At 45.0% G+C, this 143,876-nt stretch overlaps 3 protein-coding genes across 8 annotated transcripts; 2 read left to right on the plus strand and 1 right to left on the minus strand.

Moving 5' to 3' along the window:
• Positions 1–15,362: 15,362 nt before the first annotated feature.
• Positions 15,363–63,981, plus strand: LOC115801402 (protein Daple-like). Of its 4 annotated transcripts, none has more exons than XM_030759197.1 (31): positions 15,368–15,979; positions 19,806–19,918; positions 22,262–22,370; positions 30,048–30,117; positions 30,936–30,994; positions 32,638–32,721; positions 33,914–34,057; positions 34,404–34,630; positions 35,621–35,702; positions 37,478–37,636; positions 39,874–40,020; positions 40,808–40,952; positions 41,044–41,225; positions 42,216–42,353; positions 42,437–42,721; positions 42,800–43,597; positions 44,099–44,226; positions 44,311–44,449; positions 44,533–44,670; positions 44,966–45,127; positions 45,215–45,492; positions 49,926–50,069; positions 50,349–50,535; positions 50,623–50,768; positions 51,213–51,302; positions 53,221–53,489; positions 56,751–56,840; positions 57,287–57,400; positions 57,483–57,602; positions 57,931–58,169; positions 61,022–63,981. In XM_030759197.1, exons 1-31 carry the CDS (start codon positions 15,920–15,922, stop codon positions 61,769–61,771), a joined length of 5,796 nt encoding a protein of 1,931 aa, XP_030615057.1. In that variant the 5' UTR covers positions 15,368–15,919; the 3' UTR covers positions 61,772–63,981. The 4 variants fall into 4 exon arrangements, 3 of the variants coding, with proteins under 3 accessions (XP_030615058.1, XP_030615057.1, XP_030615056.1); XM_030759196.1 differs by having other exon boundaries at positions 15,369–15,979; positions 44,308–44,449; XR_004021757.1 differs by lacking the exons at positions 57,483–57,602; positions 57,931–58,169; positions 61,022–63,981 and adding an exon at positions 55,411–55,798 and having other exon boundaries at positions 15,363–15,979; positions 44,308–44,449; positions 57,287–57,333.
• A 41,993-nt stretch (positions 63,982–105,974) lies between these two features.
• Positions 105,975–110,022, plus strand: gpr68 (G protein-coupled receptor 68). Its single transcript, XM_030719063.1, has 6 exons — positions 105,975–106,070; positions 106,782–106,931; positions 108,003–108,136; positions 108,302–108,524; positions 109,336–109,516; positions 109,598–110,022. The coding sequence occupies exons 1-6, from the start codon at positions 105,975–105,977 to the stop codon at positions 110,020–110,022; spliced, it is 1,209 nt and encodes a 402-aa protein (XP_030574923.1).
• Positions 110,023–122,900: 12,878 nt separating this feature from the next.
• On the minus strand, positions 122,901–139,524 carry dglucy (D-glutamate cyclase). 3 transcript variants are annotated; one of them, XM_030759200.1, is made up of 16 exons: positions 139,278–139,524; positions 138,241–138,313; positions 137,809–137,894; positions 133,560–133,713; positions 132,641–132,727; positions 132,123–132,276; positions 131,387–131,537; positions 131,184–131,306; positions 130,885–131,106; positions 129,991–130,108; positions 129,551–129,693; positions 129,118–129,217; positions 127,444–127,592; positions 127,078–127,197; positions 124,353–124,513; positions 122,901–123,746 (listed from the first exon to the last, which is right to left on the minus strand). In XM_030759200.1, the coding sequence occupies exons 3-16, from the start codon at positions 137,882–137,884 to the stop codon at positions 123,579–123,581; spliced, it is 1,926 nt and encodes a 641-aa protein (XP_030615060.1). In that variant the 5' UTR covers positions 137,885–137,894; positions 138,241–138,313; positions 139,278–139,524; the 3' UTR covers positions 122,901–123,578. The 3 variants fall into 3 exon arrangements, with proteins under 3 accessions (XP_030615060.1, XP_030615059.1, XP_030615061.1); XM_030759199.1 differs by lacking the exons at positions 137,809–137,894; positions 138,241–138,313; positions 139,278–139,524 and adding an exon at positions 135,105–135,268; XM_030759201.1 differs by lacking the exons at positions 137,809–137,894; positions 138,241–138,313; positions 139,278–139,524 and having other exon boundaries at positions 132,641–132,722; positions 133,560–133,633.
• Positions 139,525–143,876: the final 4,352 nt, after the last annotated feature.

Genomic DNA, 143,876 nt, shown 5'->3' on the forward strand with positions numbered 1-143,876 from the left:
CAGCCTGACAAGTATACAGAAAAACTCTCTCCCACCCTAGTAACTGATCCACTATTACCACACAAACATATGCAGAGTGCTTTATTAGAGTCATTTCAGGTCTAAACTTTCAGATAAAACAGAGAGTGGTCACTTGAACTTCCTCACTGTTCTGCTGAGATAATATTCAAACTTCTGCTGCTGCAATGACAAAGACACATTCTGAAAGGTTTTTGTCTCCTCTCTTACAAACTCATTGTGTAACTGACCACTAAAAGCTCACAGTTAAACTAATATGCATGAGTCCATAAACCCTGAAAAACATGCAAACACCACACAGAAAGGCCCCATGAGGGTTTGAAGCCTCCTTACTGTGAGGTGACTGCACCATCCAGAGAAGAAAAACCTAACCAGCAGTGACCGCTGCACAGGGGCGGGCAGGGGTTGAAATTCAGCCTGAGCGCTTGGTTTGGAGAGGCCTTTTATTCAATTGTACAATGGAGCAGCAAAAGGGGGAAAAAAGATCGTCAACCCCCCCTTAGCTGGTGTCTCGCCCTTCACCTCTCCTAATGGTGTGCTGGGCTGCAGTGTTAATTTTGACAGCAAATTTTGATTTAGTTTTAGTCATAGTCTTTTGACGAAAGTGTAATTTAGTTTTAGTCATAATTTAGTCATTTGAATAGTTTTAGTTTTAGTCTAGTTTAGTCCACAAATTATCATAAGAATATAGTCGACTAAATCTAGAGTCGATTAAGTCGACTAATTAGGAGATTAGGAAAGGCTAATCCACCGCGGTGTGGTGATTTTCTCTAAACACAAACACTAAACTGGGAAAAACACTTCACCCTGCATGACATTAAAATGCTTACATTTGCCATGGAGATCTGGGTGACTGGTTTGCAGATGTCTAAACTCCACCACTGATAACCTACCAAAAAGTAACAAATCAGAAACATAGTCCTACCTCACAAATTTATCCAAAAATAGGGGAAAACAGTTACCATAAAATAAATTGCAGTTCACCCCCCACACACTCCTTTCCTCTTTCTACAGTAAAGTTGCAAGACACAATAATCCCTGATGTAGTTGGTTGAAAGCTCAGGGAGGTGGCGGCCATCCTGGCTCCGTATATAGGGCGTGGTCCTCAGGCTGGAGCCAATCACCTGTAGCCAATCACCTGTAATCAAACTAGCATACTTCTATATACATATATAAAGACATCTTCACAAAAACAAAGCAGACATTGCTCAAAATTAATATATGAAAACTACCTCTCCAAATTTCACATTTAAGAATGAAAGTTGAAAAGTCTTCTAAAGCCATTCCAAAGAAACTTCCTGTTTCCACAGATGAATTTATCCTCAGATAACAAGTACAATCCCTCACTCAGTACCAAGTCAGTCTGATTTTGGATTTCTAAATGAAATCATTGTTTGAAAAGCAGTGTGTGTTTTATATACAGTCATGGCCGAAAATAAAGTATTTCTCCCAGAAAATGATTGCAATTACACATCTTTTGTTATTCACATGTATATTTCCTTTGTGTGTGTTGGAACAACACAAAAAAACAGAGAAAAAAAAAAAGCCAAAATTCATATAATTCTACACAAAACTTCAAAAATGGACTGGACAAAATTAATAGCACCCTCAACTTAATATTTGTTGCACACCCTTTGGCAAAAAAAACTGAAATCAACTTCTTCCTATAACCATCAACAAGCTTCTTACACCTCTCAACTGGAATTTTGGACCACTCTTCTTTTGCAAACTGCTTCAGGTCTCTCATATTTGAAGGCTGCCTTCTCCTAACAGCAATTTTAAGATCTCTCCACAGGTGTTCAATGGGATTTAGATCTGGACTCATTGCTGGCCACTTCAGAACTCTCCAGCGCTTTGTTTTCATCCATTTCTTTGTGCTTTTTGAAGTATCTTTGGGGTCATTGTCCTACTGGAAGACCCATGACCTTGGACACAAACCCAGCTTTTTGGCATTGCACCTTACATTGCGACCCAAAATCCTTTGGTAATCTTCAGATTTCATGATGCCTTCCACACAGTCAAGGAATCCAGTGCCAGAGGCAGCAAAACAACCCTAAAACATCTTTGAACCTCCACCATATTTGACTGTAGGTACTGTGTTCTTTTCGTTGCAGGCCTTGTTCTATTTTCTGTAAACATTAGAATGATTGCTTTAACCAAAAAGCTCTATCTTTGTCTCATGTGAGTATAGGACATTCTCCCTGAAGGAATTTGGCTTACTAGCATTCATTTTGGCAAACTGTAATCTAGCTTTTTTATGTCTCTGTGTCAGCAGTGTGGTCCTCTTGGGTCTCCTGCCATAGCGTTTCCTTTCCTTAAATGTCAACAGATAGTTCACACTGACACTGATGCACCCTGAGCCTGCAGGACAGCTTGAATTTCTTTAGAACTTGATTGGGGCTGCTTATCCACCATCCAGACTATCCTGCATTGCAACCTTTCATCAATTTTTCTCTTCCGCCCACATCCAGGGAGATTAGCTACAGTGCCATGGGCTGTAAAATTCTTGATTATGTTGTGCACTGTGAACAAAGGAACATCAAGATCTCTGGAGATGGACTTGTAACCTTGAGATTGTTGATATTTTTTCACAATTTTGTTTTTTAAAATCCTCTTAACAGTTCTCTTGTTCTCTTTTTGTTCTCCATGCTTAGTGTGGCACACACAGACACACTATGCAAAGACAACTTCTCTACTTTTTATCTGGTTTCAGGTGTGATTTTTATATTGCCGCACCTGTTATTTGCCACAGGTGAGTTTAAATGAGCATCACATGCTTGAAACAAAGTTATTTACCCACAATTTTGAAAAGGTGCCAACGATTTTGTCCGGCCCATTTTTGGAGTTTTGCATGAAATTAGATGGATTTTGGCCTCTACCAGAGGCCTGGGCGCTTGATGGTCCTGCACAGTATCTTAGCTGTTTCCAGTATTGCGCTCTTCTGGACAGAGATCTCAGATGTCATTCTAGGAATCTGCTGGAGCCATTCTCCCAGCTTGGGGGTCACCCAAGTGTTCCAATTACCATGGGGACCACTGTTACCTTCATCTTCCACATCCTTTCCAGCTCCTCTCTGAGCCCTTGGTATTTATCGAGCTTCTTGTGTTCCTTCTTCTTGATGTTGCTGTCACTTGGTATTGCAGCCTCTATCACTACGACCTTCTTCCTTTGTTTATACACCACTATGATGTCCGGTTGTTCAGCCACCACAAGTTTGTCTGTCTGTATCTGGAAATCCCACAGGATCTTAGCTTGGTCACTCTCAACCACCCTTGGGGGCGTTTCCCATTTTGACCTCGGGACTTCAAGGTCATACTCGGCGCAGATGTTCCTGTATACTATGCTGCCCACTTGTTTATGGTGTTCCATGTATGCCCTGCCTGCTAGCATCTTGCACCCTGCTGTTATGTGCTGGATTGTCTCAGGAGCATCTCTGCACAGCCTGCACCTGGGGTCTTACCTGGTGTGGTAGACCCCAGCCTCTATTGATCTTGTGCTCAGAGCTTGTTCCTGTGCTGCCATGATTAGTGCCTCTGTGCTGTCTGTCGGTCCAGCCTTGTCCAGCCATTGGTAGGATTTTTCTATGTCAGCCACTTCTTCTATCTGCTGGTGGTACATGCCGTGCAGAGGCCTGTCCTTCCATGATGGTTCCTGTTCTTCCTCCTCTTCTTTCTCTGGTTTCTGCTGCCTGAGCTACTCACTAAGCACATGCTCATTTGTGGCCATCTTCCTGATGTATTCGTGGATCTTCGCTGTTTTGTCTAGGATAGTGGTTCTGATACTCACTAGTCCTCGGCCACCTTCCTTCCACTTAGTGTACAGTCTCAGGATGCTGGATTTAGGGTGAAACCCTGCATGCATGGTAAGGAGCTTTCTTGTCTTGACATCAGTGGCTTCTAGTTCCTCCTTTGGCCATCTTATTATCCCAGCAGGGTATCTGACAACTGGCAGGGCATAGGTGTTGATAGCCCGAATCTTGTTCTTCCCATTCAGCTGACTCCTTAGGACTTGCCTTACTCTCTGTAGGTACTTGGAGGTTGCAGCTTTCCTAGTGGCCTCTTCATGGTTCCCATTTGCCTGTGGGATTCCAAGGTACTTGTAGCTGTCTTCAATGTCTGCGATGTTGCCTTCCAGTAGTGCAGTCCCTTCAGTTCTGACTACTTTTCCTCTCTTAGTTACAATCCGACTACACTTCTCCAGTCCAAATGACATTCCGATATCATTGCTGTAGATCCTGGTGGTATGGATCAGTGAATCGATATCTCGTTCAGTCCTGGCATACAGCTTGATGTCATCCATATACAGGAGGTAGCTGATGCTTGTTCAATTCCATTCTCGGTATCCGTAGCCAGTCTTGTTGATGATCTGGCTGAGGGGATTCAGGCCTATGCAGAACAGCAGAGGGGACGAGCATCTCCTTGGTAAATCCCACACTTAATGTTGACTTGTGCAATTGGCTTGAAGTTGGCCTCTAGTGGTGTTCTCGACATCCCCATTGAGTTCTTGGTGAAGGCTCTTAGGGTCCTGTTGATCTTATACAGTTCTAGGCATTCTAGGCAGGATCCATATTTGTGTGGCATCGAATCATAGACTTTCTTGTACTCAATCCAGGCACTGCACAGATTGCTCAGTCTGGTCTTACAGTCTCAAGTGACTGCTCTATCTACTAGTAGCTGGTGTTTTGCTCCCCTGGTATCTCTGCCAATTCATTTCTGGGTCCCATTCATGTATTGTGCCACGTGCCTGTACATCTTATTACATGTAGATGTATATGTATGTACACTGTGTTTAAATTATTATGCAGATTGGATTTAAGTGTCATTAAGATTTGATTTTTTGTTTTTTCCATTAACCTCATGGATGATATTGTGTCTCGGGGCTCTTTGGATCACTGACATTAATCTCAGACACCTGTGATAATTAGTTTGCCAGGTGAGCCCAATTAAAGGAAAACTACTTAAGAAGGATATTCCACATTATTAAGCAGGCCACAGGTTTCAGGCAACATGGGAAAGAGAAAGGATCTCTCTACTGCTGAAAAGCATCAAATAGTGTAGTGCCTTGGTCAAGGTATGAAAACATTAGATATTTCACGAAAACTGAAGCATGATCATCGTACTGTGAAGAGATTTGTGGCTGATTCAGGGCACAGATGGGTCCACGCAGATAAAGGCATAATGAGGAAGGTTTCTGACAGAAAAATTCATCGGATTAAGAGAGCAGCTGCTAAGATGCCATTAAAAAGCAGCAAACAGTTATTTGAAGCTGGAGTCCCACAAACCTCAAGGTGTAGGATCCTCCAGAGGCTTGCAGTTGTGCATAAACCTACTATTCAGTGCTCACAGACAGAAACGGTTGCAGTGGGCCCAGACATACATGAAGACTAATTTTCAAACAGTCTTGTTCACTGATGAATGCCGTGCAACCCTGGATGGTTCAGATGGATGGAGTAGTGGATGGTTGGTGGATGCCACCACATCCCAAAAAGGCTGTGACATCAGCAAGGAACTGGTGGAGTCATGTTTTGGGCTGGAATCATGTGTGTGTGTGTGTGGGGGGGGGGGGGGGGGGGGGGGGGGGGTGGTAGGGCTCTTAGGGTCCCAGAAGTGTGAAAATTACCTCGGCAAAGTATATAGACTTTCTGACTGATCACTTTCTTCCATGGTACAAAAAGAACAACCGTGCCTTCTGTCATCCTCATGCATGACAATGCACCATCTCATGCTGCAAAGAATACCGCTGTGTCATTGGCTGCTATGAGTATAAAAGGAGAGAAACTCGTGGTTTGGCCACCATCCTCCCCTGACCTCAACCCTATTGAGAACCTTTGGAGTATCCTCAAGCAAAAGATCTATGATGGTGGGATGCAGTTCACATCAAAACAGCAGCTCTGGGAGGCTATTCCAACATCCTGCAAAGAAATTCAAGCAGAAACTCTCCAAAAACTCACAAATTCAATAGATGCAAGAATTGTGAAGGTGATATCAAAGAAGAGGTCCTATGTTAACATCTGTCTTGGCCTGTTAAGAAGTTTTTGATTGAAATAGCTTTTGATTTTAGTGAATGTGACCACTTAATGCTGTCACTAGTTCTTTACAATCTATAAAGTGTTTTGAAACTCTGTTGTGAAAAAAATGCTGTTATCATTGGGAGTTTGTTGAATAAAATTTGATTTATACTGTAATGGTTCATGAAATTATACTGACCATCATTGCCCATTTAGGAAAATCTGAGAAAGTTATCACTTGCATAATAATTTGGAACATGATTATGTATATCTAATGTTTTTATTGAGGGAGATGAAGTTTGTGTGTCAGTCATGTAGTGACTGTTGTTGCGTAACTGTACAAGGCTTGTTAGACACTATGAAACAGATCATACAGATCTCTGGATGTTAGAAGACAACTATTAAAGAGCAAAGGCAGGGGGGTCTCCTTTACAGCTAAACAGAAGAGGAATATAAAGATAATGAAGGTCACAGTAGAATCAATCATATTTCATTCAATACAGTGGTGTACTGACAGATCCAGGATCAGATGCACGTATGGATTGAAGTCTGTGTAGAAATGTTGGACTGTTCCTTTATCAGTGTCTAACAGTGTGTGTCTGAGAGCGATGTAATGTCCATGTGTGCATGCTGACAGAGACTGTGCTGCTCTGACCTCCTTTCAGGGTGGAGCCTGCTGGAGTGCGATGGTTGAGCCCAGGTCTGAGGAAGTGTAAGTGTGTTTTTAATGTGATTGATGAAAACAAAGCAGCACACATTCAACCATCTTCAAACTGTCACATCACTCATTCACATCTCTGATGTCAGGAGTCATCATCAAAGTGTCAATCAATGAACAGATGATGGATCAATAACTGCAGCTGGATTGTGTTTGTTCTCTCCATCAGATTCCTGTCAACTCACAATCGACACAAACACAGTACACAGGAACCTACAACTGTGTGACAACAGGAAGGTGACACATGTGAAGGAGGTTCAGTCATATCCTGATCATCCAGACAGATTTGATGGATATTTTCAGCTGCTGTGTAGAGATGGTCTGACTGGTCGCTGTTACTGGGAGGTCGAGTGGAGAGGAAATGTTTATATATCAGTGAGTTACAGAAGAATCAGAAGGAAAGGAGACAGTGAAGACTGCTGGTTTGGACACAATGATCAGTCCTGGAGTCTGTGCTGCACTGATGATGGTCCTCGTTCCGTCTGTCACAATAAGAGAAACACATTCATCTCCTCCTCATCCCCCTCTTCCTCCTCTTCCTCCGTCTCTAACAGAGTAGCAGTGTATGTGGACTGTCCTGCTGACACTCTGTCCTTCTACAGAGTCTCCTCTGACACTTTGATCCACCTCCACACGGTCAACACCACATTCACTGAACCTCTTTATCCTGGGTTTGGAGTTGGTTGTGCTCCTCCTGATTCCTCAGTGTCTCTGTGCTGAGCTGAGCGTCCTACTGTTAGAGAAACACTCTGACTGTTGAACAGATAGTTCAGTCTGTACATGTCTGTTTCTTTCACTCGCAAACACATTTTCAGATTCATGGATTCAATCAGTTGATGTTTGAAACTGTTCTCAATGATTCCTTGTAAACTTCTTCCTCTTCAGTCCTTTAAAGATGGAAGCAGTGATTATTCCAGGATCCACGTTGTTTTTCTGTCTTTTTCCACTCAAAGCTTCATAGTTGACTCATTTTTGGAAGCAGGACAGGACAGAAGCTCTCAGTAGGAGTATATTTTCACAATAAGAGCTTTGATTTCCTGCCACATCATGAGAAACAGACTGTGGGGATGCTCCATGACTCAATAAGTGAAAATCTAATGTATAATATGTAGATCAGTGTATAAAATATTAAAGACATTCAGTATCTCTGTTTTTATAAAACGGGACAATCACAGAAACATGATCTTCCATATTGATCAGATGTTGATGTGCAGCTCTGATGTTGCTAACGTCTCCTTGAACTCTTCATTGATGGTGATTTATGGCCCTCTGCTGGTGAGAGGATGAACTGCATGAAGTGTTTTGAAATGTGCTTTTTCTAATTTGACTGCTGACTGCTGTTAACCACACTGAGACCAACACTGATGTCTTCAACACAAACATTGATGTGGATGAACAGTCACTAAAGACTATTAATGTATATTTGTGTCTTTAACATGTTTGTGTTTGTCACAGAGAAACTCTGGATTGGATTTCTGGATCTTTGCTCTTTTCCCTGCAGTTAGTTCCCACAATGACTTCATGATGGAAATCTCTAATAAACTCATCAAATGAACAGCATGTCTCCCAGTTTTTGTGTGTCCTTTCTGCTCTTCTCCTTGTATCCAGTCTCTGCTGCTGTGCGCTGTGCTGCACTCACTCACAGATCAGAGGACATGTACAGTTATCCCACCGACACCAGGAGGAGACAAATGTTTGGCTTCATTTACAAACAATAGTCTGTTCAGCTATAGATTCAAACAGCAGCAAATATGGAAATGAATCATATTCAGGCTCTGCAATGAGACAGCACCCTGACCCTGTTTCACCTCAGTCTTCAGGCTGAATCCTCCTGAGCTCACACACAATTATTTCTATATTATATTTAGCTGATTTCAAAAACAAAGGTCCATTGGAGTGAACAGAGATGAGGCGACTCTGACTGTTTGATGTCTCTGCAGTTGTTCCAACTTCCAGCTGATCCGAGACTGAATAAATAAAATGGTGAGATAAAGATTTGATAACATAGGAGACACTTAAAAATGGAATAAAAAACAAAAAGTTACAATAATGAATCAATCAATGGTAAATGGACTAGTTCTTATATAGTGCTTTTCTACTCTAATTGAGCACTCATACAACATGTTTGCATTCACCCATTCATACAAGCACTTCCATATGTAACTAAGCTAAATGTTTATTATCTGACATTCACACTCCAAAGTTTGTGTCGAAGAGCAACTTGGGGTTCAGTATCTTGCCCAAGGATACTTTGGCACGCAGCCCAGAATCAAACCACCAACCTTCCGATTAGTAGGTGACCTGCTCTACCAACCGAGCCACAGCCACCCCGCTAATTTACTTGTATCTATTTTTAATAGATACAAGTAAAATAGAAAAAATATAAAAGTGAATACAAACAATTAAAAAATAAACATTGGAACAAATAAATAAAAATACAACAAAATAATGAAAAACTAAATGGGTGCATAGTTGGGCTCACCTCAACGCATGGCCTGGGCTCTGGAACCAGTCTCCTGGAGAAGGGCTGGACTCTGTTCCAGTCTGGAGTTGCCCTCGGTGAGAGGCGGCGAGCTGGGGTGGGTATTCTTGTATCCCCCCGGCTTGCTGCCTGTACGTCGGAGTTTTCACCGGTGGACGAGAGGGTAGTTTCCCTGCGCCTTCGGGCTGGGGAACGGGTCCTGACTGTTGTTTGCGCTTATGCGCCGAATGACAGTTCAGGGTACCCACCCTTTTTGGAGTTGCTGGGTGGGGTGCTGGAGAGTGCTCCATCTGGTGACTCCATAGTCTTGCTGGGAGACTTCAACGCTCACGTGGGCAATGACAGTGAGACCTGGAGGGGCGTGATTGGGAGGAACGGCCTGCCCGATCTGAACCCGAATGGTGTTTTGTTATTGGACTTCTGTGCAAACCACAGTTTGTCCATAACAAACACCGTGTTCGAACACAAGGATGTCCATAAGTGCACATGGCACCAGGACACCCTAGGTCGCAGGTCGATGATCGATTTTGTAATCGTATCATCAGATCTGCGGCCGTATGTTCTGGACACTCGGGTGAAGAGAGGAGCTGAGCTGTCAACTGATCACCACCTGGTGGTGAGTTGGATCAGGTGGCGTGGGAAGATGCTGGACAGACCTGGCACACCTAAACGTATTGTGAGGGTGCGCTGGGAACGCCTGGCAGAAGCCCCAGTCCGGGAGATCTTCAACTCCCACCTCCGGCAGAACTTCGACAGCATTCCGAGGGAGGCTGAGGACATTGAGTCCGAATGGACCATGTTCCGCACCTCCATTGTTGAGGCTGCTGCTCAGAGCTGTGGCTGCAAGGTGGTTGATGCCTGTCGTGGTGGTAACCCCCGAACCAGATGGTGGTCACCGGAGGTGAAGGGAGCCATCAAGCTGAAGAAAGAGTCCTATCGGGCTTGGTTAGCCTGTGGGACTCCGGAGGCAGCTGACAGGTATCGACAGGCCAAGCGGAATGCAGCTCGGGTAGTGGCCAAAGCAAAAACTCGGGTGTGGGAGGAGTTTGGTGAGGCTATGGAAAAAGACTTTCGGACGGCATCGAAGCGATTCTGGCAAACCGTCAGGCGACTCAGGAGGGGAAAGCAGTGCTTCACTCACACTGTTTATAGTGCGGGGGGGGTGCTGCTGACTTCAACTGAGGCTATAGTCGGACGGTGGAAGGAATACTTCGAGGACCTTCTGAATCCCACTGTTACGCCTTCTGTAGTGGAAGCAGAGTCTGGGGATGAGGGGGATGACTTGACCATCACTGGGGGTGAGGTCACTGAGGTAGTTAAACAACTCCTTGGTGGCAGAGCCCCTGGGGTGGACGAGATTCGCCCTGAGTTCCTGAAGGCTCTGGATGTTGTAGGGCTGTCTTGGTTGACACGCCTCTGCAACATCGCGTGGAGATCTGGGGCAGTGCCATTGGATTGGCAGACCGGGGTGGTGGTCCCCATCTTTAAGAAGGGAGACCGGAGGGTGTGCTCCAACTTTCGGGGGATCACACTCCTCAGCCTCCCCGGTAAGGTCTATGCCAGGGTGCTGGAAAGGAGGGTGCGTCCGTTAGTCGAACCTCGGATTCAGGAGGAACAATGCGGTTTTCGTCCTGGTCGTGGAACGCTGGACCAGCTCTTTATCCTCTCAAGGATATTCGAGTGTGCGTGGGAGTTTGCCCAACCAGTCTACATGTGCTTTGTGGACTTGGAGAAGGCATTCGACCGTGTTCCTCGGGGTGTTCTTTGGGAGGTTCTGCGGGAGTATGGGGTGTCTGGCCCATTGTTGCGGGCCATTCAGTCCTTGTACAACCACAGTGAGAGCTTGGTCCGTATAGCCGGTAATAAGTCGGATTTGTTTCCTGTGGGTGTTGGACTCCGTCAGGGCTGCCCTTTGTCACCGATTCTGTTCATAATTTTTATGGACAGAATTTCTAGGCGTAGCCAGGTGGCGGAAGGCTTCTTCCTTGGTGGCCTCAGAGTCTCATCTCTGCTTTTTGCAGATGATGCGGTTCTGTTGGCTTCATCGGGGGGGGGCCTCCAGCTCGCAGTGGAACGGTTCGCAGCCGAGTGTGAAGCGGCTGGCATGAGAATCAGCACCTCTAAGTCTGAGGCCATGGTCCTCAGCCGGAAAAGGGTGGAGTGCCATCTCCGGCTCAGGAACGAGTTCTTGCCTCAAGTGGAGGAGTTTAAGTATCTCGGGGTCTTGTTCACGAGTGATGGGCGAAGGGAACGGGAGATCGACAGGCGGATCGGGGCTGCTTCTGCAGTGATGCGGACGCTGCACCGGTCCGTCGTGGTGAAGAGGGAGCTTAGCGTAAAAGCGGAGCTCTCGATTTACCGGTCGATCTACGTTCCTACCCTCACCTATGGTCACGAGCTTTGGGTAGTGACCGAAAGAATAAGATCGCGAATACAAGCGGCAGAAATGAGTTTCCTTCGAAGGGTGGCTGGCCTCTCCCTTAGAGATAAGGTGAGGAGTGCGGCCATCCGGGAGGGGCTCAGAGTAGAGCCGCTGCTCCTCCACATCGAAAGGAGCCAGTTGAGGTGGCTCGGGCATCTGATTAGGATGCCTCCTGGCCGCCTCCTGGGTGAGGTGTTCCGGGCATGTCCCACCGGGAAGAGGCCCCGTGGTAGACCCAGGACACGCTGGAGAGATTATGTATCTCGGCTGGCCTGGGAACGCCTTGGGGTCCCTCCGGATGAGCTGGAGGAGGTGGCTGGGGAGAGGGAAGCTTGGGCTTCTCTGCTTAGGCTTCTGCCCCCGCGACCCGGCCCCGGATAAGCGGAAGAAAATGGATGGATGGATAAATGGGTGCAATACTGGAAAGCGATAGTAAAGAATAAATAGTCAAAGAGCTGAATAAATTAAAAATAAATAAATACATTAAAAAAAATTAAATAAACAAAGCTCACACATAGTTGAATAAAGTGTTAAATATTGAACTGTTTAGAGCCAGAGTGATTGTATCCAAGATGATATTTTCCCACAATGGAAGTGATGGGGGCTCATCACTGCTTTCCTGGACACCATAAGAAGAAAGATTATTGTGTCCTTATACCTGTTAAGTGGATCAGGTAAAAGTCCCAGCAGACATAATAATGTATCAGGCTTTAGCTGCTGACCTCTTTGCACACAGCCTGCCAAAACTGTTGAATCTTCTCACATTCCCAGAGACAGTGGACTGTAGTTCCCTTAAGTACTTTACATTTTAAGCAGTTTGGAGGGGCCCCTGTTGTAAATTTGCTGTACATGTAAGGAGATATATAAGCTTTATGTAAGATATTATATCTGTTGCATACTGATATCTTAGAAGGCAGTAATATAATATCCTCCCATTTGTATGGGTCTGTTGTTGTTTTCAGAAGTGTTGCCCAAGACAACCTTAAGGTTGAAAACCAGTCATCAGTACGATGTTGTAGGACTGAGTAAAACTTAGAGACAAAGTGGTTTTGTTTCTGGCTGTCCAAAAGTGTCTTCTCAACTAAGTTAAAGTCTTCGGGTAGACTTTGTCTGTCGGCCGGCCCACACTGAAATAATTCTAGCTTGCATTGACATTATATAGTGTGTTACACTGGGTAGGCCCCATCCCCCTTGTTGTTTAGAGAGCTGTAGGATATCTAATTTAATTTTAGGTTTACAACCAGCCCAGATAAATTCAGAGATAGCTTTATTAATGTCCTTAAGATGGTTTTTATTTTAGGAAGTATTGTCATTTTGATTAAGTAAATCCTGCCCAAAAAAGATAAGCTTCACCCAACTAGCCATTTTCTCCTTTACATGTTTAATTAATGGGTTAACATTTTCCACATAAAGTTGACTGATCCTAGGCGTAATCTTAACACCCAAATATGTGAGTCCATCAGGAGCCCATCTGGGAAAGCTGAGGTTCTGTGTCAATGCGAAATATCATCTGTTCAAAGCAAAGTTTGGTATGGTGCTGAAACGAACGCAGATAAAATCATCTGTAAAATGACAATGCAGAAGGACTTATAAGTGATGCTGTCTGTGTTTGTGTGTTACTGTAATTGATCTGCATCTTCTTAATAATTGTACAGGCTGGACTGTTATACCTAAAATGTTCAATAAAAATATTGTTTAGAATTGTTTAGATGATGTTCTCTGTGGGGTGTAGTAGCGTAAATGCGCCACGAGATGGCGCTGTTTCTCACAACATTGATGTGTGAGCGCAGCACAGAAAATAGTCCTTCCGATCTTTGATCAACTTTCGGTGTCCGTTTGAAGCCTGTGAAGTTCAGGTTTCCTTTAAGAATAAAAGCACACACAAAGAGAGGAAACACAGGTGTGTTCTGTCCCGCCCCCTCTACAGGTAAGGAAATGATTGGATGAGGATTTGACGTGCTCCACGTTTCCTTTAAACCTGTGAGGAAAATCAGAGAGTGCGCAGGCGCAGTGAGAGGGTTCCCCGCAGTTCAGCGTGAGTTCTGCAACCTGGGTCTGAACTCTGTGCTTGAATGTGTGTACTTATTGTATAGATTGTGTGTGTTTTTGACTTGCTTGTGTTTTGGAGGGCAGCTCACACTGGCTCAGGCTGCGAATGCTACACACACTGTTAAACTAAAGATTTATTCATAAATAAAACAAGATTGTTTTAAACAGCAGTCCAGACTGTTCATACAAACATTCAAATCACAAACAGAATCTACTTAAATGAAAATAACAGCAATAGAAATGCATAAATCCTGGAACAAATGCTGTCTGTCTGCTTTCTTCTTCTGTCAGCTGCTCCCTTTAGGGGGCACCACAGTGGATAATCTGCCTCCATCTCCCCCTATCCCAGCATCCTCCTCTGTCATGCCAACCCTCTTCATGTCCTCCTTCACTCCATCCATGAACCTCCTCTGAGATCGTCCTCTTCTCCTCCTGCCTGGCAGCTCCATCTTCAGTACATCCACCCTGCCTTCTCTGCACATGTCCAAACCATCTCAGCCTCTCTGACTCTGAGCTGTCCCTCTGATGGACTCATTTCTAATCCTGTCCATCCTGCTCACTCCCAGTGAAGATCTGAGCATCTTCAGCTCTGCCACCTCCAGCTCTGCCTCCTGTCTTTGTGTCCGAGCCACCGTCTCCAAACATCCATCACAGCAGGTCTCACTACCATCCTGTAAACCTTCCCTGTCACTCTGGCTGCTCTCCTTCTGTCACAGATCACCCCTGACACCCTGCCTGCACTCTCATCATATCTGTAGTGCTCTTTCTCAGCATGAAGCCATACTGCTGCTCACTGATCATCACCTCTCTTCTTCACTGAACTTCAGCAACTCTTTCCCAGATCTTCCTGATGTGGCTCATCAGCTTCATCCCTCTGTAGTTACTACAGCTCTGCACATCAGCCTTGTTCTTGAAGATCAGTACCAGCACACTTCTTCTCCATTCCTCAGGCATCCTTTCACTCTTCAATACTGGGTTAAAAAGTCTGGTTAAAAAGTCCACTGATCTCCATACCTCCACCGGTATGTCATCTGGACCAGTTGCCTTTCCACTCTCTATTCTCTGTTCTCCATCTGTCCTCCTCCCCCTCTCATTTTCTTCATTCTCCTGTCTACTTTCTTCTCTGTATTATTGTAACATCTTTACCGTACAGTATAATGCACCTGGAGGAAACTGTTGTTGTGATTTGTGTTGTATAAATAAAATTGAACTGAATTGAATTCATCTCCCTGACTATCCCACTTTTTATCTAGAATAATAAGAAAGTAAAAAAAAATGATAATATAACTAACCAATAAGAAAATGTAGGAAAACAAATAAATAAATATATAGATTAAATAAACCGTAAAACAAATAACTCGTGAAATAAATAAATGCAAAGGAAAAGAATAAAACCATTAAATATTTAAATTGCAAATTTAATAAATACGGAAATTGATCCAGCATTTTATTAATTATTTTTACATGTAAGATTATAAATGAATATTAATTTATTCATTTTTGGTAGTTTGTGTGCTCTATACCGTCCCCTCCTAGGGATGGTCACCATCTTGTTCTTCCTGAAATCTTTGATTGTTGTATTGGTGACGTCAGCCTTAAAGTAAAACTGCGCTGGTCGGTTTTCTGAAAGGGGGCGGGAGCAAGTTCGCAGTGCCTGCTGGTTGGTGGGCGGTCGTGTCGATCAGTGCTCGTGTGTGTGGCGTCTCCGGGTCAGGTTGATGGAGCGCTGCGGCGAAGAAACACGGTGAAGGAACCGCAAACGGAGGAAACTTTTTTCTGTTCCTGCGCTTCGTGTTTTTCTTCCATCGCGCCTTTTTTTCCAAAACTTTTTTTACTCACTTTACTTTCCTTTTTTTTTTTTTAAACTCCACGGCGGTTTCTGCACTTTACGGTCCCAGTGGTGTCTCCTTGGCAACACGGTCAACTGTCCTGCGAAGTTTGGGTTTCAGTGCTTTTACCCTCAGCGAGAAAAAGCTGCGCTTTCACACGCTGATCCACCGGAACCGGACCAGGACCGCCGGGGGCGCGCACCGAGCGTGTTCTAGCACTTTGTTCCGTGGGACTTCGAGTTCTTTGTCGCGAGACAATAGTGAGAGAGGGGGCGCTCGCGCTGGGGGGGGGCATCGATGCCTCGCGGCGCTTTGTTCTGCCCTGTGTGGAGACCTCCCGCGAGCCCGCCGCGGACACCCGCCGATCGATCGGAGTATTGATGATCGGAAAGTCATGGATGTAACCCTGTCTGAGCTATTGGGCGCGTTCATGGAGTCCCCGCTGGTGGTGTGGGTGAGTACACGCGCGCACACACAGCTGGGAGGTGTGCAGCCCCCGCGCTGCTCACCTCCGCCACATGTCAGGTGTAACACGCACACTGATCTCTAACAGTCACTGATCGATGGGTTTGATTGAGGCTGAGGAGCACCTGGTGGAGTTTGCGGGACTTTCCAGTTTGCATCAGAAAAAGTTCAGCGGCAGGAAGGCGAGCATTCACGCGTGGAAACGCGGATCTTTGAGGGACGTCTGCTCAGTCTGAAGCTCAGGCAGCTCGTTTCAGCCCACAGGAGCGCAAAGACCAGGAGGAGCTGCGTGATGATTCCTGAGCTTCCCTCAGAAAAGAAGTGACGCAAAGAAACGCAAAAATAACACAAAGAAACGCAGAAATAACTCAAAGAAACGCAGAAAGGTTTTCGCAAAATGTCTGAAAATCCAAACAAAAAGAAACTGCAGACGTGTCTGTGGACCTGGACCTGGACCTGCTCCTGCAGGTTTGGATGGAGCTTTGTGCAGGTTCAGTCCATGTTGTTCATGAGGTCCTTTGGCTGCACTCAGGACAGCTTATCAGCCATTTTTTATTCCATGAAGGGGCTACAGACTCCGATATGAGCTCCAGCTCCAACTAGAGAGGAACTGCTGGAAACATCTGGAAATTTATGGCTAAAAACAGTAACTGGTTCTTAGGAATTAAGTTCCTGAGAAAAACTAAAAATCCAACAGAAAGCGGAGCCTGCAGACACGTGTTAGGACCAGGACCTGCTGCCTTGGGCTTCATGTAGGCTTTCCTTGGACCCTGGTGAAAGTTGCCCTGTGTCACTTTCCCACCTTGTGACCTCCTAACCCGAGTTGCGGTTTCCAGCCGGCCTCAGTCCATGTGACATGAGCTTAGAGGAGGGGGAGGTGTTCTTCACCTTAGAGGCCAGTCTGAGGGTCTGAACTCCACCAGCATCCAGCAGCTCTGCAGCTCACATTCCTCTGAGTCTGTGATGAAGTCTCTGATTCTTCTCAGACTGCTGGACCATCTTCACCTCTAAGGCTCTCAGCCTCTCTGGGAGGATCTTCTCACACTCAGTCACCTCACTGATTCACCTCGTTAGCCGGTAGATGTTGGGACAGCTTCAGCTTTTCTAAGAATGTTAAAATCATTAGATTTTTTCAGATCGGGATCCATGGGATCTGTTTTGATGGGTCATGTGTTGGAGGCTCTGTGGGCTCTTTTGGGTGTAGTTGTGACTAAAGTGCACGTTCCTGATGTTTCTGAGCATTTTTTGAAGCACAAACAATTTGTGCTTCAAAAATGGAGCAAACTAAAAACCTGTTCATTATGATTTTCATGTTCCCGACTTGAAATCATTTGTGAAGCGTTTCATTTTTTTCTGGAAGCGGGTCGTTCGTGTGAGAAAAGTTTCGAGCAAAGCTCCCTGCAGCCTGACTGAGCTCAGACCAGAACGATCAGACCCATCAGCTGGTTATTAACCTCTGTGGTACTTCCTGCTTCCCCCGACCTCACTTCCTGTTGACTGGCCCGGTCAGCCAACAGTTGTCCCGTCTCTGTCGGACAGAAACTCCGATTACGAGGCCACACGGTGGGAAAGTGATCCAGGGTGACTTTCACTGAAGAGTCCAAGGAAAGCCTGCAGGTCCTGTTCCTGCTCCTGGCTCTGCTCACTGTTGGATTTTTAGTTTTTCTCAGGAATTTTTTCTGGAAACTTTCCTCGTTTTCCTAAAAACCAGTTGCTGTTTTTAGCTGTAAATCTCCGGATATTTCCAACAAAGTTCAGCACAGAGTGGAACTTTTAGAAAGAAAACAGAGTTTGTTGAGTTTAAATCCCGAGTTAGCTGGAAAAACAGCTGGTAAACTGATAACGGATAATCGTGACCTGCTGCCTGCTGCATGCAGCACATCAGGAACGTCTGAAAGAGGAAAAAAGCTTGCCCAAGTCCCTCTCCATCAGTGATCAGCTGTTCAGGTCTCTGTGAACATCTGGAAGAGAGACTGCTGTCCTCAACAGGAACATCAGCCCATAAGGAAAAGGTTGAGCGTAACCTACAGTCAGACTGCGTCTGGCCTTCCAGCTGAACTGACCCTGCTCTCAGGTACCTGCTGGAGGTCAAAGCAGGAGTCATTCATTCCAGGTCAAAGGTTAAATCAGACATCCTGTAAAAAGCTCTCACAGCCACAGCACGAACAGAATGAGGAAATCTGGCACAGGTTAACCCGACCCAGCTCTGACTGCTGGTCTCTGGGACGCCATCATCATTATCTGTCACCAGCGGTGCAGCTCTGTCACCTCCTCACAGACGTCGGCTGTGTCTCAGAAATCATCGACCTCACATCAGAGAGATTTCAGATGATTTTCAAATCAGACGTGAGTTAGATTTAACGTCAAGTTTTCTGCCTGAACCAGAGCAGGCTGTGGTTTTACTGGGCAGCTTCCAGCAGAGCCTCAGTGAGCGCGTGCAGGGCGTTCCTCCACTTTACCCCGAGTGAGTAACGTTTAAAAAAACATTAAATACAGTCATTTAAAGTCCGTTTGTCTCTGCACGCTGTTATTTAGACTCTGAGCCGAGGTCACGTGTCAATAAAACTGCCATTTAATGTCTCACATTTACAGCACAGTGACCTTTGACCCTGCTCAGGCTGGCTGCAGAGCAGTTTTTACTGATGAAAGCAGGAACATGTCAGAGAATGAACACGATTACACCGAAGACCAAAATCGACTGCAGAGAGCCTCGATCAAAGGATAAAACCACAAGAATAAACTGTGATTACACGCAGCGTCTGCTCCGCCTCGGGTGGAGTCTGCTCCTTTGAAATATCTCCTAAATGTTTCCAGCCTCCACTTCCTGCCCCTCTGCTCATCGAGAGCATCCACTGTGACACCCCCACCTCATCCACAGACAGTACTGAGCCTGATTAACACAGTTTCATACATCAGGGTAAAGAGTCTGTGTGACCTCCTGTCTGAGCCTTATGTTAGTATAAAAATAAAGTTTCTCTCACAGTCCCGGTGAGTTTCCTTTGGTCCCAGGAGCCGGTTTCACCTTGGCAAAAGCACCGAACTCTGCAGTGCCTCCTCCTGTGGGTGGTGCATCCACAGGAGAGCCGGGCTCCGTGGGCTCAGGCCCAGCCACCAGAGACTCACCAATCAGCCCCTCCCTGGTACCCGGACCCTACAGGCGCACGCGCGCACGCACACACACACGCACACACACACACACACACACACACACACACCCACCCCTCCACCACAGTAAGGTGGAGATTTCTGGAGGAGCAAAGTTTTATTTTGTGTGCCAGAAAAATCCTGAATTCAAAGCTTTGCGATCCTTAAGCCTCGGAGTCAGAGTGATCCAGGAGAACGATGATGAAGATGAAGAAGGCTTCCACGTCACTGTGAAATGTAAAGATGCTCATTTACTGGCAGACAGGCTGAGTGCAGCCGCTGGATTTGGTGGTTTGAGGCAGTGACTGGAAACACTCAGGAAGCTGTGTGTCCAGTTGTGTCCAGGTGTTTCAAACTTGGAAGATTGGGAAATATTTGGGTTTTATTTGTTTTTCTTTTGTTTATTTAGCTGCAGGTGGGTTTTAAAGCTCAGTTATATCAGTCAGGCAGAGGCCTCAGATAAGCTTAACAGTGAGCAAAGGTTACATGAACTTTTATATACGAAAGAAACCAGAATACAGCTGCTGATTTTTAACGCACTTCAGCCTGTTTGTCATGTTCGCGTGGACGTCTGCTGCAGGTCTGATTTAAAGGATCTTAATGAAATCTGCTGTTTCTCTACCTGCAGTCACTTTAATATTTCAGAGTCTGACTCGTGTTTCTGTCCTCAGGTGCGGACGCTGGGCCCGCTGGGGTCAGGTGACGACGTGGGCTCAGATGAGCGACTCGGCATGTTCATGGAGCTGGTGGACGGCGTCTTCCTGCACAAGATCATGACCCACATGTAGGTGGCTGCACGCAGTTTTATTTGCATGAGTCAGTGAAAACTGGTCGCCAGTTTCTGGGTTTTTTGGGTGGTTTTTGTCTGTGCGTGTGTGTCTGAGTACATACGAGGTAAGTGAGTTAATCCAGTGTTTCCTGTGTGTGTCTGTGCGAGTGCATTCGTGAGACCACATCCTGAGTTTCAGGTTGTAAACGTCACAGCCAGATGTGCTGCTCGGCGCTGCAGAAAGAAACGGTTCAAGTATCAGAGCTTTTATCGGCTGCAGCCGCCTCAGAGCAGCACTCAGGTCCAGGAATTAGACTGTGCTGTGTGTGATGAGCAGAGTCTTATAGGTTGTGTTTAGTGTGTGTGGACCTTCAGGAGGATGAACAGATGTGCACACACTGCACATCTATACAGCTCGTTCTTCCACTGCAGCACCAGCTTTTCTGCAGCCGCCGCTTTGATAAACGGTGACAGGTTTCAGAGCTGATTCATAGCGTGCAAAAGCAGACTGAGCCACTAATAAATAAACTCAGAGACAGTCTGAACTAAGGAAGTGTAATAGTTCAAGTTTTTCCAGACTAATATTAATTGGAAATTTAACAGCTGATTGCAGCCATCACTATAAGAAAAGGTCCAGTTAGGAGCAGCGCCACAGCGGCTTTAACTCAACCAGAATGTGACTGACATGCAGAATCGTGCACGCAGGATAACAGAAGAAGGTGCAGCACATACTCACTCATATTAGAGCAGCTGCACATCTGACACAGGTGGTGCACAGGAGGTGTTGGTGGTGTTGTGAAATGTAATGATGGCAGAAATCCACAGAAGAAAAATTTTTATTTTAAACTTTTAAAATTCAGTCATTCATTTCCCAGCAGAGTCACAGGAAGGAGTCTGTCTGTGGAAATACAGGAAGAGTGTGCTCTGGAGGCTCAGACGGGACCTGTTTGTGTTTTTTTTTTTTTATGAGATTTATTGATATTAAAAGCAGAAAACAGCAGCAGGCTTATCCTTTAATATGCTCTGGTCTGATGACCCTGATAATCCACTGGTGTGGGACGGCCCTGTGCCCCCAATCACACCACATGTTCATGTTAGGTATTGTTGTTGGTTATTGTCCTCAGAAACAGCGATAATCAGACTATTGTTCTCCACGGTCAGGGTCGGCTTGGCCGACGGGGGGGCCGTCAGGACCTGCCGGGGGTTTATGGGAAACTGGGTTACAGAGGAGGAGTGAGGAATATGAAAGGAGACGGTTAGAGAGCCGGAGGAGCAGTGAGCTGTTAAATCACTGCGCTATCCACAGAAACTCACAAACCTGCAGTAACTCCAGAGTTTAACGAGGCCTCTGGAACGGACCGACTGACGGAGAGCAAAACTACAGAAAGTTTAATGTCCTGGAAAAAATGAGCTCACAGTTAAAGTTCAGACTGAGCCGCTGAAAGAAGCCGGAGTGGAAGAAAAATGAAAAGTTCCCTTAAAGTGAGGAATGACCAAAGCTGCCGCAGGGGAAATGTGAGGCTGAGGTTTGTTTCCTCTCCTGATTGATTACCTGACAGGTTTTTTATCGGTGTGGCTCACTCTGCTCGTTTCCAGCTCCTTGTTTTGTTTCTTTGACTCCATCAGAGCAGCTTTGCAAGATTCACCGTTCATAATAATTCTCCTTTATCTGATTCAGCCCCTCACTGTCTGAAACAAGCTGTTTTAGCCCCCGCCCCCCCAAAAAACCAAAAACTTTCTTCTGATAGGCTGTCAGCATGTGGGTGGACCTACCGGCCGCTTCCTAAAACATCATCCAGATCCAGTAATTGTGGAAAAAAATCAGCGTTAGCAGCGCATCAGAGACTTATTTTTCAAGTTCTCTCGTTCCCCTTTAGGATGATTTTGTGTGTGTGTGTGTGTGTGTGTGTGTGTGTGTGTGTGTGTGTGTGTGTGTGTGTAAAACATCTAAGAAGTGTGTCCTTTTGTCAGACTGAGTGTGAAGGCTGTGTGCAGTTCGGGGTTTTAACAAGTTTTGACAAAATAATGTGCTCAGCTTTGTTCGTGTTTTCTTCAGCAGTTCTTAGCTACACTCCCTCCAAACTACTGGAGCAGTTTGACATTAAAACAAAAGCTCAACACCTCAGCGTCATGCGTCAGGCCGACATCACGATTCCAGCAGTAGGTCAGACAGTGAGACACGCCCCCTGTTCACATGTTAATCAGGCTGACGTGGGGACGGATGCCTGCACCATAGTTACCGTGAACCTGGAGCATGTGTGGGTCTTTGTGTGTGTGTGTGTGTGTGACAATCTTTGTTCTAAACAGCCACAAACGTCAGTCTGAGCACGCCTGTGGTGTGTTTGTGTGTCTCCATAGCGACCCGAGCCCCACCAATCAGAGGCTGAACAAGAACATGAACAATGACGTGGTGCTGCGCCTTCACAACCTGACGGTCCTCACCCGACACATCAGGACGTACTACCAGGTACACACACACACACACACGCACAGTCTGCTCAGAGACACTCACTCACTTGCTCACCTGTGTCACACCAATCGGTGACCTCAGGTGCTACTAGCGGGAGGTGAGGCAGGAAGTGTGTTCACATCGCTGGAAACGGCTGCTCTTGAGTAATGACCTTTCACCCCTGCTTTATTTGTGTGCTTGCTGTGGTGGTGCTTCCTGTGGCGTTAAGTGGCGACTGACAGGAGACATTTACCTCTCACAGAGCAGCAGTGGCGCCCGAACGGGAACACAAGGACTGTTTGTGTGTTTGTCTGAAAGTGAATCACAGCCTTGCGTGCGTGTTCATGTATTTTCTATAAATCAGAGATAAGCAGCTCAGATGAAGCTGATTTGGCTGAGCTGCTTCACATCCTGCACATACATACACACACGCGCACACACTTCCTCTCAGACTTCTTACACTGCCAGCTGTGTGTTATTTGATGGTATATTTTCTATGAGTTGTTAAAATCGAGTTGTTGAAGGCAGCTGAAGTGTCTGCTTATACAGACACCTCTGTGTGTGTGTGTGTGTGTGTTGAGCCTTGTAATGATCTGGTTCCTGGTATCTCTGTGGATAGTTTGTCTTGAGGCTGAACACAGGAAGTGGAAACACCTGCGACTGTACAAGCTGCTAAAATAAAACTTCTTCCAGGAAGCGGCAGACACACGCTGCATCCTCCTGGCTGCAAACTGGAACTGAGCCACCTCCTTCAGCTCTTCAAGGTGTTCCCAAACCAGCAGAGACACAATCTCTTCAGCTGATCCTGGGTCTGCCCCGGAGTCTCCTCCCAGTCTCCATTGGCTCCTTTCATTGTGGAGGAGCAGCAGCTCTACTCTGTGCTCCTCCTGAATGACCTCCTGTCTCTAAGGCTGATGGAACTGAGCTAGAAACCCTCTGCAAATAGAAAGTCAGTTTATTTTATTAAATGTAAGATATCATCGGCATATGCTGATATCTTAGGCCTGCTGTTTTTCCACAGAGCGTTGGGTGTGATGGTGCAGCTGTTGCAAAGCTTCCAGGCTGGTGACGGCCTCTCTTATCATGATTGGCTGGAAATTTTCCATCAGATTGAAGCTGCTGATGGAAAATGTTGTTGTGTGTTTTTAGTGGCTGGCTAAGCACAAAGAGGCAGTTTGACTTCTCGCATTGCTGATATTTGACAGAGCTCCTCATTTTCATACAGGTTTCATACACTTACATCATTCTCTGCATGCAGTCCAAATATCTGCTGAACGGCTGAGAGAGCAAGAGTAAAGCACCTTGATGATGGTGCCCTCCTTCATATTTTAGGCCACATTAGTTTTTATTTCCTTTGTCTGCAGGTTAGCAATAACAGAAAGGAGCAGCTGAGCGTCCTTCAGATCCATTTGGAGGATTTTGGTTAGTTCTGGTTCTCAGAGGGTCTCTGCTCTGAGCTCTCTCCACATGTGATGTTTATTTGAGGAGCTGTGAGGCTCAAACCTCGGTCCTCTTTGGTGGGTCTGCTGTGGATGTTGATGTGTGTTTAGGATCAGCTGATCGCCCTGATCGATCCTCCTGCTGAACAGCTGCAGACGTGCTCCTCTAATCAGTCTCTGTTTGGCCTCCATCAGTCCACAGGAGGTGTTTGAATGTTGTGGTGAGGATGGAGGAGATCTTTGCTCCTGCTGTTTCCGTCAGCTGACCTGCTGCTTAACCTATTTTAAAGTTCAGAGTTCTGCTGCTGCTCAGAGCAGGGGAGGAGGCTGCTGACTGTGTGTGTGTGTGTGTGTGTGTGTGTGTGTGTGTGTGTGTGTGTGTGTGTGTGTGTGTGTGTGTGTGTGTGTGTGTGTCAGTCACTCTGAGCAGGATGGAGTTAGTCTGGTGATTTTTAATCCGTGTGTTCAGAGCGCACACACCTGCAGCTGTTCGTGTGGAGCTGGGCGTCGGCTTTCTCCTAATTAGATGAAGTCCCAGTAGACACAGACTGGTCTGCTGAGTCCTCCCAGTGTCCCCTGTGTGTGTGTGTGTGAGGGGGTGGGTGTGCTGTACAGAGCTCAGTAACCTGATCTCTGGTGCTCTCCTCACTAACCTGTTTACTGTTTTCAGGCTCATGCTGTTTTCTCTGGCTGACTGTGGACAGTTATTGATCTGTTTATCAATAAAACATTAATCAGTGACAGTTTACTGCCAATAAAAGACAAAGATGTTGAGAAAAAGATGCCTCTGTGTGTCTGAAATGGGTTCGAAGAGGAAAGGACCTCTTACCCTGAAATATAAATTATATGTACCTACATGTATGCGGCATCAATCTGTGAAAGATCAGCTGAGTAATCTTTTTTATGTACAGTAACTTTATTATATTCAGAGAGGTATTAAATTGTACCTTCATCCTGTGAATATTTTCACAGCTTCAGCCCTCCAGGGTGGGTCTAAATTTGGCACTTTGTGAGTGCAGCTAACGGCTGTGAAACAAACACACTGATCACATCGATCAAACAGTTTAGGTCCTGAAGGCCTTTTTCAAAATCCTGCAAGGGGACAATTTTGGGTTCAGTATCTTAGACCAATGTTAGTATCTTAGCACTGAGACCAGGCAGGCAGAGGATCAAACCACTGACCTTTGAACCAGCAGTTCCTCTGCTATCCAGCAGGGGCACCACAGTGAGTCAGTTCCCATAGAGTCCCTTGTTAAAACATTTCAGCAGAAAAAAACATGTTTACAGCCTGATACAGAAACTGCTTTGGTCTCTGTAGTTACTTTCCCTCTTCATAACAGCTCTGTGGAGGGAGGATGTTTCTATAACTCGCCTGTTTAAAGGTTGCATTGTTGGTGGCGTGGTCTCTTTGACTGACAGGTAGATAGTGACACAGGCGGCTGTAGCTGCTAGCTGTCTGCTAGGCTTCCCCTCAGCTAACTGGAGTCCCTGAACTGGACCTCTGTACGGTTTTTGTGTTGTTGGAGCCTTTTGGAGCAGTTTTAAACAGTCAGTCTTCTCCTGTGTGGGATGCAATCATATTGGGTCTCTATGATTGGGGGTGGCTGTAGCTCAGTAGGTAGAGCAGGTCACTGATCGGAAGGTCAGTGGTTCAATTCCCGGCTACTCCGGGCTACATTACAATGTATCCTTGGGTAAGATACTTAACCCCAAGTTGCTCTCCGACTGTCCTGTCGGAGTATGAATGTGTGTGAATGTTAGCTAATTAAAAGCACTTAGCTTAATTAATCATGGAAGTGCTTGTATGAATGGGTGTGCGTGGATAAATGCACGTTGTATAAGCGCTTTGAGTGCTCTGACTGAGTAGAAAAGCGCTATATTAGAACTAGTCCATTTACCATATTAATGTTTTATGTGCTCTCAAAGTCCATTTTGGGCTTTGAACCACATCTCAGACTAATTTCAAATAAAGGTCATGACTGGCCGACCAGATTTAGACCAGAAAACACTCAGTGTGTGACGCCTCTGAAGTGTGAAACTCATGTGAAAGAAGTTTTAATTCTTCTGCAGTAACGTAAGCAGCACTCCTCCTCCTGACCTCCCCTCTCATTTTACCCTCCTCGGTTACTGTGGGAACTGCCGAACAAAGACCTCAGCCTGCAGCATGGGATGTTTTGAACTGTGTATCCTCTGGCCTACTTTGCACACACACCCACACACCACCCACCCCTGGTCAAACACTTCATCAGTGTTTCGTTGCTACTGTCAGGAAAGGCTGCAGCTGTGTATGTGTGTGTGTGTGTGTGGAGGGTGAGGTTGGCCTGCAGGGTAACCAGAGGGCCGTTTTTGATTTTTATCTGCCTACCTACCTACCTACCACACACACACACACACACACGTCTTCTCACGTGTGTGTGTTTGTGTGTGTTGTCTCACGGCGTCTCCAAACAGGAGTAGCTGTCTGTTTAGAGATGCCGCTCACATTCACACAAAAACTGAAAGTGAAGAAAAGTAAAGAGGAGTAACTGTACGGTAACTGTGGAGGACCAAAAATGCCAACTTAAAAATAAAAGGTTAAAAATGAAAATTAAATAAATACAAAAAACAAGCCAAGATTCCGTTAAATACAAAAATCAATATTATTTATATTTCCAGCTGTTACGATTGATGTTAATTCATAATTTATGCATTGTTTTGTAATAAAAACTTGTTTTATTTCATTTTGCTTTTTGAAATTAAGGAATACATTTTGAATAACACGTCATTTGAATGATAGCGTGAAGAAACCGAATTATCAGCTTCACAGAGCGCTGCAGCGTCAGGTGGCTGTTTCGATGGCGGTCACAGTGATGCTGTTAGAAATGAACTGATGCTGTGTTAGTTGTAAATCTGCTGACAGGCTCAGTTTGAGGCAGTTTTGTACTTCCTGTTTTGTTCCAGCGTTTCTTGAGTCTCCTGTGAATTCCATCCAGCCTTTCCTGAAACATCGTCCCGTGGCGCTCTGCTGTGCCGTCTTCTTTGTTGTTCTCCAGTTTGTGTTAAACTGTTCTCTTGTTCTTAGAGCAGCAGCACTGAGAATTTACTGATCCCGGAGCTTTTATTTTTCCACTGCATCGAGCAGTTTTTCCATTCCACTGAGGGCTTCGTGGCCTGACGTCAGGCTGTGGACCCTGCTGAGATGCTTTCACTGAAGTCTGGTTTGCGGTTTACATGTTAAATCAGTGAGAATTTGCTGGAATGGAGACGCTGGCGGCCAAAGAGAAGTCCAATCTCTCGTTAGCTGCCACCATTTCATTGATCTGGGATTAGAAATGTGAGCCCACTATGTCAGTGGGCCATGGATTGAGGCCTGTTTAAATGGGTCAGCACAGCCGGCTGTATTGATCTCTTGTCAGTTTGAGGTGTTAGATCCTGCTGGTCTATTAATCTGATCCTCATTAGAGTTCAGACTTCTCATAGCTGAAGCTTTTTAAACTTTACTCACTCGGCCTGCAGCCAGGATGTGTTTGTGCGTATTTTTTTATTATTTTTTGTATTTAACGGGGACGATGCAAATGAACACGTAACCAGAATGTAACTGATGATTTCCAGGCCTAACTAATCTGCAGTTTTGTCCCCGATTTGAGTTTTAAGATGCAGCTTCATGAGAACAAACTGTCCAGCAAACAGTAATAAAAACGTCCCTGACTCAAACAAACAGACGAGTTTATCGTGCAGTTGGTGGATAAAGAAAAAAGCTGCTCAGTGAATCTGCTGAGCGCTCATGCTGCCTTAAAGACAGATGGTAGCCAGGCCACATGTTTTATTCATGCTGTTGTGTGTGTGTGTGTGTGTGTGTGTGTGTGTGTGTGTGTGTATGAGAGAGAGTGTGTGAAACAGACAGGCGGCCTGGCTGGCTCTCGTGTTACCTGTACAGATCAGTGTAACATTATCTGCAGGTACCTAAACACTATAGCAAAGCTGTTCCTGCAGCTCAGGTGGAACTGTGGTCAACTGACTGAGACAGTGTGGTGGTAAGGCTTTAAGAGAGTGTGTGTGTGTGTGTGTGTGTGTGTGTGTGTGTGTGTGTGTGTGTGTGTGTGTGTGTGTGTGTGTGTGTGTTTTCATGGTAAAATGTGGTCCTGCAGACACCTGCTGTACCTACTTAGGTCATCATCATTGTCTGCAGCTCAGATTACCTGTGGTGTGCCGCAGGGTTCAGCCCCCCTACCTCAGAAGTTTATTATTTATCATTGCCTGCCTGTCATTGCCTCTGGATGCTCACGGCGTCACGCGCCTGCCGAGGCTGCAGCTCCTGCTCACCTGAGGACCAACAGTTAACCGGGCTGGTCCATTAATAACATACAAGTAATTTGACCAGCAGAGACGGTGACATTTAATTATCTAGTTGACCAGCGGTGCACATCCCTGAGTAAAAGGACGCCTGTGGGGATGACATTTCACATAAATACGTCTTCAGTCAGAGATCGTCCCCAGACTGCAGACATGGGCATCGACGTGGCCGACGTGACTGACTCGCTTTAACTTGCTTTTGCAACCTGCTGCTGTTAAATCCACTCAAAAACTTCCTGAAAACGTCATCGTTCCACACACGCTTTACTGTCTGATGCGTTTTCTTCTTCTTCCTTATTGATGTTCAGCAGCTTGTAGCCGCCTAATATCATATTGATATCTGTGTGCAGACCACTCATAAAAACAATCAACCTGCGCACCGTCTCAATCTGCCCCAGACGTACTAAAAGAAAAATGAAACAAAAGTTGGAGCACGTGAACGGGGTGCACCCTGACTTTGTGACAGTAAATCCTGCTGCAAACATCAGCTCTCTCTCCTCTGAGTTTCCCGTGGACAGACCTCATCTCCTCCACGTTGTTCTGCAGCTCGTGGTCCTGGTTCTTCGTAGGGTATAAATCAGTTCTCCATCTGAAAATGGAAAATTTTTGGTTTATAGAACGAGGATTCAAACTTGTTTTTAAATCAAACTTTTCCAGGAATCCAGTCATGTTTCTGTCAGCGTTCATGGATTTTCACATATTTCAGCACTTCCACCCTGATGCAGACACACCAAGCTGTGGTTTGGGGACTCGCTGGGGTCACATCGCAGGGTGGTGTCTGGTTTGCGTGGCCGTCAGCCCTTCCCTGCTGACAGCCACTTCCCTCCTCCTAAAAAAAAACTCAAACGTTTCCCTCTCAGCCCTACTGTGACCTTTGACCTGTGACCTTCACATGATGTGATGAAGGCTCTGATCCTCTGCTTTGAAAACACTTTCATATTAAATGGATTTGTGTGTTCACTCGGGTGTGTTTGGGAGACATTGGAGAATGCTCTGGAATGGAAAGCATTCCCTCCTCGTGGGCTTTTTATTTCCTGACACACACACTCACTCTTTGTCAGCAGCAGGGTGTTTCCTGTTGGCTGGCTGCCCACACACTCACACACACTCGCACACACACACAGGTATGTCTGGGTCTGTCACTCTCTGGACTTTGATTTGTTTCTGCTGAGCCTGTTTTGATCAAAGTCCGCAGTAAAAACAAGCTGCGCTGATGATGGGCTCATGCTGTGCTGCCCGGGAGGGATTCCTGCTTATTTTAACTCCTTCAGCTCCATCCTCACTTTAGAAATCACCTCCATGAATTTAGCAACAGCTAAAACCTGTCGAGACAACCTCTGCCTTCACAGATATGAGGTAGCAGGGTGAGTTTGTATCACATCCTGACTAACAGCTCAGAGTCATGTCTGCTGCAGAGGTGATGCAGCCCTGATGGTCTTTAAAAAAGCTGCAACGTTTGTGTTTTTGTACGACACAAACTGAGACCTCCGGGTGGAAGAGGTGCTTTCAGCTTTAAGCCCCTCTTCCACCCGGAGGTCTCAGTTTGTACGACACAAACTGAGACCTCCGGGTGGAAGAGGGGCTTAAAGCTGAAAGCACGTTTCTGCCTGTGAGTGAAACTCGTGATGATGCCAAGTTTTACTCATCACTGTTACAGGTTTCTCTTAAGCTCTTTAAAATGACACATTAGAGCTCTGCAGATGCTCATTTATGTGTGTTTATGCTTATAAAATGCACAAATATCAGGTCCTTTGTTTTCATGCTTATTTTGAGACTAAGGTCTGTGCCCAGTCAAACGTGTGGATCCATCCACCGCCTTCTTACTAAGGGAGCAGCTGGAAGAAGCTTTCCGCCCCTGTCCGATGCACAGTCATCATCACTGTAATTAAAACACTAAGGATTTCCTTTCTTCGCTCTGTTACAGGAGACATTACAGCAGCTGATTGTCATGCCGCTTCCCAACATCCTCTGCATCGCCAAGGACCCAATATCAGGTAACCTTTCTACTCAGCACACCCTCACAGGTACATACAGGTGCTGGTCATAAAATTAGAATATCATGAAAAAGTTTATTTATTTCAGCAATTCCATTCAAAAAGTGGAACTTGTATATTATATTCATTCATTACACACACACTGATATATTTCAAATGTTTGTTTCTTTTAATTTTGATGATTATAACTGACAACTAATGAAAACCCCAAATTGATCACAGCACTCAGCACAGTGAAGTCAGTCAGACTTCAGGGACATCAGTTAGGAACCATCTCACCTGCACAGGTGCAACTCAAAGTGACAATAGGTGCACTGAAGAGGCAGCAACTAGACAGTCCCATAAAGCGAAGGAACAGTTCAGCAGGTGGTCCGCTCCCCTCCTCCCTCCTCACTGATGGTAGCGCGAGACTACCTGCAGCCCAGTCAGGTGGAACAGGAAGTCCTCCAGTGCAGTCTCTTTACTGTGTCTTTGCAGAACAGCAGCAAACAGCTGGTCTGTGTGTACAGCGATCAGCTGCTCACACAAGCGCGCACACACAACCATTATAATAATTCATGCAGTGTTTTTGTCATCTGTGTTTTTTCATGCTGTAAGCATCGTGTTGTGTCTTCACCTGGAATAAAATTATCTCTGTGCGTAGTTTTGCTTTGCTAAAAGACAAAGTTATTAAATCAGTGTGACCTGGACGTCAGCCCCCTCTAACCCCCACACCTCGCTGCTCTTGCTGTGGAAAATCCTGACGGTGCTCACGGAGGTTATTCAGCCGTGTTGGGTTGTGTTGTAACCACACGTGTTTCTGTGTATTGTTCCCTCAGCAAAGAGCATGGAAGAACTGAAGAGACTTTTGTTGTTGATTCTGGGCTGTGCTGTGCAGGTAACACACACACACACACACACACACACACACACACACACACACACACACACACACACACACACACACACAGCCTCTCCCAGGAATCGTGTTTGTGTCTGTGCTGTTTTGCATGTCTGAGCACAGCCGTTGCTTCATGTTCCTTCTGACTAGGTGCACTCAGGTTGGGCTGGATGTGGGCGGTGCTTCTCGCTCGTTTAAACACCAATCAGTCGTCAGTTTTTGTGTTATGGAAGCAAAAGGCTCTTTGAAGTGCACAGCTTAACATTGTGCTCACAGCTGTCTATATGTAAGATCATTTAGTTTAACAGGAAGTTTGGATGCAGATTTGGCAATTTGATGATGATGATGATACTTTATTGATCCCACAATGGGGAAATTACAGTTAATTTAAGAGTTAATGTAGCAGTAATTAAGCAGGTGTGGTTGGTTGTGTTTGTTCAGCTCTTATAAAGCCATCTCATGGCACTGAATGGAGCGACCTCGTCTTCCGCTTGTTTCCCTTTGTTTGTTTCTCCCTGTCTTCCTATTTTCCCTCCCTCCCTCCCTGCACTTGCTCGACTGGTTCCCAGGAAGTAGAAGGCTAAGAGGAGCGCTGAATGAGGAGAGGGAAAACAGGGAGGGAGGATAAAACCACATGGAAATGATGTTGATGTTGAATCAAATAACTCCAACTCCAGCCCTGTGGATAGCCACTAAAGGCACCACACGTCAGCTTTTGGAGCAAATTTTCCTTCAACATCTAAAAATAAAAAATGAAACCACATCAGTGAGAATGAAAGTGCGCCCAGCTCTTTATCTGCTAATGTGAAGCCTGCAGTCCTCCCAGTTCAACTTTCTCGTAGTTTCACTAGCATCCTCAGCCCAGATGTGTCAAATACCATCATCGAATCTAAGCTCTAAAAGACTGCAGTTAGTTTGTAGGTTTGTATTTGCATCCATTCTCACTCCTAAAGGCTCAGCTGTGCATTTAAAGTGTATCATCAAAGATGACCTTTTATTGATATTTCCCAAACAGTCACTGAGTTTTTAAGAAAAAGGTGAAAAACCAAACTGTAAGAAAGAAGGATGTATGGAGCATGCAGGAATATCATCAGGATATTTTCAGTTTTTTGGAGCATGTAAATAAACTGCATGTGTGATCCCGTCTCCCCCTCGTGGCTCTTAGTAAATACACCAGGAAAACAAACCCCTTCTGAGCCAGTTTACAGGCTTGGGTGGAGGATGCAGAGGTGAGATTTCACCATCAGGAAACAGCCTGCCTGTTAGTGACGTCTGAAAACACTCACTTTTATGTGATGCCGTCTTTTATTATTCATGAGTCCCTGCAGTTTGTACTTTTATTCTTTTTATTTGTATTTATTAATTATAGTTTGTTTTTACATCTTTTTAAACATTTTAAATGTTGATTTCTGCTCGTCTGCCATTTTAAAAGTGCTAAAAAGCAAAAGTTGTTGTTGTTATTTTTATTGTCTTCCTGCACAGATTTTTCTGCTGAGACCAAAATACTGACAGCACAGAGAAACAACAGTCTGCAGGCTCTGTTTGATTTCATGCTTTAACTGTTTTTATTAAGGAGTCTTTATTTCCTCTGTGTGTGTGTGTGTGTGTGTGTGTGGGTGTGTGTGTGTGGGTGTCCTCAGTGTGAGCGTAAGGAGGAGATGATTGAGAAGATCAAGCTGCTGGACATTGAGACTCAGGCTGCCATCGTCTCTCACATCCAGGAGGTGACTGAAATAAACCTGATGAGTGCAGCTCAGATATTTTATGTTGATGTAAATTCTGACCTGAGATCAGCCTGGCCTGTTTGATGAAGAGCTTTACCTCATTGAACACATCATTATTAAGCTGCACCCTACCTGCTGGAACATCTCCACCTGGGAAAGTTTCTCTCAGCTGGAGACGTTCGACTTCACCTTATTGTGGATCTGCCACCTGTTTCTATTTGGAGGCGCTGCCACAAACCTGCAGACCCTCCTGTGATCATCTTCCACCTGCTCTCTACCACAGTGTCTTTTGTCTCTCTCTCCCCACACCCCCAACTGGTCACGGCAGATGACTGCCCCTCCCTGACATGGTTCTGCTGGAGGTTTCTTCCTGTTAAAAGGGGGTTTTTCCTTCTCACTCCCACTTCCCACCCAAATCTTTGCTCATAGGGGGTCGTTTTGATTGTTGGGTATTCTCTATATTATTGTAGGGTCTTGACCTTATATTATAAAGCACCCTGAGGTGACTGTTGTGATTTGGTACTGTATAAATAAAATTGAATTGAATCTGCATAGAGCAGCAACATGACCTCCTGGTGCCTGTGACAGATGACCTCTTCATGGTGTCTGTGTTGACCGTTATGGTACCTGTGAGATGCTAAAATGCATCTGCACTTCAGTTTGTTAATAATAGAAAGTGAATTCTCACAAAGACTGAAGGGGAGATGGAGCTCCATCAGAAACAAACACAGGAGAAAGTAGTCCCTGAACACCTAAACTAGTCAAACCAGGACCAACAACAGGACTGAGGTAACTCTCAACCGGCTAATAATTACCAACACTGCACAAACCAACTGAAGGGTTGCTGGTGCTGATGGACCAGAGACCCACAAACCTCACAACCATGCAGGTGAGCCTCTGCAGTCAATTAGCACCAGGCGTGAAGCAGACAGAGCAGATTAATGATCAGGTGTGAGTAAAATGACCAACAGGAGAGGGAAGAGTGAAAAAGAGCGGCTGTAAATAACTTTTACATCTAAATTTCAGCTGCATTGTGGGACTTATTTGACCTGCCATATAAAACCCATTTTCTGCTGCAACTGTCTGTCTGTGTGTGTGTGTGTGTGTGTGTGTGTGTGTGTGTGTGTGTGTGTGTGTGTGTGTGTGTGTGTGTGTGTGTGTGTGTGTGTGTGTGTGTGTGTGTGTGTGTCAGGTGACCCACAACCAGCTGAACGTTCTCGACCTGTCCTGGTTGGAGGAAGGAGCGGAGGTCACCCATGAAGAGCTGGAACCTCTGTCCCGCAACATGGCGGCGTCCCTGCAGCAGCTCGTCGACCAGCGCGACAAAGCCAGCGAGGTACAGTTGTGATGCATCAGCCATTTATTTGTGTTTCATCACCGTGATGGACGCGCGATGTCGTCTGCGTCTCTGTGAACAAACCCGGCTGCAGTTTGAAGCCGATTTCCCCAAAATAACTTAAACAGCTCAGAGCTAATAAGATTTCAATAAAAGGTCTTTGTCAGCCCAAAGCTCCACCTTTCTTGAGTTTCTTTCAGACTTTAATGTTTATCAGATTTGATTTGATGGATCCGATCGATCTGCCTGCCTTACGTTTTAAAGTATTGCTGGACTCTAGATTTAACACTTTTTAAAAACTCGATATTTACACATAAAATAACATTAACACAAACCTGCCTTCCAGGTGATTGTGGATCTCACACAGGAGCGGGACTACCTGTCCAGTCAACAGCCCCAGGAGGGGTGCAGGAGCCTGGGCATGATCAGCCCGGAGCGTGGGCAGAGCTCCTCGGAGGTGGGAGCCAATAACGGAGGCTCGGCTGGGTCGGCGCTCTCCAAAGAAGAGAAGCAGCATCTGTCCGTGGAGCTCGCCGACACCAAAGCCAAGCTTCGCCGATACAGACAGGAGCTGTAAGTCACAACCTGCTGCATTCAAACATTCAGATCAAATAAAGTCTGACGGAGTTTAATCAGCTGAAAAATGTGCTTCAGATCATCACACGCTGAGTCTGATGACTGACCGAGGGGACGGGGGGGTCATCTATGCAGAAAGGCTTTTTCTGAAGGCTCTGCCTGTTTCTCATCCCTGGCCTTTCCATCTTTATTGATTTAGCAGAGGTTCACTGACAGTAATAAACTGATAACAGATGTGTGGTAAATTGTGTTTGGTGCAGGTGGAAGATTATGGTGCTGTCATGGTGTAATCACAGAGTGGCTCCATCTGATTGGAGGTTAACAGAAGGCACACCTGCATTACTCACTCCAAGTGTTTGTGCTGAGCACACACACGTTTTAACCCTCACAGGACAAACTGCTGTATATTTCTGTGTGCCACTATTTTTATTCATAACAGTGCTTCCTACCATGAAGGCTCTGCAGGGTTTGGTGCAGCAGGAGACAGAAAGCTGAAATCTGTGCCTATTTTTTAATGTGTTGGTAATTATTTCATAATGAGGCATCTCATTTTGATAGTTTTCAGATATTCCAGTAATCTGAATATTTTGAGTGTGTTTTTGACTGATGGCATGAGAACATTTTGGAGTTACGGGTGGAGGAAACAGTTCAGGGATGGAGCAATAAAAGAATTCCTGTCTAAAATATAATGCATGACCCCGCTCGGCCATTGTAGTCGCTTAAACAGCTGACACAGCACAGTGTAATAAAGACTCGGGGAGAGCGTGCTGTGAGCGGTCAGACTCGTCGGTGTGTGGCTGATTTTTAGTTCGGCTTGTTGTCATAGCCGCCATAACTCGAGAACAATGTGACCCAGGATGCTCAAATTCACACCATAGATGCTGTTTAAGTCAGACCAACTTTACTATTATAGCACTTTGGCATTGGCACCCGCTCAGCAGTGCTCTTGTAATTATAGATTGTTAATCTGCATGTGTGTATTTGCAGGGAGGAGAAGACAGAGCAGCTGATGGATTCAAAGCATGAGGTGGAGCGTTTGGATCAGGAGCTGCAGAGACTGAAGCAGGAGGTGAGGACCCATCTGTGAGACTGGGAGCAGAAAAGGAGGAAGGAAGTAGAATAAATGCTCTGATTAAATGCCAGACACGAGAACAGACTGAGTCACACTGTTTGATAAAAGCACTGAGGCTCTTTCAGCTGCATGAACAAGTTTAAAAGTTTAAGTGTTCACGGGGAGCATTTTTCTGAGAGCCAGCGCTGCAGTGGAAGTTCATTTCTCTGCTTTCCTGATGCTCAGCCGGCTTAGTTGGGATTCTGCCTAAAATAAAAAAAAAGAAAAACAGATACAAGGCCTATAATTATTTTTAAAATTGTCCAAAGAGAACAGCAAATGTTAAATCTGAGAAATGGGATTTCTAATTGGAAAATATCTGCTCATTTTGCCAGCAACACTTTTATAAAATTGTTCCAGGAGCAACAAAAACCTGGAAAAATTGGAGCTGTTGGAACATCTGACAACTAATGTGGTTAAATAGTGACATGGCTGGATGTAAGAAGATCCCCCCAGAGAGTCTGAGGGGTTTTAGAAGTAAAGATGTGCAGCGGGTCAGCACTCTGTGACCGTCTGTGTGGGCAAACAGGTTCAGAATAAATTCAGAAGAATCAGAGGCTGCAGAGCTAGATGCTGGAAGTGTTCAGACCCTCAGACCTGATTCTTTGCTTGGCATCACTGCACAGGCTAAACTGACCTGGATACAGGCCACACCATCATCCATTGAAAACAGCTCCATGTAGCAGAAGCACCACAAAGGAGCAGCTGGAATCCCACATCAGCAACGACCTTACACAACTTCCCCGAAACATGACGCATTCAAAAACAGTCAGATTTATCAGTTTGAGCCTTTGATTTGTTCTCTTTGGACTCTTTAAATGATTATTGTGAAAGCAGAGCAGAATTTAATTCTGTCCAGATGAGCGAGCAGCTCTTTAACTGAATATTGTTTGCACATAAAAACATTTTTCAGCATGTGGCATGAAGAGGGGACAGTGCTGCTGAGATTATTTCTAACATCTTCCTCTCACACAGTGAGGATTAAATACTTTTTACAGATTAAATCTGATCTAAGGTCAGCAGTCTGAAATGGTCTCTGTCAGTTTGTCCCAGTTTAATAAACTGGTTTTGAGCACGCAGCAAAGATGATGAATAAGATTAATAAATGTACTTGAGCGCAGTACAAGATAACCATCTCTCTCTCCTCGTGTAATCCTGTGCTGCTTCAGTGGCATGAAATTGCCAACAGATTAACAGCATCAGGAGAGGAAGCTGCATTATCACGATACAACTGTTTGTGTTAGTGAAAGAACTGCTGGCCTGCCTCAGGGCTTTTAACCTAAAGCGCTGGATGGTTTTAGGACGTTTTAACTCATTCAGAGGGATTTTGGTGTCCACAGTGTTTCAGAGTCCTGATCCTGTGCCACAATACAAAGCACCTTGAGGGCACCTGGGTGGCTTAGTGGTGAAGCCGGCGACCACATACATATGCCGCGTTGCAGTGCGGGCGGCAGGGGGTTCGCGTCCCGGCCCGTCGCTGATTTGCCCGCGTGTCTTCCCCCGTATCTTTCCCCCATTTCCTGTCTCCGCTGTGGCCAAAAATGCAAAAAAAAAAAGAATAAATAAAGCGCCTTGAGGCGACTGCTTGTTGTGGTTTGACGCTCTATAAATAAAATTGAATTGAATCCTGCAGCTTTCATTTTGTCCATGGATGCATATATTAGAGGTTTGGATTAACAACAGGAAGAAAAAGTGGTGATAACATGTATGTATTTGTGTTTTCTTTCATTCAGAACCAGTCTCTGTCCATTGAGGCCCGTTCTGCCCGAGTGTACCGGGACGAGGTGGACTCCCTGCGGGAGCGAGCCGCTCGGGTCGACCGCCTGGAGACCGAACTGAGCAGATGCAAAGAGAAACTCAACGACGTTCACTTCTACAAAACCAGAGTGGAGGTAAAACAGGAGCTGCACACCTGACTCGAGTGTACGCAGATCAGCCACAACATTAAAACCACCGACAAATAACCACCTCAGCACGACAACGGCTGCAACATGGAGCTGTAGTTCCTCTAATGTCCAGAGTTATAGTTTTGGATTTTACGTTACAGGTTAGCTTTAGTTTGTTTTTATTTATTTTTTTCTAATTCAGTTAGTTTTAGTTAGTTTTCAGAGCGGTTTTGCTCATTTTTATTCGTTTTAATTTTGGATTAATGCTTAGTTTTAGTTTAGTTTTTGTAAGTTTTAGTATTTCATACTTTGTCAGGTGCAAGATTCAAAAGTGACTATTGTGTAATAAAACTCAACAAAAGATACCGTTTAAAGAAAAATATTCGGTGTGCGGTAGCTCAGTGGTGGAGCAGGCGAGCACATATATGCTGCGTTGCGGTGCAGGCGGCGCGGGTTCGAGTTCTGGCCTGTCGCCAGTTTGCCCGCATGTCTTCCCCTGTATCTTCCCCCCGTTTCCTGTCTCCCACCACTATCAGCTGCTGTGGCCAAAAATGGTAAAAAAACAAAACAATCAACTGCTCACAAGACAGCAGCACTACGTGCTAACTGTGTGTAATATTAAAGACACTCATGAACATCAACAGGGAGAAACAAAACTCAGTAAATTCTACAATAAACTCCACAATAATCTTCAGCATCAGTGGAGCAGATTAACACCTACATGTGGTGTTTGACGAAAACAAACTCTTTGAAGGAGTCAAAGCTCAAATCCAGCCGCATCCTGATGTTCTGACGAGTAGTCACATTTCTCCAGATGTGCACGTCAGCTTACCTCGTAGGATCAGAGCGGTTTCTGTAGCTGCCTTGTGTGCGCTTCTCAGGTGGACTTTGATGTTGGTGGTTTTTTCCAGGCTGAGAAGTGTTCCGCACGTTTTTCATCATCCACAACAAGACACTCGTTTCTATCTGTGCTGTCGTACTCAAAGAAACCCCGTATGAGACCGCTGCCATTACTTTTCGGATCAGCACAGTGAGCACACACAGGCACACTGTTGCCCGATGGCGCTCCCAGCTTTAACTCGTAGAGCGGAAAAAATGATTTCATATCAATCCACAAGGCTTTTAAATAAAATAACAAACATGAAAACGAAGGTCATTTTATCTATAATTTCAGTTTTGTAAACTCAGAAAACAATTTTAGTTATCGTTTTTTCCTTTTAATTATAGTTTTTATTTATTTCAGTTAACAGAAATGCTCAATTTCAGTTTTCATTATTTCATTCATTTTCATTAACTATAATGACCCTGCTAATCTCCACTCGAGGCTGGCTCAAAAAGTGAGTCAAATACCAGAAACTAATGGATGACATCACAGTGGCTACTTCCATCTTTTACATACAGTCTGTGGAAGGACTGAGCAGCTTTGCAGTTGAACGTTGGAAGCATGTGAGCATCAAAACAGCTGGATGGCCGATGCACTGTGGGAAGAAGGCGAGCTCTGAGGGATGTTAAGCTGTGAAACTTTGGGTTCATTGTTTGATCACCTACCTGAACACTGCTGCAGACCGTGCACACACTTTGGCAGCATCCTCTTTCAGCAGGATGATGCTTCATGACACACTGCAGACACGGCACAGGCACACTTTGAGGGAGAGGTTCAGGTCAGAGTCCTCTGACCTTAAGAGGTATGGACCTCTTAAAGGATCTGGGGCTAACATCACCACACCTTCAGAGGTCTGTGAAGTCCACACCTCCACACGAGAGGAGCCGTCAGGTGGTTTCAATGTTGTGGCTGATAGCCGCAACATTTTATTTTCATGTTCTGAATCTCATCATATTTCTGTTCTGTTCTCACACCAAACTTGTTTCTTACTGCAGTTAATCTATAACTCCGTTAACCATTTAATAGCCAGCTGTCGGGGGCAACATGCTGTAAGCCGCCTTTAACGCCCATCCAATTGTTGCCAACACGACTGGGCAAGCGCACTTTGTGTTACCGTAATTACATGACAATTATCCCCTTGGAAAAAATCCAAATGGTTTCTGAAAGCTGAGGCATTGTGCTCCACAGCCAACATAGGATTATTACCGTAATTTCACTCACACTGTTACAGGAACCCCCGCGAATGGCGGCACTTTTGAAATACCACTGCAAGGCCTGCCGTAATCTGCCAGTAATCTGCCACTGACAGTCCACTCTGTGTGTGTGTGTGTGTGTGTGTGTGTGTGTGTGTGTTTTTCAGGAGCTCCGTGAGGACAACCTGACTCTGCTGGAGACCAAGGTGTTGTTGGAGGAGCAGCTGTCAGCCTCAAGGGGGCGCTGTGACAAACTGCACACGCTGGAGAAAGACAACCTGTTACTGCGAGCTAAAATCCACGACCTGGAGATGGTATTACTCACACTCAAGCTGTCATGTGTCATATACAGTAACAGTCACCGTGTCAGATGTTTCCAGATGTGAGTCACACTTGAAGAGTTCTGTGGCTCTAAAATAAAAGCTGGGCTGGATGGTATAGACATAAATATTTAGCAGCGTGTAGGATGAGAACACCTCCTCTCACTCTCAGGATCAACAGACAAACCTTAGAAGGTCTCATCATTGTTTCCACCTCGTTAGCAGCTTTTCACATGCTGTCAGTAACATTAAAAAAACAAAGCTTTATACAAACCACTTCCTGTAACAAAGAGTTGCCAGAACTTCACCACAAACACACATCTGTGATCAGTTATTTGATAAATAAAATGCAGTGTAACAGAACACAAGTCTCTGATGGACTGGCTACCTGTCCAGGTTATAGCCCACCTCCTACCCTGTGACAGCTGGGAAAGGCTCCACCCCCTCCAAGCCTGAACTGAATAAATCATTAAGACAGTGGATGGAAAACAAAGAGCTTACTAAGCATAGTTTTTAAAAAAAAAAAAAACAGCTCAGGAAAACATTGGTCACCCTTTTCTCATTGTTTGGCCATCCCTCTGTCCTCCATCCCTCTGTCTTCCATCTCTCTGTCTTCCATCTCTCTGTCCTCCATCTCTCTGTCCTCCATCTCTCTGTCCTCCATCCCTCTGTCCTCCATCCCTCTGTCCTCCATCTCTCTGTCCTCCATCCCTCTGTCCTCCATCCCTCTGTCCTCCATCTCTCTGTCCTCCATCCCTCTGTCCTCCATCCCTCTGTCCAGGAGCGGGACAGCGAGCGGCGGCGGCTGGAGGAGCTGGTGGAGGAGAACATGCTGCTGGAGATCGGACAGAAACAGAGCATGAACGAGTCAGCCCACCTGGGCTGGGAGCTGGAGCAGCTCACCAAGAACCACGACAACACTGAGAGTGAGACCTCGCCCTCCTCCCCTCCACCTATCTGTCCTCTGTCTGCCCATCTGTGTTCTCCGTTTTTAACTGACTCTCCTCTCTGATGCAGCCCGAAAGTCACTGGTCCACGAGCTGAACGAATGCGTCTCCAGCCGCATGCTGAAGCTGGAGAAAGAGAACCGGGAGCTGCAGGCGTCCATAGAGAGGCTGAAAGAGGAGAACCACCTCCTGCAGGAGCAGCAGCTCCACACGCAGGAGCTGGACCGGGAGAACCAGAGTCTCAGCAACAAGGTGGGAAACCTGCAGCAGTTAAAGACACGCTGGTGACGGATTAAATAATACCTCACAAACACACCTGGGTGTTAATCAGCCTGAAGCGACTGGTGTTGTGATTTGGTGCTAAATAAATAAAACTCAAAGTTGAAAAGTCATTATTTTTCTGTAATTAGAATCGTTGATTTGCAGACAGTGAGGCACAGCATCACAAAATCAGTGTCCAGCAGACATATGAAGGACATTTGATTACAGAGGCCTCAGTGGTTTTTAACCTTCAGCCTAAAAAAAGCTGGTGGGGTGTTATCATCACCGCGCCGGTGGCCAGTTTTCAACTTTGTGAACATAATAACTGGAGAACGATGTAACCAAGGATCTTTAAATTGATGCCATAGATCTGCTAAAGATCTCAGATGACTTAGTTCTTACCGTAATGAACCAATCACAGGCAGTGACCATATTCTCAGAGGTTTATATTTTTATGATTTGAGCATTTCTTATTCGTGGTTCTTACTCAGAGATTTGCTTTTGAGGCCGGTAGTCTCCACCAAACTCCAGTCACAAGAACAGGTGAGCAGACAAACACACAAGCACACAAACTTCGTGTTTCCTGTGAAGTAAAACGTGCTGTTTTTATCAGTGGAGTCTGGTGGATAAGAAAAAAGTTTCTTCAAATTAGTGAACACTGCCTGTTTCTACATCTAAATTTAAGTTAACGTTTACCTTCAAACTCTTTATTATTTACGTCTCCATCTGAGCTGCAGGAGAACTTTGAGAGCGAGATGCAGAGAAAAGGGATCAATGCAGGAACACTCGCTGTAAAACAACAAGAACTAAAACACTGATAATTAACTCCAGTTCACACTTTAACCACAGTTCTGATTTGCACCTGGTACCAGAGAAAAAGTGAAATGTTAAATATTTGAAATGAATCCTACAGTGATCCTGTAAATGATCTTTTACCTGTCAGCCACCTGTTTCTAAAAACTACCTGGGTTTCTGTTTTAGTTGGAGCGACTCCAGGGTTTATTGGACCAGGAGAAAATGACCAATCAGGACATGGAATCTCTGGGGGAGGAGCTACTGAAGGAGAAACAGAGTCTAGAGCACGAGTTGCACACTCTGAAGGCGGAGAAGGATCGACAGGTGTGTATCACACTCAGGTAACATTTGCTTTATTGTCAGCCAAAGAAGAGACCAGCTGACTTCCTGTTCTGCCATCCAATCAGATCTCAGAGCTGGAGAGTGAAAAGCAGCACCTGGCGGAGGCGGTGGCATCCCTACAGGAGCGCGCTCAGTCTAACAGCGAGGCAAGGGTCCGCGAGGTGGAAGCAGAGAACCGTTTGCTGCACCAGAGCATCACCGACACCAGCTCTCGATTGGCCAGCCTGGAAACGCAGCTCAAAGGATCCAATGAGGATGCAGAGAGGCTGAGGGAGCGGGCAGGGCGGTGTGAGGAGGCGGAGCGAGAGTTGGCTCGGCTGGAGAGGAACCGGGAGGCGCTCAACAGAGAAGTACATAAAAATATATTTCTTTTCTTTTCTGAAGACTCAGACTGCAGCACAAATGTAATGCATCTGTGTTGCCTCCAGGTGGCATCTCTGCGGGCATGTAGCGAGCGCTCAGAGGCTCTGGAGAAGCAGGTGTCCTCCTTGGAGCAGGAGGTGCACAGGTTGAAGCGGGAGGCAGAGGAGAACCAGCGGGAGCTGCAGCAGCTGATGAAGCAGGAGACAGAAAACAGCCTCCTGTCCAAAGAAAACCTGGAGCTCCGCTGCTCCCTGGAAAGCCTGCGCTCCTCATCCACCCGCCTCACAACTGTACAGGAGGAGCTTCAGGAGGCACAGAAAGAAATGCAGGAGCTGCAGAGGAGGCTGGAGGAAGCTGGAGAGGAGGCGCAGGGAGAGAGAAAGCGAGCAGAGAGGCTGGAGGTGAACCTGACAGCTCTGAACCAGGAGAAGCATCGCTTAGAAGAGGAGATGGAGAAGAGCAAAGAGGAGAGGGTGGAGGAAGAAAGGAGGAGGCAGGAGACAGAAAGCAGAGAGGAGGACTTGAGGAGGGAGGTGGGGGAGCTGAGGGAGGAGCGGAGGAGACGAGTGGAAGGAGACGAGGAGAGGAAGAAGCTCCAGCTGGACCTGGAGCAGTCGGAGAAGGGCAGGAAGCAGCTGGAGAAGGAGAGCTGGAGGATGAGGACACTTTTGGAAGGGAAGGAGACGGAGCTGGAGGAGAAAACGAGGAGGCTGACTGAAGTCACGAAGGAGGGCGGAGCTCTCAAGAAGGAGATGGAACGGCTGAAGGAGGGGGCAGTGAAAGCAAAGGAGATGGAGCGGGAGAACAAGGAGCTTCAGAAACAAGCGACTATTGACAAGAGGACGTTAGCCACGCTGAGAGAGGTGAGAGGAGGAGGAGGAGGATTGAATTTTAATGTTTTTATCTGAGCAGATTAAGGAGTTGAGTTTGTGGTACAGATTAATCAGATTGTAATTTGAGTTTAGTGTTTCTGAACTCACTGTTTAGCTCGAGCTGAGAGTCTCTGGTTTGTGCGGGTGAACCTGAGGAGGAAGCATCAATGCATCTCTGTCTGCTCTCAGTTTGTTTGCTTCGGCTCTCCGTCCCTGAGGCGTGAGGCCGCAAGGCTGCTTAATTATGGGAAAAAAATGACAATTTTATTCATACAGCACATTTCATTGTTCTCAAATTCAATGTGCTTAATACAGAAGACAGTAACATAAAAACCTCCGTAGATTTACACTGAAAACTAAATATAACTAAAACTAAATAAAACTTTACAAAGAAGCAAAATGCAAGTTAACACACACACACACACAATGCAGATGTTGACTCCAGTTTGGACCCATTTGATTGTTTCTGGGTTTCTTTGTGTTTGGACGCAGGAGCTGGTGTCAGAGAAGCTCAGCATTCAGCAGCAGAGAGTCGAGTTGGAACGACTGAACGAAGAGCTGGAGAAGATCGGACTGAACCGGGAGAAGCTGCTGCAGCAGGAGCACACGCTGGAGGACAGGTGAGATCCTCTCATCTCATTTCTGTGAGACTGAGTCTCTTGACAGGTGACGGATGGATTTTTTTGGTGCTTGAATGTCAGCAGGTACAGGCTGCTGGAGTCTCGGCTGGAGGAAACCGTCCAGCAGACCATGAAGATAAAGGAGGATAAAATCTCCAGCCTGGAAAAGAAGCTGGAAGAAAGCAGCGCTCTCAACAAGACTCTTCGTGCTGAGCTGGAAGCTGTAAGGAAATGCAAACTTTGACTTCCCTCTATGTCTGTAAAGTTGAAGATATGAAACAGTCAGACACTTTTTTCCTGCTGCAGGCTCATCAGACGGTGTCCGCCTCGCATCAGCAGCATGAGGAAGTAAACCATAGCTCCCAGGAGCACCCAGCGTCTGACCGCGGCGCCACAGCTGAGCTGCTTCGAATCAAAGACCATCTGATCGATGTGGAAAAGAACGTGAGACTTAGACATTCAGCTGATATTTCTGATTATTTATTTCCACACTCAGCCTGTTCGTCATATTAATATTGTGTTTTTGAGATCTGTCCATTTGTACCTGAAGGTTTCCTGTGCACTAAAAAGTCATTTAACACGAAAAATACTTAATGTTGCGTTTTTAATTTGATGTTTTGAGATGGTTGTAATATGCACACACAGTCAGCAGGCGGCCTGAGTCCAAGGCAGCATTTTGTAAATCTTTGTGCTGCATGGATTTAGTATTTTTTGTCTTTGGTGTCACTGTTTTGTCCAGAATGCCTCCCTGCAGACGGAGAGCAGTCTGCTGAAGGAGCAGCTGAAACAGCTGGAGAACCAGAACACTTCCCTCAACAACCAGATGGCGGCGCTGCAACGACACACCACCACGCTGCAGGAGCAGAATTCAGCGTTACACACGCAGACGGCGAAGCTACAGGCACGTCACTCCGTCACGCAGGTTTAACTTGAAACGATGTTTAAATTTGGGCCGTCCTCCTCATTGTTCATCTCTGTGTCCTCTCAGGTGGAGAACTCCACCCTCTCCTCTCAGAGTGCCTCTCTCATGGCCCAGAATGCAGTGCTTCAGGGCCAGGTGACCGCTCTGGAGACAGAGGTGGAGTCGTGGCAGCGGCAGCGCGAGGAGGCGTGGCGAGCTAGAGAGAGTGTGCTTAGTGACCACGAACGCCTGCTGAACGTTCATGAGAGGCAAGCTCACGAGTACGAGCAGCTGATCAGTCAGCACGCGGCGCTGAAGGGCAAGCAAAGGGCGCTAGAGGGCGAACACAGGACGCTGCACACCAAGTAAGTGGAACATGTGGGATTGAAGGTCTTAAATAAGTCATAGAGGGGAAACTGTTCACAGACAGCAGAAGCGCGCCATAATCAAGGCACAAGTTTTAATCCAGCCCACATTTCACTTTACATTCTTCATCATTTTTGGCCTTCGCAGTTACAGCTGTGGTCTGCACACTGATGTGATCCCTGTGCACAGGTGAAACCACACAGACACCTACACGCTAGCACAGAATACAACAGAAAGGTGGGAGTGTGTGTTCAGTGTAAACAGAAAGTTTCTGTTCTCAGACGTCGTCTCTGCTGAGGAAACCGAGCACAGACGGGAAACTTTGTTCATTCGAGCTGAATTTATCTCACCTTTGACCCTTTGTCGGTCGTGCTTCGAGTTCCCCTTTTACCTTTCTCTCCCCAGGGTGGCCCTGGCTCAGGCTGGAAATTTTTCACAATTAAGTCCACTTTTTCGAAATAATCCACAAAAATCGAAATAATCTACAGGAATCGAGCAGGATTCGTTTCAGTGATTTATTTCCACAAAGTGTTACAAAAAGCGAGAGCGCGCAAGCACCTCTCAGGAGTGTACAGTGGTTAGTCCAGCAAAAAGAAAAACAAAGAAAAAAACTGCTTCAACAATGGAAAACAGGGCATTTATACCCTCTCAGCGGGACTTTCCTCCACCCCAAATTATTATGCATAAATTGTCACCCTTTGCTATTTAATCACCCCATCAACTTTTCGGGCACCCTTCACCCACTTTAGGACACATGCTTAAGGCTGCACCTCACAGGTCAAGCTCATAGTTTACAACAGATCAAATAGATGTCACCCATGATGACCTTTTCTACTCAAACCTCTGTTAAGATAAGATAACCAGTTTCTCCCACTTAGCCACGTTTTATTCTTTTCCCCCCTTTTCTGCTATAAAACTGTGAGGGGCCCACAGAACTCCCTTTTTTGTGAGTGCACCTGCTGTAAAAACTCTGCTGAAATATGACGATAGAGAGTACAAGTGTCAAGTAAGACGGTACTTACTCTGGCAACTCTTCACAGGCCCCAAACACGCAAATCTGATCACACAGGTCCTATCCCCACCTCGGTGACCCCAGAACATAAAGCACTCAGCACGGTTGTGTCTGTGTGTGTGTGTGTGTGTGTGTGTGTGTGTGTGTGTGTGTGTGTGTGTGTGTGCGTGCGTGCGTGTGTCTACCTCCTATCTGCACTTGCCTGGTACTTAAGATAAAAAGTAACAACCCCAGGCACTTATATGAAACTAATATAAGGTGTAAGAATAATATGTGCACATTTGATAAAAGTAATAACACTACAAACAATATAAATGATAAGTAATACAAATACATATATCCCCATATAATGATAAATGTAAATGGTGACTGACAGAGTTGAGGCCCGTTATGAGGCCACACTTAACCACATGTGAATAAATCAATGCTGACAAAAGGGAAAGTCCCTTTTTACATAAGAAGTGAAGGATAATCACTGCTAATAGTGTGTGTGTGTGTATTGGGGGGGGGGGGGGTATAGACAGTGTATGAAGTTGATATGGACAACTGAGGAGAGAGAGAAAAAGTACAAGCAGTGTAAGGAAAGAGAGTTCAAAGAGGGGGAGAGAGTACAGAGAATATAAGGAAAGAGAGAGAGAGTTCGGGGGGTGTGTTACAAACAGTATAAGGACAGAGAGAGAGAGTGTGAGGGGAGAGACAGTATAGACACTATAATTCAATTCAATTCAATTCAATTTTATTTATATAGCGCCAAATCACAACAAACTGTCGCCTCAAGGCGCTTTGTATTGTGGGTAAAGACCCTATAAGGAGAGAGTTCAGAGGGGGGAGAGATGGTATAGAGAGTATAAGGGGCTGTTAAGGGCAAAATGGTACAGGCAGTGAATGGAATATATATATTTAGTGGCAAATATCCACTACTAACGGAGAGAAAAAGTATAGATGCTGGATGAAAGTAGCAATAAATTTCCAACACCTTTGAATCACTCTGATTTACATACAGGGAGTATATGAATTTAAGCCACTTTTAGACTCAAGGAGGGAGGCTTCGAGGCAGCGGACATTTAACAAAATAAGACGTCCTCATTTCAGAGTTAAATCTATCGTTTGTAGATAGTTATGAGTCAGACTGTATTTATGATCTGAGGAGTCATTTTTAATGAAATTCACAGCAGGGTGAACATGTGATTATATGCTGTTAGTTTTTAAATGTAGGTATTTCTGTGGTGTTTATGTAGCTTTAATTTTTCAGCTGTTCAACAAACTTTAATCCTTATAGGAAATAAAAAAAAAAATCATGATTGTTTTCAGCAAACAGTAAAAAAACCAAGTTTCTCTAAAATCCATATTTCTCGCTTACACTCATAAGATCAGACACTGTCTGCACTCTTCACTGGATGAAGAAAAGATGCAAAGTAGAGACGGAAAAAAGCTGCCATTTAACCCATGAGCTCATTAACGGGCTCATTTCTGCAGATATCAGTGATCTCTTGATTATTTCTGGGTTGTTGCTGCAAGCCTGCCCACACTCTCCAGTTCATCTCCTGAAGGCTCATTATTTCTTTCAGTCCAAGTTGTTAAATGGTGGAATCGTACCGACCACAATAAAGACTTCTCCGAGTTTGTCTTCATGCTTTTTCCACTTTCCTTTGTTCAGTGAGTATTTTTGGGCAACTTTGTTGGTCGGGGTGTGAGTGGCTTTGGCAGCATCACCTGTAGAAAATGATGGAGAGTCAGTCATTGGTGGATGGATGCCTGTTTTACGTAGTTCTGATCTACCGGCTGCAAAGTAAAAGAGTCACATCAGGTGTGGTGTAAACACACTAAGCATAAACAGACAGTTCAGAGGATCTGCCAGGAAGTCTGGGATCGACTGTGTGTGAAAGAAAACTGAACTGATCGAATTGCTGGATGTGTAAAGGTGTTCTGTACCTGAGGCTCTAACATCCGGTGTGGTTGCAAAATTTGGCCGTTGTCCTCAGCTGTGTAGGTGGAGTAGACGGGTTGGAAGTATCGTACAGAGTGGCAAAGTGGTAGCTGGTGGTACATTAGAAAGATTTCATTTTAAAAGTAATCTTTAAAATGATAAAAATAAACATTTTTATTCAAATCCATTTAAAGGCTCACTCTGTGGTTTAACACTTCATTTAATGTGAAGGATTACCTGTTTTCAGACACCTGAGAGATGTGGATGTGATTATTGGCAGCAGGTCACTGTGGCACACGGCCTTTGTAAAAGTATTGGCTGCACTGCTGCAAAAGAGAGAAGCAGAAACAAAGTTAGACCACATACAGAATACATCTGACAGCGTTTATGAACGCACAGGAGCACAAACCTCAGAGTTTACCACGTCATCTGCACCGACACAAGAGACGAGCAGAAGGAGGCACACGCTCACCGAGCTCCGCAGTCTGGACAAAACTGCGGGAATCCAACCTTCGTCTTTCTCAATAACACGTCACCAAAAAAACCGGAATAAGCTTTTTAAACAGCGTGAGGCTCCACACGGCAGCCACACTGTCCACATTACTGTGCTGGAAGGAGGCCGCTTCCTGTAAAAGACAGCATGTAGCAGGCTAAAGTCTCACTAACATGGAAAACCAGGGGGCTGCAGCCTATCCCAGCTGCACAGGAATGATTCTGTGTGTGTGAGAGCTCTGTGCTCATTGATTTCATATAATATTCTTGTAAATGCTGAGGTTTTATGTTAAGTTGAAGTTTGAAAGTGATTCTGTAAATGCTGCAGTGACAGCAGTAATAAATACTGGAACAGGCTTTAGAGTATACGGGACACTGCAGGTCATGAATTCCTTCATTTGCATGTTTTTCCTGTTTTAATCATTTATTTTACTACTTTATTTCCTGATGGCTGAGTTTAGTAACTCTACACTGACTTCCACTTCAGAGACGCATTTATTTGCAGAAGAATGTCTCTGAACAGCCTCTGCTCATATTTTCACCTCTATTTTATTTTGTTCATGCAGAATATAATGGAGATAAAAATATATTTGTCAGAATGATTTGGCCTCACGTTGCAGGTGGTTTGCTGGGTTGGCTTGGCTTCAGGTATGTGCTGATACTGATCTGATGTCAGTGTTATTTTAATAAGCTGCACTGTGAGGCTGTGAGAGTCAGTTCTGTATGTGTAAGACAACAACATTGCTCACAGTGTGTCTGCTGCTGCATTTTCTTTTAAAATTACCCCTTAATTATCAGAGAATATGCAGTTTTTGGGGGGTGAGTATTTCCCTCCTTCCTCTCAGTATTCCCCCCAGCATGGCCCTGACGTCACGTGCTGGGAGCGTGATGACATCATCACGTTATCAGACATTTATGTGAACAGTGAAACTGAAACTGCAGGTTACACTAACTGATACCATCAGGTGGAAATAACCCCTCTGCTCTGTGTCCGTCTCCAGGTACTGTGTGCTGCTGCAGCAGAAGGAGAAATGGGAGGAGCAAGAGGGGCGTGGCCTGAAAGAAAAGGAGGAGCTAAACCTGGAGATCCAGAAGAACCGCCTCCTGCAGCAAGAAAACCTCCAGCTGAAAGCAGAAGCAGACAGGTGATGCATTTTCAGACCACAGACTGTAGCTGGGTGGTGTCATGGCAGTAAAGCCCCTTAGCATTTTAACCACCTCCATGTTGATTATTTGAAGCCAGGAGTGACCATATTTGGATGAGAGGGTGGAGTTATCAGCCAATACTGCTAATTAGTAGCTTCTAGTAAACCCTCGACTGGAGCCAGTGAGCACTGATTATAAGGCTTAAACTTCTGAATGTTCATCTTAACGTCCACTATTAGCTGAGCTGGTGTGCTGACATCTTCCGTTTCCCCCTTAAGACTCACCGAGAGCCAATCACAGCAGATGGAGCAGAGCAGAGGGCTCCAGCAGCGAATCAGCGAACTCAAGACCTCTTTAGGCTCCGCCCAGCTGGAAGTGAGTCAGTGGAGAGCACAATACGATTCGCTGATGGAGCAGCACCAGAACCTGGATCTCACCATGACCAAACTAGACAACCACTGTGAGGTAAAGGGGTGTTTTTATTAAACAGCTGATTAATGAAGCACTGCAAAGCTTAAGTGGGATCGCCGTCTCCTCTGTGTGTGCTCCCAGCTCCTGAGTCGCCTCAAAGGTAACCTGGAGGAGGAGAACCACCACCTGCTGAGTCAGATCAACATGCTGAGTCAGCAGAACCACACGCTGCTGGAGAGGAGCATGGAGAGCAAAGAGCAGTACCACCAGGAGCAGAAGCTCTACATGTGAGTCCTCGTTACGAGTCCACCTCCTCGTGTGTGGATTTAACTTGCTCGATCACTCACCTGTTCAGGCAGGGGAGGATTAAAGTTGTACAGGTGACCTGCAGGACTCTGATGTAGGCAGTAAGCAGCTGTGTCGCAGTAACTGACATGTAATCGTTATCCAGGAGACATTTAAAAGAAGATCAGATCATTGAATGTGATTAAAAATGTAAACACACCGAGTTTAACCTCAGCTGTTAGTCGGCTCCTTATTTTACTTGTTTACGAGGAACGTAAAGGAACTGCAGACATGCTTCGGCCATTTTATCACCAGGTTGGAACATCTAAACTCTCCATCCAGCACCACTGTGTCTGGTACTGCTGTCAGCAAATGGAAATGCACTGAGCGCGATCAGAGCGATCAAACGTGGCTGTAAATCTGAGCCTGTCTCTCTGTCTCATCAGTGATAAGCTGAACGCTCTTCGTCGTCAGAAGGAGAAGCTGGAGGAGAAGATCATGGACCAGTACAAGTTCTACGACCCCACGCCTAAAAAGTAAGAGTCCACCTTTATTTCTACTGTTGCAGTCAGAACTGGACTACAACACTTTGATATGAGAACGTTAGTTTCAGGGCTGATTAGTGAAAGGTGAAGCTGACCCGCCCTCAAACTAACAGCCAGTCACGTGAGGCTCTTTCTGAGCAGCATCAACGATCAGCAGCCTCAATGATCAGCAGCAAACGGTCACATCTTCAGCTCCATCAGACATGAAGGAGCTGCAGCTGCACTGAAGTCAGAGGCCAGAAATGATGCATTTAAGATCAATAATGTTAAAAGTGCAGTAAAAAGTTTGTGAAGCATTAAACAACCTGAAACACCAGATCTTCATACAGGTTCTAAAAGTAGAAGAAAGGAACCCAAGTTAAATAACTTTAAGAGAATACATATGAAAATCTTCCTGTATTCCCCAGTTAGTGGCTGTTCTGCAGGAGGCTGAGAGGGGGCACTGACAGCCGACAGTATTTTTCCATTTTATGGACTTTTGATTTGTGAATCTGATGTTTTGGGGCATTTTTAAACTTTTTTTCTATAAACTTTAATTGATAGGTATGTAGAACTATTTAATACTGGCAGGACTTTTGCAGGTTTTTGTTCCCATAGGAATAAAAAAGATGAGTGGTTTCTGTCTGATGCAGCTGATAGAGTTCTCAGGAGCAGCACAGGCTTCCTGCTGTGTGTCAGACTCACCTCCTTCTGGAGAAATCTGCTGATTGCTATCAGTGAAAGCAAACCAAACACTGCAGGTATTTGCAAGTCTCATTCTTATCTTTATGGGATCCGCCATCTTTGTTTTCTGGAGCCACGAGTGGGTGGAGCACCAAGTTATCAGCTAATGATCGTCAAACTGCATCCATGCTCTGTGTGGGAGCATCACAGACACGGATACCTGATAATCAGTAACATCCAAATAACATCCTAGAAGTTCACTCACCAGAAACGTCAATGAACTACACAGCACCCATATTATTGTCATAACCCTGTACAGTTGTTATGAAGGGAGCAGCTGTTGGGGCTTCATTTTTCAGCCCAGAGGCTGATTCTTACCGGAAACTCATGAAGTAAAATTAGTCCGCTGATGCCCGAAATGTTTTTTCTGCTTTATTTAATTCATTTTTATTTATATAGCGCCAAATCACAACAAACTCAAAGGTGCTTTATATTGTAAGGTAAAGACCCTACAATAATTACACAAAAAAACCCAACAGTCAAAACGACCCCCTATGAGCAAGCACTTGGTGACAGTGGGAAGGAAAAACAACCTTTTAACTCCAGCAGAACCAGGCTCAGGGAGGGGGGGTCATCTGCCACAACTGGCTGGTGGTGAGGGGAGAGAGACGGGACAAAAGACACTCTGTGGAAGAGAGATAGAGATCAATAATAATTAATGATTACATGCAGAGTGAGGTATAAACGGAGGGAAAAGAGGTGAATGAAAAGAAACAGTGCATTATGGGAACCCCTCAGCAGACTTATAGCAGCATAACTAAGGGAGGGTTCAGGGTCACCTGATCCAGCCCTAACTATAAGCTTGATCAAAGAGGAAAGTTTTAAGCCTAATCTTAAAAATAGAGAGGGTGTCTGTCTCCAAACTGGGAGCTGGTTCCACAGAAGAGGCGCCTGAAAGCTGAAGGCTCTGCCTCCCATTCTACTCTTAAGTATCCCAGTAGGCCAGCAGTCTGAGAGCAAAGTGCTCTATTGGGGTGATATGGTACTATGAGGTCTTTGAGATAAGATGGTGCCTGATTATTCAAGACCTTGACCATTATCATCCAGTCAGTGTTCTGATCTTTTTATAACTTGTTTAAAAGCCACAGCCAAACATTTCTGACTAAATATATCTGTGACTGTTTTTCAGTTATTTATAATTGATATTATTAATTAGTCTGACAGATTAATTGCTGTGTGTTGCCAGGAGGAGTCAGTGGGCTGGAGCCAAAGCTTTAGTCAAACTCATCAAACCTCGAAAGGAGAGCAGCCGAGAGAGGGGAGCCGAGAGAGAGCGAACAAAGAGCGCCCCGGACATCCCCCTACCTGCCACCCCCTCCCTCCTGTCCCCTGAGACCCCACCCCCTCTGCCTCAGCGGACTCTCAGTGACTCACAGGATGGCGGCTACGCTAACAGCAACCACAACAGCCCAAGTCTGGGACCCCAGAGTCCACCTCTGACCACCATCAGCAGAGGTAAACACACACACACACACACACACAGCATGATGTTAAACACAGATAAACGTGTCTACAGAGGGGCGTTTAACTTTCACTCCTTAAGGACACATCCAGAGCAAATTTCAGAGGATAAAGTGTGTGGATTTCCTCTCTGTGGGTGATTATAGAGGGCAAACTGTAACTGAGCTCTGTTTTTATTATGAACTGCATACACAGCATACATGGAAATATTTTTAGATACTGCAGAACTAACAGATTTAGATGAGGTGCCCTCTCTCCTGTAGAGGGCGCCATTGGCCTTCATAGAACTGACAGTACCTTCGGCTTCACATCTGCAAACATCACTGCAGCTGTTTCGGTTTGACCCCAGTTGTTTCTGTGTGAAGCTTTTTTTCAGGCTGCTTCAACTGCAGCTTCTCATAGTTTTGCTTTTTATATCACAGGCAATTTGTTGGCAATTACTCCACAATGAGGCGTCTCATTTTCAGATACTTCAGTAATTCAAATATTGAGTGTTTCTGCACAAATTCTGTGAAATAGTGCACGTCTCCAGATCATTTAGTTCAAAAACACCAAAGGCGGATGTAGATCATTTCTTGGTTAATCCATACATGAATTCGCATATGTAGTGAACAGCTTCAGCCCTCTGACAGAAACTTTTTTCTTTTAACCCCTAATTAAAAGAAACTTAAACATTCTATAAAAAAAAAACAGGAAAAGAACAACAAAAGCCGAGTTTGTGATTTTTGGCCGGCTGTGATGTTTGAGACGTCACATTTTTAATTTGGGACCAGCTGAGATGAAGGGAGTGCTGGAAGGCCTTTGAAATAACTGATAACAGAACAATATGTGCTTTAGATGGAGACCATTCAGCATCTGTTGGTGTTGATGTGTTTAAGAGCAGGAGGAGCACCCACACAGCTGTTCAGCACATCTGGACAAAGGAGAAAACTGGACAGTTTATGTATTAAGATACATGGAGAGGCATAAGTGCATAGAATAAAGTGCTGTATGAACTGGCTGTGAAGCACTTTGAGTGGTTAATTAGAAAAGATAATGAAGGAAAAATGGACGGATGGACGGATGGATGGATGAATGATGTGCAGATGGACATCGATGGGAGCGTTGGGTTTTTACACAGTGAAGATTTTGCAGGCATCAGTTCAGCTCCGCCCACAAAACATCATCACCATGTGTAAAGATTAAGAAGGTCAGCGCTGGAACTTTTCTGACCCAACATGTGCAGAGGTGATGAGTCAAAAACAAAAGCAGTGAGGAGAACTGCAGAGACCCGATTGATCCTCTTCATCAGTCTGTGACGCGTGTTTGATTTCTGTTGGTCTTCTCTGGAACTGATCTGAGGCTGAGCTCAGCTCACTCTTTTAAAAGCTGTCTTTGAGCTTAATTGGAAAGTTTTCACATTAATCTGCTCAGTCTTCCTCACGCTGTGATCAGAAAGTTCTGCTTGTACAAAACAGAAAACGCACCTGATGTAAATGCGGCTGATCTCACCTTTAACCTCGACTCTTTCAGTGCTGCAGAGCTTTCAGTGTGGCCTCCAGCTTCAGGTCAAAGGGGAGATTGATCAGATTTATGTCAGGTGCCTTTTTAAAGGTTGCAGAAGTTTCTGATGGCACCTCGTACGTGTTCGACTGCAGGAACGACCTCTGACCCTGCAGGATTTATCAAATCTTCTGCTTTTACCTCAGTAAACTTTCCACTCTAACACTCTTAACTTCAGGATGAGCTGAGATCAGCTCTGACTAACTCTTCATTTAACCCGAGGGTGTTTCCTTAGTTTGTTCTGGTTTCTTTGCATGATCTCTGTTGTTTCACGTTCTGCCAATCATCAATAATTAAGAGCTTCTTATGTTTCATTTACTCACGGTTTCATTTTCTTTACATCTTTCCTCCTGTCTCCTCCCATCTCTCTCAGCTCCTCCTCCAAAACGCTTCAAATTTCTCCGCAGTAAAAGTCAAGACAAGATCCTCCCCTCTTCCTCTTCCTCCTTGTCTCCGTCCTCATCCTCCCCCACCTCCCGCCATCCCTCCCTCTCTCTCACCAGACGACTGCGATTTTGGTCCTCCGCCGACTTCTCAGCTGACCTCATCGCTAGCCAGCCAGTCCTAGCCAACGGAGATTTCTAATATCCTCATCATCATCATCATCATCATCCTTTGTAACCACATACGCCATCCTCATCATCACAGTCATCAGTGTGACTTTCAAAAGCGCACACACGCTATACGTGCACACTCTTTTCAAACACTGACGCACTAAAACATTAAAGACGAGCAGCTCCATGTTTCCGGACAGTGTTATAGTAAGTTTTGTGTGTGTGTGTGTGTGTGTGTGTGTGTGTGTGTGTGTGTGTGTGTGTGTGTGTGTGTGTGTGTGTTCTGAACTGTGCGGCTCTTTAAAGTAGCTGTCATGAAGGTTTTCAGTCTAAGTCGTGTCTCATTCCTGACACTAAGCGGATTTAAAGCGATGGCGCTCGCCCTCCGTGTGCGAGCCGTCCTGCAGCGTCAGCGGTTTATCACGACTGAAATCTTCCAGACTGCCACTTTAAAACAGACCTGCTGGCTTCACAAAGCTTTGCTGCACAAAACATTCACGAACTCACTGTTCACTGCAGCTGTTTTATCATCATTCTATTAGTTTTATTACAGAAGTAAAATCAGCATCTTTAAAGTGCTCTGCCTGTGGTTCTGTGGCATACTTGCTTAGTCAGGCTGTAGCTTCTGCTGCTTTTAGATTCAGGGTCCAGCATGTAAACTGTTTCCCTACAGAGCAAACGAGCTCAGTGAGGTTTGGTCACCATTCAGACACCGTCAGGATGCCTGCGCTGCTCCTGATCCTGGACTATGGTTCAGCATCAATGGGTCCTTCACAGATGTCCCAGTTACTTCAGCTGTTCATCTTTTTATTTTAACACCAAGAAATAGAAAGCCTGTGTTCCTGTGTTCCTGTCATTGACTCAGAGCAGCCATGTTTTTGTTGGGTGTGCCCAATCTCACACGTGTAGACAGCTGCATCCTGTCCCTTTAATACAGATTATAAAATCTCTCCCTGTGATAGCATCAGGTCATATAACGAGTTGAGCTGTCAGATATCACAGCTCTGCATCTTCTTTGTGTCCTGCTTTGCTTTTTGCGACACTAACCTCACACTCACAGCCCGCCCTCTCGTTTCCGGTCCTGTACGCTCACAGCTCTGTGTGTCCTGCAGTTATTAACCTGTGGCTCTCTCCTCACTGCATTCTGATTGGTCCACAGGATTAACAGACAGGGGCCGGGGGGTTTATCACAGCAGCACTCCAGGAGGAAGCAATGAAAGCATCAATGGAGATGATGCACACGGAGCAGGTACGGTAACGCTTACAGTGAGCGAGTGTGCATCATTTTCAAACAGCAGATCGGCTTCAGTCACAGGACTGATTCTGATTTCGGTGTGATGGAGGTGAAGGAGGATTTCCGGCTCTGTGGTCTCAGTGCTATTTGATGTGGTCCTGTTGGCCTCATCAAGCAGTGGCCTCCACTTGCACTGCGAGTGGAGGCCACTGCTCAATGAGGCCTGCCCTCACCTCTGAACACGAGCTGTGCGTACTGACTAAAAGCATAAGCACACAGATTGAGGTGACTCAGCTTGCTTGGTAGGGGGCTGGGTCACATCAAACATGAAGCAGAGATTCTGCACTTTAATCATTTTTATTTCATAAAATGTCCAGATGATTGAGGAACATAAAAAATAGTTTAATAGAGCTGAGGAGGAGCTGCAGATGACAAGAACATCCTCTGATTTTTAATCCCAGGTCAGTCCCATAAACTCCACCTGAGCTCCACTCCGAGCCATCCGTCATCCTCGCTGGGCTTCACCAACAGCTCCGCCTCCAGACTGGGACAGATTGCCGGTCGCAGGCCCAGAGGTAGACTGGCTTTTTTAACCAGAGCTGCTTTAGAAGTCTGAAGTCCTAAGAGTGTTCATGATGCTGTGAAAAACATTTACAGGCCCGTTATTGGACGAAGACTCTCGCCACAACACCTCTGACCAGGTGTTTGGAGGTCACCCAGGGTCAGCAGACTTCAGCCACAACACATCCAGCTCCAACTCACCTGTGAGCTGCAGAGGTACAGACACACAGCAACACATCCATCCATCAGTGACTCAGTCTGCACAGGTTCCACTTTCAGGGTTCATAAAAACCTGGAAATGTCTCTGAAATTAGCTGATAAGGGTGCTGACTTGGGCTTAAGCTGCACAGTGTCAGCAAAATACAGATTTAATCATGTTTGGTTTCAGTAGTAAAATTTTAAGGCATAGCTTGAGAAAGATGAGGATCTGGGATGTGTAAAGTGTGGAGTTTGTAGTGAAAGGAGAGGGAAGTAGTCATGAACTTCATTTGTGAAATCATGCTTGCAACATGTGCTTCACTCAGTAATAAATATTTCTGTTCAGACGCATCAGACCGTCAGGCTCGCTCTGCCAGCCTCTCCAGCGATGACATCACTGGTCTCAGCCAATCACAGCAGACCCTGTCACGGAGCTCCACCCTTCCATATGATCACACACCCCAGAGGGCCCAGCCGCAGCGTGGAGGCGGGGTCAGGAGTAAGACCCGCCCTGCTTCTCCTGGAAGTGAGATGGTGACGCTGGAAGAGTTCCTGCAGGAGAGCAACCTGCAGTCTCCTCCTGTGGTGAGATTTTAAGAAGTAGCATTAAAGCAAATATTTATGCAAAACAGCGGTTATCGTTAGATGATGCAGCTAATGATAGAAGCACAGAGCTGAGCTAGAAGTAATTCAGATTTTAGGTCATGGAGGGAGAATCAGCTTCACGCTGCAGACGGGGCCTCAGTGATTGTAAAGTTCTGCAAATCAACGACCACACCTGGCTTAAATTTAGCCGACCTCCCCTTCAGGGTCATCTCCCCGCGCTCCTCTGAACCACTTTCCGGGCTCCCAGTGGACATCCCGTTCTGGTCACTGCACCCACAGACCTGTGCAGAGTGCTTGGATTTCACGTGGAGGATCATCACGGCCAATTCATCCATAGTGACTGAGCCTGAGAGCGGACGTGAACACGCACATATTTTTGCGCTGCGAGTTCAACTCTGAGGGTCAGACGGTCAGTAAGGACGCTTCTGTAACACCCTGAGGTGTCTGAGGGAGAACTTCCTGCTCGCGCCCACTAAAAGCACGATCATGAAATCAAAGCAGACGATTTGTGCTGAAACTGATGACTTTCAGTGCGTCGGTGGGGGTGGAGTATTTGAACCCAAACCACGATCTTTGTCCAAACCTCATTTTAAAACCTGTGATTTAAACTTGATTCAGTGATGATTCACTCGGCCACCAAACGTGCCCTTTAACAGTGGAAAATATCAGTTTTGTGTGCACGGATGTGATGGAGAGCAGACATGCAGACTCATGTTCAGGAACAGCAAAATAAGGAGAAATTAATAGATTAACCTGACAGTCTTCACAGCTGAACTGTGGAGCATGCTGCCATAGTGTGCTTGTTTTTAATATCACACCATCATAATCACAATCCTCCACTTCCTGTTTTTAATACCGTGTAGGAGATTCAGCGTGTAAACACTGGATCAGAGCGATGATCTAACGATAGCAGCTGCCATAGAAGAAGGGGGTTTTTGCTTTTTATGCAGGGGGGTGAAACTGGATGATGACGTCTGATCACATACATAAAAACATGAAGGGGAAGTTTGTCACTGTAGTGATCAGACCCTCCCTGAAGATAGCATGCTGCCTGTTTTTACTCATTTACTTTTCTGCTTCAAACTCTCACTGATTACACTGTGGAACATTTGCTGCCTGCAGCGTTACGACGGACCGCATCCTCTGAAATCTGCTGAGCGTTCATCAGAGACTCTATAAAGCCTGAAAGGGAAGCAAAAGCCCCAATAACAATAAGAAAATGTAGGAAATGAAGCATTTAATAATATTATAGCACACAGGCAGCAGCAGTGCAGCTTCTCTCTTTAGCAGCAGATGAAATATTTCTTCTTGAAGCTCAGCATTTCTGTCGCTGCAGAGCATTTAGGACAGACTTTTGGGGGGCAGGAAGGAGGAGAAATGAGGAATTTAACTGAAGCAGAGCATGAAAGCAACTATATATTCAGGTGCAACTGATGGAAACTCAGGACTTTGCAGAAGCAGTTTTTGTTGCCTGCGGGTGGCTGACAGTTACATTTTTTCCTATGATTTTAATACATCCCTGCAGCCTTAGCAGCAGCAGAAAAAACCTCACAGGGCACCCGACAGTTCATCCTGATATCAGAACATATTCATTCACTCACCTGAATTTCTGTTTCCCCAGAGGAACACATGGAAACCCTGCTCGTTTTCACCCGTCATAGATTTTCTCATTGTAAGTTGATCACATGCAGAACTTTTTGCTCCCACTGGCACTTCTTTAATTGTAGCATCGCGTTAATAGTTCCTCATCAGAAAAAGCAAATGTCTACCAGATGTCAGGCTCGATGTTACTGATGGTTTCCCTGCGAGCCGCAGACGCTCATTTCCACGTCATCGTCCGGTCATATCAAAGTGCTTCTTTCGCCTCTGATCTTATTGATCTGAGGGACACCCGGTCCACAAATCAGCTCTTTATTTCTCCAGCTGGTCATCCTCACATGCAGAGAATGAACACTCTGTTAGTCTGATCTCAGCACACCCACAATAATTCTTATTAATGATCCTGTGGGGGGGGGGGGGTGCAGTCTGTGAAGTCAACCACTAAACGCAGGTCTCAGGAGAGGCTGTCCAGTTTAAACCAGTTGAATTAATCTCTGCGATCAGCACCGATTCCCACCCAAACTTCAAAGGTTGGATTTGTGAGCCACCGCTGAGCAAAAGTCATTTTAAACTCACCGCCTGAGGTGGAAGTGACTACAAAAGGGAAGAAGACAGTAATGAAAATATTCTTGAACTTGTGGTTTGGTGGTGATTTCACTGCTGCTGATGATGAGAGACGTCCGGGAGTGACCGAGTGCTCAGCTTTAGAATCTTCAACATTCAGCCAGACAAACAGCCTGAACCAAAACACACAGCGCTACACACTTCTGAAAAGAGCACAGCTTTGTTGGGAACAGGAAGACAGCAGAGAGGCTGAGACAGGCTTAACAGATCCCAGTTTAATCCCGGCATTCCTCAGTCTCCAGCCAATGGTCAGCCACCACCTGGAGCTTGTACAGTCATAAACGCAGAAGAGAAAAAAATTTAACAGCACCACCACCAGGTATGGAGGTGCAAATATAATGCATCAGGCTGTGACCTGGGTCATAACACTGCAAATGCTCCTCATATGGGCTGCAACTGAAGCCTGCTCACATCTGATTGGTCAGTTGATTCTAAACAAAGTCAAAGCTTGAGATGGCGCGGATGCAGATATCGGGTTCAGGTTTCCTTAAAGGCGATCCCTGATCTGATCCCTTCCAGCTCCAAAGTTCTTATTCTGGTCTGTGTTTTGGCCTTTGCCTTTTTTTTAGCCCCACACTGACCATTAAAATCTCCTCTTTGGTCTTCAGGTGTCCACGGGAAGCAGGGAGGACCTGGTGACGGACTATTTCACCAGAAGCCCCGCCCCCTCTGGGCCCACCAGCAGAGATCAGGTGACTCCCACCAGCTATGTCACGCCAACTGTGCAGTCATCCAATCAGAGGCCGGGGCAGAGTGTGAAGCCTTTGCCCCGTCAGCCTGTGGGCCAATCACCCGCCTCGGGTCAGCGAAGCAGCCAATCACTGAATAGGGCCTTCAGCCTGGCCTCGGCCGATCTGCTGCGTTCCAATGGGCCGGACAGCTTCAGAGGAAACGAGGGCTCACCCAGTCAGGCCGACGTGGTGGTTCGACGGCAAGGGGGCGGGAGTAACGGGAGGGAGCGGCCGCTGTCGGCTCGTTTTACCACCCTGTCCAATCAGAATGCAGACGGCAGCTTCCTGAACCCGACCATCCACCACTCGACTTCCCTTAACCTGCAGGCAGAGCGCTACGCGGAGAGAGAGCGGGACAGAGGGCGGAGTGCCACTTCCCGGAACAGCCTCCACCGTGGAGAGGTCGCCATGGTAACCCCCGTGAGAGCGGTGCCCGCCACTCCTCCTGACGAATCCCCAGAGTACAGCGAGGTCCTTAGGGAGGGGCGGTCAGGTGACTCCTCCCACACAAAGAAAGATGGCAAGAGAGGGAGGTGTGGCTCTGTGGAACGCCCGAAGAGCATGCCGGCATCGCCCGACCCCAACAACGACCCCCAAACGGTGTGGTACGAGTATGGCTGTGTCTAAATACTGGAGCTTTATGTCCCACATCCAGACTCAGTGACAGGAAGTGGGTCTGAACTCTGATCCTGCTCCAAACCCCCGAAGCAACTCCGCATTCACACTTCCTGTTTGGGAAGCTTTTTTGTAAATAAATGCACACTGGTGAGTCAGTCACATGATCATCTCTCTGAGGTGGATGCAGGACTGGATGGAGCGGCATTTTTGCTGACACCACAACACTATCGGCACTTCCCGCGGGGGGGTTAGAGCGCAATGCAGCCAGGCGCTTCCTGCTCCATCACCTCCACCCTGCAGTGACCACAACACTACGAGCGGCCCCATCTACCTGCTGGATTCTCGACACAACTCTCCTGAAGCACCTGAATGTATGAGACTTCTACGCTTTGCTGCTCTCCTCTGATATCAGCACCAAACACTGGAGGAGGAGGAGGAGGAGGAGGAGGAGGAGGAGGACGGGGTAAACAGGACGGCAGAGGGCCTCCTCCCTGTTAAATTACAGCCCTGCTCCCTCCATCTTTAGATTCTATCCCAGCATGCAACACTCTGACACTTTACTGGAAATGTTGCTCAACCCAAACTGACACTAGACACACACACGCGCACACACACACACATATATTTATATAATGATATAGAGACACTCAGGCTTTGTCCTTGGGGGGTTTCTGTGGCTTCTCTGGCCGCTCAGCTGGATTTAATTCACACACACACACACGCACACACACGTGTGCGCTCTCACTCAGCACCGGGTGAAACGCTCCTAACGTTAGCACACGCACACACGCAGAGTTTAGGGACCCTGCAGCTGTTTGAATCTGGTGAGAATAAAATCATTCACGCTTTTCCTCTGAGCCAAAAGAAAATCACAGTTTTGGGGTTTTTGTTAATTATAGATAGAACACACTCACACACACACACACACACACACACACACTCAGAGATAAGGAGGAAGATTCCCGCCTGTCAGCCTCATTCCTAGGTTTCTGCTCATTAGCTTAATTGGAGATTGTAGGATGGCCATAGGTGAGACTGGTGACCTGTCCAGGTGTACCTGCCTCCCAGTTTAAGACTTTCATCTCATTTAGAGATTTTATTTCATGTCCGAGTGAAGAGTTCAGAGCACCATGAATGATTTTAGTCTTTTTCCCCTCTGACTGAGTTTACAGACTCTTTGGGGGAGGAAGAGGAGGCAGAAAAGACTGAAGGTGTCTTTCAGACACAGGTGATGATATTTAATGACTGACTGAGCTTTAGTGTGACCTGCTGTTTCCTGTTGCATCAGAAATGATGACAAAGCACTACATTATTACTTAGAATGATGATGATGATGGTAAAGAGGAAGACGTAACACTGGAGTCTAGAAACAGATTGATGAGTTAAATTATTCCTCCTGGAATGTGTACATGTTTGATTTGATGACTTTTTTTTAAAAAAAAACTCTTTACTTTGAAAATACCAAATGACTTCCTGTAAGCTGCCACAGGTTGATGCACTCATGTTACCTGTGTGTTTTCTTTGTGTCCCGTTGCTTTAAAGCAGACCTGTTCTGCTCCTTCCAGCTCTTTTTATTCCTGGACCCTGTTAGAGCGGCTTTGCATGAGTCACAATTCAGAAAAATCTTCTTTGCATGAAACCAAACTTCAGTGCAGCCATCCGTTCATCCAGTCTCAATTGAGCTGTTTTAGCTCCTCCTCCTTCAAGGAAGGATTCACGCATACGTTTCCCATCTCTCGCCAGCCAATCAAATCTTCCAGTTCCACTACGAGCCAATCAAATCACATTATGAAAATGCCCAAGAGCAAGGTGGCTGCTTTTTGTTTGTGTGCTTATAAAAGCCCATTTTTAGAGAACTTTCTCCTGATTGGCTGCCCCTGACAAACAGAAGGTTTGATGACTTAGATCTCTGAGCAGAAAAACCTCCTGAGCTGTTGGCTCCCAGGGATTACCTGCTGTATGGACAGATATGTGACAGGAAGAAGAACAGGTCCACTTTGTTTCTCTCTTCCTATTTGACTTCCTGCATGCCCGCCTTGTCCAGTCAGACCTTGGTGTCACCGTGCCGCATCATCACGAGGAGGAAGTGAAAGGCGAGCTGGCGTCAGTGACGTTTCCTGCTGTTGTTCGCTCTGAGAACATTTCTGCTGTGATGACTGTAAAGATGTTTTTGAAACAAACACATGAACGCTTTTTGTTAATAAAGATTTTTAAAGTTTGAACTGTGAGCTGCTCTTTGATGTGTCCTCAGACTCGCACGCCTTCACACCTGAACAGAAACCACAGAGCACAGTTTGGCGTTGGTGTCGGTAGTTCATGTTTTTGTAGATGAAGCCCACTTAAATGATAAACAGGAAGTCATTCCTCCATGAGTGTCATTAACAGCTGATTATGACAAAGCATTTACTGAGTGGCACAAAGAAGTCTCAATCAGACAAGCGGAGTGTGAGGGGAGCCATGATCATACCTTTCTTCAATCTGAGCACTTAAACCTCTGCTGCAAGTTTCATTCACCCAGTCTTACACACACACACACACACAGGTCATGGCTGCACTGACAGATTCTTTTTTGTACTTGGAATCTGAATCTTCTCTTTCATTGGAACCACAAACCTCGATGTTCCTCTGCAGACTCTCTTCAAGCACGACTTCTGTTTTTTCCATTTCATTTCTGTCGTTCTGCAGCACAAACATGTTTTCTACACATTTCCTCTTTTTGTGACGTCAGACTGAGTCATAGCTGCAGACACATGAACCGTGACGTGCGCTGTTGAAATCGTGGGCTGCAGAGTGGGTGTGTGGGGGGTTCAGAGTGTCAAATGTGGACGTTTGCTATGACAAAGTGCTAAAATGGAATTTGACGGGTGTGGGAACTCTGAGGTGGCTGAGTGGCTCACAAAAAGGGCAGGCATGAAAATGACTGGACCAGAGTGCTAAATGATGAGTGACAGTGCAGATAGGCGAGCAGATGATGATCTACCTGCCCGAAAGGAACGTGCCTCCAAACGTTGGGCATCTACAACATGCTGCTCAGTTTTCAGACTGTAAAAGTTTATTGAGCAAAATATTGATGATTTAGATCAGAGAATAATAAAATCAACCCTGAGCTGCCAGCAAAAGCCCCTCTGCATAATGATTACTTTCAGCTGTGGTGCCATGAGCTTCGTTTCAGTACGTGAAAAAGGCAACGGTGCATTTACACAGCTGGAAGAGAACGCCGTGTGTGTGTGTGTGTGTGTGTGTGTGTGTGTGTGTGTGTGTGTGTGTGTGTGTGTGTGTGTGTGTGTGTTTCAACTAACCCTGATTAAAACCTCAACAACAGCTTCATCAGTGTGCTTTAAGTTTCACTTGCGTAAATCGCCCTGCAGAGTGTTATTCTGCTTTTGTGATAAATCTTCATCATTGCATTTCCCACAGCACCTGAAGGCACCATGAGCCCACCTTTCTTTCCACTTTCCAACTCTGCTAAAAAACAAAAAGAGCACCAGCCAACCAACAGCTGCCGTCCAGCAGAGGCACCATAGTGAGCCAGTGCCCACAGACTCCCGTGTTAAAGCAGAAATACAGAAACTTCTCATCATTCTCATCACTCATCATTTTATTGGAGCTGAAGGAATCTGGAGCATCGGAAGGAGGTTTGGACCCTCAGACTGAAGGTTACTGCCTGGTGTCTGTAATAAGTATGAAGAGTCGTGGTTGGCCTTTAATGTAAGCATTAAACCTCCACGGCGCTCACAGACTTACTGTGGTTTTCATTTCCTCTGTGCTTTTGTCTCCAGGGCTGTGACACACCCAATCTGTCTAATTTATTCCACTTTTCTATATGACACTGAGATGTTTCTCAGGAAACAAAGAGAGAGCACAAAGGAGAGCGAAGGCAGGCTTTGGATCCAGCTGATGGGCATAAACACATCTGGATCAAAGTGTTTCAGAGCAGCATTTGGCACAGATGAAAAATAAATTCATGCATCTTTTAAAAAATCTGATGTGTTCATAAAGTTCCGACTGCACAAGCAGAGCTCAGTGTTGCCCCTCTGCTGTGATGATGCCCCCCACAGAGAGGAGATAGCCCCGTTTCAGAGCCCTCCACGAGTCCTCGTTAGGTGGCAGGAGGGTTGGTGGCTTATGAGCAGGAAGAGGAACGACACGTGATTCAGTGCGCTTGTTATTTCAGAGCCGTGAACTTCAGGCTGTCCCACATTCTTTGGTGGATCTGAGTCCCAGCTTCAGTTGCTTCTGTTTCATTGTTAACTGCTGAACATCCACCAGGTCACCAGTGAATAACCTGGAGTTACATTTTAACCAACTAGAAGATGATATGAATCTATTAATGAGATTAGAGTCCTGGTTAGATATGCCACTGAGGCAAATAGTCCATATAACCATAAACAGGTCACTGGGAACCTGCTGGATGTCAGAGGTTAGACTCTCGTAACCTTTGACCTGCTGCTGCAGTTTGAATCGTTGCTTCTGTATTGACACACAGCACAGCTTCTGAGGATATTCCATGTGTCCTGGCGCTGCATGTGAATTTGTCTGTGTCATCTCGCAGCCTTTAAGCTGAAGCGAACATCAGGAGGACCTGAAAGCGCTCAGGCAGCAGCTTTGTTCCACAGAGGCGTCCTGAGGAAGCTGAACTCCTCACACAGTCCCTCACACCCCACTCGCTTTGGATGCCCCCGGCTCTATCCAGTTCCCCAAAGAGAAATGTAGGAAAATATGTTTAAAGCAGGAGCACGGAAGCCCGATCAGTCTGACTACGATCTGCTGAACATCGAGATCAACAAAACCAAAAGAAACTGGTTGATCTTTAAGTTCCAGCCGGTCAGCGAAGCTACGGTTGGGAATAAGTTCCTGTCCACCCAGCTTCATGGAAATTCCTGTAATGCACAAATGTTTGAGCCTTTCAGCCCTAACAGTTCGTTATGACTCTGACTCGGTTCCAAGCTGACCGTTTTGGGTTTGAGGCCCAAACACCATCAGGCGCCTCATGAGGTCTTTGAGTCAACACTTCCTGTTTTCTTCTTCCTCATGCTTGTATCCAGTCTGTGGAGCCCAGCGGGACCGGAGCCGGCTGTTGCCTGCTGTTCTCCTTCCAGACCTGCTGGATGTTGGAGGTTAAAGATGGAAACCTCACATCTGTCGAGCTTTTTGGCATCTTTCCGCTGAGACACCTTCTCAGGTGCACAGCAGTGTGATGCAATGATTCCCACCTTCATGGAGATTGTTATTAACGTTCAGTTTTATTATAAATGTAACTTTGTGCCTTCAAACTGCTTCCTGTTTGGTTATATATCCAGATGTTTCTAATATTTTGTCCACACTGTATGAATGATGGTAAACAGATCTTAGAAAACAATTTACTATCTAATCCATACGTATTGATCGGCTGTGTGTGCAGTATTTTGATCTGCTGCATGTTTAAAGCTACTTTCAGCTGCTGCCTTATTCACAGGAGGTCACCACAGCAGGGCGCCCCGCATGTTTGATGACTGGATACTCTTCCTGACACGATCCCAAAGGGAGTTCTGATTCCTCTCGGGATCGAGCCACCGACCATGTGCCTGTTCGGTGACTGTGAACCGGTGCAGTGTGAAGCCACCTGATTTCCTGCATGTTTGATTGTGAAAAATTAACAGAGCTCATGGATTTTTTGAATATCTGAACAAAGAACTCAGAGATGCCCGGAGCAGAAAAGAGATCTGTTTCAGTCTGAGTGAAAATGTCTCAGTGAAGGTCCAGCATCAGTCTGGTAACGTTCTGCAGGAAGATCCGCACGCTGACGTTTTGATCTCTTCTTCACTAAAAAGGACTCAGTATTCAGTTTTTAAATCTCTCCCTGGGATTTCAGCGAGATCCATATCCAGACTTTCTTTATCCCTCTTTATCTTCTCAGACAGACGTTCTCATGTTATCGCGCAGTGTTCTCTGATACGTGCAGTCTGCAAATCCGGACCACAGAGTCTCCAGCTGCAGGCCTCGCAGCTGCTTGGAGGTTCTTCTGTCTTCAGTCTGTCAGCCTTTATTCATTTGTCCTCTTTATTGTATCCGTGCCGCTCGGTGTCTGAGTGTTTATCTGATCTTTGCAGGTCGGGGGCTGAGATTTCATTTAATTCCAGTCCAAAGCAGCTGAATGCTTACACACACATTAAAAACACATTTTCATCCAGCTTCAGTGTGATGTTCCTCAGGAAGGACACCATGGACCAAATCCTTTGAACCTTTCAGACAGAGAATGCGTCTGTTCATATCTGAACCAGTGTTTCATTTTCCCAGCAGGAATCTTTAAATACCCGACATTTTAGACCCCAAGACTCACTGTAAGGATTAAAATTCTCAGCTGCTTCCCTCCTCTCGCTGCATCCTCTACAACCTCTTCCTGAAGGCCTTTCTGAGCTCTTTAGCTCTTTGTGTGATGAGTAAACCTGCAGCTCTAACCCCCATCTACTCTACAAGGCTCCTCCACCCTCTCCTCCTGCATTTCCACTCTCACTGTCTCTTTAAATAAAGGCCGAAAAGGTGCAATCAGCCTGTTTACTGCTGCTTTTAGTATTTAAAGTGGAGGTTTGATTGCTCAGATGTGTTAAATGTCAACAGTTTCCCTGGAAGGAATGCAGTCACTAGACTCTGTAATGAAGGTGTGAGGTGTGAAAGCACATTTGTTTCCTATTGTGCTTCCCCCCTCTGTGTGCAGCTACCACTGCGTGCAGGAAGCATCAGATCATCTTCAACAGAACTCAAGCTGAGAGGCGCAAGAGCAGAGAGGAAGCCAAGCACATGTGGAACAAAGCTTCTCTCACAGACTCCAGGCAGAGGATGCCAACAGGGCACAGGAGGACTCCAATAAGTGCACACAGGTGAGGGCAGGATATAGGTGAAAACAGGTACCGACAGGTGAAACCAATCAAGAAGGAGCAGACTATAATCAGGGAGCAGAAAAAGGAAGAAAAACGAGAATGAGACAAAGAGTCTGGAATAAGAATTCCAGGATTCCAGGACCCTGAGATGCTGTTCCTCAGTGAACAGGAGTGAGTGGAGCTAAAAGACTAAATCCGTTCTTAGCAGCTGCTTCCAGATTAAAACATTTTATCTGTGCTGCCATGAATCCACCACGGATAATGTGTCTGAGCTGGAATAAAACGGCTCTTCTGTCCTTCAGTGAAGCTGATTTTACCATAAACATCAGCACACACACACACCCCCGCGCGTCCCCCAAACGTGTGGTGACTGGTCGGTCGCGCTACCTCAATGGCGCCGGTTTCCATGTGAAGCCTCCAGCATTTGTTAGGGTGTAGTTATAGCCCAGCAGAAGCTTCTTGGGTGTAGAAGAAGCAGCTGGCATGTTTTTTACTACAGCAGAGAAACAGCAAACAATCTAGAGCCCTTCATCCAAACCAGGATGGAAACTTCCAAAAGAAAAATCTCTCCACAAAACTGACACTTTTTGTTCTGCAGCTCCACAGAGCAACATTCATTCTGCATGAGCTTGAGAGCACCACCTGTGGAGCATGAAGTCCTCCACTGAAGACTGTATCAGATGTTCTCTGGTACTTTTAAACTTACCACAATGTCTTCAGTGGAAGAATTCACTCTGTGGGAGGAAGAGGAGAGCAGTGCTGCTCCTCTCTGAGGCCCTCTGACTGTTTTACTGCAGCTTTCTGAAGAAGCGCCTCCCTTTGCCTTTGTGTCGGTGTGGGTGCCGATCACCAGGAGCCCCTTGATATGTAAACGTGACCTTGGTGAAACACCATGTATGAAGGCAAAGGTATTACTGAATGTGTGCTTAATGTTTTGTCCCTGCTGCACACAGAGCTGTCCATCAGGAGGACCAACATCAGCTCTTCGTGTGATTGGAAAAAGGTTGTTCTGAGTGAATAACTCCAGTATAACTCAAATATCTGAATTTATTTCCAACTTAACCTTGAAAGTGAAGCATCATTGTTCCTCAACTAATATATAAAAAGAACATATTTCTGTTAAATTTTTATTTTTCTGTCCTAGAAAATGCCCACGTTTACCAGTTTAATTCAAATTTTTTCTTTCCCGGTAGGTTTTGGTCCTTTTCTCGTAAATCTCGAAATTTTCCTTGAAATATACTTTTCTCTCCCAGCCCTTTATTTCTGTAATTCTTGAATTAAATTACACTGTCTTGCCCCTGAGATCTGCATGTTTGTCCTGATGCAGCGGCAGCGGTGTGGGCGCGGAAAACTTTCACATTTTAATACCGGAATATTTTGTGTGTGTGTGTGTGGGGGGGGCAGACAGAGGAAGAGGCAGCAGGCGTGAGCACAGACGCTCAGAGGCGCAGAGGGAACGGAGCGCAGCCGGGCAGAGAGCCGCACAGTCGGTAAGAAGCGTCTTTATTTCCCTGAGAGTGCGGAGCGCGTCTCTGCGCTGCACTCACTGCTTTGCATTCACTTCATATTTCTGTGAGCGGACTCATCTGTTGAATGTGGATCGTTTCACTTGGTGTGTTCTGAGTTATTAATTATTGATCGGTTATTAATTGGCGGTGGTGCGTGTGGAGGGAAACGCGGCGGCTCTTATTTATTCTGCTGGATGGAGCGTGGAGCTCATTCATGTAAAATTCATCAGAGCGCGTGAGGGTCCGACCGTTAACCGAGGAGCGCGCGGATCATTTTCAGCTGGAGCCTCACGGCACACGCGTCAAACCACCTGTGGAGGAAACACCTGTTCCATCATGATGATGAGTTTCATTCACCTGGATGTGATTTCCCAGCACACACGAAGGCAGCCTTAGCCCGTTTCTCTTCCTGATGAGCAGTGAGGCGTTTGAAGTCCTCCAGCCTGCAGGGATGGAGAAGCTGCAGTTCCTCTGCTGTCCAGCAGAGGCGCCAGCAGTGAGTCCGTCCCCATAGACGCCCAGGTTCAAATGTCCAGCAGTGATAAACATGTTTACAGCCTGCTGATCAGCGCAGGCATCATGAAGCTCCTCAGCTGAACCCTCCGACTCTGAATCACTGACAGGTTCATTATTCTGGTAACAGGATGACGATGGAGACTAAGATCTATGCTGGTGGTCGTGGAGCAGATAGAGCAGTGTGAGTCATCCATCAGCACATGCAGTTTGATTTAAAGCACGATCTCATTAAAAACTGCAGAACAAATGAAATGTGCTGAAGAGATTCTGCAGCCACAGACTTCACTGATCCATCAAGCTGCACCTTGATGATCTCTCCTGCACTGCTGCAATCGTGGCCACGCCTGGATGGTTTAAGGTAGGCTAGGTATCCTCGAGTTTCCAGTGTGCAGGTTCATTATTCCAGTAGGATTTCCTGCAGCAGTCATCTCCAGAGGAAATGAAGTGAGTGCGTCTAAGTTTGTAGCCTCTGTTTTATGGAGACAGTGAGCTGAGCTGAGTGCATGTGGTCATGCTGAGCTTTTGGCCTCCACAGCTGGGATTTTATTTGGTTGTGACTGAGCAGTAATTAGCAGGTAACTGTATGATGCTCTAACACAGTCCAAGGATGCAGCTCCTGTCCACGCTCGCAGTGTTGTGTGTTCAGAGTGTGCTCAGTGTGTTGCTGTGATGTGTCGTGCTGCAGGCTGCAGATGACTGCTGGGTAACCTCTGCAGCGCTCACACTGACTGACTGACTGACAAGCAGCTCAGCACAAACTGTAGCCGCTGTTTGCTGGACTCTCTGAAGACGAGGACGCAACCGATTACCCGAATGGATGAAGGGGCGACTTGCTCAGAGCACAAAATTAGTTCACACTGTGGCCCTGCCGGGCATCCGGTCACACACTAACAGTGTGCACCGCTGCAGATGTTACACATCACTGATACAGCAGATTTAAACTGACCGAGGTTCTGTTTGAAGTGTCAGTTTATCAGATCCTAAGTCATTAGCATTCAGGGATTTAAAGCTGCTCTAATCAATGTTTGTGAATAATGGAAGCAAAGTGATGATAAAGCCACCAATCACCATCAGCCACCTCTGAAACACAGTGATTTACATGTTGCTCTTCCTCCCCAGACAATGAGTCATACCTGGGCTGCCCACCCACCCACAGATCACTCATTCATGGTCTTAACATAGTAACCCTGCTTACATTCTTACATAACTTCTTTCAGCTGTGCAGGAGACGAGAAAATCTCAGGAGAAGCTGAGCTGGACTGAAGGAACCACGAGATGTAGCTGAAAGCTCCAGACAGACGAGCAAGCACACCTCAGGTTCACACTGCTCCTGTTAAGACCTTTATTTACTGCTTATTTTATGTCTTCATGGACTTGGAATGCCTCACTGATGTGAAGACGGATGAAAACCAAAGAGTCCACATTAGGATGTAGGTAGGGAGGTGGTTGACCTCTGACCTTGAGTCCTGTCTGCGGCTGCATCATTGTGCTGTGTTTACTTTGTGAGAGCCAGGACAGCGTGCAGGAGGCTAACAGTGAAGGCTGTGTAGGTTTCAAACAGGTTTCTACTTTTTACCGGTCGGGTGGGTCGACACCACTGAAAGTGTCTGATACAAAGCCCACCACCACCACCACACTGCGCTGTGTCTTTGTGGTGTGGCTCAGCGATGGCTGCAGATGGTTGGATGGATCCTCTCATCATTCCAGGGTTTTGACTTCAGCCCTTCTGGGAAGCATCCGCCGTCACGTGATTGTGTCGCTCTCCATTCTTGTATTTTGCTCAGAGTTACAGTACCTGAAAGTCTGGCGGTTAGCAGCCAATAGAGAGCACAGATGTGACTTTTAGCTTGTATTTGTTGCTCTCATTCATCACATAGGGACACATTCTTGAAGGTCCATCATAGCCTGACTGACTGATTAACGCACACTGTGGAGAGGCGCATTGCAGAAGCACTTCATTTCACTGAATAATTAGCACGAGTCGTGGCCCACAGACAGTGATCATGAGACTTGACATGTGAAGTAAATCATGTTGAAGGCAGACAAGAAACAACAGGAAATAAAGGCAGTACATCCTCATATTGGGGTATCTCTGATCTTCAGGCTGCAGCATCTCACCCCTCATCGTGCAGTAATTCTTGATTTCAGGGAAATCATTCCTGACTTGTAGTTTTCCCAGAAAACTCTTTTTAAATCTCCTTACAGCCGGTCCTTGGGTCCAGGCCCAGACACTGGGCACCAGTTGGATGGAGTTCTCGGCCCATTGTGTAAACTAACCTCATTCATCCATGAAAGGGCCATCTCAGCTCTCTGCAGACATTAGCAGGAAGGCAGAAAGAGCCAAACTCGTTGTGTGAGGGCAGCTTTACATGCACAGTGCAGCTGAGGAGGAAACGTGGAGACTGAGGGCCGCCAGTGGTATTTTCTAGGGTTCAGAGGTTCTCAAAGGGTTTCAGGATATTAGAAGAGCCTAATTTTGCAGTTCATATAGAGACTTCCATGAGGACGTCTTAAAGGTTCATTATACCCGCCATGGTCGCCTTCGCAGACAGTTGCACGCGACAAATGTCCCATCACACGTGCTGGGGTGAGCCGCAGTTTAGTGTTACTTCAGCTTGCTGTGTGCGTCTTATGTTTTTCAACCTTGTGTGAGTGTCACAGTTGGGCTGAAAACAGGAATGTACGCTCGTGTTGGTTTTTAACCACCATGTCAGTACAGAAGCTCAGAGAGGCTCATGATGCTGCAACAGTCTGAAAAGACTTTGGGCTTCCTGTACTTGTGGTGCAGCCTCAGCTCCAGTATAAATGCCCAAGGCCTCAGGAAGAGTCCCTCTGCACACAGTGGCCCTGGTAGTCCAAGGGGGGCATGGAAAGACCATTTATTATGAAACCAGATCTTCAAACTTTCAGGTGGATGTGAATTCATAAACTAAATGTTCATAGTTTTAGGATCTAAAGCAGAAGCCCTGATGTTTTATGGCCCTGGCGGTGGACCTCTGAAGACAGTGAACCTCTAGTTATGAAAGAACAATGCAACAGGACCCACAGTCTGACATCCAATTGGATATCCTGCTAATTTAACTTCTATGAAAACAGAGTTTTCTGGGACTTCCAGTATGTAGTGAGGATAGAGAGCCAGTAACTGATAGTTCCAGATTTCTGGTTCCCTGTGAATAAATGCCTGAAGATGGTTTCACTTTGTGGTGGTTTGAGGCAGGCTCACAGCCTGAGCCTTCACAGGAAATCTTGCTTCCTTCAGCAGATCTCAGCTCATGGACATAACAGCAGACACTGAGGTCATTTTCGAGGTTTTCTTTCCTCCACTGTGTGCCTCTGTATTCTGTCAGCTGGTAGGATCATTGTTTGGAGGTCTGGGCTGAGTGGATTCATGCTTCCAGCTGCAGCCCTCTGAGTTATTATTCAGGATGGGTTTTTGGGGTCCAGCAGGGATCCAGCAGCAAGTCCGACTGTACTGCAGCTCTGTTAGAAGCAGTCACTCAGGACTGAGAGTGTTATGAAGCCGGCTCATCTCTTATTTACAATAAGCTGCAGAGGCTGAGGTCAGATGTTTGGAGGGTGAGCATATGAGGGCACGTGCTCTCTGTCACTTTGCTGCTTTTCACATTCTGCTCACACTTAGGGTGTTATTAAAGGCAGCATATACAATATGTGGGGATATTAGGCGATAATGCATCTAAATAATGTATTTCCTCCTCTATGACTGACGCAGAGTAACGTCCTATTTTTATAGCATGCTGCATTGCTTTCCCCCCTGAGCGGTGCCGGCTGCAGGTCCCCGGGGGCCCTGAAAGCCTCGAGCACACAATGTTTGGATTGTGTTCATTTGATTAGCTGGAAATTTGACTGCTGTGGAGTATTACATTACAGTACAATCACCTGTGAGCAGGGCCCTGAATCACACTGACTGTTTTAGGTAATGGTGCATCAGGCTGTCCTGTGCAAGCACCAGAGCCTAAACCTCCTCCTGTGCAGCTCTGACCCATCCGTCAGTGATGGAGACTGTACCTGTGGGCTGGAGGGAGGGGGTCTCTGAGGATGCTCGGTGGGAATGGATTGTAAGTTACTTTTACCCACAGTGGGGGCATTTACCTCCCCTAAATTTGATTTATAATACTGTAGACATGTGTGGCTGTGGTTGGGGGGCTAGTTATTGCCAAATCAAAGAAAAATGAAAAGGCTTGATAGCAGCAGACCTTAGAAAAACCAACTTTCAAAGTAAAACAGGAAGTAATCAAAAAGACAAATAACAGACACAAAGACAAAGAAACTGAAAACAAAGCAAACACATTACAAACACCTGCAACAGGTGCAAGTTCCATCTTCTAAAGCTGGAAATTAGAGAAATGAGTTGGTGACACTGATGATGCTGAACCTTTCCTAAAAACAGATCCTATGCCAGTTCCAGTCTGAATGACCTCCAGACCTCCTGTTACCTGACTGGGGGGGCTCTGTGGAGGGGGAGGCTGAACCGGGCTGGACTCTGTCTGCATAAAGTTTGATAGCTCTGCATTTGAAACTGAGCAGATCGCTCTAATTCTCTGATCCCTGCTCTGAACAGCTCCCGTGATTCTTCCAGGGCTGTGCAATCAATCAAATCTGTCTTCCAACCATTATTAAAATAAGATCACTAAAGTAAAACAATCTTTGCTCCATATTCTGGTGTCCAGTAATTCTCCGCTTCACCTTTACTTCTTTACTTGGAAAACTGAATAAAGATGGAGGAAATCTGCTCAAATAAAAACATGTTTTCTTCTTTAATCAATCTGATATTTTTCCAAAGTTTGCGAGTAATCGTGTTAAATGTTCTGATCTTCATATCAACCAAAATAAATGTGATTATGAATGATGCCATAACCAAGCAGACCTGGGATCAGTTAACTCTGACACCAGTGTCTCCTCTCAGTAAACAAGATGAAAGCTGTGCAGCCTTCAGGTGTTAGCCTTTAATGAGCTGCCCTGATGATTGTGTTGCTGCTTAATTAAAGAGAGCAGAATGATGCAGTAATGGCTGATAGACAAATCCTCTCCAAACACAACTCACCACTGCACTGGACTGTGCTGAAGTCATTTTATTCTGTATATAAGAAAGGCCAGTTTCACACATGAGGGTGAGAACAGGAGAGTGATGGGAGGCAGCTCGGCTGCTCAGAGAGAAGAAAGCTGAGAGCTGCTCTGTGGGCAGGTGATGTGTGGGTCTGCGAAGTGCTGAGAAAAATCACCACAGGAATTAGTGCTTAGCGGTGAGGACGAAGGCAAAAAAGCCAGCGTGGTAAAACCACTGAACTCTGGCAGGAACATCGCTTATTACAGCTGTATGTGCTGTGATGTTTGTCATCCAGTTTTATATGATTTGAATTTCCTTCCGGCTCTTCCATGCTCCAAAGCAGCAAACCACCAAATTACGGCATGTGTCGCTTTAAAGAGATCCACCTGGAGCTTTCTGGAAAGCTCTGTAGGTTGTGCTGGATGTTTGGCAGGCTGAAGCAGCTAAAACATCTCCTGGATCAGACTGAAATTCCAACCATGCTTATCTCTAATGCATCAGATGCTGCAGTTCTACCAAAGCCTCTGGATTTGTTTCTTTTCTCAACTTCTGTTTTCAGTCATCACTTTGTTAGGCTTTGGCTCCAACGGTACATGCTGAGGGAAGACAAACATCAGAGCTTAGCTTAAAACCAAGCAGCACCTTTCAGGAACTGCAGTTCCTCTGCCGTCCAGCAGGGGCACCACAGTGAGTCAGTCCCTATAGACTTGCATGTTAAAACTTTCCAGCAGAAATAAACATGTTTACAGCCTGATACAGGAACTGCTTTGGTCTCTGTAGATAATTTCCCCCTTCATAACAGCTTTAGGGGGGAGGATGTTTCTATAACTTACCTGCATAAAGTCTGCTTCATTAGGGGCGTGGCCTGTGTTTCTTCAGCCTTTCAGGTTAAACGCATCATTTTAACTTTGCACATTAGGGCTCCTGGACATGAATGATAGTAACTTTGGTGATTTCCTGATTTTTGCTCTTGTGCATCATCAGATTTAAATGATATCCCTGACATCACTTTAAGAGGAGGAGGCCATGCTTTGATTGGTTAGAAGATAAATGAGAGTCTGTCAGTTTGGATTAGATTTAGCAGTTGTGGCGTCACATTTGTTAACAGCTGTAACACTGAGGAGTTGTTCCTCCTCTGATTTGCACCTCTGAGTGGCTCCATGGTGCCTATAAGTGTTTATTTAGCAGCAGTAAGCAGAGGAGGTGGGCACAGGCAGTTCTTACTGCTTTAGCAGCCGTGGACACAGCCACCTCCATGCCTGCATGAAACATCCTCATTTTCACATCAGTCTCATGTTTCTGTGATGAGCAGCCAGCCCACAGGTTTTTTTATCCTTCCTGTCTCATTTGGACTAAAAAGACAACAAATGTGAGCTTTTGACAGGAAATCATTCAGACCTTTAAAGTCTTCATCATCACGCAGCTAACGATACAGGCAGGACACCATTTACTTACTTACACTAAATACAAAGGCAGCTGTTTGTGCAGACAGGTTTTATTTTCTGAACACACACCAACACTCACTCACCTCATCTTATAAATTATTAATGAGTGAGATATACTGAGTTATCCATCGTCTGCAAGCGGGAGCACGAGCTGCCCAGCTGGCTAGGAGGGACTCAGACAGTGTGCTGCAAACTAACATGTCCTTTACTTTCATTTAAGCACCTTTTCATGCACTCTGAGGATCTGCACCTTCGAACCTCAACTAGCTGTGACATGGTGGGAGCTATCAGGCAGGTTCTTCAGGTTTTTTTAGGTCCTGTTCAGCATGAGGACCAGAGAGAGACACTGTGCTGGTAGATTTGTGGTTCAGAGCATCTCCAAATGGCAGGGTTTGTGGTTAGGTCCTAATAAGAGTGGTCCAAGGACCGATGGGCTCCTGAGTCCACCCTGGACAGGTCACCAGTCCATCACAGGGCTCACACAGAGAGACTGGCAACCATTCAGCAACAGGATCTGCCATATATATCATACACTGGCAGCAACAGTCTGATAGATCATTCGCGCAGTGAGATGCTGTTTTTATCCTAAGCTTTATCTGAGGAAGAAGAGCCTCCTCTGCTTCTTCCTGTAGAGGAAGCCCAGGCCCGTCTGTCTTCAAGATCCACACCTCCTCAGTGCCCTCCCCGCAAGCCAACGACAGTCTGAAAGGGGGCCTTTGACCCCAGGAAACCCACATCGTCTCCGTCATCGTCACTGTGTTCAAAACCAGGCAGTTCTTACTGCTCCAGTCAGATTCCTGGATTCCCCTTTCCACCCATTCCTTATACATGCAGCAGTAGCTGCATCACCAGAAAACCTCTGGGTGTGGCAGAAGTTTGACTTAGATTAAAGTATGAACACAGCTGTGTCATAAATAACCTGAATACCTCAGAAAGCCTGGAACCTGAAGTTTAGACAAAGCGTATCAGATTGGTGTTGGTACTGACAAGTACTGAAGGCCACCCACCCTCCAGCTTTCTCAACTGCTTATCCAGCAAGGGGTTCTCCCAGGGTGTCCCAGCTGTCACAGGGTGAGAGGCAGGATATACCTGGACAGGTGGGCTGTGCATCACAGGGCTAACACAGAGAGACAGACAACCATTCACACTCACATTCACACCTATGGCCAACTTAGAGTCACCAATGACCTGACATGTGCTTTGTCTAAATATAACTCGGTCTGCGGGTGGAGACGGGGGCAAGGAGAAGCCCAGGTGGCAACAGAGTCGCAGCCCTGCGCAGGAGCCACGGGGAGAGGGGCGGAGGGCCTACAGTGAACTGACACCTCGACTCAGAGTCCCTCGGAGATCAGCTGCAGGTGTTCATGATCTTTCCACAGGTTTCCACTACTTTGACTGCTCCAGGTACATCGTGTTGACTAAAGACCATCTCTCCACCATTTTGGCTCAAACTGACTAAACAGTGAATGGAGAGCTGAAAATGAAAGCAAAAAGGAATGCTTTTATTCAGATGATCTTATTTTCACAGTGTTTGAAAGTCAGACTCAAAGCCTGACTGCTCAGGGACCGTTTGAGGAAGAGTTTAAGATGTTGACCTGACCTCCAGAGTCCTCAGATCTTGATCTGATCGAGCATCTGCGATAAAGTCTGATCCAGGGAGGCCTCAAAGACTTGAACAACTGCTTTCAGAGGTCTGTGGGTTCAATGTGTCAGAGTGACATCACAGTGGTCAAGTGGCTCCTCCCGCACTGAGTCTCCACACTTTTAATTGTCTTGAACTGTAAGTGTACTCCTCTGCTTACAGCTCCATGAACACAAACATCCACTTTTGGCTCATAAACAAACAGCAAACATTGACTTTGTGGCTCCTTGTGTGCGTCGGGGAGGGCAGCACGCTGATGTTATTCACAGTGACGGCCTCTCCAGCCTCACAGGCACTCGTCTGGCTGCGATGGCGAGCTGAGTGGAAATGCTTATCAAACAGTGGAGTGGAGGCAGTGGAGCTGGGTGATATCAGAGCATGCATCAAATATTTTGCCTCAGAGGATGTGAGCTCTACAGGAAAAACACTTCACTCCAAGTGATTTACCTTTACAGTAAGAATGAAGGAATCTGATTACTTTATCGACTCTTCATGAGAAGAAGTAAAATGTGACAGGGCTCTGTGGTGAATGAATAATGAATCAGCTGATAGCACTTCTGATTCTGCTCAGAAGGCTCTGATGGGGAAACAAAGCAGGTTGTTGTTGATGCTGAGAGTTTATGATGATGATTTCAATGGACGGATGTCACGACGGGAGTGCAGAGCAGCTCGTTCCTCATCACCACACAGGTCACGCTCAGTGTGTGTCAGCATGTGCAGCTCGATCGATGGGCTATAGGACTGGCTGATGCAGAGGTGCATGTAAGGCTGCTCAGTACAGGCGCACAGTGACTCTGCTGAGAGCAGATGAAGAGGACAGTAAATCAAAACAGAAGGAGCCGTGGAAGCTGATTTATTTCTCACTGGACTGAATGCTGATTTCCCCGGAGGAAGGAGAGGGCTGTGGACTTCATCTGTTACACTTTATTGAGTGTTTTTGTTTGGTCGTGAATGATGGTCAAAGTTATTATGGATGTTTGTTTTCCATTAAAAATTTATGGAATTTGTAGGTCCAGAAACTTTTTTTCAAAGATTAGGGAAACTCGCTGTGTTTGAACTTCTGTTGGTGCTCTTTAATGCTGAAGTTTCACTGAAGAGAAAGTCAGGCTGTTTGCTTGGACGGCGTCCTCGGGGGCTGGTGTTATATAACTGATGTTGTGTAGACAAAAAGTGAGCTTTAATGAATGCTGGTCAAACTTCAGAGGTCTGCTCCCAAAAGCAGAACAAGCTTTTGGTGGGTGCATAAAGAGCAGAGCATTTTAAGCATGAATGTGGGTAAATATGCACCTGATTTTTAAAGCTGTAACCTGACAGGACAAAATCCACTGAAGATAAAAATCTGGACCAATCAGGACAGACTCAGCATACTGATGTCACACAGATTTGGGTGATTTGCAGGTTCAAACGCTGCATTGAAACTGTGTTTAGTCCACTTCTGAAACGTCTTCACTCAGATGTTTACATCATCTCCAGCAGATCCAAATAACTGATCACCAATCAGCATTTTCTGTGTCTGAAACTTCATCCTGATCAGTGTCATTTAAACAGGAGTCTGTGGAGCCTGAGCTCAGAATAAATCCACAGTGATCACTGACTTATTCACAGCAGTCGTGTTAAATATAAGAAATAAGTGAAGCGGGATGCAGATGTGAAGTTGTGCAGGTCAATGTGTTCTGTTATTGACCAAGTCAGTCAGTCTCTCAGTTCATAAGTGAGGAACTGAGAGACTGACGGTGCTTCAGGTATAGCAGGAGAGAGAACCTGCCAGCAAACAGGTGAGGGTAACTGATCTGAGGCCAGCAGTACAAAGCAGGAATTCACCTTATCCAGGTAACTTCAGGGTTTCCTGTACTACGAAGGTGGTTCGCTTCTTATCAGGGTCGATTGCCATGGTAATTTATGCTGCAGATTAGGTTCCAGATTAGAGACCAACAGGTATGAAATCACCGCCTACTGACCAATCAGATCTCTGGAAAATCGTGTCAGCATTCCTGGAAGATCCCTGCAGGGACAGTAGGAGTGTGTGAGTACAGATTCTTACACACAGCTTGTTTAGTTTTAAAATCTGATCCTAAAACCTGCCGAGCTGTTAAACTCAACGAGGCTGCAGCTGAGAGAATAAAAAATAAAACTGTCTCAGATATATTCGATTATAATCCGTCTGATTCTCCTGCGTTTTAATGACAGAGCTTTGATACGAACTGTCTATAAACTCACACAGTCGCCATTTTTACCGGCTTTGCTTCCAGTAAGTTAAACTTTATGAATGTGAGTGCTTTAAATGCTGCTCAGTAACACTGGAAGCCAGCTGCTATATTACACACAAAGAAGATCTATGATCTATAAACCAAAAACATTAGTGTTTGTTATCATTTCGTTGTTTCCTATCAGTGGTGACATACTCATTAACAATGAATTAATCAGTTTTCCATTTATTAATGACGGTTCAAAAGTGTTGCTGTAGACTGAAGTTAAACTCAGGCAGCACCCCTGCAGGATCATTACTTCCAGCTGAGTCTTTTATGTTCAGTGGTGTGAGTTTTGTGAGTCTCATCAGTGCCGGTAACTGTGACGGTGATTGAACAGCAAAATGAGGAGGTGGGTTGTAAAGCAGCTTGCAGCTGAGTGCAGGCTGATGCAGCTTCAGCAGCAGTGGGTTAGGAGTTTTGTAGCTGAGCTGATGCAGGTGTGACCCTCATGAAGACCTGCAACAGAAAACATCTTTCAGCTTCTCTGGTGTACTCTGCCCGGTGACTCGAGGAGAAAAATGACATTAATGCATAGTGAACACGTTCCCTGGGGATACTGTACCTGAAGCTGTTAGTATCTCCTGTATCTCCAGCTCTGACTGTTGGAGACACTGAAGGACAGCAGTGGTTTTTTTTGTTTTTGTTTTTTTGGGTTGTTTTTGGGGCAGCGACCAGCTGAGTTTGTGTTTCCTCGCTAAGGCTGCATTCCACTATCCCAGAAAAAAGATTTAGTATGTCCCAAATAGTATGGAAAAAGCAGTCTGCCAAAAATATCAGGATGCCTGACTGCATCTGGTCACATTTTGCAGTCTGCAGCCTTATTTTTGGTTACTCTTACCCATAATCCTCTGCTCATCATGAGAAAGAGCACAGAGAGATGACTAAAGTGATGCTGCACACACATGAAATCACAGACAATTAACTATTACCTTGAATCTGTGATGAACAACAACTGCAGTGCAACATTTTGTGACCCCAGGTGAACACATCAAATTCTGAGACAAACTGGAGAGAGGAAGGACTCACAGTAAGAAGGTTCCTGGTTCGAGTCTCCTGGTCAGCTGGTTTGCATGCTCACCCTGTGTCTTTTCTCGGCTTCCTCCCACAGTCCAAAGACACAGTCCAAAGACACACACATTAGCTCAACTGGAAATTCTAGCTTGACTTTATGAAGTGCTATATGAATACATGAGAAAAAGGTAAATATGGGCATGTCACAGTTGACACTGGTGGTAGGTGGGGTACACCCTGGACAGCTCACCAGTCCTTCAGAGCTCTTAAAATCAGACTTTTTTGTACTGTGACAGTGAAAACAGACATGGACATCCACAGGAAAAGCAATGAAAACCATAGAAAGGACCTGTTCTGCTTCTCCTCACTGCCCACATCCCACTTCGGCGCTGAATGTTCATATCAAAAATCACCAGAATTCCTAATGAGCTCAGTGTGTGTGTGTGTGTGTGTGTGTGTTGGGGGGGGGGGGGGGGGGGGGGGGGGGGGGGGGGGGGCTTAAATAGCCTGTTTCAGCCAAGCATCAACCTCTAGACTGAAAACTGAAGCACCAAAAGTTGCACTCCTGTAACGACCACCCGTCTAAACAATGACAGATGCTGGAAATATGGACTACGTCGTTCTTCTTCTCTATATTCTGTATACAGTCTGTGGTTTCAGTGTAAGATTAATAGAGATTATTTTAAACTGTGAATCAAAGTTAAAATCTGGTGAGTCTGGCTTCACAAAAACTCTGTAGATTATTCTGCATTTGAATGACTCTTAACCCATGATTCATTTATGAAACTGGCTCAGATTTGTGACATAGGTCCATTTCCAGCACCAAGACACGGTGCAGCTGTGCTCACAGCGAGCCGCTGTGTCTCTGTGGACTTCAGCAGCTTAATGAGATTCAGGAGAGAATGAGACAACGGTGACCCCGTGAAGTGAGGACCACGGCGAGCTCGCCGTGATGTAACTGTGTGAGCTCACACATTGCTGCTGTATGATTACAGAACTTCTCACGATGGGTCTAAAACAAACACAAACATCCTGTGATTTGGAGAAAATGTGTTTATGTCACAGTTATTAACCATATATGTGTTTCACTCTCAGATCGGACTCTATTGTGTTTATTATTGTGCATCATTAACGTGCTTATTTTATAAAAGATGTCTCAGCCAATCGGAGCTGACGATGACGAGGGTCAGCTCTGTGACAGCACTGACTGATTATAGAACAGGGATGAGGATGAAGGAGGGGTTGATGAAGCAAACAGTGACAGGACCCTCGCTGGGGTCTAATTTACAACTTCCTGCTGCTGCCATGGTTACCACTGTCAGGCATTTCAGCTGCCCCGGGGAAATAAGCTCAGGTGCCGATCACACCTGTTAACTTGGTGATCCTGGCGTCTGTGTGAGCATTCCTCTGGTCATTAGCAACCTGGAACATTTTAACCCTCAGTCACTCCTTCATGGACTCGAGCGCTCGGATTTTGCTGATAATGCTGAGATATCAAAATGATAAAAGCAAATCATGTTTTTATTTTTTAAGCTTACGGGATGTGCAGCAGAGTCTGCTGATGTAATCAGGGCAGCGCTGTGATGTTGAACTCATCAGTTAGATCAGCTGAGAGATCTGTGCATAGAAACGTGCTAAATCTGTCGGAGAGGGTTTGTAGTTTGATTCCTTTCTGCGTGCAGTGTCTGTGCAGAGGGAAACCATCGGCCATCATTCGATGACAGTTGAGTGGATAAAGTTGGCTTATTCATCCACATTCCCAGTTTTTACTAACTAAAGCATAAATTGTGTGTTTGGCCCTGCGTGTGACGCTGACACTGCGGTCCAGCAGGTTCACATATCAAACAGGCGTTTTCCTATTGTTTAGATGAAGCACACAGGAGGACTGTGTGAGGACACATTCCTGTCTGAAAGTGTGGCTTAATTTGACTCTTAAGGAATGTCCTGCACATCCAGCTGTGCCTGAATCTGACTGATCTAAACGGGAGAGAAGGACGGATGCAGTGAGATGATACCTGTGGTTTCAGTGTGCGGTGGTACAGCGGCTTTAAATGGTTTCACAGCATGTTATTAAGGAGTCGCTGTGAAGACGCCGGGATGCCAAAGAAAACAGATATAGTTAGAGGTTACACTGAGAGGCCTCACTGGCTCTTTGTTACTGTGGAGGAGCAGCTCACGGAGAAGCTTCGCTTCATTTTCACCAAGACAAAAACAAGCGTTTGTTCACGCAGTTCGATCTTCAACCTTGTCAGGAAACCTGGTCTCTGCAGCATGTGAGAGATAAAAACACAGCAGCTGTGACTTCATATCAATGAAGCTCACCGATATGAAGTGATAAATCTAACAAATAAACTGCAGGAAGCTGAATTTTCCAAAGGAACTGATGGTGTTGGTGATAATATTCAAAAGGGAGTGACTCAATTACTTACATGCGAACAATGCTCTCTAATTACTGTATTTAACTCATTTTATTCAAGGTTTTGAAGTTATTTATGTCAAACGGCAGGCAATACTGGACATCAATGCAGAACTCAGAACAGGCGTTGACTTGATCACAGCTTTATTGCTGCTATGCAGAACAAACAAGGCTGGGCGGGAGGCAGCAAAACAAAAAAACTCAGACATTAAGGCACATGGCAGGAGGAAATGAATGATGAGGGGACAAGGGACAAAGGCAAAATGCAGACAATAAATACATATGGGTAATGAGACAAATAAGAACAACTGGGGAGGGCAGGTGCACAGAATGATACTGAGACATGAGACTTGACACAGGAAGCAGGCGCACTGAGGGAAACCAAACAGCAACCAGCCTGAGAGGCCTGAGGATACAAATACACTAAAACTAGGAACATAACCACAATACGACAAAAAACAGAAAATACAACAAAAAAAATCTCTTAGAAGGAAAACGAAACCCAAATGTGCAAACCCACAATGAAAAACAGGAGCACAAATAGGAGCCGAAACGTTGGGTCAACAGTCCGAGGATGGTGGCAGTTTAATCATTAGTGTGCGTTCTTCCTGCGGACTGAGGAGGCACACATGCTTTGATTATTTTAACTTTTGTTTTGTTAGAGGAAGTAACAGTGCTGTAACGCTGCTGTAAGGCACAGAGTGTCAGGACTGTTGGTGTTTCCTGCTGGATGGATCCTTTAGCATGTTGTGATGAGTCTTTTCAGCGATGCTGTATTGGGATTAATCATTTCAATCCTGTAGTTTAATCACCATGACTGAGTCTCCTGCAGCGATTTGTGACTCCTCTGAAGCAGCCGCCCGCACAGGGCGCCGTGTGGGACACAGCAGTCTGTCTCTACTGTACAACTGCTGTTACCTTTCTAACAATTATCAATGTGTGCCATAAATTTGAAAACTAAGTTGGCAAAAAGTGCATTTCATTTTGAGGCAAGGAGTTTATTTTTAAACTAATGACATTTATGTGCAAATGAAACTGCAGCAGAAATGCAGATGTAGCATAAAGAACTTGTATAACCATATACAAGGCAAGACAGGCTGGGACTCTGTGTAAAAAGTAAACTGGAATAACCTTTAAATCATTTAAAGGCTGTGAAGGAGCTGAAGTTGTAGTTGTAGCTCTGTGTGCGAGCTGGCAGCGCCTGAATCAGTCATGCACACTCTGTCCTGCTCCATCATGTGTCGCTGTTGTATGTTTCATGCTGTGCTGTCCAGCAGCTGAGAGAGCAGCGTATGTACAAATACTTCAGTACTGTACTTCAGTAGAATTTTCAGGTCTCAGTACTTTACTCGAGTATTTATTTTTCTGCTAACTTTTTACTTTGGCTCCCTACATTTTAACACACATATCTCCGTGTTTTACTCCTCACAGGCTCGTTACTTCAGGATGTTTGAGGGGAGGTAATATTTCGTGTCCCTAACATAAAGACGATCCTGTTTGTGAATCTATCAACAGCTCTTATTACATGTGATTGACATAAAAACATAGAGATGAAAGAGATAAAACACATGTAATTATGCCTCATTTATGACACCATACTCATGGGTTACAGCAGCCTGGAATGATCCGGTGTTGTACCAAAAAGTGGTTTCTGGTATTTGCCAGAATAAATGAGTGCCTGTATTTAAACTGTTGTAAATGACTGTCAAAAATATTTCTAATGATTAATATACGTAAAGTCATTTTGAGTGAGAATCAACATTTCTGACACAAGCTGCAGTTTATTTATCAGGGTAAAAAGTGACATTAAAAATGTCTTTTTAAAGAGAAATCTGTCCAAGGGGGCTGCAGAAATCGCAACAAAATAGCATCAGAGATATAAATATATATAAAGATTAGGGGTGGGACTCGATTAAAAAAATTAATCTAATTAATTTGGAGTTTTGTAATTAATGAATCAAAATTAATCGCATTTTAATCACATTTAAATATTTAACATGATAAATATTAATTTAAGTTTGGTTGATGAATGAATCAATATACATAAGCTTAAACTTCAAAATTTTGTTTATTTTCCCACCAGTCTACTACACAGACCAACGAAGGGTGGAAGTGCTCCTGTGATAAGCAAACTCCTGAAATTAAAGTTAAGCATCATAACTGGATAGTTTTATTCAACATTAATGTCTCACTTAATATAGTTGGAAATGAATCATTTGAGGAGAGATCCCGGTGCAGCCAGAGGTGTAGGTCTGTTCCTAAACAACATTAAAACGCCTGAAGGAACGGCATTAATGACAGAGGAGAATTCCTCAGGAGTCGGATGAAAGTTGTGTCTGGATAGAAATTCAGTGTAACAGAGCAGTGATCCCTCCTCATTAATTAACTGACTCACCAACCAAATCTCATTCCGAAACCAGGATTCAAGGAAAAGTGATTTGTTTTTGGAAAAAATGTCTCTATTATTCCATATAATATAACAATGTGGTGAGAAATTATGTTTATAAACGAGACTCCAGGCCAGGAGAACCTGTGGAATACAGACAGTTTGGCAGGGAGTTTATCTACGTTATAGTTACACCTTAGAAGGAAGTGCAGGCCACCAAAACGGGAAAAAATGTAGTGGGGAATAAAGTTCCAAATTGATGTAGGATTTTTTATGAAGTTTCTAGCCCAATTAATTTTAAATGTATTATTCATGGTGGTAAAGTCCAAAAAATTAAGTCCTCCAGATTCATGTCTATTCATTACAACACTTTTCCTTATATAATGTGTACGATTCCTCCATAAGAAGTTGAAGAGCATTTGATCAATAGTTTTATTGATTTTACCATCTAGCTGTAGTGAAATGGCTGCATAAGATAGTCGAGAAAGTCCCTCTGCTTTAGTTAATAACACTCTGCCCTGCAAAGATAAATCTCTCTGTAACCACTGATTAAGTTTCTTTTGAGTTCTCTGAATGATTGGAGTGAAGTTTAAAGAAGATCTTAATTTTTGATTCTTGGTGATCACAAGGCCCAAATATTTAACCTCCTCTTTTACCATAATATTGCAGATGGACTGGGCATCACAGTTTTTGACTGGTAGCAGTTCACATTTTTTAATATTCAAACATAAACCGGAAGCCTTAGAGAAGTCATTGATGATATTGAGAGCAATAGGTATTTGATTTGCATCTTTTAGAAAGCGTGTAGTATCATCGGCCAACTGACTAATAAAAATATCCCTACCAGCTATGGAAATTCCTTGAATATTACTGTTAATAATATGAGTTGTGAGAATTTGTGTACAAAGTAAAAATACGTAGGGCGAAAGTGGACATCCCTGCCGGATACCTCGTTTGAGGTCGAATCTGGGGGTCATGCCATGTTTTAGTTTGATAGAGCTATTGCTGTTAGCATACAAGGTTTGAATGGCCTTACAGAAGTAAGTACCAAAGCCAAACTTTTCTAGAGAACGAAAGATGAATTGATGTTCTATCGACCGGATTAACACTGCTGGGCTGTTGTGCTTGTAGCCCCTCCTGATGAAAAAAGAGCCAGCTCCTGTCATTCACTTAGTGCCGAAACATTCGCGACCGACCATCACTGTCTGCACCTGTGGCCGCGCGAGCGTTGCTGTGCTTAATTGGGTAAAAAAAAATTTTAAATTCTGATCACCGGCCGGTTCGGCCTGGAAACGACCGGCCGTTTGGGAAAACTCCCGAACCTCCCGATGGCCACCACGCCCCTGCTCAGCTGTATTCATTGATGTTTAAATTTGTTATGTTTGTTTTATCAGCTTATTTTGAATAAAAAAATTAAAATTAAACCTTAAAAAGGAGCAAAAGTTCGTTCTCCGTTTAACCAGCTGCTTTTACACAGCTGTGCTTCACATTCACGGTTGCTAGGCGATATGAGCTACGCAGAGGTTTTTTGTTTTTTGTTTTTTTCCAAATTGGGCTGTTATGCGGAGTAAAATTATGGCTGTAAATTAATTTCCAATAAAGAAGGACTTGTTGATGAAAATTAGAGAGCTTGACAGGTAATGATTTACATTCAAAATCACATCTCAACAAAAATTCTATAAACCAAAAAGAAATCTTATTGTTAATGTAAGATTTTAGCCATTTCAACTTCAAAACCCCATTCATAACATCAAAATCCAATGCAGAGGTAGGTATTGCAAGGTATTTCTACTCTTTCTGATTTAATAGACAGGTCAAATCTGATGTCTTTTGATCAGGTGACTACTAAATATGATATCAATAGACATGATTTCTTTCAATACTTGCAAGTGAGGAACTACATTTTAAAGAACACAACAGTACTCAGTAACCAAACTATTGTGGAAGTTAACCTTGCGTGGAAAAACGAACGGGAAACTTCTCACTTTAAGACTCCGTGAGTCGTGTTTATTAACACCGGAAAAAACAGCTAGCCAAAAAAACACCAACAGCAAAAAACGTCATCGGGACTCTTAAAGAGACCGCGACCATTACATGAATCACAACATTAAAGACGGTGAACAAACAACCTAACCATAACCATAACCATAACCATAACCGGACATGTATACAAAAGTGAATTATGCCATCAGTGTTGATAGCACTACACATGCCCCCCCCAGAATTCACTACAACAGAAAACCTGAAGAAGAAAACATCAACGGCGTGGTGGGCGAAGCAAACGCCCGGCACGGCTCCGCCGAACGGGAGGAGGCAGAACCGCGTCCTCAGCGGCCGGCTGAGGGGCTCTGCCGCGGCATGGTTGAGGGGCAGGCGGAACAGGAAAAGGGGGCCTAGTCAGGGGCCGACCTCGTTTTGGGGGCAGCGCCAACTCGACCGGCCCAGCCGGATCTAGGTGAGCTGGTTTAAGGCGGTCCACGGATATAGTCTCCGCTTTGCCCCCCACGTCCACCACAAAGTGCTTGTCTCCAGTGCCCATGACACGGAAGGGGCCCTCATAAGGCGGCCGGAGGGGTCCGCGGCGACCATCTACTCGAATGAAAACGTAGCCCGTAGACTGCAGGCCCCTGGGGACGTGAGAGTTCGGCAAACCATGGCAGGAAGTAGGAAGTGGAGCAAACCGTCTGGCATTGTCCAACAGGCTGGAGCGCTGGAGTGCAGCTGACCAAGGGGTCGTGGTGCTGGGGACGAAATCCCCAGGGACCCGCAGCGGCTGGCCATAGACCAGCTCCGCGGAGGAGGCCTGGAGGTCTTCCTTAGGTGCTGTCCGGATGCCCAGCATGACCCATGGGAGTTTGTCCGCCCAGGAACTGTCCGTCAGGCTGGCCCGCAAGGAGGCTTTCATCGACCTGTGAAAACGTTCACAGAGGCCATTACTCTGGGGGTGGTAGGCCGTGGTGCGGTGGAGTTTAACCCCCAAGCTCGCTGCAACAGCGTTCCAAAGTTCAGAGGTAAACTGAACGCCACGGTCTGAGGAAATGTCTGCAGGGGTGCCAAAACGGGACACCCAGGTGCCAATAAATGCCCGTGCCACATCCGCTGATGTTATGGATGAGAGAGGAACAGCCTCCGCCCACCGTGTGGTCCTGTCGACCATAGTGAGCACATGGGTGTAACCCTGCGAGGGTGGAAGTGGGCCGACTAGGTCGATGTTGACGTGGTCGAATCGCCGTTCCGGCACTCGAAACTGTTCCAGTGGCGCTTTAGTGTGGCGGTGTACTTTGGCACGTTGGCATGCCACACAGGTGTTTGCCCAGTCCCTCACGTCCTTTTTAAGTCCATGCCACACAAACTTGGCTGCCACCAGCCGTTGTGAGGCCTTGGTTCCAGGATGCGAGAGGCCGTGGATGGCATCAAAAACGGGTCGCCTCCATTTCGCAGGCACCACAGGCCTAGGAGGGCCCATGGAGATGTCGCAAAGCAGAGTGGTGCCAGCCTCGTCGAATGTCACATCTTGTAGGCGCAGCCCAGTATTGGATGAACGGCAAGCCTGCACTTCCGTGTCTGTGGCCTGGTCAGCTGCCATGCTGCCGTAGTCCAAACCGAGGTGCACCGCCCCTGCGATAGCACGGGAGAGGCAGTCTGCGACATGGTTGTTCTTTCCGGAAAGGTGTGCAATGTCCGTTGTGAATTCCGAAATGTAAGTCAGCTGCCGTTGCTGCCTGCCAGACCATGGCTGAGTGACTTTGGACATGGCGAAAGTCAGAGGCTTGTGGTCCACAAAAACGGTGAACTGGCGTCCCTCCAGCAGCGAACGAAAGTGTCGGATGGCGAGGTATACACCAAGGAGCTCCCGGTCGAAGGTGCTATACTTCCGTTCGCTGGGGCGCAATTGCCTGCTGAAAAAGGCAAGGGGCTGCCAAGCATCACCCACCCACTGTTCGTAAACCGCCCCGACTGCGTAGTCCGAGGCATCCGTGGTAAGTGCGATTGGGGCGGAGGAGGCTGGATGGGCCAACATGGCGGCCTTAGCCAAGGCTGACTTAGCGTCGACAAAAGCCTTGTCTCTTTCCGGGCTCCAGCCCACAGGCTGTCTGGGTGTGCTGCCTTTCAGGGCCTCGTATAAGGGTCGCATGGTTTGGGCGGCCCCAGGGAGAAAACGGTGGTAGAAATTAACCATGCCTAGAAACTCCTGCAGGGCTTTGACAGTGACTGGGCGTGGAAAAGTGGTGATGGCCTCGACTTTTGACGGAAGAGGAACGACCCCCTCCTTCGTGACTCTGTGCCCCAGAAAGTCTATGGTGGACAGGCCAAACTCGCACTTGGCTGGATTGATGATGAGCCCGTGCTCGGTCAGCCGCTCGAACAACGTGCGAAGGTGCACAAGGTGCTCTGAAGGTGATGAACTGGCCACCAGGATGTCATCCAGGTACACAAACAGGAAAGGGAGATCTCGTAGCACAGAGTCCATGAGCCGCTGGAAAGTCTGAGCAGCATTCTTGAGGCCGAATGGTGTGCGCAGGAACTCAAATAATCCAAACGGTGTGATTACAGCTGTTTTTGGGATGTCGAGAGGGTGTACGGGCACCTGATGGTATCCTCTGATCAGGTCCACCTTTGAAAAAATGACCGTACCGGCCAGGTGCGCTGAAAAATCCTGGATGTGTGGCACTGGGTAGCGGTCAGGCGTTGTCGCATCGTTGAGCCGTCGGTAGTCCCCGCAAGGACGCCAGCCCCCTCCGGGTTTAGGGACGAGGTGAAGGGGGGAGGCCCAAAGGCTGTTGGAGCGTCGAACAATCCCCATACGCTCCATGGACTCGAACTCCGCCCTGGCCACGGCAAGCTTGCTTGGCTCGAGGCGCCGAGCACGAGCGTATACAGGCGGGCCAGTGGTGTCAATGTGATGCTCGACACCGTGCTTGGCTGTGGAAGAGGAGAAGGTGGGCTGTGTGAGTGCTGGAAACTCAGCAAGTAGATGCTGGAAACTGTCCGTGACAGAGAGCAGGCTGGAGAGGTGTACTGCGTCAGAGGCTCCGAGCGTGCATGCATAAGAGCAGAAGGTAACGGCGTTGATCAAGCGCTGATTTTTAACGTCCACCAACAGCCCATATGCACACAAAAAATCTGCCCCTAAGAGGGGAACAGCGACTTTGGCAGTCACAAAGTCCCAGCCAAAGCGTTGCCCCCCAAAACACAGTTCAACATGTCTTGTGCCGTACGTACGGATGGGGCTGCCATTAGCGGCTTCCATGGGGGGGCCGTGGGTGTCAGCTACAACGTCCACTTGTGAAGCAGGCAGGAGACTGCGCTGCGCCCCTGTGTCGCAGAGGAAACGCCGGCCGGAAATGGAGTCGTGGATGAAGGGCAGCCTGCCGACATGGCCGACGCTCACGGCCACTAACGAGCGCCGGCCTTGGCGTTTCCCACCCCGCTGAAGCTGCAGGGAGAGCGGCATCGTTTGGCCTTGGAGCCAAACCTGGCATGGTAGTAGCACAAACCGGAAGACGGCTGCCGACGCGGGGCTGCTGCTGCGACGAGCGTGTGATCATCCCGTACTTCGGAGAAATCACCGGCAGGGAGGGAGGCAGCCGCGCAAGGCTGCTGACTAGCCAGGAAGCACTTGTCGGCTTCCGCAGCCAGTTCTCTGCAATCAGTGCTGACAGTGTTGGCTAAAGCGGCTCTCACGTAGGCAGGCAGTTGGCGCAGGAAAAGGTGTACGAAAAGGAAATCCGGCTTATTGTCACCGAGCAGAGCGAGCATGCGGTCCATGAGCTCCGAGGGCTTGCTGTCACCGAGCCCTTGAAGAGAAAAAAGCCTATTGGCCCTCTCGGCGTCGGACAGTCCGAATGTTTGCAGTAAGTATTCCTTCAGAGTTTCATACTTTCTTGTTGGAGGAGGGTGAGTCAGAAGGCTCACCACTCTCGATGCCGTAGAACTGCCCAGGGCCGATACCACGTAGTAGTATTTAGTTTCGTCGGCGGTTATCTGGCGTAAGGCAAACTGTGCCTCAGTCTGAGCAAACCAGGCTGAAGCAGACGATTCCCAGAATTCGGGTAGCTTGAGAGACACAGCGTTGGCGGTCATGGTGATCTGGATACGTCCAGTAACAAACGTCGGGGTCACCAGTGTGGAAGTTAACCTTGCGTGGAAAAACGAACGGGAAACTTCTCACTTTAAGACTCCGTGAGTCGTGTTTATTAACACCGGAAAAAACAGCTAGCCAAAAAAACACCAACAGCAAAAAACGTCATCGGGACTCTTAAAGAGACCGCGACCATTACATGAATCACAACATTAAAGACGGTGAACAAACAACCTAACCATAACCATAACCATAACCGGACATGTATACAAAAGTGAATTATGCCATCAGTGTTGATAGCACTACACTATCTCTGATTGCGAAAAACAATTATTTAAACCAAAACTTAAAAGTTCTATTAAGACTTGTTATAGCTTATTAAAAGAACTGGATGTTATGAAACTGACTTTCTTAAAGGAGACATGGGAAAAAGAACTAGCGATGGAGATTAGTGATGAGGTTTGGAGTGAAGCCTGGGAAAATGCTAAATATTTGAGTGTTTGTAATAGGGTTAAAGCTATTCAACTCAAAATTCTGCATTGAGCTCATATATCCCCCTATCTACGTCATCAATTTAACCCAGACCTCTCTCCGCTTTGCCCTGTGTAAGACAGAAGTGGGAGATTTAACTCACTGTCTTTGGTCATGTAGGAAAATACAACAATTCTGGTTTTGTATAAGAACTGGACAAGATCTTTTCCATTAGTATCGAATGTAACCCAATGCATATGTTACTGGGAGTTACGAATAACAACCTTAAGGAGAACTGTGGAAAACAACTATATAGGATGCTTACATTCTGTGCCAGGAAATGTATCCTTCTGAACTGGATAACAGATAAGATCCCATCCAAAACACAATGGGAACGGACTGTCCTTGAATATGTGTCGTTGGACTTTCTAACAAGTAAACTGCACAATAGACAAAACATGTTTTACAATATTTGGGACCCTTTTATGTTGTATATTGGTTTTGATATTTCAGTTAATTTTTCACAGAGCTTTGCATAATGTGATAATTTTTTTTTTTTTTTGAGCCAGGGTAAGGTTAAGGTTAATGTCGATGTTAATGCTGTTGTTGTTGTACTTTACTTTTTATGTTTGTTTGTGTTAATACATGGAAATGTTCAATAAACATATGTATTAAAAAAAAATCCAATGCAGAAATACCTCCCTCTTTATAATTCTTTGCAATATCAGCTTTCCTAAGCAACGTTATAGGTCTTAGGTTATCCAAGATCCTCTTATCCTTCCCGGGCTTAGGGATTAAAGTGATTAAGCCTTGTTTCATAGTAGCCATAAGTTCTTTGTTCTGTATTCATTCCACAAGTGCATTAAAAAGTAAATCTCTCACTTCCTTCCAAAAGAACTGATAGAAATTGCTTGTCAGCCCATCTGATCCTGGAGACTTGTTTAAAGTCATCTTCATCACAACTGCATCCAATTCTTCAATTACCAAATCCGCATCACACCATGTCTTAAATGAATCATCAATATGGGGAATATTATCTTTCATTTTATTGAAAAGTAAGTCAGCCTCACTTACAGAGAAGTCTGAAGAGTAAAGTTTAGAGTAAAACAGAAACACTTCCTTTTCTATCTCCTTAAAGTCCTTACATTCCACCCCCTGTATCATTAAACAATCAACTGAATTTCTTTGCTGTCTACATTTCTCTAGACTACAAAATTAGGCTGAATTTTTCCCCCTTCCTCGGTCCACTTTGCTCTCGACCTTATAAAAGCACCATAAGCTCTCTCCAAATACAACTCATCTAACTTACCTTGCAACTCCAATAACTTATTTTTTTCATTAACTTTGACTTTATTGCAACAAAGGTTAATCTCTCTGAGCAAATTACTTTCATATTCTCTCTTTTGTCTATTAATATCCTTACTAAGTTTTATCGTAAATTCTCTAATCTTAATTTTAATAAATTTCCATTTCATTATGTAGTTTCCGATTGAATCGTTCTTTTCTCTACCTTTTATAATGTCCCTAATCATTTTGCAATAATTATCATTTTCAAGTAGTTTAGCGTTAAAGTTCCAATATTTCTTACCTCTGAACTCCTTTTGTTTAGGCTCTAAGTATAAATCAATAAAACAATGATCTGTTAGAGGTGCTCTGGATAAATTGGCCTGTGCACAAAAACTAATAAGGTCATAACTGATCAACCAATAATCAATTCTGGATTTATTCTCGCCATTAGGTCTGAACCATGAAAAGCTTTTCAACCCTGGATTTAAAGACCTCCAAATGTCTGTCAAATTATTATCAGTCATAAAGCTTGCCTATTCTTGGAGGCATTCTGTCCACCCATTTGTTTGGAACCATGTTCCAGTCTCCTCCTACTAAAACATGAGCAGTGGGGTATAATAACTTAAAGTCAGAAATAATCTTTGTAATAGTTTCTAACAGCAATTTGTTTTGTCCATCATTATTGTATCCATAACTATTCACTGAGATGAGAAAAAGGTTTTCAGTCTTCATTACCACCGTCAGCCAATGTCCATTTTCATCCGCTTTGTATGTTACAATCTCCCCAGGGAATCTGTTGAAGCATGTTGCTACACCAGCAGTCCGATTTGAGCCGTGTCTAAATAAAATCTTATCTCCCCACTGCGTTGTCCAGAAAGTTGCATCTGCCTCAGAAGAATGAGTCTCTTGTAAAAATAAAAGATAAGATTTCTGCCCTTTGCAAAATAAAAAAAGTGCTTTTCTCTTAACAGTGTCTTTCAAGCCCCTAACATTCAATGAACCACATGAAATTTTAACATCAACCATGAGGAGAAGAAACAAAAAAAAACAACCAACACAAAATACCTTAGAAGGGGAAAAAAAAAAAAGAATAAATAAATAAAAATCCAAACGTCAAGAACTGGATCCTAAACTAATGCTTCCCTTAATCAGAAGGAAATCTGACCCAAACAGAACGTCCCAGTACAAAATTTCCACAACTTCGATACCAAAATAAACCCAACTTCCACATGCTTAAGTGCACTTGTTCACTTATTCCTCATTTCTGATCTTCTGCCCCTCTATGTATGCAGCTGGCCCACGAAAGAAGGCCACTTTCCCACTTTTCCTGGCTTGATCAATTAAAGGCCATAGTTTTCGCCTTTCCTCCCAAACTTCTCGGGGCAGAACCTCAGCGAACCGAATACCACTTTCCTTGCAGACTGGAGATGTCTTGGTGTGACGCCAGATCTCATCCTTCACGTGCTGTTTAGTGAAAAGAATGATCACATTTCTGACATTATCATTCCTCTTTTTACCCACTCTATGGACGGCATTCACAGCATTGTCTTCAGTTCAGGGACTATGCTGCCCAGAATCTGGATCATCTTTGCTGATATTTTCATCTTCTTTTTCTTCCTTTAACACGCAGACACCATCTCATTTTATACCTCTCTTGTTCTCTGATTCTTTCTTTTAGCTCTTTGTTCTCTTTGCAGAGACTGTCATTCTTTATCATCAAGTCATTCACTTTCTTTTTGCATTCAGTTAGCTCGTCTGAGTTGAACTGGACCGCCTTGGCTAGGCTAGCAATCATCGCGCTACTTTGTTTTGTTTGCTCATTTAGTTCAGCCAGTTGATCATCCACTCTCTTTTCCAACTTCAAAATCCCCTCAATATGATTTTTTTAGACACTTCCATACGTTCCATATCATCTGTGGGTTTTACTTTCTTACCCACAGGTTGTTTTTCAGGCGAAGTCGGCGTAGATACATCTCCATCACGGTCTCTTTTCCCCTTTGGCGACACTCCTCTAGCGTAATCATGCTCTGGCTTTCGACTAACTTCTTTAGAATCTTTAGCAGCTCTATTAACCTTAGATGCACTCATTTTCACAGTCTAGTGTGGACACAACAGTTTAAGATCAAATTTGGGCCGAAAATAGAAAACTTCAAAAAGCACGACTGCCTACAGCGCCATCTTGCAGCTACGCAGAGGTGAGGACAGGTGACGCTGATATGTAGGCTAGCCGCTCACTTGCGGTCTTCGTGGGCTGCGAGGTCTACGTGGGCCGGGTCCTTCGAAGGATGTGGCCCCTGAATTTGGACATTGTGCGTCGATATAATCTGTATGCCTGGAACTCGTCCACTGAGAAACGTTTCATGGTGCAAAGTGTGATTAAAATGCGTTAAAATTTTTAATTCATTATTTTCCCCGTAATCAATTATTCAAAATTAACGCGTTAAAGTCCCACCCCTAATAAAGATATAAAGATATTTTAAGTGGCCAAAAAGGACTGGGCTGATTATAATGTACGTATAATAACTCAGAGTCATAAAGATACTTGCAAAACAGGTAATTTCTTAATTTTATATAGAAGTCTTTCATAAATCATGCTGACTGCACTCTATTTACCAATATAAGCACAGACGTTACACATAAAAGCACATAGAAACTTTGAAAATCACTTTATGGCAGACGATCACTTTTTTGCACAACACTGGAGCGGCTTTCATGGGTGTTAGTGTGTGTGTGTGTGTGTGTGTGTGTGTGTGTGTGTGTGTGTGTGTGTGTGTGTGTGTGTGTGTGTGTGTGTGTGTTGTGTGTGAGCTGAAGGTCCAGCTGCTGCCACAGTGAGAGAAGCTTGCTCTGAGATGACCGTACAGGAGAAGAGAGAGTCATTTTAAAGCAGGGACTGCTCAGTGACAGGTGTCAGGTGTCAGATCTATGATGTGCTGTTTTCAGACTGTGAAACGTCCTGCAAAAAAAATGGAAGTATAACAGTTTTGTGTCATTCAAAGGTTGCAGTTTACTGCATGCTGGTTAGTCTGCAGAGCAACTGTGGTGTTCATGGTGAGTGTAACAGGACAGCAGACATCAGTGTGAATTTCAGCTGATTCACTCACGGTTATATGCTGTCTAGGGTGGGAAATCAAATTTTTAACAGAATCTTACGTCTTGTTGAATTTCATTGGCTAAACCCACAAAGAGCAGCAGCAGGTCAGCTGATCACAAAGAAAGTGAAAGAAATGATTAGGACTTTCCCCCCGCTGCATCACTACAACCCATCTCAGGGTTCTCACACCTGCTGAATCCCACTCCAGGTCACTCTGACTCCACCTTAGGTGTGGCGGCAGGGTCACACATCCACCCATCCACAGCTAGATTTTTACATTTTTTGTTTTCCTCTGCTTGTGTTCAACAACAGCAACAGATGTTCAAGCTGCATGAACTCATTCAAATTAGAAATTAAGTTGAAATAAAGTTTGTTTCCTTGTATTAATATGATTTTATTATGCTATTAATATGACATGAGTTTCAGTTTCTTTTGCACAGAAATAGCTGGTAATGTCCTTTTTACTTTAATATTTTGAGTACATTTCAAACTGTGTACTTTTACTTTAGTAAAGAGCATTGAATCAGTACTTAAGCTTTTACCAAAGTATTTTTAAGGCAAGAATCTGTACTTCTACTTAACAGACGAATGTGTGTAATATTGCCACCTCTGATGGTGGTCTGTAACTGGAAATAATACCCAGCAGGGTTTTTGTTCTCTCATCAGTTTTCTGCTAATTTTCTGCCTGATTTGCATTAATATTAATGCATTAATATTTGTGTTAATAAATGCCACCTGTTTCTGACTGCAGTGTAACCCACTGAACATCCTCTCACTGCGTCTCATCCTCTCTGTGTATGTCTGAATGTGAGTGTGGGAGGAGTCTCCAGTTGAATCAACTTCCTCCTGTCTGCCGATGTAGTACAGTTAGAAGTATTTAAGTACCCTGTGCCGCTGCTGGTACTGAGGCTTTGGTGATGAAGTTCTGCTGCAGGATGGAAAAGTTCTAGCCACAGCTGCTAAGGGTAAGACAGATGACTGAGGTTGGGGGAAAGGTGTTGTGGTCCAGTTTATAAGATCTACAGTTTAGTGTACAGCTGTAATCAAACCAAGCTGAAGGCAGGAGGAATCCTGGATAACTGTGAGGAGGAAAGCCTGTTTTCTTTAGTGTTTTGCAGAGCATGCAGAGAAATGGCAGATTATTAAACTACAAAAGCTGGTTTACTGACTCTTCGTTGGCATTTACTCCAGAAGTTGTTGTAGTAGTACTACTAGTAGTAGTAGTAGTAGTAGTTTACAGTCTGTGTAGCTTTCCCTCTTTGGCAGACATGCTGCTAAAACTGCCGCCGCAGTGAAACAAACCAGAGGAAGTAATTTCTCAATTCAGTAATTTTTCTGCCGTGTGTCACAACATCAGGTTTTCCTCATGATCTCTGCTTCAGGTCAGATTTACTGTTAGGAACAGAAAAACTGTGTGACAGGTGTGTGTGTGTGTGTGTGTGTGTGTGTGTGTGTGTGTGTGTGTGTGTGTGTGTGTGTGTGTGTGTGTGTGTGTGTGTGTGGGTGTTTACAGATGAAAGCAGGTTAAAGTGAGAGCATAACCAGGTGATATCGCCTCAAATTCATGTCAGTATATTTCAAAGAACTTCTCAATAATGATATTTCTAATAACAGAAAAAAATACTGAATAACATTTGATTGGTGACTGCAGTTCACAAAGAGCAGAGCAAACAACATGAAGCAGAGTTTCATCCTTCTCTTCCAGCAATAAAACAGTGACGCAGCATTGAAACAGTGACGCAGCACTAAAACAGTGACGCAGCATTGAAACAGTGACGCAGCACTAAAACAGTGATGCAGCATTAAAACAGTGATGAAGCATTAAAACAGTGATGCAGCATTAAAACAGTGACGCAGCACTAAAACAGTGACGCAGCATTGAAACAGTGATGCAGCATTAAAACAGTGACGCAGCACTGAAACAGTGACGCAGCATTAAAACAGTGACGCAGCACTAAAACAGTGACGCAGCATTGAAACAGTGACGCAGCATTAAAACAGTGACGCAGCATTGAAACAGTGACGCAGCACTAAAACAGTGATGAAGCATTAAAACAGTGACACAGCACTGAAACAGTGACGCAACATTGAAACAGTGACGCAGCATTGAAACAGTGACGCAGCACTGAAACAGTGACGCAGCACTAAAACAGTGATGAAGCATTAAAACAGTGACGCAGCACTGAAACAGTGACGCAGCACTAAAACAGTGACGCAGCACTAAAACAGTGACGCAGCATTAAAACAGTGACGCAGCACTGAAACAGTGACGCAGCATTGAAACAGTGACGCAGCATTAAAACAGTGACGCAGCATTGAAACAGTGACGCAGCATTGAAACAGTGACGCAGCATTGAAACAGTGACGCAGCACTAAAACAGTGACGCAGCATTAAAACAGTGACGCAGCACTAAAACAGTGACGCAGCATTAAAACAGTGACGCAGCATTGAAACAGTGACGCAGCACTGAAACAGTGACGCAGCACTTAAACAGTGACGCAGCATTAAAACAGTGACGCAGCACTGAAACAGTGACGCAGCACTAAAACAGTGACGAAGCATTAAAACAGTGACGCAGCACTAAAACAGTGACGCAGCATTAAAACAGTGACGCAGCACTAAAACAGTGATGAAGCATTAAAACAGTGACGCAGCATTAAAACAGTGATGCAGCACTAAAACAGTGACGAAGCATTAAAACAGTGACACAGCATTGAAACAGTGATTCAACATTAAAACAGTGACACAGCATTGAAACAGTGACACAGCATTGAAACAGTGATGCAACATTGAAACAGTGACGCAGCATTAAAACAGTGATGCAGCACTAAAACAGTGACGCAACACTGAAACAGTGACACAGCATTGAAACAGTGATTCAACATTAAAACAGTGACACAGCATTGAAACAGTGACTCAGCATTGAAACAGTGATGCAGCATTGAAACAGTGATTCAACATTGAAACAGTGACACAGCATTGAAACAGTGATGCAACATTGAAACAGTGACACAGCATTGAAACAGTGATTCAACATTGAAACAGTGACGCAGCATTAAAACAGTGATGCAGCACTAAAACAGTGACGCAACACTGAAACAGTGACACAGCATTGAAACAGTGATTCAACATTAAAACAGTGACACAGCATTGAAACAGTGACACAGCATTGAAACAGTGATGCAGCATTGAAACAGTGATGCAACATTAAAACAGTGACGCAACACTGAAACAGTGACACAGCATTGAAACAGTGATTCAACATTAAAACAGTGACACAGCATTGAAACAGTGACACAGCATTGAAACAGTGACACAGCATTGAAACAGTGATGCAGCATTGAAACAGTGATTCAACATTGAAACAGTGACACAGCATTGAAACAGTGATGCAACATTGAAACAGTGACACAGCATTGAAACAGTGATTCAACATTTAAACAGTGACACAGCATTGAAACAGTGACGCAGCATTAAAACAGTGATGCAGCACTAAAACAGTGACTCAACACTGAAACAGTGACACAGCATTGAAACAGTGATTCAACATTAAAACAGTGACACAGCATTGAAACAGTGACACAGCATTGAAACAGTGATGCAACATTAAAACAGTGACGCAACACTGAAACAGTGACACAGCATTGAAACAGTGATTCAACATTAAAACAGTGACACAGCATTGAAACAGTGACACAGCATTGAAACAGTGACACAGCATTGAAACAGTGATGCAGCATTGAAACAGTGATTCAACATTGAAACAGTGACACAGCATTGAAACAGTGATGCAACATTGAAACAGTGACACAGCATTGAAACAGTGATTCAACATTGAAACAGTGACACAGCATTGAAACAGTGACGCAGCATTAAAACAGTGATTCAGCACTAAAACAGTGACGCAACACTGAAACAGTGACACAGCATTGAAACAGTGATTCAACATTAAAACAGTGACACAGCATTGAAACAGTGACACAGCATTGAAACAGTGATGCAACATTGAAACAGTGACACAGCATTGAAACAGTGATGCAGCATTGAAACAGTGAAGCAACATTAAAACAGTGACACAGCATTGAAACAGTGACACAGCATTGAAACAGTGATGCAACATTGAAACAGTGACACAGCATTGAAACAGTGATGCAACATTAAAACAGTGACACAGCATTGAAACAGTGACACAGCATTGAAACAGTGACACAGCATTGAAACAGTGATGCAACATTAAAACAGTGACACAGCATTGAAACAGTGACACAGCATTGAAACAGTGATGCAACATTGAAACAGTGACGCAGCATTGAAACAGTGACACAGCATTGAAACAGTGACACAGCATTGAAACAGTGACACAGCATTGAAACAGTGATGCAACATTGAAACAGTGACGCTGAGTTCTGTGACCACACAGAAAGGCTGTTCCTGTGGGCCTGACAGTAAGTAGGTTTGACATGTGACTCAGTGATCAAGATTATAAACTCTCTGCTATGAGGAGCTGGAGGCCACTGCAAAGGTGTGAGGGCTGGAGCATCGGTAACCTGCTCCACCTTTGTGCTGTTTGTTAAATGAGCTGTAGCTCAAAATATATTACTAATTCAGTCCTAACAAGACTACAAGATTTTTTATATGATCATTTCATCCATGAAACCCAAACAAAGAAAACTTTCTCATACTGTGAGAAAAGAAATGCTTTACAAGCAGCAGATTCAACCCTGTGCATTGTGTGTGTGTGTGTGTGTGTGTGTGTGTGTGTGTGTGTGTGTGTGTGTGTGTGTGTGTGTGTGTGTGTGTGTGTGTGTGTGTGTGTGTTTGTGTGTGTGTGTGTGTGTAATAGCTTCAACATGTTTTTAAAATTAAGAAACGTAGTAAGGGAGTACATGCAAACTCCACACAGAAAGAACCAGCCGGTTAGGAACCCTGTTACTGTGATATACTGTGGCAGCCACAGCAAAAATAAGTCTGTTTCCACATGAAAAGGAGGAAGTAGATGCTGGTGGTGAAGGGCTGGACACTGCATGAGTGAGATTAGAACCCACACTTCGTGTCAATACAGTGGTATGCAAAAGTTTGGGCACCCCTGATAATTTTTGCCAAACTTTTGCATACCATTGTATAAAGTCCAATAACAGTTTCAGTGGAGCTGCAGTCTTGCCTCTCGGGCACACTGAGCACCAAAGAGGTGAAGCCAGCGGGACAGTGAACACAGATGGAGGAAAAGAAAACACTTGAAAGCAAGCAGAGTGATCACAATCAAAACCTGCAGTCAGAGTCATTCGTCTGACTTTAAGCTGCACCATAAGAGTCCAAGAATAAAAAGAGGAAGAGAAGTTGAAGATGAATACAATAGGTCATGTTTACCCCAGATTGGACATGCTTCTGTCATGGTCCTGGGCTGGTGGCCCAGTGTTCTGTGTTTTCTTGGTTTTGTTTCAGTTATTTCTTGGATTATGTTTATTGGTTTTCTTTTGAATTCCTCAGTTTATTCTAGTCCCTTGTGTTTCCCTGTGTCAGGTCTGCGTCTCTGTCCAGTGTCTGTGTGCCAGTTCCCCATGTCAAGTCTGCGTGTTCTTTGTTTTTAGCCACCTCCTGTATTATTTTGACAGTCTTGTGTTCCCTGTGCTTTGTGTTTAGTTTTGCTTCCCCTGTTATTAGTTTCATTTGCTTCATCTGTTGTGCCCTGCTGTTTCCTCTTGCCCTAATTACCTGCTGTGTATTTAAACCCTCAGTTTTCTTCTGTTCTTTGTCATGTTGTTGTGTGTGTCCCTTGTTCCCCCTAGTTTTCGTTCTGGCCTCAGACCAGCCCTGTTTATTTAGTTCATCCAGTCCTCATTCTCAGTAAAATCCTTTAAGTTCATTCTCTCACGTCTTTTATCAGTCCTGCTTTTGGGGTCTGCCTTTCCTGCTTGCCACAGCAACCATGACAGCTTCAGCACATCAACAGCAGCAAGCCTCAGCTTTGATCTGAGTCAGTAATGATAGATCTGTGTGTGAGGGGCAGTACACAAAGATGCTGAAGAGTCACGAGTAGCTTTAATTTACAGATTCCCTGTAAATGCCTCACACGCGCACTTCAATATCGCAAAGAAACTTCTGTGCAGAAGATGAAACAGCAGATAGATCAGAAAGCCATCTTTGTGAGTGTTTTAAAGCATCAGTCGATCACAGAAGATTGACCACAAGATGCAAACAAAGCAGGAAGTCTGAGAAACGGAAACTCACAGAAAGAAATGTCCCAGAGAAAAGATCTCATCATCTTTATGAAAATAATGCAACAGCTATGATCCATCATCTGCAGCCAGCCTGCAGCAGAGTGACTGAGCGTGCCCACAGCAGAGAAATGCTTCAAAACGCCCCACGCTGGCTCGTCATTCAGCACAGTGTCACATGCAGCTCCTTTCACCTTAAAGCCATCACGCAATAACCCAAAAAACATTTTAGATGTATTTTAAAGATAATCTCAGTTTTTCTCCAATATAAATAAATGTCCCTGTGGTACATCAGAGAAACATTTGCTTACACTTTAAACAGAATGTGTTACTTCACAGAGAAAGTTCAGATTTTTACTGAAAAAGCAACTTTTTTGTTTTTGAACTCCCTTCCATTTTCCCTCTGGCAGAGCCCATGGGTGATGCCTTTGTCAGTAAGAAGACTTTAAAGCTGATGAAAATGCAGTTTCAGATCCAAGTGTATGACCTCCATCGTTGAATTATCCATGTTTTCCAAAACCATCCACCTTTTGAATTTCATTCAGCAAAACTGGAGCTCAGACTTGTTGGACGGTCTGTCAGGAAGCTGTCTGCAGCAGATGACTGGCCCTCCCCAGTTCTTCCTGTTAAAAGGGAGTTTTTCCTTCCCACTGTTGCCCAGGTCTTGCTCATAGAGGGTCATTTTGACTGTTGGTTTTGCACTATATAAATAAAGCTCTAAAATGCACACTTTATTTAAACAGGTGAGTTATAGAACTTTCAGCTATTGGTTCAGTTTGCATACAGTGAAGGACTGCAGAACATCACCAGAGAACACGTTTAAACTTCAGGAAGCCTGCAGAGGATTTTCTATGAAGAATAAATTGTTTGACTCCATCTCAAACAAAATCATCATTCATGTCCTTTCTATATTTAAACAAACTGACTCTGTCTCAACTGAGATTCTGCTCAGGACCCGTGTTTGATTTCAGACTGAGGGTACTGAGGCACAGACTCACCGCTACTTTTGGTACTCACAGGAACAGGAAGCAGTCACGTTTGACCAGGAAGTCAGTGTGTTCCAACCACACAGTTTAATTCAAGCTGAGCTCGGTCAGCACTCGACTGTGTTTTAATGAGTTCACTGAACACACTGCAAACAAATAAAGCCTCCCTCAATGTGAACAGTAATTTTTTCACTTTTCTCCTCTTCAGAAGCTTGTGAGGTGAATGTGATTTCCATTAGACCTGCCAAACAGCAGAGCATCATCAGCATCAGTGGGTTCAGTATAAGGAAATCAAAGAGAGGGGTGCAGAGGAGGGAGGGTGGATATGCTGAAGATGGAGCTGCAGACAGGAGGAACAGAGGAAGACCTTCCAGGAAGTTCATGGATGTATGAGGACATATAGAGGGTTGGGGGTGACAAAGGAGGATGCTGAGATAGGCTGCTGCGGTGCCCCTAAAGGAGCAGCTGAGAGAAGAAGAGCTGAGAAATACCTCTGTGAGATCAACATCACAAAATCAACAGAACAAAACAGGAAAATTTGTGGATCAGGAAACCAGGTGGCTTCCAGCATCGTGTTGTGTATTCTGCCTGCAGTCAGCTACTCTGAGCTGTTTTTTGTCATGAATTATTCATTTTCATTTATATCTGAGATCTGTACAGTTTTTCTCTTTATATTTATCATTTTAACCAGAATGCTGCTTCCCTCTCGCTGCACCATCGAAATGATGCTGCAGCGAGAGTGAAGCAGCAGCAGTTTCATTTTATTTTTTAGATATTGGATGCACTCTCCATCTCACCGCTCACATGCAGGAAGGTGCGTCTAATCTCGACTAAGCTAAACTCTCTGCTCCTCCACAGCGGCCAAATCAAAGAAAGCCACCCAGTCAGAGGGTCGATGGGACCAGAGAGGTTTAATCCATCACAAGGAGCTCCATCCACGACGGTTATGGAGTTATGAAGCGTGTGAGTGAGCAGAGTGCGATGGCATCAAACATGTCTGACAGCGTCATCAACTGCAGCATCAGCCATGAAATCCACCAGTACCTCTTCTCCTCTGTCTACATCCTGGTGCTGCTGGTAAGTGTGTGTGTGGATCTCAAACACCTGAACAGCTGTTTTAAGGGTCTGAAACACATGCAGAGGTGACAGGAAACACAGGACACCACATCTCCACTCTAGAAGACCCACTTCCTCTTTGAAATCACAATATTGCAGCAATAAACACATTTGGGTCAAAGTCTTGCAAAAATCATTCTGCACTATTAGTCACGCTGGGAGGGCGAGACCTGAGCGACACGTTGCTGTGGCTTTAGTGACGGTGGAGGAGCTTTTTGATTGTCAGCTCTCAGACAGAAGCTCCTGAGCTTACAAAGCTGTTTAAAGCTCTGCCAAATCATGGTTTGGATTAAAGTACAACCATCTGCAGCGTTAACCATGTGGACTGGTCACCATGGTGAACAATCCCGCCACATCTGACAGTGACGTCAGGAAAAGGAAGAAATGGGGGAGATATGCTAATTTGAGAGGCTGCAAACTAATCAGAGTAAATATGTCTCTGAGTGAAGACGCTTCCTGTTGTTTTCAGCTGGTTCTGAATCCTAAACCTTTAGAAGACAGGATATGCTTTTGATCCTATAACATAAACTGGGTCAAAATAATATGAAATTAGCTTCAGTGGGAAACTAAGTTTTGCTGCTGTTCTCATGAGAGGAATCACATCATACTGAGAACCTCTCATGTGGACCTTCTGCTTTGTTTCTTCTCCATAAATGATCTTCTTGATTGTAGGTGGGCATTCCCTCCAACCTGTACGCTCTGTACCACGCTGCCCTTCAGCTGAAGCAGAGGAACGAGCTGGGAGTTTACCTGATGAACCTCACCGTGTCTGACCTGTTATACCTGGCATCACTACCTTTCTGGCTCCAGTACTTCTTTCAGGTAACGTAGAAACATCCTCTCTTCTCTCGCTCATCTGTCAGCGCTTCATCAGGACACATTTAAGGCACGCTGGTTTAGGTAACAGTGTCTGTGTCACAGCGCCACAGTGTTTGCAGCTAGTAGAGGCCCTCGCAGCATGCAGACCCCTGATTCATTCAGGTCTCCACCAGTGATGCTTTCTAACCATATGATGCATATTCAAAAATGAGGTATTGTTGTATTTAGGAGCTCAAGCCAAGATTAAAGCGCTGACTTATGTTTGATATCAGAGTGCTCACCAAACTGGACACAGATGCTGCTCAAAATAAGTCTCACAAACGCTTTTATAACTCACTGCCTTGGATTTTATTAAAGTTTAAAGTGTGCATTATTAGGGTGTGGCCTCTCTGATTGACAGGTGAATGGCGACACAGGTGGCTGTAGCTGCTAGGACTGTGTTTGTGCTGTTGGAGCCTTTTGGAGTATTTTTAATGCAGTTATCTGACCAATAGTATGGCTTCTGTGCTTCATTGGACTAACAGACCGTCCAAGAAGGTGGAGCTCCAGTTTGCTGAGTGAGATTTTATTTGGATGATATTTAACTGCAGTTTTTATAATACTGTCACTAACGTTGGGTGTATTTTACATGATAAAACATACTTCCTATCAAACTATATCAGAGTACACCAATGAATGGAAAACTGAAGTGCTCTCAGAAAGATTATCAGATGCAGTTTAAGTGTTTTTAAAACCTTTGAGTGTCACAGCCACATCCTAACATCCTAAGAGGATGTGAAGTCATATGTCAGGAACTCTTTCTTGCGTTGACACCTTTAGATGTTTCAGGTCTAAAGTCTTTCCAAAAACAGCATCACTTGACCTCTGGGTGTGCTGAAGTATTTTTAGCGTGCTCAGATTAAGCTGCCTGTCAGACCGGCCCATCCTCGCTGCACTTAGTGATGAATGTGCTGCATTCGGACACTATTAGCAGTCTTTATCCTGGCAGTACTGGCAGCCGGAGTTCCTCCGCCTATGCAGCATTTATCCACCTGCCTGCTGCATTTCACTTTCAGTCTGCTGTTGCTGTTTCAGGACGATGATTGGCGTCACAGAGAGTGGCTGTGTCAGATGTGTGGTTTCCTGCTCTATGAAAACATCTACATCAGCATCGGCTTCCTGTGCTGTATCAGTTTGGATCGCTACCTGGCTGTAGTCCATCCTTTGAGGTAATAACAAAAACATCATCACCAACATGAGAAGGTTCCCCTGAGAATCAGTGGGTTCTTTTACGCACAGACGCTTTAGTGTATTTAATGAACAGCTGACAGCAGGCTTTTGGTTTTATGCTGTGTGAAGATGTAAAATCACTTAAGCTGTGTTTCTGTCTCCAGGTTCACCTCCCTGCGCTCCATGAAAGCAGCGTCAATCATCAGCGCCATCATCTGGCTGAAGGAGATTGCGGTCGGTGTGGTTTTTTTTCACCATAAGGAGCTCAGCAAAGACCCCAAGAACCAGTCAGTGTGCTTCGAGCACTACCCCATGAAGCCGTGGGAATATCCAATCAACTACTACCGCTTTACCGTTGGCTTCTTGTTCCCGTTGGCCATTTTGCTGGTATGATAACTGGTTTACATGCTCTTTATATATTTCAGGATTTCCACGGCTCTCTGTCAGGCAGAATCATCATGCTAAACAGAGATTTTCATTAATTCTCACCAACACAATTGTTTCTTTATTAATCTTTTTCATCATTTTATCTGTTAATCCATCAACAGCCTGTTCCAGCTATTGATCTGTTATATTTGGCATTTAGACACAATTTTTCTTTTTTAATTTTTGGCCACAGCGGCTTTTTGTTGCCAGTAGAGGAAGACAGGAAATGGGGGAGGACACGTGGACAGGTGCACCGGCATATGCATGTGGTTGCCCGCACCACCACTGAGCCACCTGGGCGCCCCATTTAGCCATATTTTTAATTAATTTTCATTTTGAATTTTAGATCACTGGTTGAAGTTTTTAGTGGTTTTTTTTGTCCACCTACAGTAATGTGATGAAGAAAGTAGGCCCTCTGTTAATTCTGAGGATGTGATAAAAAGTCATCTGGTCCTCAGCAGGTTCTTAAATTATCTAAATACAACCTGAACAACCACACACCTGTCAGTGCTAAGTTTAATCAGTGAATCAGAATGTCTGATTAGCAGCACCTGCCTACCAGCAGCTGCCTGCCCTCCTGCAGAAGCTGGAGGTTAGCTGGATTCTGAATCTCTTCATTTCTCTTCTGTCTGTACCAAAGGCATGTAGATGTCACAGCGAGGAGAGAGGGTGCATTATGTTATCATACAGAAACATTAAACCAGAACGATGATGCACCACTGAGCCTCACCTGGACCGATCATGTGACGCCTTTTTTTTTGTCTTGGTTTAGATCAGCTACCTGTGTGTCCTCCGAGCGGTGGGTCAGAGCGCGGGAACGCAGCCGGATCAGAAGATAAGGATCAGGCAGTTAGTTAGCAGCACCATCCTCATCTTCCTTGTTTGCTTCTCGCCATACCACATCTTCCTGTTGGTGCGCACACTGCTGGAGCGGAACTGCGGCTTCATCGAAGGTACTGTTTCACTCACAGGAAGTCATTCACTGAATACAGGTGAAAATGTGTTACCTGAACAACACAATTCTTGTTTTCCAGCTATATTTAACTACTACCACCTGTCCCTGCTGCTGACCACCCTGAACTGCGTGGCCGACCCCGTCCTCTACTGCTTCGTCAGCGAAAGCGCCCGCCGCGGCCTCTACAGAGCCGTGTTCAGACCTGTGGCCAGGATACTCTGCTTCTGCTGTCGGCGCGGGAACGCCAGTCCCGCCAACCCGGCCAACGACTCCCACGAGGTCGCTTCGGACGAGAACAACGGCCAGCCAAATGTGACGCTGCTCACGCACAGCAACACGCTGAACAACACCAAAACAGAGGCCGTCTGCAAAAGCACCATTTTAATCACACAGATTGATGAAAAAAGCATCAAAGCACAAATTATAAAAAATAATACACACTTGGAAAAGGAGCCGAGACAAAACCCAGACAGGACTGAGGAAGAAGAGCAACAGCTGAAATGATCAGGATGCCTCTGGACACGAACAACCCACCTGTGAGGATGCGCTGTCTGCCAGCTGTGTTTACATCTGGACACATCAGCACTGATGTGAGGACATTTTTCTGACCCTGAGTGAGGTCAGCGTGGATCTGAGGTCTGCAGTGTAAAAGCCTCTGTGGTGTGTTAAATCTGACCAAATCCACAGCAGGAGTTTGTGATTATTAAATACTGCAGAGTTATGGTACCACTTCCAATAAGACACCCTTTATGGTATTAGACAGACATTTGCACTAAAAAAGTGTCTAATACATGAAAAAAGTTTAATATGCATCTCTGATCTGTACTCCATTAGCCTGCTCCTCCCTTTACCGACGTTACACACATTTAAAGATAGAAGAGCTAAAAAGAGGAAATCAAACAGAAAGCAGCGTGTCCACGTGTCCAAACCAGCATGCTTTACTGCATCTGATTTAAAGAAACAGACGTGTTATCAAGATGCTGGACACAGGAAGACCCCAGAGAATATTACAAATAGTTATTGATCAGTAATCAGTTTGGCTTTGTGTTAACAGATTGATTGGAAGGCTCCAGGACTCTTTAAAAGGTTTTTTAGACCATATTGTTCACTGTTATTTGCACTTTTGGTCATTTTTATTTATGATTTATGGAAGCTGCTTCTTCTTTCAGCTGCTCCCTCCACAGCAGATGATCTGCCTCCATCTCCCCCTATCCCAGCATCCTCTTCTGTCACTCCAGACCACTTTATGTCCTCCTTCACTCCATCCATGAACCTCCTCTGAGGTTCTCCTCTTCTCCTCCTGCCTGCAGCTCCATCTTCAGTACATCCACCCTCCCTCCTCTGCACATGTCCAAACCACCTCAGCCTCTCTGACTCTGAGCTGTCCCTCTGATGGACTCATTTCTAATCCTGTCCATCCTGCTCACTCCCAGTGAAGATCTGAGCATCTTCAGCTCTGCCACCTCGGTCTCCTGTATTTGTATCAGAGCCACCGTCTCCAAACATCCATCACAGCAGGTCTCACTACCACCCTGTAATCTTTCCCTGTCACTCTGGCTGCTCTCCTTCTGTCACAGATCACCCCCACACTCATCTCCACCCTGCCTACATCCTCTTCGTCACCTCTCTTGCGTCTGCTGCTTTCAATGGTTGACCCCAGGTGTTTAAACTAATCAATCTTCACTCCCTCGGCTCCTTGCATGTTCACTTTTTCACCTGAATTCACCTGGTATCTGTCTTGCTTCTCCTGACTTTCCTCTTCTCTCCAGGCTCTCCTCCACCTATTCTCACTGCAGATCACAGGATCATCTGCAAACATCATAGTCTATTATAGCTTATTGATCAAGTTACTTAAAAAACATTACTTAAAACTTTTTACATAATGGGTGATGTATTGGAAAGTGGTACCAGAGTTCTTGTTGCCCTATTAAAACATGCAGTTTGTTTTAATGTTAATAACAAACATATTTTCTAGCTCAGTCCATCTGTGAGTTCTGGCCATGTTCCTTCCAGAGTAAAACATCCTGTAAGATAACAAACCTGTTAAATCTCTACTTGAACCAGAGCTAACAACAAACCTCATCTTTATTAACAGAAACTGGAGCACACAGCTAACAGTTTTAATAATGCAAGTGCAAAACAGTGAAATTGAAGGAGTAATGCTTCTGGTGCAGCTGTTCAGTTTCTGACCATGTAAATCTAACAGCTTTATGTTTCCAGGCTTTTTATTTCCATGTTATGAGGAGCTTCAAAGTCCATTTAATGTGGCATTTGTGGACTCCAGATGAAATAGTGGCATCCATTTATACAACCTAAGGTTTAACCGGCCCAGAGGGTCCAGCAGTGAGTCCATAAAAGTCAAAGACCTTATTAAACCTGATCTAAAGGTGGCCCCCTGACCCTTCGAGATCATCTTCTCGTGGACCTCCTGTGTGCAGAGCTCCTGAAGTCCTAAGCAGTTTTCAGCACTTGTGTTTCCAAGCCTGATGTTGGTGTCTGGGAGCATGTGCCGTGTTTTTTTTGTGTTCACGAGTTCGTGCACCGTAAATGTATTTGTTGTACTGTAACATCCTGAAGCATCTGAGGAGGACATTCATTCAAAATGGATGTGCAGTGTGTCATCTCACAGTGGACTGAAACACAGTGTGAGGTTCCTGTGAATTTACCAGTGTTCATGGTGTTCCAGGACCATCGGAGCAACTGAGCAATCACATCCCGTCAAACATGCTTTAAAGATTATCTCTCCAGTCAAAACTGATCCTGGTATGATGGTAAAGAAATGCACTGTGTGGATGAATGTTGATGTGGTTTTTGTTGAAGCAGACATGCTTCTGTTGGCTATGAAGTCCAGAAAGGACAGCATTAAAGCCAGACGTCCCGCAGGACGTGAGGCTGCCTGTCTCACGCTTTTATTTTAAAACCAAGAAGAGATGTCAAGAACAGAGACAGTCAGCCGACTGTCGTTCACCATCAAAGTGTTTGCTGTGTTGTGATTTCATATTTTTGTACCTGTGACCTCAGGACTTTTCTGCAGCACAGACAACGTCAGCACAGGTGATACAGACAGCAACAAAAAGAGGAGCAGGTGGATGAAATTTTAATGAATAAATGAGAAGTCATACTGCGTGCAGCGCATGCAGTATTTCAGCAGTGCTTCTCTGGAACAACATTAAGGCCAACTGTTTATACATCTACCACACAACCACGTGTCAGAAAGCTTTGCTTTGGCAGCAAACTTCTCAGAAGGTCTGCACAGCTCTGCGCGACACACCTGCCACAGCTGAAACACACACTGTGTGTACAAGTTTCACATCTGGCTCCAGTTTCACTCTGTTTTAAGGTTACATTTAGTTCAAGTATTTATTTTTCCACAAAGTGACCAAACTATGACATCACAACAGTTGCTCTGATGGTCCTGGAGTAACATTAAGCTGATGTAACAACAAACATCAACACGGATGCCCTGATTATCCACTTCCTGAACATAGATTTTAAAAAGTAAACCACTATGGGTTCAGTCTGCAGCTTCGTGAAGGGAAACCTGTGACTCCTGTCTGCATGTTGCTGTTTGCATGTTTGGGAATGCCACTAAAATCTAAAGATACGAATCTGTCTGTCAGTGAACTGATGTTCTACTCTCTGTGGTTGTGGATCAGTGTGTGCAGGTTTAAATGATGTGTAACTGGGTGACTGATGCTGTATTGAAACATGTTTGATGCCCTATCTGTGCAGTGATGAATGTGACAGAGAATATTTTTTATAAAGCTTTGAACAGAGTGCTAAATGGCTGGCATCCCCCTCATTGATGTGTGTGTGTTTGCACCTTTGTGATTGTGATCTCTGTACACACGTGTGGTTTTCCTTTCTCATGAACAGCAGCGTCTCTCGTTTCCGACGTCTGGTTAGCGAGGTGCAGCAGACAGGTTTAAGGCAGAGCTTCCTGATGCTGTGAGCGGATATGGAAAGCAGTCTGAAACTGTCAGCCACAAAATGTGATCCATAATTACACTTTTTCATCTATGAACATATCTCAGCTTTGCAGGATGCTGCTTAGAGTTGGATTCACCTCAAAATTATTGACCACAGATTGTTCATGACTGGCGGGTTCTCAGTGTTATGGTGCCCATCATCATCCTGAAACAACAGCGTGCATGCACACGTGTCTGATGGCTAAAATAAGACAAGCAGGTGGATGAACGTTGCTCAGGTCGAGGAATGCCAACTGCACGTTGTCGCCTAAAGTTTTAGCAGGTGCACAAATGTTATGTTTTACACTCTTCGGTTTGTGTTTAGCTTCTTTGTTTTTAACATGTTTCTGTGATAAACTGAAGATCAACCAGAAGCATTTCATTAAAACAGTCAAATTTATTTAAGCACATCAAAAACAGCAGCTGGTGCCAGTCTCAGTCTGCTTTATGAACCACAGAATAAAAGTGGGTTTTTTTCAAAAGGATTTTAAAGTTGTCTGATGTTGGAGAGGTCCTGATGTGACAGACCAGCTTCTTCCACTGATCCAGGAGCAGTTTGCGGACAGTTATTATCCAGCAGCATGTCACAAGGCAAGAATGACAAGTAACTGGCTCACAGAACATCAAATTAACATTTTGAATCTATGGCCAGGAAACTTCCCAGATCTTAATCCCATCCAGAATCTGTGGTCAGCCCTTAAAACACAGGTGGACAAGCAGGAGGCCCCAAGCAGGTTGGAGCTCTGGGGCAGGAATCGGGATCTCCAGCGTGCCACAGAGTGTCAGGTAAAAGGAACCCAAATGCACACTGAAGGGCAAGCAGATGGAAACAACAAATTAACTTTTATTCAGGCTGATGAGACAGCCCATGAATGCAAAGCCCATGAAATGAAAAAGCAGCTATATCCATAACTTTCCCAAAACAAGTAGGGAACACATGGGAATACCAGACGTTGTGGCAGACGTTGCCAAGGACTAACGAGGGGAGTGGAAACACCTGGGTAACCACAAACAGGTGAAACCAATCAGTGATAACAAGCCAAGGGAAGGAAAAACGCAAGAGACTAAAGACTACCAAAATAAAACAGGAAACAACAGAAATACTGAAAAAGAAAAAATAAGAAGATACACGGGGACACTGAGAAGGCAGGAATCAACTAAAACAGAAGGACTCAAACATAAACTATGATATAACTCAGGACAGAAAATTTAAAACAGGTTATAATCAAAACTAAGAAGCTCCAAGAAACACAAAATTCACAATACATAAAAAGTCAAAGTGTAAATATAGAAACCTGAAACCTGAAAAGTATAAACTGACACAGAGTGAGAGACCATGACACAGAGAACTGCGGAGGTTATGAAGAAGAAGGCTGAGATTCCTGCTAAACAGTGCTCAAACTGGAGCTCATTCCATTTAAACTGGTGAGTTACAAAAAAATTCAATTATAAAGAAATTAAAGTTAGACATTTTAACATTTGAGTCTATGGGGACTGCCGCAAAGCTGGAGCCTCCAGTGGACATTAGAGGAACTGCAGGGCTTCGTTGCTCAGGCTGATGGTCCACCGAGAGCAAGAAAAAGTTCTCATTTAAGGTTTGGCTGCTCTAAACTCTGAGCTGCAGTCTGTTCGCTCAAAAAAACCCGGCTGTAGTGTGTGTGTGTGTGTGTGTGTGTGTGTGTGTGTGTGTGTGTGTGTGTGTGTGTGTGTAATTATCAAGAGATTAATAAACACAGCTGTCAGGTGAATCAGGGCTCAAAATGAAGTCGACTGTGTGAAAGCAGAAGTGTTTTTGGTATGTCACCATGTTTGTTTTTGTAACCGAGTCCTTCCTATGGGGGGACGCTGATTTTGTAACCGTGTGTGTGGTGTGTGTGTGTGTGTGTCTGTGTTGGCTCTGGATGAGTGTTTTGTGTGTGAGAGTGTGTATTAATCTTGGCAGTGTGAACTGCTCCTGGCTGCTGCTGTCATCCAGCAGGAAGTCACATTAAACCCGGGTCACATGAGGTTCAAAGGTCACAGCTGAAAATGAGAAGCGAGATGAGAAGAACAGTGTGAAACACAGAGGAGGAGGAGGAAGAGGAGGAGGAGGAGGGTGTGTGGAAAATAGCTTCTATCATAAATTATTGACTTCATTATCTTTTTCATACTGGGAGATGGACTTCCTGTTTGTGGGTCGAGATGGGGATTGATGATAGCTACTGACGTCATAGTCGATTCTGTTAATCTGATTCTTTACTGATCCCTGATCAATTGCTGTGGTGATGATATGACTCCGCCTCTGTGTGAACTCTGGGTTGCAGCTGCTTTGACCTCCATGCTAAAGGTGATGAGCTGATGAGGAGGACATGTGAAAAGAGAAGTGCGATTGCTTCATAACACGTGGGTCTGCTGTGATGAAACGGCAGTGTCCTGGAGATGGACTACATGAGTACAAACTTCATCAGCTCGCACTGCAGGCTCATGTTACTGAGTCTGCAGCTTTAAAGAATGAATGAAACATTTTCACATCCATTTTTCATCTTTTCTCTTCCAGAGATGATCCACAGTAACTCCTCCTTCTTTCTGGCTGCAGCAACAGACAGAACAAGCTGAACTGCAGAGAACCTCAAACTCACTTTGATCATTTTAGTAAACTCATAAACTTTATTTAGAGAGGTTTTTATGTCTAAATTTATGGTCTTCGGGCAAGGCAACAGTGTGAGAAGAAGCAGATTTTAACACATGATGTTCAGAGTTCAGCTGCTTGCAGCATTATCTTCTGTCCTTTCATAAAGGAAATAAGCTGTGCTGGTTATTTAATGGCCTCCTGACAAACAAGAAATAATCTGAGGTCCAAGCAGCAGAGCAGCTGCCGAGTCAATGCAGGATTTATTTGAACTGATCAACACATGCAGTGTGCAGGAATTCAGTTTAATCTGAAAATAAACATGGCAAAGATTGCTTGAAACACAAGAGCAGTCTCTGTAGAGGCCTGGACCTCAGGATATGAGGTCAAAGGTTGTCTTCCTGCTCCACCCTCTAGGTAGCATCACCTGCCTCTAACTCCTGCCTGTAACCCTCTCCAGCCACCAGATGGGGCGGACTCAAGCAAGGGAATATAAGCCTCTGTGAAACCATCTTATATTGTATATAACCAGCTTTGACTCCTACAGAGGTAATAAAGAAGCACTGAAGCTCCTTTCTTTTGTGCTGTAATTCTGGCTGCAGGCACTACAAGAAGTTAGAAACTGACAGGAAAAAAGGATTATTCCAACTATTATTATGATTATTCCTTCTTTCTTCTTTGATGGTGTACTCATGTCTGTACTTATCCGTGTTATAAGTGAATGTGTGAATGTGACTGCATTTAGACCATGTTGTAAGTTGTCCTCATGCCAAAAGGCCAAACACAAAGCTGACACACTCAGATGCCCTCTGCCAGTCTGCTTCAATACTCACCATTGAGGGTGTCTGTCTCCCAAATCCAAACTGGGAGCTGGTTCCACAGAAGAGGGGCCTGAAAGCTGAAGGCTCTGCCTCCTGTTCTACGCATAAGTATCCGAGGAACCATAACTAAGCCAGCAGTCTGAGAGTGAAGTGCTCTGTTGGGGTGATATGGTACTATGAGGTCTTTGAGATAAGATGGAGCCTGATTATTCAAGACCTTGTATGTGAAGAGGATTTTAATCCTGTCAAAAATGACTCCAAGATTTCTCACAGTGTTACTGGAGGCCAAAGTAATGCCAGAGTAAGTATCTGGTTTGACACCATGTTTCTAAGATTTGTGGGGCCGAGTACAAGAACTTCAGTTTTATCTGAATTTAGAAGCAGGAAATTAGAGGTCATCCAGGCCTTTATGTCTTTAAGACATTCCTGCAGTTTAACTAACTGATGTGCGTCATCTGGCTTCATTGATAAGCTGAGTATCATCTGCATAACAATGAAAATGTGTGCAATGCTTTCTAATAATACTGTTCTAGCACAGAACCCTGTGGAACTCCATAATTAATCTTAGTGGGTGAAGAAGACTCCCCATAGATGACCTGCTCTCAGGTAGCAGAGCAGATTCATCTGTTGAGGTGACCCCTTGGTAGATTAGATTAGATAAAACTTTATTGATCCCTTTAGGAAGATTCTGTCAGGGAAATTAAAGTTCCAGTAGCAGCTTTTACAGGTAACACAAATAAACACACAAACACAGCAAAAATCACAATAAATAAACATATGAATAAATAATAAAAGAGACAAGTACTTTTTTTTAATGTTGTGTTGTGGTCAGGCTCGGGCTGCTGCTCCTCCCCTCCCTCAGCTGCAAGAAAGCTTCTTTCATAAAGATATATATATATATATATATATATATATATATAATAAATGACACCTGAGTGGATCCTATAAATACATCACTGCTTTCAGCTCATCAGGAAAGAGTTTCCTGAGCTCAGAGATCAGCTGAGCAGGAGGCTTATTTTCTCATATACTTCTGTCCAATCAGACATCACAGGAGTCACCTCCTGCTGGATATTAGCGAGAATGCTTCAGCGTAGGCTTCACTGGTCTGATTTGAAGTCATCTGGACTTCTTTTGGGTTCATGAAGACACTTCACCTTTCCTCAGTCTGCAGTCTGACTAATCCGTTCTCTGAAAAGTGGCGTGACCTCTCATGGAAACTCTTGTCTGCTTGGTTTATGGACAGTAAGAAGATCCCTGCTTCTTAGAGGCCATCTGAAGCCTCTGGTTTCCCCTGAGGACCATTAATGAGAGATCCGATCTCTCAGCGAAGAGCAGCTTATCTTTATAAGCTGATTAAAGCACTTGTTGACCTCATTAAGATGTGTCAGTCAGCCTGCTTACAGGTTTGATTTCTGTTGATTCTTCTTCACTTTCTCTTCTAATCAGCCTGCATCAAATCAGATCCACCCACCAAACCTCGTTACCTCATTATCTGCCTTCGTGTTCCACCTCTCCTCACTCGGTGCTGCGGTGCAGTAATGGAGTTTGCGTATTCAGCCCATGCTGCAGTAATAACATGCATGTGGTTGAGTGAAATGTGGCTGCTTTGTTTTCTCTGCAGCTCCTCAATCACAAATCTTACTAAATATACCCACAAGGCCATTCAGCCTCAGCTGGAGTCTGATTAGTTACCATTACTGCCGCCACAGCATAGAAGTACGATAACTGGACTCATCTGATGTTTTCGTGAAAGCGGCTCTTTAAACTGTGTCTGGGAATCCGACCTCAGCTGTTTACATCTGCGGCTCTGCGGCTCCAGCTTTACCCGGACGAAATTACAAACATACAGAGAAACAGAGAGGACGGGCAGCAGGAGCTTGTTTTGTGCTGCATTAGTATGAAATTCAACGTCAGGACTATAAACTTGTTAACTCTGCAAATATGTGACAAGGGTGAAAATACTTAGATGAGAAATCTTAGACAGGAAAACTCCACAGAAACATCTCCTGTGACTGCTCCACACAGTCTCAAACACTCACGTTAAAACCAAAGACCACAGCATCCAGGGCCTCATGCAGGTCTGGACAGCTTCCAGCAGAGCTGCTGTGGTAGTCCTGTCCGCTTCCAGAGGCCCACCAGAATAACCGTTACACACTTTCACTGATGATTATAACTGTTTTAATACAAAGTGACAGATCAGTCTGAGGGGAACGGCTAAAAAAACCCTCCACTCCTGCATGAACTGAAGCCATGGATCCAGGTTTAGGATATTTCCTTGGGAGCATCATGATGATGTCTCCACATTTTTCTTATTTTAGTTTGATCCTTTTTTTTTTGAAGCTGTGAAAGGTCAGATTTTACTCCATCTCTCAGTGACAAAGAATCCTTCCAAAAATTCCTGAAATCCAGATCTGGATTCACTCCAAAAGTTCATCACTTCAAGGCTGGACCAGGACCATCTGTGTCAGAGTAATCCTGCTAACAGGCCGACTGAACCAATCACACGACTTCAATGGAGATAAACAGATGAATATAAAAACCTGAAGAAATACAAATTTCACTATAACACACAGTCTGTTTGTTTCTCTGGCTTCAGCTTCTCCTACACAATCAGAACCTGTTGCATAGGTGCATCTTAGGTTCTTACGATGATGTCATCACTTTGCCTACTGACCACCTACCAACGGGCTACAATGGTCTGTTTTTAGCCTTTATACACCTATAAAACTATCATTTTACTGTCATAATAATTCAATTCAATTCAATTTTATTTATATAGCTCCAAATCACAACAAACAGTTGCCTCAAGGCGCTTTGTATTGTGGGTAAAGACCCTACAGAGAAAACCCAACAGTCAAAACGACCCCCTATGAGCAGCACTTGGTGACAGTGGGAAGGAAAAACTCCCTTTTAACAGGAAGAAACCTCCAGCAGAACCAGGCTCAGGGAGGGGGGGTCATCTGCTGTGACCGGTTGGGCTGAGGGGAGAGAAAGACATGCTGTGGAAGAGAGCCAGAGATTAATAAATATTAATGATTAAATGCAGAGTGGAGTATAAACAAAGTAAATAAGGTGAATGAGAAGAAACAGTGCATTATGTGAACCCCCCAGCAGTCTAGGCCTATAGCAGCATAACTAAGGGATGGTTCGGGGTCACCTGATCCAGCCCTAACTATAAGCTTGATCATAAAGGAAAGTTTTAAGCCTAATCTTAAAAATAGAGAGGGTGTCTGTCTCCCGAATCCAAGCTGGGAGCTGGTTCCACAGAAGAGGCGCCTGAAAGCTGAAGGCTCTGCCTCCCATTCTACTCTTAAGTATCCTAGGAACCACAAGTAAGCCAGCAGTCTGAGAGTGAAGTGCTCTGTTGGGGTGATATGGTACTATGAGGTCTCTGAGATAAGATGGTGCCTGATTATTCAAGACCTTGTATGTGAGGAGAAGGAGTTTAAATTCTATTCTAGATTTAACAGGGAGCCAATGAAGAGAAGCCAATATGGGAGAAATCTGCTCTCTCTTTCTAGTCCCTGTCAGTACTCTAGCTGCAGCATTTTGTATCAGCTGAAGGCTTTTCAGGGAGCTTTTAGGACAGCCTGATAATAATGAATTACAATAGTCCAGCCTAGAAGTAATAAATGCATGAATTAGCTTTTCAGCATCACTCTGAGAAAGGATGTTTCTAATCCTGCTGGAAGCGTAGCGCTGATAGAGGTGGTGCTAACGCATCTGTAACACTGGTGTGCAGTTCTTCAGTCTCTGCTTCTCGATGTGTTGAATCCAAACATGATAAATCAAACCGCTGATTGGATCCCGTTTTTATGTTTGTTTAGATGAGTTTTAATCATAAAGTCTGGGCCTTTGTGCTCATGTTTCATATAACAATAATTCTTCACTTTCTTCATAAAAATCAGATAAAGGTCAACAGAAAGAAGACTTAACATTATATTAGAAATCATATCAGGGTTATTCCACCTCAGTCCACAGAGCTCAGGAGCTCGGCTCAGGGTGATGACATGTTGGTTTCATCACTTTATGAACGTCTCAGACAAAGTTCCTGAATTACTGAAGAGTGAAGAAATTACAGTGCTTTCAACAGCATGCTGGGAAAGAAAAACATTTCCTGCTACTAGGAAGGTCAAATCAAGGTCAGCGTAGGGGTCAAAGGTCAAACCGACCTAAAATTTGATGACCGCATTTTTTCCTTCCAGTTCATACAAGCCCAACTGAAAGAAGAGTTGAGCACTGACCTTTTGCACTGGTCTGCAGGCAACGTGCTTCTGAAATGAATGTTTTCATCACTGAAACTGAAAATCATGCAGTCTGCATGATCTGCTCTGAGATGGACCTCCTTTAAATTATAAATTAACATAATAATAAAGATGTTTGGATGGGGGGCATTCTTTGGAGGACAGTCCATCCCTAATCCAACCTGCCTTTGCTCCCCAGGTGGCCAAACGTGCAGATGTGAGACAGATGTGTCAGTAAGACACAAAAAGTTCAAAAGTCTGTGTCCCCATCACCAGGACTTCAGCCTGGCCTCTGTAAGCAGCTGCTGTACCTGTGAGGGTGGGATAACATGCTTTCTGTAAGGCTGTGGATCAGAGTCTGGCGCTCCTGCTGTTACCCACACAGAGGCATTCATTAGAGAGGACAGCTCCAATCGATGTGTGTCAGCCCGGATTAACATTCGGCTGTAAAAAGTAATCGATGTACTTGAACAGCGGAGCATGTTGCTGATAATGTGATGGTGCTGCCCATAAAGACTCCCACTGCAAACACGCGAATAACTGAGACTCTGCTCGTCTCCAACTGTATGTTTTAATTCTTCCACAGCAGCTGTGCATGAGTCACACTTCATAATAATCCTTCTTTATCTGACACTTGGCCATTCACCCTCTGTCTGAAATGGGCTGTTTTAGCCCCTCCCCCTTCGAGTCGACTTTCTTCTGATTGGCTGCTCGTCAAACAGATGGTTTGAACAGCAGGTGTCTTAGATGACCATATAAGGATATCTGCTCTCTGGGACATCAAGCAAAAAGCTTTTTTCACTTTGATTAAAACTTAAGTTAGACATAAAGCCAGGCTCACAAAATCTGTTTCTGAGGTGAGAAATATGCTCGCAGCCTCCCTCCGAGGCCAGTATATGCTGCTGGATGACGGCCAGAAAAGACTGGACTGGAGATGCATCACTTTATTTTATTGTCCATCCATCCATCCATTCTCTTCTGCTTATCCTGCTCAGGTTCACAGGGGGGCTGGAGCCTATCCCTGAAATTATCAGATCAAGGCTCACTCCACTGCAGACTGATAAACCTGGGATAGCATTTTTAATTATAATAATATTTTTAGCTGTTTAACACTTATTTCACTTTAGCACCTTTTTGTTAATTTATCAAGTGCTGGTATTTATTGGCTATTTGTGTTCACAGTATTTTAACTGGTGCTGAACTACTGCCTGCTGGATGTGTGAAACAACTTTGTTTTTATGTGATGCATAAAAATGACAAATAAAAGGAACCTGAATGCCATTGTGAATTCTCGACCAGTCTTGATGATCTTTCCAAATTGGATCACTTATAAGTTTGGATGAACTCCCTCAAGCCGTCCTTTAACCCACGGAGGAAAAATCCACTCAAAGACATTTTTTTATTCAGATCACTGAAAGAATATATATTCATTTCTATAAAACACATCATCTCCAAATTATTTACCGAATGACAAACAGTCACCATCCAGAGGGTGAGAATGAAGGCCTGCAGATCCCCTGCAGTCCAGCAGAGGCGCCAGCAGTGAAATGTTTTATTATTTTTATTAATTCAATTCAATTCAATTTTATTTATATAGCGCCAAATCACAACAGTCGCCTCAAGGCGCTTTGTATTGTGGGTAAAGACCCTACAATAATACAGAGAAAACCCAACAGTCAAAAATGACCCCCTATGAGCAGCACTTGGTGACAGTGGGAATGAAAAACTCCCTTTTAACAGGAAGAAACCTCCAGCAGAACCAGGCTCAGGGAGGGGCAGTCATCTGCCCCTAATAGTTTTATTAGGGGCGTGGCCTCTTTGACTGACAGCTGGATGGTGACACAGGCGGCTGTAGCTGCTGGCTGTTTGCCCATATTTATCATAAAGGGTAACTCTCTTTAGGAATTAAAAGTGTTTTTTAAAGGACACAAAGACTCCTTCACTTGGTTTCTCAGCAAAGAGAATTGTAACACTTGGATATCCTTCCATCTGTAGCTGCCCCCTTCACAGGAAACTGGGCCTCAGGAGCCTCCAAACAAACTGAGCCATTCACAGCTTCCATCCAAACATATTCTCATCATCCCCACGAATGATGAAGAGTACTGCAATACAATCTGTTCACACATGTACGAGCTCCCGTCAGCAGCGATGCATCTGAGAGAGTTTATTCTTTAACTAGTGGAAGCATTAAAGCTCTGATTTAATAATTACAGCAAAGAGCCAGACAAGAGAGGAGGGAGGAGAAGGAGGGGGAGGAGGAGGGGTGTCCACTTTGCTTTGTGTGGGATTTAAAGAAAGGCTGAAAGGTAACCAGGCAGCGTCTAACCCACAGTCACACTCTTCCTGTGTTTCCCTGCTTCAGTAATCAAACTGTGATTAGGAATAAAGTTTGCACTCTGGTTTATATCAGTGTCTGCTAACAGTCCGGAGGAGGTGTGCTGCAGCTTCCTGTGACTTCCAGCAGTCTGGTGATGATGTCAGAATGGGTGGGGTGAAAGGTCAGGCCATCCACCTCCATTGCCAGGTGTCCGGTTTTCCCGCTTCGGATCCCAAATTTAACCAGAGTGGACAGGAAGGACTCCTCCTGGTTTTCACAGGGAGAGAGAGATGAAATCAGCTGCTGTGGTTGTTACGAACAGAAGCTCTGAATCCTCCACCAGGCTCAGCCCTCAGCCTCCAACTGTCTGTGAGCAGCCTGAGCGCAGAGCTGGTGACAGACGGTTGGAGGCTCAGGAAAAATCCCACCTGACCCTCAAAATCAGAAATAACTAGTTATATAAACCCAGCCCTAATTTCACCTTCATACTGTGAATATTTCCACAGTTGCAGAGTCTGGAAGATCATCTCCTCGTGCACCTCTGTACTGCCTCCAGCTCCCCAGTGATGACTGGAAGTCACACTCATACAAACATCCAACAAACATCCTCAAACCTTTTGCTCCTGTTTGTTGCTCAGCTAAATAAATAAAGGCCCTGCTATCTGAGGGAATACTGAGAGTCATTTGTTTCAAACTGGTTTCCTTTCCCCTGTTTTTATAATCATTTACGTTGTGTTGACAGCCGTGAGGATCAGGAAGAGGGCGCTCATAAATACACCGTTAACTCTGTGGTGTAAATTAAAGACAGCAGAGTTTAATCTTTAAAGCAGATCGAACTGATGGTTACGATGAGCAGCAGAAAGAAAAAGTTACCTTCTCCACAGACGGCAAGTTAGCGGTCCAGGCCTGCAGCTGCTCTGTGGGGGTCACAGGTTCCAGCCCCAGCCCTCTCTTCAGGTAGCGCCGGTGTGATGGGCAGGTGTGGAGCAGGTAGAGCCCGCAGGCCACAGCGTACCCTCCCCAGTTAGACACACCTGCAGCAGCACAAGAGGAGGCCAAAAAAGCACAGCGTCAATTTAAGCTCCAGCTCACAGCACCAGATGGACCAGCTGATCCAGTCCACACATCCCACTGACTGAGCTCATTCAGTGGGGCTATTTAAGATGCTTCAGCCTGCATACACCTGCTGCTGCCTCCACCCCAGCACCTCCTTCAGGCTGTTTCTCACTGAATCACCATCATACCTGTTGATGTTCTACCTGCATTAGGACTTCCTCACATACAGAACAGAGCCAAATATAAATGACTGCAGTATGACCAGGGAACACCACCAAATGTACAAACTGTCCAAACATTTGTTTAGATTTCACAGCTGTGGTGCAGGAAAAGAGGCAGAAAACTTTAAAAACAGCCATAATTCTGATATCCTCACAGGAGCTCTGTGTTTGGAGAAATACAGCAGATCATGGAGGAATTTTTACTTTAAAAGCTACAAAAATTCATACAGGCCAAGATCACAGACCGTCTCCACTATTCTTCCAACTACCCAGAGGTCCAGACATCACACTGGGCTGTGAGAGTGGCAGGATTTTTTAACCAAGATGACAGAAATGTGGGTGGAAATCAAATGAAACGTCAAAGCATCATCAGCTTGTTTATAGACTTTGTTCATAGCTCCTACTCGAGTCTGCTGATTATTTAAGAATTTGTTACAGAGACAAAGAGCTGATCATTTCCTCCTTTGTTTCAGCTCCTTATTGCTAAAGATTAGTCATGTGTGGTGAACCGCATTATTTAGAAAGCCAGACATCACGGTGAAGCAATTCTGGCAAACCATCAGCCTACTCAGGAGGGGAAAGTGGTGCTATATTCACACGGTTTATAGTGCCGGGGGGGCGGGGGGGTGCTAAGGATATAATCAGGCTGTGGAAGGAATATTTTGAGGACCTCCTTAATCCCACTGACGGGCCTTCTGTAGCAGAAGCAGAGTCTGGGGATGAGGGGGATGTCTCACCCATCACTGGGGGTGACGTCACTGAGGCACTTAAACAACTCCTTGGCAGGGCCAACATCCAAAGTCTTCAGGAACTCTGAAAGAAGGGTCTGTCTGTTAGTCGAACCTCAGATTCAGGATGAAAAAGGTCAGAGTAGGGGTCAGAGGTGGAACGCTGGACCAGGTCTTCATCCTCTCGAGGATATTTGAGTGTGGGTGGGAGTTTGCCCATCCAGTCCACATGTGTTCTGTGGACCTGGAGAAGGCATTTCACTGCGTCCCTCAGGGTACCCTGTGAGGCCACGGTCCTCAGCAGCAAAAGAGTGGAGTGCCCACTCTGGGTCAGGGATGAATTGCTGAGTTTAAGTATCTCAGAGTATGTAATTTTGGGGTGTTGCTCCCAAATGATGGGAGAAGAGAGCAAGAGACTGACAGACATCTGGGGCTGTGTCTGCAGCGATGTGGACACTGCACCAGTCAGTCGTGGTAAAGAGGGAGCTGAGCATAAAAGCAAAGCTGTCGATTTACTGGTCAATCTACGTCCCTACCTTCACCTATGGTCACGAGCTTTAGGTGGTGACCGAAAGAACGAGATTGCGGATACAAGCAAGAGCTTCCTTCGAAGGGTAACTGTCCCTTAGGGATAGAGTGAGGAGTGCAGTCATTCAGGAGGGGCTCAGAGTAGAGCTGCTAGCTAGTAAACTGTTAAGTATTTTTTAGTTTAGTTCTGCCTGCACTGAAGAAACTGGAGAGATACCTGCAGAAATGTACGGATAAAGAAGGAAAAACTGGATCTGTGTTCAGCTCACTGCATATCAGTGTCCAGTGCGGCAGGAAGAACCAAAAAAAAGAAGAAAAAAAAAAGTCTATTTTCATTGATTATTTTTGATCTTCTGATTTCATGATTTCATGGTTGAACTTGATTCTCAGCAGTTTCACTTTAACTAATGATGAGATATAAGACGAGTTCAGGATCCAAAAACAGCTCAGAAAAGGAACAGCAGCAGAAACAGTTGTTCTTAAACCGTGTGGCTTCGCTGCAGCAGTTCAGTTTCATTTCAGAGTGTAAAGATTTCACATCAATTTTAAACCTGCAAAAGCCTTTTTTCCAGCCAATCCCAAATTTTTTATCTTGTAGAATTAAAACTAAAGGATTATCATTTGATTCAGCCCATAAAAGTGCATCAAATCCTTTAAGTTTATCCTGTGGGATTAAGTTGTATAAACGTTTATAAGGTGTGACTTTTAAAATCCATCCATTGGTTACCCTGCACAGGTTAGCAGTCTATCACAGGGCTAACACACAGACAGCAAGTGAGCCTGACATGCATGTGTCTGCACTGCAGGAGGAAGCTGCCCCCCCCCCACCTTGTTCATTTACAGCATCCATTACAGTCATGAGTGCTGCAGCTCAGCAACCTGTCAGTGAACCAGACACAGATGAAACTAATGCTTACTTAACAAACTCTATTATGCTATATATCCTGGTGAAATGTCAGGATGGATGAAGTATGAATAATAGATGCTGTCTAAGCCTGCTAAAGAACACAGCAGAGTGACTGCAGCTGCACATCAGTCCTGTTACTGCACAGAGCGAGTCCATACCAGCGGTGATGGCAAAGTCTGCAGGGACGTCACAGGCTATCAGACTGCCTTTGGGCATCAGGCTCTGCACCTTCTCCTTCACCTTCCCCATCCCCAGCTCGTTCCCACCATCACCTATTCCTGCAGACACACACACACACACACACACACACACACACACACAGAGGAGAAATCAGCAGCACACACACATTTGTCTTTATTTCTAGAGCACACCTGCTGGGATTCCTCCACCATTTAAAGCAGTGTACTGCTGATGTGAGAGCTGCAGACGGGTCAGTCTGTGTCTTCTAACTTTGAATGTGGTTGCAGCATCACTGCTGCTTTTATTATAAAGATGTAAGAGTCAGAAAATCAGAGGGCTCCTACCTGTGGTGCTGATTCCAGGTATGTGTTTGGCAGCAATGAACAGGTCGTCCACTGGATCCACCAGGTGTTTGATGTTCACGCCTCTCATGTTGTAGTAGTTTCCATCTGCAGCCCGTCCACTGCGCTCTATCGCCACCAGGTGGTCAAATCTGGTAACAAACGTTACATAAAAACATCCAGTGAGAGTATGACGGGTTTGAATGCATCAAAAAGTTCAGGTAGTCTGTTACTTTACTCAGCTGGAGTCAATGTATTTTCCTCTTATTTCTGTTCATTTGATAAAAGGAACTGGTTTTATGTAATAATCAAACCATAAAAAATATTTTTTTTACAAACCTGGTGATTTTGTGAAAACTCTGGAATACGCGGATTTTTTTCTCTGGACGGAGCTTTTTTTTTGTTTTACACTTCAAGCAATCTTTGTAACTATAACTGACACCAAGTTCATGTGTTAATTATTTATTTTGGGCTTCAGGAAAGTATTGACAGGTGTCCCAAACCTGTAGGTGAAACAGGAAGCAAACTGAAATGTCATGTGTGCCAGCCTTACATTCTTCTGATACATCTTTAGCCCCTTCTTTCACACCGCTGTGAACATGTGTGGATGGTCCTCACCAACATCCCACCCCAATGCCCCCAACAAGGCCACCAGAATCATCATCAACCCACAGAGCCCGCATGAGCCCAGAAACCCCAAGTGGCCGCCACCTACAGCAAAGACCATGCCGCAGTGGACACCAGCGTGCCGAGCCAGAAACATGCAGGAAAGCCTCCCCAGTGCATGAGGCCCCCAATGAGACCAAACAGAGGACACATAGCCTACACAACCCGGTCCCACCTGGGTAGCACGGACAGCCAGGAAGAGGAGTCCACAGCCCCAAAGCCCAGGAAGGATACCGGCTGACACAACCAGGACACTGGGGCACACCCAGCAGCACAGATTGACCCAGCCCTACCACACCTGCCACCTCCTATAGAGCAGAAGGCACCCACCCCGGCCCAGTGGGCAGGACACAGGGACCAGGCAATCAGGCCTACAGGGAGGACCCTGAACATGCACCCCACAGGCCAGCTTAATTTGTTAAAAGATATTAAAAATGTGTGTATTCAGAATATCTCAGTACAAATTTGTGACATTTATGACTGCAGCTGCATGTCATTATTTTAAGGGTTCAGGGGGTTTCAGGTCACATGACAGCTAGCACTTGTTGGGCTTCAGAGCTTTGAGAGGTGTGTGGGCTCATCCTCCTGCAGGACAAATCCTTATCAACAAAGATGAAAACAGAGGGTGAAGCATGTCTCTGAAGGACAGAGGGCTGCTCCTCCTCAGTAAGTGTGGAGTCACCCTGAGCTCCTCATCCTCGCACTAATCTGCCTGAACCTCCTCCTAAAGCAGCTGGTTTCACACACAGGATGAACTGAGGAGCTGCACAGAAGCTCAGTGTGAGATGAAGTTATTCTGGAATATGAACCATCCAAAACTGCTCTAGCAGAGCCTGACGACAGAAAGATGGAGCTGGGCAGTAGATCACCCTTTGTAGTTAAAGTAGCAACAGTTTTCCAGATGTTGTCTGCAGCTGTTTGTAGGATTACTTCCTCTGATTTAAGCCACCACAGCACAGCTGGACCAGCAAAGGCAGCCTTACTATGAAGGTATATCACACGTCAGCTCACCTGGGCTTGTTAGGGTCCCCATGGTGACACAGGAAGTGTAGCGCAGCATCTGGACCGCTGTCTTCAAACGTGACCAATGGGACCGCAGCACTCAGGACTCCTGAGGGTGACATCAAAGCATAAATGTGACATCTAGAGGTTAAAAGTACCTTTGGCTTCGCTGGGTTGTTACAACAAATGAGCTTTTTTAAGTGTTTCTTTTGGTCATTTTCACCGGAATGGAAATGGATCGACAGGTGTAAACGGCTTCTTCCTCACCAAATAAAAAACCATAGCCATTAAAATGATGCAGTGAAAATGTCATCCTCATGTTTTTAATTTTCTGATTTGGTGTCGTCTGTTTTCAATTTCAAATAAAGTTTTTCGGGTTAAAAAAAAAAAAAAAAAAAAAATTCACCTCACAGTCCCCGGGGTTGAATTACAACTCTCTCACCTGTCCTCACTGCTTCATCGATGATGGCCCGGTTCATCTCCAGCGCCCGGCGGTCTGTCACCATAGTTACCCGTTTCCCCAGAGACAGCAGCATGGTTGCCATGGCAATGGCTCCAGGTGGGCCATCAGTTTCATCAGGAGGACTGAAAAAGAGACGCAAACACCGAGAATCACCAGCGTTAGTCGCGACCTCTGCCCTCTGTGCAGCCTGAAGCTGAGTTTACAGACTGTAAATAAATGATGGGGGCAGCTTCTGCTGAAACGCTGCGGCTTCCTCCATCGTTTGTTTGCAGTCAAAGTAAAGCTGATGGTGAATTTTGGTTCACAGGTCACGTGCCAACACCGACAAACACTGACTAACGGTGAGACGCAGTAAGCAGCACTGTGACACCCCAGGATAAGAACACCTGTGTGTCAGGTGTGTGTGTTTTTATGGGTACCTGTGCATGTAGTGTGTAGGGAAGCCGGTTGTTATGGCAACAGAAGAGGAATGGGAGAGAGCCAGACAGGAGCGCAGGAGTTCATCCTGAACAAATAAAGCTCTGATTCCTCGCTCACCTGCAGACACAGACATAAACTTTCTGCTCAGTTTTCAAAAAGAAGAAAAGGAAGCGTCGCATGGCTCTGACGGCTGATCCAACAGGTGTTGCTCAGCTGGGCACGTAGAAGTACAAACACCAAAATGATAAAAATATTACAAATATTACAATATTACTGTAATTATCGCTCCAGAGGAGCTCAGGCTTCAGGTGAAACCACAATTCACGTTTATTCTTCAAGCAAATTGGCAGAAAAAGCAGACCAACAAATATGAACTGAGTCTTCATCAGGATCTGACCCACAGTCAGGATCACCTCACAGCCCAACGTGGCAGCCTACCAACACATGGTGCAGTATTCAACCTGCAGAGGGTGCTAAAAACAAGTAAGAAAACCCACATGAGCTCGTTCAAATTCAAACAATGAAAATTGGATCTATATGACAAATACATACATGCGTTGTGATAAAGAGTACACAAACGATGAAAGAACACAGAACAATGTTCATTTCTGTTTATTATTGGCCCTGCGGGTGGGCCATGCCTCAGCATAAACCAGTGTGTGTAATTATATCCCAGTAAAGTTAAACTGCACTCAAGAATATGAAGAACCCACAGCTGCTTTTTCATTCTGACTGATGATGCATGTTGGTCTGTTTTTTCTGCCAAGAATAAACTGAAATTCTCACTCACCTGTAGACAGAGAACCTCAGGAGCTTCCTGAGGTTCTACCTGCTTCACATATTATCTGACAAGTTCTTGTTCTCCTGAAAAACGGAATGACTTCCTTTTTTACCTGGATCATCTCCGATGATCGTCTCCAGCTGCCTGATCTTTACTGCTGTTGCCTGAGATACCAGGCTGTACAGTAAGGGATTTTGGGACACCTGGAAGCAGAGGGGGCTCAGCTCAGGACTGGGTTTGGTGTCAGAGGGTTGAGTTATGGTGGAGCAAGGAGAGTCAGGAACATCGGTGAGGAACATGCAGCCGGGCGAGTGACTGAATGCAAGCGGAGGCTCTGAAAGACGAGACAAACTGTTTGGTTCTGCTGCTGGCTGTGATGTAAACACAATTTTAGTCAATGATGGTGCTCACTGCTGCTGAGGATCGCCTCGATAGCGGTCACGCCACATGCCCAGAAGACTGTGACATCACCAGGCTGCAGCTCCACCGCCTCCCCGTAATCTGGCCTGGATAGGTCCTGTATGCCGAGGAGAGCTGTGCACACACGAGGTGAAGTAAATGAAGCAAATTAAGAGTGTGTGTGTGTGTGTGTGTGTGTGTGTGTGTGTGTGTACCTGGGTCTCCTATGTGTACAGGAGCTCCATGTGCCAGTGGACTGAGATAAGTGACCCTGACTGCTGCATCAAGCAGAGCAGCTGGGACAGGACGCATCGTGACCACTAGAGGGCAGCTGAACACTCCTGCAGGAACACAGCGAACTGCAGTCTGAAAATACACACACACACACACACACACACACACACACACACAGAGAGAGAGAGAGAGAGAAGAGCTGTTTAGCTCAGGCTGTGAATGCCTCATGAACTCTTGGACAAACTGAGGCCCTCGCTGCTCTTTAGCCGTCACTCCACAGATGTTACATTCAGGTGACCTCCTGCACTCTGGATCAGACACGTCCCTGTGAACCACTGCAACCTACAGCCAATCCAATTGGTTAAAAGGTGGAGATGTGGGTGAAGGTGGAGAGAGTGTGTGGTATCTGCGGGTATGCTGACTGCTTGCTACACCTCGGCTGCGTTGTGCATGTCAAAGTTTTGTGAACATGAAATAATTTCAGTTTAGTGTAACTGAAAAAAAGAAAGATAGTGAGAAAATTGAGGCATTAGAAGCTCTTTCTGGTCATAAACAACATCAATAATTAATCAAAATAATCAAAAAGAATTACTCGACTGACTGATTGATCCTTTCAGCTTTGGTTTACACTGAAGGTCTGTCTGCGCAGCTCTGAACTCAGTGTTTCAGACTGTGAGCTCACCAAACTGAGACACAGCAGTGCACAGCACAGCATACCCTGTACATGCTGACATTCCTGCCCTGCTCCACGTTCCTGACGGGGACTCCGGCATCTTTCAGTTTGCCCTCGAAGCCAAAGCTGCAGCCCAGATAGAAACACACCATGTGCGCCCACGTGCCGGGATGCTCCGCCTGCTGCTCGGGTGGAGACCTGGGAGGTAAAGTGAAGCTCATCACTGATAAATCCCACTGCTGTCTGTGAATGGTATTGCTACAGGGAATAAAAGGTTAGGCAGTGAAGCAGGACCTGCTGCTCTTCATGGCAGTCACTGGATTTTCTACTTTAATGTTGTATATTTGAAGCGTTTCTCAGTTAAAGTAGCACAGACCATTCAATGGCACACTCTGCCTACTTGATAAAACCACATTTAGCTTTCAGAAGAGGAGAAATCCTGCTGGACACAGCTGAGCTCTCTTTTAGCAGTAAATTATTAATGAGACTGCTGCAGTCATGATTAAGGGATAAATTATTATCCTGAGTCATGTTTGATTTTCCCTGTGTCTGTCAGTGTTACCTCGGCTGATGGCTGTAACTCTGCAGGCTGGAGACCGTTTTCACCAGGCGACCGTCCTCATACACGCAGTACTGAGAGATATCTGTCCTGCAGAAACACGGAGACGGGAGTGAAGTAAACACAGCCGGCTTTCCCTGTGACGTCTGACGCTCTCTGCTGCTGTCAGAGGCAGTGACCGTGAAAGGTACACGTTAGTATAAATGACATCATCATTAAAGAGGATCCGAGTCAGTATTTGTCTCCATGGGTCAGTCTCACGCCCGTCGCTGCTTTCAGACTTGTAAATCTGTTTGAGTCAGTTTTAAGAAGCTGACCTGGGCACACAGACTCCAGCCTGCATTAGAGTCAGAAAGCACCTCATTTTAACTCAGATGGGTATAGAGCAGAAAAAAAAAAAAAAACACAATCGTATGTGTCCAACATGGCACCCGCAAGGACGAGCTGCTGGTTTAAAGTCAACTACTGAAGACGGTCCAGTAGAAAAGCTGGGCAGCTCCTTCTCTGCTCCATAACCCGGAGAGGTGCAGCTCAGGCTGGTGTTCCTGCTCTGGTTCCTGTAAGAAGTCTTGATGCTGCATTTTGAACAACCTTGAGTCTTTTAATTGATCTCTGATTGATTCCTGTTCAAAGAAAATTACAGTAATCTAACATGGAGGAAATGACATCGTTAAATTCAGCTGAGCTCATACAAACTGCTCTCATCTCAGAGATAAATAATTCCAACTGAATCAGCAGGAAATTATTCACTTTGTGCTTCATGAATTCAATATTTAAACAGCATCTGGAGCCTGTCTGAGGGCACTGGATCTCTTTACAAAGAGAACGAAATGTCCGTGAACACAGGAAATGTCCGTGAACACACTGTTCTACGATCGAAAAGGTTCAACCATCGGCTCCAGCAACACAAAAAATGTCCTACCTTATGTCAGCATGGCGAGCCAGAGGTTGACAGGAAGTCTCTCCCAACTGGCTGCGATAAAGGAGTGGCAAGGGGGCGGGGTTACTGCGACAGAAGGCTTCAAAGTCATTGGCCAGATTTTTGGGCAGGATGACCACATTAGCCTGTTGGTATCCTGAGAGACACACACACACACACACACACACACACACACACACACACACACACACACACACAGGAAACATACAGATGTTACAACAGAAAGCAAAAGAAGGGGATCATCTTCATGCAGGATGACCTCATCCTGCTTCCTCCAAACATGGAGGACGCAGTCATCAGGTTTCTTTCTTGGATATTTGAAAGGAGAAAGAACCAGATGATCTTCAGGATCATCACAGGCAGGTGTGGGTTGGAGTAAGGGAGGTGTCCATCCTCTCACACACACAAAAAAACAAAACACAGTCCTCAGCATCGCCAAAACTAACAGCTGTTTCTATGGCATCAGTTTGTGTGCAGAAGATGTTCAGAGGAAAGAAAACATCTGGAGCCCGCTGGCTGATTTGCAGCCATCATACAAACAGCTCTGACTTCATCAGAGCCAAAATGAACAAGGACATCTGTAGTTAACCTGGAACAGGTGTACAGTAGTCAGGCTGAGGTACAGTACAGCTCCCTGCAGAACGAGAGGACACCAACACCTCTCGAAGGATCTCCTCCTGGCAGGAAATGCCATAAACACCTCACCAAAGGGGTCCAGCAGGTGTCCTGGTTACACGCTGAACCACCTCAGCTAGCTTCCCTCGCTGTGGAGAAGCAGTAGCTTTATGCTGAGCTCCTCCTGAATGACTGAGCTCCTCACCCTCTCTCTAAGGCTGAGCCCAGACACCCTCCAGAGGAAGATAACGGAGCCCTGTGTCTTCACAAAGTTTGTGGTCTTAAGTGAGAGCAGGACACAGTAAATCAACACCTCCACCCTCACACTCAGCTTCACCACAGCAGGTACAGTGTCCACATCACTGCAAACATCTAACTATGAACAAGACCCCAAAGAGACCCGATCTTCTCCATTGGAGATAGAAATTCCTCCCTGACCCAGAGTAGGCACTGCACCCTTTTCTGGACGAGAACCATCAATTCTCATTACTGCTGCTTCACACTCGGCTGCAAACCGCCCCCTCCAAGGGATACCTTGGATACCTTCTCCAAGTCCACAAGACTTTCAAGGACAAAGAACTGGTCCAATGTCCTCCTGAATCTGAAGTTCCACCAACTGAGGTTCCTCCTCCTCAGATACAGACCTTCACAAGGAAACTGAGTCTGAACATCACGTCTTCCGTTACTCCTTCTTAATAGGAATTAATAGACCAGCAAAGGATTAGAGATTTTTTTATTGTTGAGCTGAGCTCCCTTTCTTAGTTCCTTCCTCAGGTTTCTGAATCTTTGCTAAATCCTTTTCAAGCTTGAAATCAGGAATGCTGCCGCCATCTAAGTGTGAAAAATCACAGCCTGTCCTCAGTCCTATTAAACATTTGCAGATGCAGACCAAAACTTCAGGTGATCTCTTACCATTGGCTAATCCAGTCGTGGTCTTTATCCTGGGATCTTTCTGCCTGATCAACAACCTCAGATCAGCAGGACTTAGATTATCGAAATCATCCGACTGCAGCATATCACAACACTAACTTCGGTAAGCTGCTCCAACTACGACCGCTTTCTTCTCCTCGCTGGACAAACCGCTTCTTGTTTAACTCTCCGGGCAGACAGAGCTGATACAGGTGTGGAGGGAGGACCTGCAACAATCACCTGCTCTTATCTGCTTCACTACAGTTAATGTTTGACTGGAGACGAGTTAGATGAAGTTAATCTGTGAAACACTTGACTGTTTCTTCTAAAGTCCACCTGATGTTTTTGTACCCACACTGCTTGACTCAGTGACTCTGTTTCCAGGCACGTCTTACAGACGACGTGTTTTTCCTTACAGAGTCACTTCTCTGGTCTTCGTGCTCTCCTCTCTCTGCACTGATGAGAGTACAGACTGAAATAAAGACCACACACTCGCTGCCCTGTTGTCCTTTTCCTGCAGAGAGCAGCTGTGGTCAACTAGAAAAGAAGCTTCAGCCGAGCAAAAACAAAATCCCCGGCTCTCTCCCTTTGAGCAGTTTTACTACATTAGTTTTTCCCCCAGGTAGCAGAAAACATTTCTCTTTTTTTTATTTTTTGGCCACAGTGGCCCCATTTGCAGTAGAGGAGAAACAGGAAACTAGGGAAAGACAGGCCGGGATCCGAGCCTGCGCCGCGGCGCAGCGCATGCATGCAGTCGCCGGCTCCAACCACCAAGGCAGCCGGGCGCCCCCAGAAAACATTTCTGCAAATAAGGGAACAACCATTCACAGCTTAAATCACCATGAGGCCCAATCCCTGCAAACACACCTGAACAACAGCTTCAGCCTGTCTGCTAGCTACTGCTGGTGCACACCTGACACATTAAGACGCAACTCCACATTCGTCATTTAAATATGCGTTACAGATGAGGACAAAATTATCAGCCCACCTATAAAATTTACAGTTTTTGTCAGTTTCCCAAAGTCCTTTAACAGAGATGGGGATTTTCAACATGCCATTTCTGAACATACAAGTTTTCTTTAGAAGGTATAAGTTATTTCTGTTTGCACACAATAACTGAAATATTTCAGAAAGAAATAAAACTACCAGGGTCAATGTTATCAGCCTCCTGAAAAACTGACCTTTAGCACAAATCAGTGATGTGTTTTATCTCTGTGAAGCTCAAAGCTCATAAAATCCAGTCAAAGCTGAAGGTTACCTTCCAGTTTACACAGTATAAAAACTTTGAGCTTCATGCTAAAAACAAAATAGACTTTAGAAAAAGAATTGTTGACGCTTACAAAGCAGGAGATGGATATCCAGAGTTATCACAACATTTCCAAGAACTAAAGAGAATTCAAACACTCTGGAAAGAAATCTGGAGAAACGTGTCCGAAGACCCCAGAGACTCAACTCAGGAATTGTAGTCTGAATGAAGGAATGAACCCTGCACAGATTGCAGACCAAGAAAAATTCCACTTCTGCAGAAGAAACACCTTCAAGCCAGTCTGAAGTATGCTGAGGACAACCTGGAGAAAGATCATGCATACTGCATCCTTTGAGCTCTTTGGACACAGAGATGCGGTTTATGTTTGGAGGCGTATGACCTCAAGAGTGCATAATCTAACACGTGCGTCTGAGGTGGAAGGAATCATGATGAAGGATATGTTTAGATCTTGAAAGAAAACTTCAAGCAGTCAGCCACCAAACTAAGTCTGGGTCGACCCCAAACATACGTCACTCCTGGAGAAGAGCAACCTCCAAAAGACCCAAGCGAACGTTACTGACTGGCCTCTGCACAAAGCACTGACATGAACCCCACTGGAAAACTGAAGACCAAGGTCCATGCCACAAAATCTGGAGGAGCTTGAGAGATTTTCCAAAGAAGAACGTGCAGGGATTGCTCAGTGGACGTGTGAGACTTACTGAAAACTTCAACACGACTGCAGCAACAAGAACACACAACTGACTGTCAGAATCAGCAGGTAATTATTTTGACTCTGGTACTTTTTTGGTTTGTGTGAAATCATTTTGTTTCAGTGTGAAAAATGAAATAATGTAATAAAATTAGGATGTTTGGAAAAGCTGGGTTAAGATTCCTTAATCTGTTTAACAGCACTTTGGATGACGAAAAATGACATTTCCGGGGTGGGTGGGGGGGTGGGTGTAATAATTCTGTATCTGCACAGGGTTAAACTTTCACTCTGGCCGGTGCATGCTGTTTTCTCAGAGGAGATATCTGTGGAAATCTTTCATTATCACTCCAGGAGTCAGAAAACAGCATTACTGTTATGGCTACAAAAAGCAGTTTCAGTCTCGAAGCGCAAAAGTCCACAACCCGTCTGTGTGGTTCAGGACCTTTAAAGACACCACCCTGTGTTCTCAGCCATCGGCAGCACATTTGGTTCACATTGTTTTCTCACAGATTTACAGAAGCTGCATTAATTAGTTTGTGTTCTGAGTCACGTGTGCTGCTGCAGTCCTTCCTGGTTGGATCAGTGAGGGTTTGAGGCTGGAGCTGGCTGATGTACAGCAGCACAGAGACAATGGAGTCTCTGCGGTTTCCCCCCTTTGTGTTTATAATGGTTCACTCTGCTTAAAAGCTCATCTCTACACTGTGTGTGTGTGTGTGTGTGTGTGTGTGTGTGTGTGTGTGTGTGTGTGTTACCTGTATTCATGGCAGAGTTACAGATACTCCTGAAGTATCTGAGGGAGCGTTGAGCAGCTCTCACTGCAGGCAGCATCTTTCTTCACCTAAACGTTAAAAATGCGATAAGTAAACTGAAGAATAAGCGGGCTGTTTGATTGGTTAATTCACAGGTGAACAGTCAATCAAACACAGTTTTGGGGATTACTATAACCATAAATTCATACATGACATTGTGCATAAATTACCAGGAATTATTCTGATGTACGTTCCTGTGCATAAACAAATTCATGAGCTGAATCATGTGAAAGTGCCTCGAGGCGACTGATGTTGTGATTGGGCACTTTATGAATAAAATATAACTAAAACTGAATTGAACTGAAACATCATGAACTATCAGGAACAAGCAGAAGAGAACAGTTCATGTGTATGAAGCTGAGAACACTTTCTTACCTGATGACACCTGCATGGAGTTTCCTCCTTTATTGCCTGGATGAGACCACACGGAGCAGCAGGTATCAAACACCTGTTAGGTGAGGATGCAAAGTGTCTGAGATTCACGAGGAAGAAGAGTTCAACATAAAACAGCTCCAGTAGGCATGAAGCTGTGCGCTTATCAGGAGCTGCAAACTGCTCTGGAATGAAGTCAGTGAGATTTTATTCAGCAACTTCAAACTTGTTCCTCACAAATACTTTCATGTTGCTGCTGCTCAGCCTTCCAACATGAAACCCTCCAGTACGAGTGCAACGCATGTTTCCTTTAAAAATTCACCAAACATCGAACCAGCCGCCGATCTCATGGCCTCATTTCTAATCCTGTCCATCCTGCTCACTCCCAGTGAAGATCTGAGCCTCTTCAGCTCTGCCTCCTGTCTTTGTGTCTCCATCACAGCAGGTCTCACTACCATCCTGTAAACCTTCTCTTTCACTCTGGCTGCTCTCCTTCTGTCACAGATCACCCCAGACACTGTCTCCATCCTGCCTGCACTCTCTTCTTCACCTCTCTGGTCTGTTGCATCCTCTCACTCTCCAGGACTATGTTAAGTAGTCTGGTGAAAAAGTCTACTGCCTTCTCTCCGAGACATCTTACCTTTCTTCAACAGATGCGAATCTTTATTCTGTTTCTACTGCAGTGAGGAGGAGGAAGGCTGTAACATCCAGAACCCGCGGACATTTTCAGCTCCAACTCCGATTATTCTGTTTTTTTTTCTACTTTAAACAGAATTTGCAGCATCCAGCAGCTTCATGCTCACTGACCACAGGACCACTGGGATGCATTCAGCTAAGGTCACTGCCATATGAAAAAATAAAAGTCAAAACCCTGTTCATATTTACAACAATGCACCCATAGAGACATGCAGCCGCAGTTACAGCAGTGTAAACATATCTGTCTGCAGAGGAGCGAGAAGGCAGCAGAGCCGTTTTCTCTGGCTGTGGAAGTGGATCAGTGAACGCAGCACACACTGGGACTTCTTTACGTTCCAACCCACCGATCGGGGGACCTTCCGTGAAGCTTCCCCGGACCTCCGGTTTGACCGCTACGGTTAGCACCGTCCTCGGCGGTGGCTCCAGCTGTGGCTGCTCCCTGAAAGGAGCTGTGTCACCAGTACCCGCTCATACGTTAGAAACAGTGTGTGTCACAACTCTGAATAGTTTACAAGCTGTTGTCAGCAGCTGATTAGCTATTTCCTCATCTTACTTATCCGCTACCTTCTTCTTCTTCTTCTTCTTCTTTGGTGTTTATTGGCAGCTGGCATCCAGTAAGGTGCATTACTGCCTCCTGCAGGAAACTCCAGTCTTATAGTATCCTATAGTATCCCTAAGCAGTAGGTTTTACTCAGCCCAGTCTTTGTGAGCTAGCTCAGTACTGCTGCTCTTCCTGTGTCACATCCGTCCACTTCAGCATACTCCCCACGTCATGTACTCGACCCAGTCTCCATAGTTTCTGCAACATTTCCTCCTTTCTCTAGCAAACTTTCTACAGTCTTGATCACAGACACCAGACAGATGTTTCCCTATTATGAATAAAGTACTTTTGAGGTTACTGTGCCCTATCCAGATTCTGCTCCTCATAATTTGATCCCTGTGTGTCTTGATACTGGGACAACTTTATTTTGTACCGAATACAAATACCTTCCTGTTATGCCGCTGTCCCAGCTCAGTTACCATTGTCTGTTTATCAGTGCTTTTCCCTTCTGTTTCAATAACTTCATGTTGTATTCAACCTGTTCTTTCCTGATTTAACTTTTTGCCAGCTTGTCCGCTTCTCTTTTTTTGGGGGGGTGAACCTTTATTTTACCAGGGAAAATGTTTGACAATCACTTCTCATTTATAAACATGACCTGGCCAAGAGGCTCCAATACAATCAGGTCCACTACACATAGATACACATAAACATAAACATATAAACATACCAAGAATCAATCAATCAATAAATAAATCAGAGATTAACATGGAGCAAACATGTGAATCATGACAACTGGATAAAAATGAAGGAGACGTGTTCCTGTGTTCGGGAATGAAGCTCATAATCCAAACATGTGCTGGAACTATTTCCTGCCAGGTTACTGTAAATTACCATTTTAAATTCCAGACTAGAATCCAAAATCCTTCTCCTCACCTACAAGGTCTTGAATAATCAGGCACATCTTATCTCAAAGACCTCATAGTACCATATCACCCCAACAGAGCACTTCGCTCTCAGACTGCTGGCTTACTTGTGGTTCCTAGGATACTTAAGAGTAGAATGGGAGGCAGAGCCTTCAGCTTTCAGGCCCCTCTTCTGTGGAACCAGCTTCCAGCTTGGATTCAGGAGACAGACACCCTCTCTATTTTTAAGATTAGGCTTAAAACTTTCCTTTATGATAAAGCTTATAGTTAGGGCTGGATTAGGTGACCCTGAACCCTCCCTTAGTTATGCTGCTATAGGTCTAGGCTGCTGGGGGGTTCCCATGATATACTGAGTGTTTCTTTTCATTTACCTATTTTCACTCTGTTTATACTTCACTCTGCATTTAATCGTTAGTTATTATTGATCTCTGTCTCTCTTCCACAGCATGTCTTTTCTCTCCCCTCACCCCCAACCAGTCAGCAGATGACCCCCCCTCCCTGAGCCTGGTTCTGCTGGATGTTTCTTCCTGTTAAAAGGGAGTTTTTCCTTCCCACTGTCATCAAGTGCTTTGCTCATAGGGGGTCATTTTGACTGTTGGGTCTTTACCTTATAATATAAAATGCCTTGAGGTGACTTTTTGTTGTGATAAAATTGAATTTAATTAAATTTGCAATATCTGACTCTGTGATATCCCTCCTTCCTGAATCACTGTCCACAACACTGCTTCTAATTAATAATATCATGTATTTAACATGGCACAATTTCCCAAACTATTGAACAATGTGAGATTTCAGGCATCGACTGTCAGATCCAAAATCCACCTGAACTGGTTTATATCATTACAATAAATAAAGAAGCTCCACTGAAGTTGATTCTGCACTCACATTTAGACCAGCTTAAAGATGGAACTTGTTCTTAAAGAAACACACATTTGGATTCATGTATTTATTAAACATGTTTTTCTCTAACAAACTCCTCTGTGAGTAAATCTGTGTTTTAGATCCTCTGCAGCTCTGAGGCTGCGCAGTACAGACAGTCAGATCTCAGCAGGATGCACATTTAACAAGCTGTTTACAGACTTCTCTGATTTCAAACACTGTGGATCACACACCTGAGGATGAGAAACATGTGGATCACACACCTGAGGATGAGAAACATGTGGATCACACACCTGAGGATGAGAAACATGTGGATCACACACCTGAGGATGAGAAACATGTGGATCACACACCTGAGGATGAGAAACATGTGGATCACACACCTGAGGATGAGAAACACGTGAACCACACACCTTCACACAGTCTCAGAGAACCTGTGGTTCCTCTATGTGTCCCAACTCCATCCAACTCAACACAAACTCTGAATTAATGCAATCATTTCTGTACAAGACATGAATGTTTGTCACTAACAGGCTCTCAGAGCCTTTATTTACCTTTATTTTAAATAATAAACAGAGACATCAGAAATATCAGTCATGTCATCCGTGCACGTAGTCTGAAAGAAGACTGTCACTGGACATGTGTGCTCATGTTGGCAGCAATGTAGAGACCAAACCAAACTGAAAGCTGGAGGTGTCGTTCCCAGGAGCGAGAGAGAGACAAGGTGGGTAGCTGAGGCCTACGTAAACCATGTGGTGGCCCCACACAGGTGGAACCGACACCACCTTTGAACCTCTGCAGGAGGAAACCCTGCAGAGGGAGCAATGAGATGAGTTGCATGGCTGAAGAAATAAAGCCCATCACATCAACCTTTGATTTAGGTTTTGCAATGACTTTAAAAATGTGAGGGGTTATGGGCTGTATAGATGATTGATGGAAACACTCCATACTGGCTGTGTGCATCAGCCTCATATTCATTGCAGGTCAGGCTCTTCGTGCCTCTGAACCTCCTTAAGAGCAGCAAACACGACTGAAGTGCCTTCACAAGAAGAGCCGTGAACCAGAAAGGTTCAAAGGTTAATATGAATCCACACTCACAGAGTCCGGAGGCACGATGGATCTTATTTGAATCCAGTTTGTTTGGGAGGTGCTGCCTTCTGTGAGTTGCTTTGGTTCTTAGTTTATTTGTACAGACACCTCAGGAATCTGCAGCTGCTCCCGCTGATGAGCTCTGCACACGGGTTAGGGTAACCCTAACTGTGCAGCCTTATTCTTCTCTCAGCTGCTCCCTTTAGAGATCGTCTGCCTCCGTCTCACCCTATCCCAGCATGCTCCACTGTCACTCCACCCCTCTGTATGTCCTCCTTCACTACATCCATGAATCTTCTCTGAGGTCTTCCTCTTCTCCTCCTGCCTGCAGCTCCATCATCTATATCCACCCTCCCTCCTCAGCACATGTCCAAACCATCTCAGCTTCTCTGGCTCTGAGCTGTCCCTCTGATGGACTCATTTCTAATCCTGTCCCTCCTGCTCAGATCTGAGCATCTTCAGCTCTGCCACCTCCAGCTCGGCCTCCTGTCTTTGTGTATTTTTTTCTGTGTGTTGAAACGCTACACTGCTTTGCAGCTGTTGCTTTGAAGCTCTAGAACAAATTGCCCCTTCATATCAGAACCTCTCCAACAGACACTTTTAAAACCCATTTTTATTCTTTGTCTTTTAAATCAGAATGAGTCTTAAGTCCTGGATACATTATAATTGCTGTTTTCTTTTACTTATTTTTTTTATGTTTTCTGCCTTAACTGTCTTCTTATCTTATGTTTTATGTTATTTTATTTATTTTAAATGTACAGCACTTTGGTCATCTGCTGTTGTTTTTAAAATGTGCTTTAAAAATAAACTTGACTTCAGGGATGAATCCATCAGCATGTTTCTTTCTGAGCCACACTGTTATTCTCAGATGTGTTCAAACCAACCATCAACATGCAGAGCTGAAAAATAAAGCCAACCCTGCAGAGCTCTAAACCTGCACTCTTTCTCAATGCCTGTAGGGGGCGACTCCTCTAAATGCAGAAAGTTTGAGGTATCTGTGGCCTAAGTAAACACTTCCCTGATTTTATGGTCTCAGTTTCAAGTCTTACTGTATAAAATGATGTTAAATGAGTAAATTTTGGTCAGATTTACCAGAATATAGCTCCATCCCTCATTTCTCATGTTTGATTTTAAAAACACCAAGATGACGATGGCAAAAATGCCCAGCTCAAGGCTTCATAAACCCACAGTTGATTAAGGTTGCATTTGTCTTTTTTACTGTTTATGACTCAAACTAGATCCAGTAAAAATGAGGGACATTTTGTCAGCATGTGAGAAATGCTGTGTGGTCACCCTACAGGCATGTATAGGAGTCTGGTCAGATAACGGTGTTCATACTGCCCTTCCTTGACTCATTTATACTTTTAATAGCTAAGATGGAAACAGACAAAAAACACTGAGTGGCTTTATGACTCTGTTTATGATGGCAATAACAATGGAAAAGAGGTATTTAAAACATTCAGTGATTTTATTTTACTGCATATGAGATTAATGCAGAGCTGCTTGTTCAT

The sequence above is a fragment of the Archocentrus centrarchus genome, chromosome 22, assembly GCF_007364275.1.
Source record: "Archocentrus centrarchus isolate MPI-CPG fArcCen1 chromosome 22, fArcCen1, whole genome shotgun sequence".
Lineage (NCBI taxonomy): Eukaryota > Metazoa > Chordata > Actinopteri > Cichliformes > Cichlidae > Archocentrus > Archocentrus centrarchus.

Excerpts from the sequence above, each read along its gene's own strand:
- LOC115801402 (XM_030759196.1), top strand. The coding sequence starts at position 15,920 with ATGGATGTAACCCTGTCTGAGCTATTGGGCGCGTTCATGGAGTCCCCG. Across the intron at positions 32,722-33,913 it reads TCGTCTCTCACATCCAGGAG|GTGACCCACAACCAGCTGAA; the intron begins GTGACTGAAATA and ends TGTGTGTGTCAG. Across the intron at positions 44,450-44,532 it reads TTCGTGCTGAGCTGGAAGCT|GCTCATCAGACGGTGTCCGC; the intron begins GTAAGGAAATGC and ends TTCCTGCTGCAG.
- gpr68 (XM_030719063.1), top strand. The coding sequence starts at position 105,975 with ATGGCATCAAACATGTCTGACAGCGTCATCAACTGCAGCATCAGCCAT. Across the intron at positions 106,071-106,781 it reads TCTACATCCTGGTGCTGCTG|GTGGGCATTCCCTCCAACCT; the intron begins GTAAGTGTGTGT and ends TCTTGATTGTAG. Across the intron at positions 106,932-108,002 it reads GGCTCCAGTACTTCTTTCAG|GACGATGATTGGCGTCACAG; the intron begins GTAACGTAGAAA and ends TTGCTGTTTCAG.
- dglucy (XM_030759199.1), bottom strand. The coding sequence starts at position 135,207 with ATGCTGCAGTCGGATGATTTCGATAATCTAAGTCCTGCTGATCTGAGG. Across the intron at positions 133,714-135,104 it reads CACGACTGGATTAGCCAATG|GATACCAACAGGCTAATGTG; the intron begins GTAAGAGATCAC and ends TGTGTCTCTCAG. Across the intron at positions 132,277-132,640 it reads AGTTACAGCCATCAGCCGAG|GTCTCCACCCGAGCAGCAGG; the intron begins GTAACACTGACA and ends TTTACCTCCCAG.